General features: G+C 40.6%; 5 protein-coding genes across 16 annotated transcripts; 2 read left to right on the top strand and 3 right to left on the bottom strand.

Annotated features, from left to right (window-relative positions):
• Positions 1 to 4,840: 4,840 nt before the first annotated feature.
• LOC146556451 (C-type lectin domain family 4 member E-like) lies at positions 4,841 to 11,420 on the bottom strand. The gene is made up of 4 exons (XM_085250434.1): positions 11,336 to 11,420; positions 9,261 to 9,403; positions 8,557 to 8,660; positions 4,841 to 5,135 (listed from the first exon to the last, which is right to left on the bottom strand). Exons 1-4 carry the CDS (start codon positions 11,418 to 11,420, stop codon positions 5,000 to 5,002), a joined length of 468 nt encoding a protein of 155 aa, XP_085106560.1. The 3' UTR covers positions 4,841 to 4,999.
• Positions 11,421 to 18,298: 6,878 nt separating this feature from the next.
• LOC146556450 (uncharacterized) lies at positions 18,299 to 19,090 on the top strand. The gene has a single exon (XM_085250525.1). It carries the CDS (start codon positions 18,299 to 18,301, stop codon positions 19,088 to 19,090), a length of 792 nt encoding a protein of 263 aa, XP_085106651.1.
• An 11,827-nt stretch (positions 19,091 to 30,917) lies between these two features.
• LOC146556449 (CD209 antigen-like protein A) lies at positions 30,918 to 49,074 on the bottom strand. 11 transcript variants are annotated; one of them, XM_085250425.1, is made up of 9 exons: positions 49,028 to 49,074; positions 47,330 to 47,425; positions 46,849 to 46,933; positions 44,965 to 45,030; positions 40,155 to 40,256; positions 39,952 to 40,056; positions 39,220 to 39,362; positions 32,269 to 32,372; positions 30,918 to 31,900 (listed from the first exon to the last, which is right to left on the bottom strand). In XM_085250425.1, the coding sequence occupies exons 6-9, from the start codon at positions 40,034 to 40,036 to the stop codon at positions 31,747 to 31,749; spliced, it is 486 nt and encodes a 161-aa protein (XP_085106551.1). In that variant the 5' UTR covers positions 40,037 to 40,056; positions 40,155 to 40,256; positions 44,965 to 45,030; positions 46,849 to 46,933; positions 47,330 to 47,425; positions 49,028 to 49,074; the 3' UTR covers positions 30,918 to 31,746. The 11 variants fall into 11 exon arrangements, with proteins under 11 accessions (XP_085106551.1, XP_085106546.1, XP_085106545.1 ...); XM_085250420.1 differs by lacking the exon at positions 44,965 to 45,030 and adding an exon at positions 47,076 to 47,138 and having other exon boundaries at positions 49,028 to 49,065; XM_085250419.1 differs by lacking the exons at positions 44,965 to 45,030; positions 49,028 to 49,074 and adding exons at positions 47,076 to 47,138; positions 48,217 to 48,305.
• Positions 49,075 to 49,140: 66 nt separating this feature from the next.
• On the top strand, positions 49,141 to 105,065 carry LOC146556448 (axonemal central pair apparatus protein HYDIN-like). Of its 2 annotated transcripts, XM_085250411.1 has the most exons (93): positions 49,141 to 49,229; positions 50,156 to 50,260; positions 51,493 to 51,618; positions 52,301 to 52,420; positions 52,715 to 52,849; positions 53,659 to 53,858; positions 54,130 to 54,254; positions 55,793 to 55,994; positions 56,177 to 56,351; positions 56,972 to 57,071; positions 57,345 to 57,463; positions 57,808 to 58,031; positions 58,199 to 58,266; positions 58,382 to 58,623; positions 59,014 to 59,114; positions 59,775 to 59,910; positions 61,031 to 61,195; positions 61,286 to 61,438; positions 62,051 to 62,289; positions 62,405 to 62,702; positions 62,811 to 62,954; positions 63,535 to 63,678; positions 64,198 to 64,290; positions 64,554 to 64,768; positions 65,479 to 65,653; positions 66,239 to 66,448; positions 67,397 to 67,579; positions 67,730 to 67,904; positions 68,336 to 68,466; positions 68,728 to 68,855; positions 69,190 to 69,326; positions 69,927 to 70,054; positions 70,162 to 70,275; positions 74,042 to 74,122; positions 74,256 to 74,405; positions 74,550 to 74,789; positions 75,122 to 75,251; positions 75,364 to 75,486; positions 75,701 to 75,871; positions 76,008 to 76,181; positions 76,895 to 77,067; positions 77,329 to 77,403; positions 77,537 to 77,720; positions 77,831 to 77,972; positions 78,976 to 79,102; positions 79,181 to 79,268; positions 79,393 to 79,484; positions 79,983 to 80,102; positions 80,393 to 80,554; positions 80,694 to 80,888; positions 81,021 to 81,221; positions 81,387 to 81,619; positions 81,712 to 81,894; positions 82,066 to 82,185; positions 82,270 to 82,429; positions 82,508 to 82,680; positions 82,872 to 83,070; positions 83,185 to 83,278; positions 83,695 to 83,788; positions 83,880 to 84,045; positions 84,128 to 84,210; positions 84,420 to 84,566; positions 84,730 to 84,820; positions 85,324 to 85,528; positions 85,712 to 85,944; positions 86,044 to 86,192; positions 86,354 to 86,549; positions 86,710 to 86,806; positions 87,281 to 87,520; positions 87,617 to 87,759; positions 88,271 to 88,495; positions 88,590 to 88,750; positions 89,027 to 89,121; positions 89,279 to 89,498; positions 89,627 to 89,827; positions 89,906 to 90,032; positions 90,452 to 90,617; positions 91,801 to 91,948; positions 92,061 to 92,268; positions 92,365 to 92,586; positions 93,495 to 93,664; positions 94,886 to 95,084; positions 99,153 to 99,305; positions 99,387 to 99,557; positions 99,784 to 99,893; positions 100,025 to 100,247; positions 101,049 to 101,258; positions 101,379 to 101,542; positions 102,879 to 103,029; positions 103,110 to 103,340; positions 103,467 to 103,691; positions 103,903 to 104,184; positions 104,600 to 105,065. In XM_085250411.1, the coding sequence occupies exons 2-93, from the start codon at positions 50,183 to 50,185 to the stop codon at positions 104,807 to 104,809; spliced, it is 14,889 nt and encodes a 4,962-aa protein (XP_085106537.1). In that variant the 5' UTR covers positions 49,141 to 49,229; positions 50,156 to 50,182; the 3' UTR covers positions 104,810 to 105,065. The 2 variants fall into 2 exon arrangements, with proteins under 2 accessions (XP_085106537.1, XP_085106538.1); XM_085250412.1 differs by lacking the exon at positions 61,286 to 61,438.
• Positions 105,066 to 105,470: 405 nt separating this feature from the next.
• On the bottom strand, positions 105,471 to 116,851 carry LOC146556447 (CD209 antigen-like protein A). Its single transcript, XM_085250433.1, has 6 exons — positions 116,769 to 116,851; positions 116,592 to 116,693; positions 116,266 to 116,415; positions 109,571 to 109,713; positions 106,987 to 107,090; positions 105,471 to 106,326 (listed from the first exon to the last, which is right to left on the bottom strand). Exons 1-6 carry the CDS (start codon positions 116,836 to 116,838, stop codon positions 106,179 to 106,181), a joined length of 717 nt encoding a protein of 238 aa, XP_085106559.1. The 5' UTR covers positions 116,839 to 116,851; the 3' UTR covers positions 105,471 to 106,178.
• Positions 116,852 to 144,179: the final 27,328 nt, after the last annotated feature.

Raw genomic sequence — 144,179 nt, 5'->3', positions numbered from 1 at the left:
GCGAGATCTCGCAAAAGTTTCATACATCTCCGAAAACGTCCGAGCACTTTTGCAAATATGTGATGTCTTGTAAACTGAGCAGATATCTGACGTTTACACAACTACATTCACGCCTCAAAATATCTTAAAAGTGTATTTTGTGACTCAGAAAGAGTAATATTACAACTAAGTAGCTGCCGCCATTGTTGGAATTCAACTTTTGCGAGATCTTGCAAAAGTTTTGCGAGATCCCGAGTTTGTTTTGCGACATCTTGCAAAAGCTTTGCGAGATCCCGAGTTAGTTTTGCGAGATCTCGCAAGAGTCCGTCTTAATTTTTCTTCCTCCTATGTCCCCTGCGGGTCTCCGTAACTTCGGAAACATGGCTTGAACAATTTCTGTTCCACGACATAATCCGATAACAACCGATCTCTTTACCCGTCGGCTTCCCGTGGCTGTCATGCGACTGGCTATTGCAGTTAATAATACAACAGCTTCTTGCCATTTTTTGTGTTTCTTTTTATCGCTGTGTGACTATTTTCATGTGAAAGCCTGCGTGCGCTAGTACCGCTTGCCACTCGTTCCCAGAATCCTTTGCGGTTTTACCCCTGAATGACATCACATTTTCAATCTCTATTGCAAAGTGTGCTCATAAAGAGTTAAGCATTCCGTTTTTCGAGGGTCATAAGCTTCATCTGGCGGGACTGTCCAGATGATGCATGGTGAGAGGTGACTTAGAGTGCAATAAAGTCAACGCCAACACGCTTACAGACACAGACATGACGTAGACCTATTTTTAGGGTAGAGGTGAGACATATTTTTCTTGCAACTGCATTTGTGCCTGTAAAAATAACAGTTTTGTACAAGACGTGTTCAAGATGTTCCAGAGATAAGGGTGAAGAGAGCAATGACAGGAAACAACTGGAGCGGAGGCGGGGAAATTGTGTCATTAAGTGTGTTAAGGGTTGTGAGAAAGAAGGGTTGCGACTGTCACTAACTGTAACTTTTGCATGTTATGTATCTGCTTGAAGCAAAAAGGTGCGTAAGCCCTGATAGATAAAAACTATTTTGAAGTGTGCTTTCTAGCGGAGATTTATGCTGATATGGTGATGGTGTATCTCTTACCCTGGGTGTGTGTAATAAAAGTAAAAGTGTCACTCACACACAAAAAAAACATTGAGATTAAGTACATATAAATGATAGAGCCCAGAACATGATATTTTGAACCAAGTTTGAATAATTAAGAGAACAATTGATGAATAGTAGTTTATTGAGGCGTAGCAGGAAGAGGTGTTTTGTTTTTATCCTTTACAGGAGAAGATTCCAGAATCAGAGCGAAACCACGGAGGGGTTGGCGAGGATTAAAGAACCAACCACGAGAAAGAGGAACTCAAAAGAAGCACAGAGCACAGAGAATCGTTTTCAGAAAATTTGTTGTTAAGATTGTATAAAAGATTAAAAGTTTGTTAGACAGAGGTTGTAATGGGAGGATTGGCTTTACTAATAGTTTGTATGATTTTTAAAAGGAACTGGAAGTTGAGTGCTTAGAAACCAGGAGTAAGTTTTGAAGAGGAAACGGGTTAACTCTATAGAGGCTGTTTCCACACATTGACAAAAGTAATGTAGGACCTTTTATCAGAGAAAGCTAATTATATCTGTTTTTAGTTCACAGTAGTTATTAAGGGAGTCAGTTAATTAAGTTAACTAATAGAATTAGTTAAAAAGGGGGAGTGTTGGCATGTGGATATATATTTTTAATGCTTATTTTCTGATTATATTGTTTTATGTATTTCAATAAGAGAGGCCTTTAGAAACCAAGCCCAGACAAGACAAAAACTAGGTCAGAGGGTGATAGGTTGCTCTGGCAACAGACTTTAGAAAGTGGAAGTTTAGTGCAGAGCTGCACAGGGAATCAGACACAAAGAAAGAAGAACTAAGTAAACTGTGTGTGTGTGTGACGTGCTGCAGAACTAAATAACCATGCTGGCTGCTACTGCATTCAGACCTAAACGTGTGTGTTCGGGCCTCCATTTCCGGAAATATAAAATAAAGATTATTTTTTGAGCTCTACCACTCTGAGTTCAGTCTTTTTCTTTCGCCAAAAGAATTCAAAAGAACAGGATTTAATACTACGAAGTACTGAACCCCTACTGCCCCATGTGGGTGGTGAGCCCACAGAAGAATGGACCCATGTCACTTTTTTGGGCTGAAACACCCAGTAACCCGGATAAGTGGTTCAATCTTACACATGGTGTGGAAACTATATTTTAATAAAAATACATTATGAACATGATATTTTGTATTATATTTTGTAAATGATTAAAAAAGTTGAAATAACAATGGCAGATCCTTATCCTTTTGTTAATTTTGTTAATTTTATTTGTTTCAATTCAGCAAGTAAAATGCACAATACATTTATTATGGTGGTCAAAACAAATTTTCGGTACTATAATCGATACAGTAGATTCAAAAGATAAGTTAAGGTTAATCAAAACCATATAAAATCACATTAATACAATGAAACACCCTGCACACACTCAACATACAGCAACAGAAAATAATCTTAGTTTCCAACTAGAAAAATCAGTGTGTCAAGTGTGAAGAGTGAAGATAACATTACACATTAAGCAATGCATAGAGAGCAAACCAGTCCTGGTGATGTTAACTGTTGTGTTGTTTCATAGCTGCACACCTGAGAAAATTTCAGCCATGTTTTCATACTAAAATAAAACCTCTGTTATTGTATAGTAAACAACAATAACTCTAAATCACCACTGCCTTAACTGGAAAACACTTTGCGCAAATCTTGTAGACTGAAATTTAACCCAACATTCCTCTCTAGATAAACTATTTCCCCAGAGACGGTAATTGAAGCAAACCACATCGAGCATACTAAAGCCGACCACAGCCTTTTTTTGTCTGCATAACCGGAACTACAGTCTTTGTGGGCTTCCTAATAAGAGGCTACATTTGATTCTCTGGAAGTAAAACTGCATGCTGACCAAATAATGCAATGTAGACAGAAATACTACAATTATTAGCCTTTTTCCTTGAAATGAATATAAATAAACCCTATTTTGATATATTTTTATTTTCAATGGGAAGTAATGATCCAAAATACTTTGCTTTTGCCAGATGCTATTTGATAATTCAGGCAATACAGCTGTATGCCAGAAATGGTAGTGTGCAACAGAACTTGAGTTTATATACGTTTAGCACATTAATATTTTTTTATTTTGAGTCTTTTCTCAATCAGAATGTATATATATATATATATATATATATATATATATATATATATATATATATACACATACATTAGGGGTGCAACGATACACAAAATTCACAGTTCGGTTCGGTTCGATACTTTGGTGTCACGGTTTGATATTTTTTCGATACAAAAAAATGTTCATGCCTTTTTAATTTGTCATTTATTAAAATTATAAATATATATTTTAACTCAAAAGTACAGTTTTTAAATTTAATGTTGCTGAAACAACAAAGTAATAAAAAATAAATCTATCTGATTGAGGAATCACTCATCTTTGGAAAAGAGAGTTTATTACAGAGAAATGGCTCTTTCTAAAATGAAAGCTATACTATACACTTCTTCTGGGCTATATTCTCAGCAGCATACTAAACATATCAGGACCCCATAAGGCGAATCATGTGCTAACGGCTGTCTAAATGACTCGGGTAAAGTTTGTAGCATGCGTGCTTGTTGTTTTTGTCTGCTTTTTGTCTACTTGTCTTTGCACTAGGATGATGTCGGAGTAAATGTGCAGTCATATTCGTTGTGTTCCCACTAGTGCTGTCAGCGTTAATCTCGTTGAAATGACGTTAAAGCCACAACACGGCAAATCTCCGTTAACGAGCTACCGCGGATCGCCCCGTGCGTGGGGCTGGACCCCGTCAACACGTTAACGAGCAAAGTGCGCTAACGCAGTAGTTCCCACCCATGTAATTGAGCATTGCGTGGCACATCCGACATACTGTTTTACTTTTGTCCATGACGCGCTTACCTTCAGGGTCATACTTCACATGAAGACCAAAATAATTCCAAAGGCCAGATCTGAATGAGGGTGGGGGAGGTTCAATTTGCCATGTTGCAACGAGCTTAGCTTCTGTCTTGCTAGGTTGCGCTGCGCTCAGTGGATCTGTGCTCGACAGTGCAGCCTAGGCGGAGTAGTCGAACGCAGATCCACTGAGCGCTCAACACAGACAGCATCGTCAGAAGAAGTTGATAAAATAAATTTTGTCATGGTCCCTGTGCCTGCCCAGCCGGCCTCACAAGGCTACACTTGTGTTTTTGCTTTTTCTCTCTCTCCCCTACCTCTCTGCCTGGGCGGAGCTCACAGCTGGCTCCCGCCCTTGGCTCACACAGCTGTTGGCGATCAGCTGATTACCGATCTACTATTTGAGGCTGGGTCACAGATCCTCTCATCGCTGGATGATTGAGCTACTGACGTTAGTCTTTCTTTTGGTCTTATACCTTTACGCCCTACCTTCGTGATTTGTGAGTGATTTCTCCCTTCCCTGTTCCAGTTTATCTTCCCGGACCTGTGACCTCCCCGCGGTACGGACGTGTGTGAGTCGGATGTGAGGACGTGAGTGAGCGTGAGAGAGAGAGAGAGCCTTCCCCTAATCCCCTGGAACCCTGGACTTTCCCCGTCACTGTATATAGTATTGCACTGGTGTGTAAATAAATCGTGTTCTGAGACGTCAACCTGCTCTGCGCTTGAGTCCCTGCTTTCAGTTTGTGACAAAATTTAAAAATTTGTATTGTTCGATACATATGCGTACCGAACCGAAAGCACTGTATAAACGGTTCAATATCGATACGAGTATCGTTGCACCCCTAATATATATACACACACACAAACATATATATATATATATATGCTTGTAAAAGTAGATGTACATTTCGAGGTAAAAAAAAATACTGAAAAAAAAAGCAAATAAAATATTAGTCATAGTCTAATTTTAGGAATATGTACACATATAAGAAAATAGTCAGGGGTGTTAAAATAGTTTTTCACAGACCCACTGGAGAGAATTTTGACATGGAAAATCATTCCAGGAAGTGTTTTCATAAAATCTGATATGGGCACAATTCTCTTTAGGAAATGCATTGTCAGGTTGACCAGATGCCCAGTACCTGGTGGGTCAGTAAACAACAGAATTATTAGCTTTTAATTACAGGGAGTGCAGAATTATTAGGCAAATGAGTATTTTGTCCACATCATCCTCTTCATGCATGTTGTCTTACTCCAAGCTGTATAGGCTCGAAAGCCTACTACCAATTAAGCATATTAGGTGATGTGCATCTCTGTAATGAGAAGGGGTGTGGTCTAATGACATCAACACCCTATATCAGGTGTGCATAATTATTAGGCAACTTCCTTTCCTTTGGCAAAATGGGTCAAAAGAAGGACTTGACAGGTTCAGAAAAGTCAAAAATAGTGAGATATCTTGCAGAGGGATGCAGCAGTCTCAAAATTGCAAAGCTTCTGAAGCGTGATCATCGAACAATCAAGCGTTTCATTCAAAATAGTCAACAGGGTCGCAAGAAGCGTGTGGAAAAACACGGGTTGAGGATGGAGTCAAGCTCAACTCCCAGTCCTACTGCCAGTTTCTGGAAGACACCTTCTTCAAGCAGTGGTACAGGAAGAAGTCTGCATCCTTCAAGAAAAACATGATTTTCATGCAGGACAATGCTCCATCACACGTGTCCAACTACTCCACAGCGTGGCTGGCAAGAAAGGGTATAAAAGAAGAAAAACTAATGACATGGCCACCTTGTTCACCTGATCTGAACCCCATTGAGAACCTGTGGTCCATCATCAAATGTGAGATTTACAAGGAGGGAAAACAGTACACCTCTCTGAACAGTGTCTGGGAGGCTGTGGTTGCTGCTGCACTAGGGCTGGGACAACGCGTCGACGTAATCGATTACGTCGACGCAAAAAATACGTCGACGTAAAAAAATCTGCGTCGATGCGTCGTCACTTTCAAAAAAAGACATGGCGGCAGCGAGTAGCGGAATCATGAGTGAGGCAGTTGCAGTCAACTTAAATCACTCCACCCGAACACGCAGTTCTACAGTATGGGGATATTTTAACAGAAAAGGAAGTGATTCAGTCGTTTGCCGGCTTTGTGAGGTGGAAATGGCCTATCATAAAAGCACGACGGCTATGCACCAGCACCTCAAACGACGGCATCCAGGAGCAGCTTCTGCAAAGGACAAACCACCGTAAGTTTTCAACTTTTTTACTAACGCTAGTTTTTACCCGTTAATTCATCCAGACCGCCCCCCCCCCACGTAGACGTACACTCACTCATAGACACAGATAAACACCCAACCTCCGTAAATGCAAAACTCATTTAAGCTGCTGAGCAGTAACATATAGCAGCTGCTGTTGTTATTGTTTTTTTTTTGTGGCCCATGCTGGCAAAATGAGTCTGAATGCACGCAGGCTGATTATCAGAATCGGCGAAAGACAAAAATGTGAGACAGCGAATTGGCCGCAGGAGAAATGTTAACAAGGATAATGCACCACCTGCTAAACGTAGCCGTCGTGGACACTATTACAACATTGTTAAAGTGCTTGCAAAAGCAAAATGACAATGAACTCTTGATTTGTCAAATTTAATGTGTTTCATCCTATTTGAACGCTGTTTTTATACATTATGCTTCTCCAGCTTGATCTTATAAGTCAAAGTTATGCCATCTAATGACTAGAAAGCAGTGCACCAGTAAAGGTGCCATCAGCTATGGCTGTTTAAACATTATCTTTTCCAGCCATCATGATTACTGCATATCATATGTTCAACATTGGGGATTATTATTAACCTCTTACTGTTATGCTATGAAAGCACATGGCATAACAGTGTGTGTGTATCTATCTAGCTCAACCAGATCCTTATCAAATTATTTTGATATTATGCTTTCCATATAATTATTTTGTAATTATTCGAATTCATCTGTGTGCTGTGTGTGATTTATGATTTCAGGAATAAACAGAAAAGTCTGGAGGACTACTGTCAGAGAAGAAGTACACCATGCACCCCCCAGGAGGTGGCTGTACTTACTGAGAGCGTCTTAGCTATGATTTTAAAAGACAAGAGACCACTTGCTGTGGGTGAGGGATTCAAAGAAATGCTGACCACTTTCCAACCAGGTTACACTCTGCCGTCTAGGCGTCATTTTACAAGCATGATGGAGAGAAAGTATGAAACTTCAGTGGAGAAACTAAGGAATGAACTAAAAAAAGCCACATCCAAAATCTCCCTTACCACTGATGCTTGGACAAGTCTGGTCACAGAGTCCTACTTAGGGGAAACTTGTCATTTCATTATTTGTTCAAAGACGCCATTGCTGCTGTTTGTATATTATTAATTTTTTGCTATGATTTCCTTTGTTATATTTGTTTTGCAAAACATTTAATTTTTTGTTAAAAACAGAAGATTGTAGTACAATGTTATTGTGGATTTTGTTTTGTGAAGGAAGAGCACTTTTTGGCAGAAAGCAAAGTGAATATTACATTTTGTTTGTTTAAAGACACCATTGTTGCTATTTATTTGAAATGTTTTGTTAACTTTTCCTTAATTTTATATATGTTTGCACATTTCATTTCTTGTTAAATGCTATCTCTATTGTATTGATTGTACGACCTCTACAACTTTATTTTGCAATTTTTTTATTTTTTATTAAAAGGTCTTCAAATGAATAGATTTGTGTTTTTCATTTATATACATAAATTAATAAATGTGAAATTGCTATACAAGTCAAATAATGGGGAAAAAATCGTTAATCGAATCGAATCGAAATCGAATCGGATTGAAAAATGAATCGTTAGATTAATCGATGCATCGAAAAATTAATCGCTAGATTCATCGATTAGGAAAATAATCGTTTTGCCCAGCCCTATGCTGCACGCAATGTTGATGGTGAACAGATCAAAACACTGACAGAATCCATGGATGGCAGGCTTTTGAGTGTCCTTGCAAAGAAAGGTGGCTATATTGGTCGCTGATTTGTTTTTTTGTTTTTGAATGTCAGAAATGTATATTTGTGAATGTGGAGATGTTATATTGGTTTCACTGGTAAAAATAAATAATTGAAATGGGTATATATTTGTTTTTTGTTAAGTTGCCTAATAATTATGCACAGTAATAGTCACCTGCACACACAGATATCCCCCTAAAATAGCTAAAACTAAAAACAAACTAAATACTACTTCCAAAAACATTCAGCTTTGATATTAGTGAGTTTTTTGGGTTCATTGAGAACATGGTTGTTGTTCAATAATAAAATTATTCCTCAAAAATACAACTTGCCTAATAATTCTGCACTCCCTGTAGCTTTAAAACATGGAAACATTTTTATGGCCTCAATGACAACTGATTTACTAGCATGTTTAACCCATTGTGAATTATGAATAACAACAATCCCCCCACCTCAAAACAAGCCAGTTCCTGTGATTGTAATAATATTTAAATTCATCAATGAAGTTATTCTGCATGTTCAACGACTATTATAAATATTTTAAATATATTGGATGAACATGAAGACTTACTGCAGAGTCAGAGGCGTTCCGTCTACCCATTTCCATGTTCCCTCTTGTTCTATGTCATTTAAACCAATCCAAGTCCGTTTCTGGGTGAATGAAGCAATGAAGATCTGCTCAACAAGCACACAAACACTCATGTTATTAATCATTAGACTCCTTTTATTTCTGCCCCTTTGGCTACAGATTCTCATCACCGTCGTACCCAATTGTTTCAGTGTAATGGGGGAATAACCTGTGTGCATGCTGCATCTTCTTATAGTCTGTTATATTTTCCTTGCTATACCACCACACAGCTTTGTTCACTAGTTGTAAGGTTGTTGCCCCCTAAAAAAAAAGCATTCTCCTCAACCTTTACAAGTTGTTGCAACTTTGATGCAGTTAAGCTGTCGGAACATATTCTATAATCCCCCCGTATACTCGGGGATTTGACAGATTTTCACAATTATATGAATGATTTTGATGATTTTTATTGTTCACCTAAGAAGAAAAAAGTTTAACTACATTCTGTATTTACTCACAAAATGAATTTTGCTAGTTATATTGGGTGTCCAGAGAGACTGAATCATGGCTGTTAAACTAACCACATTATGAAATTTTTATGGAAGCACATTTTTTTTTCTAACTGGGCAAATTCATGTTCATAACAATGTGGGGTTTGAATTTTAATATTCATTAACAAACACAATACAACACACGCATGCACTTTGTACCTGTTCTTCAGGGCTGTCTATCACCACCAGATCTGCTCCTTGGTCTGTGCAGTGTTTTCTAGCTGAATGCCAGGAACCAGAGCTTTCAGACAGGAGATAACAGCTACAACTGAACTCGCTCCATCCTGCAGGACATGTTTTCTCTGGAAGAAACATCAAATAAGAAATATTAAAGATCAACATGGAACATTCAGCAATACTTTATTTGGTCTCTGTTAATTACAGTGGGGCAAAAAAGTATTTAGTCAGCCACCGATTGTGCAAGTTCCCCCACCTAAAATGATGACAGAGGTCAGTAATTTGCACCAGAGGTACACTTCAACTGTGAGAGACAGAATGTGAAAAAAAATCCATGAATTCACATGGTAGGATTTGTAAAGAATTTATTCGTAAATCAGGGTGGAAAATAAGTATTTGGTCAATAACAAAAATACATCTCAATACTTTGTAACATAACTTTTGTTGGCAATAACAGAGGTCAAACGTTTACTATAGGTCTTTACCAGGTTTGCACACACAGTAGCTGGTATTTTGGCCCATTCCTCCATGCAGATCTTCTCGAGAGCAGTGATGTTTTGGGGCTGTCGCCGAGCAACACGGACTTTCAACTCCCACCACAGATTTTCTATGGGGTTGAGGTCTGGAGACTGGCTAGGCCACTCCAGGACTTTCAAATGCTTCTTACGGAGCCACTCCTTTGTTGCCCGGGCGGTGTGTTTTGGATCATTGTCATGTTGGAAGACCCAGCCTCGTTTCATCTTCAAAGTTCTCACTGATGGAAGGAGGTTTTGGCTCAAAATCTCACGATACATGGCCCCATTCATTCTGTCCTTAACACGGATCAGTCGTCCTGTCCCCTTGGCAGAAAAACAGCCCCATAGCATGATGTTTCCACCCCCATGCTTCACAGTGGTGTTCTTGGGATGCAACTCAGTATTCTTCTTCCTCCAAACACGACGAGTTGAGTTTATACCAAAAAGTTCTACTTTGGTTTCATCTGACCACATGACATTCTCCCAATCCTCTGCTGTATCATCCATGTGCTCTCTGGCAAACTTCAGACGGGCCTGGACATGCACTGGCTTCAGCAGCGGAACACGTCTGGCAGTGCGGGATTTGATTCCCTGCCATTGTAGTGTGTTACTGATGGTGACCTTTGTTACTTTGGTCCCAGCTCTCTGCAGGTCATTCACCAGGTCCCCCCGTGTGGTTCTGGGATCTTTGCTCACCGTTCTCATGATCATTTTGACCCCACGGGATGAGATCTTGCGTGGAGCCCCAGATCGTGGGAGATTATCAGTGGTCTTGTATGTCTTCCATTTTCTGATGATTGCTCCCACAGTTGATTTTTTTCACACCAAGCTGCTTGCCTATTGTAGATTCACTCTTCCCAGTCTGGTGCAGGTCTACAATACTTTTCCTGGTGTCCTTCGAAAGCTCTTTGGTCTTGGCCATGGCGGAGTTTGGAGTCTGACTGTTTGAGGCTGTGGACAGGTGTCTTTTATACAGATGATGAGTTCAAACAGGTGCCATTCATACAGGTAACAAGTGGGGGACAGAAAAGCGTCTTACAGAAGACGTTACAGGTCTGTGAGAGCCAGAGATTTTCCATGTTTGAGGTGACCAAATACTTATTTTCCACCTTAATTTACGAATAAATTCTTTACAAATCCTACCATGTGAATTCATGGATTTTTTTTTCACATTCTGTCTCTCACAGGTGACGTGTACCTCTGGTGCAAATTACTGACCTCTGTCATCATTTTAAGTGGGGGAACTTGCACAATCGGTGGCTGACTAAATACTTTTTTGCCCCACTGTAACTGAAATCTATATTTTATACTATCTATATATAAAACATCTTGTGGCACTGACACTGCTATGCAGTGGAGATGCAACAATGATGACAATGATTCATGTGAAACATATCCATGAAGATTAAAGTTTGCTTTCTTAAATTTCTGTCATTTCAGATATAATGAGAAAATATTTCCATCTATCACTGGAAAACGGAATCACTGAATTTCAGTGTAAATTTTTTACAAAGACACATAACAGCTCAGACAAGGACTCACTCTGGTTGAACAAACTCTGCAGTCTCTCCAGCTCTTTGGTCATTTCAGCGAGGTTGGCCTTCAGCAGGTCTCTCTCCTCAGTCATAGAAGAAAGTTGGTTACTCACTACAGAGACAGTTGCATTTAGAAGGTCTCTCTCCTCGGTTATTGAGGAAAGTTTGTTACTCATTGAGAGATATTCAGCTGAATCTTGTGAGGAGTTTTTGTCTGAAATACAGATAAATAAGTAAAGATGTTTTTGAGAGACAAAAGAACACTGTTGCTGATTTATTTTTGAGCTAAGCAAAAGTATTTTTGAATTTTGGCAGTACGTAATGAAACATGTTATATATATAACAGAAGAAAACAACAACAACAAAGCAACACAACACAACTCACAGTAGAAAGCAAGAGTGAGAAGTCCAGCCAGCAGCCCCAACGAGAGAATAACAACTAAATAAAAGCTTCTCTTGTAGCTCCTTGGACCTGAAAAGTAAAAAAAAAAAGTGGTTGTGGTGAAGGGGGGTGATAATAGTAATAACAGATTGAACAATGTAAACTTTAAATCTTTGTAATTTCTTTCTTACCTGTGGGTTTTTTTATAGATGGCTTGTTGGCAGGTTTGACATAGCGTTCATTGACATAAATTTCCTCCATTGCATGAAAGGATGTGGATTATTTCTGAGCTCAGCTCTGTGGCACAGGACATGTGAAGTGTGAGAATCTCACTGGTTTCAATTGATTCTAAAGTTTGAAGTTCAGAGGAAGTCCCCTAGTCAATATGTGGTTTGTGCAGCTATGCTACCACTGAAACTAGACCTGTTCTTGGACTGTGTATATATACAGTGGCTTGCAAAAGTATTCAACCCCCTTGAACTTTTCCACATTTTGTCACATTACAGCCACAGACATGAATCAATTTCATTGGAATTCCACGTGAAAGACCAATACAAAGTGGTGTACACGTGAGGAGTGGAACGAAAATCATACATGATTCCAAACATTTTTTACAAATAAATAACTGAAAATTGGGTTGTGGGTAATTATTCAGCCCCCTGAGTCACTACTTTGTATAACCAAGCTGCCAGTCTTTTAGGGTATGTCTCTACCAGCTTTGCACATCTAGTGATTGAAATCTTTGCCCATTCTTCTTTGCAAAACAGCTCCAGCTCAGTCAGATTAGATGGACAGCGTTTGTGAACAGCAGTTTTCAGATCTTGCCACAGATTCTCGATTGGATTTAGATCTGGACTTTGACTGGGCCATTCTAACACATGGATATGTTTTGTTTTAAACCATTCCATTGTTGCCCTGGCTTTATGTTTAGGGTCGTTGTCCTGCTGGAAGGTGAACCTCCGCCCCAGTCTCAAGTCTTTTGCAGACTCCAAGAGGTTTTCGGGATCAGAATCAGAATACTTTATTAATCCCGAAGGAAATTAGGGTTACAGCAGGCAGCACGCTAATGGCGCCTGCGCACTTACAAAGGAACCTTCTGACCAACTTTACACAAACATCACATTGGGGAGACATGTCAGAAAGGTAGGCTGATAGGAAAAAAACAACGAAAATACCTAACATGAGGTAAGAGGAGGAGAAAAAAAACTCCACTCAGACTGAGCTCCTAGTGGGAGAACAATTTGATAACAGAAAAAACACCTCAGCACAAAAAGCACATGACTGTCAATACACCAAAGAAACACAAGACAAGCAACAGGGGCGGGTAAAGGGTAAGAGAGAGCCGGTGTAGACAGCGCATCCGGTCCTGCAGCATGTCTGCGCTGGTCCAGTTGACTGCCATCTTCCCCGGTAGGGCACAAGCATCGAAGGCGTTTGGAAAAGGAGGGGGGATCAGTGTGTGCATATCAGTGTATGTGTGTGTGTGTGTGTGTGTGTGTCCAGAGTTCAGCTGAGACAGTGTCCTTCGCCCTGCCAGGCTAAGTAAACAGTCTTCCAGCCAACCCAGGTGGCCTTGCATGGAATGGGGGGAACAGTCTAAACACAGTTGTTATCAGGGTGTTTTGTTCAGCTCCAGCCTTGAGGCCGCAGCTGGCGCCGAAGGGGTCTCCGCATGAAGTGATGATGGTTTTTACTTTAAATCAAAATCAAATCAAATCAAATTCAAATTTTATTTGTCACGTACACAGTCATACACAGTACGATATGTAGTGAAATGCTTGGACAACTACTCGTGACCTAAAGAAAACAAAAAAGGAAAAGGCTATGAATAAGACAGGAAATAAATATGAAAAATTAAAAAGGGTAAATTTAACTAGGAAGGAATAAAATATAAATTAAGGTTAAAAATGAAATAACTGTACAACACAAATTAGAATGAAGGGTAAATTTAACTGGGAAAGAATAAGATAAAATATATAAATTAAAGTTGAAAATAAAATAACTGTACAACAAAATACACAATATAGAACTATATAAGAATGTATGAAGAAATATAACTAAATAAATACACAATAACAGCAGCTGTACAAGTATTAACTGGAAATGAAGAATATAATGTCCAGTGTTGTGCAATCCACATTATGTCTTGTGCAGTGCAAATTTAGTGCGAACAACTCATGTGAATTTCAAAGCTGTTCTAACAGTCCAACACTGGTCTCTCAATCTCCCGTTGGAGAGCTGTGAGCTTTCTATGATGTTATCCAAACTTACGTTCCGTGATGTTGTCATTCTTTTTGCTCAAAGAGCAGGTTCTGAGAACTCACGACCGCAGTGCACTTCCCCAAGATGTGATCGAATTTGCGCTCAAAGGTGTTGTTCGAGCTAGCCCCTCCAGATGTAATCCAGTTTTTCACTCAGAGGTCTTGTTCTGAGTATTCACGGCAGCCGTGCGTTCTCCAAGATCTTCTCCGTGTTGCACTCAATGAGCCCATTTTTAGAAACTCATGCCTCGTCCCATCATTTCAATCCCAGCGGGCAGCCTTGTGGGGGTTTGAACAGCCGGTTCCGCTTCCTTAATTCTTCGATAAGTCAGGGCCAAGCCAGCTCCGATCAGCAAGAACCCTGTTATCATGGTCCCGAATAGGTAGATATCTTCAGCAGTCAGGCTCACCCGAGCCCAGACTTCTCGTTGACAAAGGGTGTCAATTGCATTCAGAGACCAGTTGATCAAATCCAAATCCATAATTCCTCTTTTAGGTTTTAGAGAACAGACTGTGAGAGAGTGTTCCAGGGAAAAGTAATACAAAAAAAACCCCACGAGACTAGACAAGGACATAAGAGGCTAAGCAGGGAAGCTAAGGGAGAGGAGGAGAGGAGAAAAAGTGTGACCGCCTTCGCTGAGAGCCAAAGACTTCCAAGATTGCCCTGTATTTGGCTCCATCCATCTTCCCATCAACTCTGACCAGCTTCCCTGTCCCTGCTGAAGAGAAGCACCCCCAGAGCATGATGCTGTCACCACCATATTTGACGGTGGGGATGGTGTGTTCAGAGTGATGTGCAGTGTTAGTTTTCAGCCACACATAGTGTTTTGCATTTTGGCCAAAAAGTTCCATTTTGGTCTCATCTGACCAGAGCAGCTTCTTCCACATGTTTGCTGTGTCCCCCACATGGCTTGTGGCAAACTGCAAACGGGACTTCTTGTGGTTTTCTTTTAACAATGGCTTTCTTTTTGCCACTCTTCCATAAAGGCCAACTTTGTGCAGTGCACGACAAATAGCTGTCCTATGGACAGATTCCCCCACCTGAGCTGTAGATCTCTGCAGCTCGTCCAGAGTCACCATGGGCCTCTTGGCTGCATTTCTGATCGGCGCTCTCCTTGTTCGGCCTGTGAGTTTAGGTGGACGGCCTTGTCTTGGTAGGTTTACAGTTGTGCCATACTCCTTCCATTTCTGAATGATCGCTTGAACAGTGCTCCGTGGGATGTTCAAGGCTTGGGAAATCTTTTTGTAGCCTAAGCCTGCTTTAAATGTCTCAATAACTTTATCCCTGACCTGTCTGGTGTGTTCTTTGCACTTCATGGTGTTGTTGCTCCCAATATTCTCTTAGACGACCTCTGAGGCCATCACAGAGCAGCTGTATTTGTACTGACATTAGATTACACACAGGTGCACTCTATTAGCACTCATCAGGCAATGTCTATGGGCAACTGACTGCACTCAGACCAAAGGGGGCTGAATAACTACGCATACCCCACTTTGCAGTTATTTATTTATAAAAAATATTTGAGGACAGTTCTAGGTACAAGATATCTAACAAAGTGTGTAGCCAGTGTTTCACCAAGAGTTCATGGTAGGAGCCACCTCTGAACCACTAGTTTTTTGGCCCCAGTTATGCCTGCCAACCATAAGTTGCGCACTTTCATTGTCATTGAAAACCTGGAGTAGTCAAGTTTAAGATGTAGTAGTGAGTCAACAGGAAGACTGCAATACATCAGTAATGACAGCATCTTTATTACCTTGCCCCAGAATAAGAACACTGCAGGACATTCCCATAGAGAATAATGCAAGGTGCTGCTGCTTTGCTGTTCTCTGTTTTATTTTGAATTCTGTTGTCGATCTTGTGTGCCTTTGAACTGAAATGAATTTGCTTTTTGAGGGCCTAGAAATGCTCAAATACTCATGAAATTTTGCACACGCATCAGGTCTGGAGAAAAATTACATATTTCAATGGTTTCAGACATGGACAGGGCAAAATGGCTCAGTAGCGCGGACGGAATGATCCACAGTACCTCCTATAAAACTATGTTTAATCTATGAGTCTGAAATTTGGCAGCCTGATGTAAGATATTAAGATGTACAAAAAAGTCTGATAGAGCCATATGCTAAACCCAGGAAGTTGGCCACTTTGAATTTAATATGTAATTTTAGGGACATTTTTCATCGTTTTCAGGCCTCGTACTTTAACAAACTCCTCCTAAGGTTTTAATCAGATCAACATGATATTCGGTCAGTGGAAACTAAAGACTTGGTGTAGTTAAATTGCAAAGGTTTTGGGGTTTTGTGTAACAGCATAGTCACAGTGACACGTAGAGTTTTAGTCATTCGTCAACTAGCACAAAACTGCTGTAACTCTAGGACACTTTATCCAATCTCTCCCAAACTTCACAGGCATGATTAGAGCCGAGCCCCGAACAGATTGATATGCCAATAGTATAGTCATACCTGCCAATGGTTAGAGCGCTGAGTAGTGGGAAGAGGAAATGCACACTAGGTTATAATCTTCATTGATCTACAGGGTGGGCCATTTATATGGATACACCGTAATAACATGGGAATGGTTGGTGATATTAAAGTCCTGTTTGTGGCACATTAGCATATGTGAGGGGGCAAACTCCTCAAGATGGGTGGTGACCATGGTGGCCATTTAGAAGTCGGCCATCTTGGACACAACTTTGTTTTTTCAATAGGAAGAGGGCCATGTGACACATCAAACTTATTGGTAATGTCACAAGAAAAACAATGGTGTGCTTGGTTTCAACGTAACTTTATTCTTTCATGAGTTATTTACAAGTTTCTGACCACTTATAAAATGTGTTCAATGTGTTGTGCTTTGCATGTCTTGCATGTAGGCCAAAGTGTGGTTTTATGTATTGGTAGAATGCTATTTTTGACATGCTGTGTGGTTGCCTTACAAGCTATACTGTGTCATGTCAATGAGAATTTAACCTCATCTTTGTTTTAGTATTTGTTGTGTTTAAGTTATTATTTTGTTTTTGTTCGTACACTTTTTTTGTTTATTTTTTATTACCCAGCAGTTTTGGAAAAACAATTTGAGCATTGAAACCAAACCAAAAGCTCCTTTATAGCCATCATGTGGACACAATCTTTGTCTATTCAGTGGTTGGGAGTGAAATTCTCACCATCATATAGGCACCAGCTTGATAATGAAGTGCATCGTGGCTTAAGGTCAATTGTTTTCCTGTTTTTATACACTCTTTCTTTGTACAGGAAAATTAAGAAATACATATCAATAGTACACACAGTGGTTAGATGAGGTGAAATACCAATTTTTCATTACAGAAGTAAGACTTAGTTTTACTGGTGATTTATTTATTTCATTTTTAAAACAAATTGAGGCTTTCTTTGAAACCTAACCATGTCTCTGACATATTATGTTTTTGTGGAATCTGACAGGGGAGTGATTCTAGGAGAGTAACATGTATGGCACCATCAAGGTGATTCTTAGTGTGAGTTATATGTCACTGGATGGTGTGCAGTGTGTCCTTAAAGAAATCTAAGGAAACTGCATGAGTGGAGAACAAAAGAAGTGGCAGGCCTAAAAAATCTACAGCTAATGAATTGTGTATGTTAGTCATATCCTGAAAAAATCCAGTAAAAACCTGACACAGTGTCATGGTCCTGGGTCGTGCGACCCAGTGTTTTGTGCTTAACCTATTTTGATGTTTATTGTTTGTTTAGGTTCTTTAAGGTAGTCCAGCCCTTTTGTAATTATGTTACCCTCGTATCAAGCCTCCCTTGCCCTTCGTGTGTTTATGTCTGCGTGTCTTGTATTGTCAAGTTCATGCTGTCGCGTCTGTCACCTCCCCCTGTACTACGTCTCCCCGGTTCATGTGTCATGTCTAATCTCCATGTTTCCTGTTTTACTTTGAAAGCCTGTATTCACTGTCAGTGTATTCAGTTTCACTCCTCCTGTCCTGTCGTTAAGTTCATGTGTGTCAGCTGTGTTCCCATGTGTGGCCACTTCCCCTGATCATCCCTCGTGTATTTAGTCTCTGTGTTTCATACAGTCTGTGTCGCGTCGTCTGTGTTCCCACCCCCCGTGTTTCCATGCCCGGTCTGTTGTATTCTAAGTCATAGCCTTACCATAGTTTATTCCCAGTTTAGGTTTCTGTTTAGTTATTGCTTTTGTGCTGCCCTTATTCTTGTTTGTTTCTCTTGTGTCACCAGCCACAATAAAAGGCTCGCTTTTGTTTAAAGTTCACTCCCGTATCACTTGTGTCTGCACCTGAGTCCTCCACGCACTCTCCACACGGTCTGTCACAGCGGACCGTGACAGTACGACGCGACCATGTCGGACTCAGCGGACATTTCGGAGGAGGTGGGAGTGGAGCTGAACAGGCTCTGCCGCGTTATGGATCGCATCATCGGATGCTCGGATCCGAGAGTGGTTTCAGCGGGATTGGCGGCCGTGGACGCCATTATGTTGCGGGAGCCGCGGTTGCGACAGCTCCCCCGCCTCGTCGAGGCGTTTGACTCCCTGGGCCCCCTGAAGGAGGAGCTTCGTGCCCGTGCGCTGGCCCAGAGGGTCCTGAATGCCGCCTCAGCACCCACACCTCCACCCCGTAAACGGGTGTCGGCGCCGCTGCCTCATGAGCCAGAGGCTGTGAGAGGGGGAGCGCTGAGGCCCACTTCCACTCAGCCATCGCCTCACCGTGGATCGGCTTCCTCGTTTCCGCCACCGTCATGCTGCACTGACCAGCACACGGAGGCGGTGGAGGCCATAGACTTCGGGGACGATGAGCATCAGCAGGTGTTACGGGCTTATCGGGAGGACGAGCTCCGGTGGAAGCCCTGGCTCATTCCGGAGGAGGGACTCTCACCTGCTGCACGGCCTACCAGCCGCTCGCCGTCTCCAACCCGCTCGGACTTCGCTTCCCCTGCCTCGCCGTTAGCGAGGATATGGGCAGAGGAGGATATTGCCGCTACGTCACCCTCTGCATTGGTGGCATCAGCGCCCATCGCACCAGCTACCAGAAGGGGGCGGTGCCGGCGCCGCCGTTGCACCGTGCTAACTCCGGTGAGTGACTGTATCTCTTCATCCCAAACCTCCACCGAGGAGAGGGTGAACAGCTTAAAATGAATATCATAACAATAAAGGGTGCACAAAACTCAGTATTTAAAACACAAAAAGACACGGCTGAAAACCCAGAATGTTGAACATTTTTCACTTCAAAGGAGCGATCTGGCTTAGTCCTTCTTTGCACTCAGCCAGTTACTGAGGCAGACTATTCTGTTTACATTGTCTGATGACAAAGAAGCACGCTTCTTTTGAATGATGTGACCTGAGAGTGAGAATAAGCTCTCACAAGGCACTGTGGTTGCAGGGGTTGACAGGTACTTGCGTGCGAAAGGTGCCAGCCTGGAATGTGCTCCTTCTCTCTTTAACCACCACTGTATTGGACACTCTCCTACGTCAATTTTGGGCTCTGCTTTGTACAGATTCAGACAGCGGTCATTAGCGTCTTCCTCTGTATCTGAATCAGAAGAACCCAGCACACATGCTGGCGAGGTTCAAGTAGTTCTTCCAGCTTTTGCAGTCTGTGAAGCTCCTGGTCAGTCAACATGTTCACCTTGCTGTTTTGCTGAGCCAGGACGGTGGTCAGCACAGATTTGTTTCTCTGGATCCGCTTGATCATCTCTAGGGTGAAGTTCCATCTTGTTGCAATGTCCTGAACAAGCGGTTCTGTTTGATGTCCATGTGCAGCTTGCTGTGCCTTTAATTCCTGAGCGTTTGCTGGACTATGCTTAAAATGTCCAGCAATCCGGATCAATCTGCGACATTTGGCCAGAGCCCTTTCAAATGTGCTGTCATTAAGAGAAACTGTGACCATTCTTTTGCAGAATGTGGGCCATGCAGGGCTGTGTTCAAATGGAAGTAGTCTGGCGGCTGCAACCATGTTACGAGCACTGTCAGTGCCAAGCGTGGTTACCTTGTCCTTGATTTTCCATTCGTTTGCAACATTCAGAAAATGGTCAGCACACGCCTCAGCATAGTGTCGCTCTTCAGTTTTACTCACTGTTAGTGCAAACGATTGCATAGTTCAGTCGTTATCAATAAAATGCGCCATGACCCCCAAGTAATTATCGTTGTTCACCGAAGTCCAGTGGTCTCCGGTGAGAGCGACGTTCCTTACTTGCACAAGCTTGCTGCACTGCTGAGCCCTCTGGTCCCCATACAAAGTGTGCAGTCTCGGCACAATGGTTCCTCTCGAGGGCAGATTGTAACACTCATCTCCTGATGCAGCGCGAATGACTTCTCTCAGTCCATCATCTTCTACTATGCTAACTGGTCGGCAGTTTTTAGCTATCCAAATAACCAAGGAATTGGTTAATTTTTCTCTCACGTTTTTTGTTATTCGTCCACGAGCACCATACTCCTGAAGCTTAGACTGGCGAGGTCCCGTAGAGGTGGATTCAGTTGGGTGTTTTGCTCTCAGGTGATACGCCAGTGATGAACTGCTTCTGTGGTACTTGAATTTAGCTTTGCAAACTGTCCACCTTACTCTCATTTTGTCCAATAAGCCATCAGGCAACTTCTTAAAGAGAAACTTTCCACCCAAAAGTCCGCCCTCGTCCATGCTTGCATGTGTTAGCTAGTGTTAGCTAGATAGTAGCACGGTGTCACTTCTTCTTCTAATCATTTCTGTCAGGCCAAACGCCAGCATAGCACACTGTTGCCCCCTCCTCCAGAGGTGCTCATGCGTTTAAAGGTCTTAGATTACAGGAAATTAATAAAAAAAAAAATCAGCGTTAAGTTTTTTTAACGCGTTAAACATTTCGCGTTGATCTTAACAATTAACGCGATAATTTTGACAGCACTAGAAGTAAAATAACCACAGAACTTTATAGTGGAGCTGAAAAGTTATGATTCACCTTTAATAAAAAACGTAAAAAATGAAGTCTTCGTTTTCTAACAATTACATTGACAAATGTTTACTGCAATGCATCATTTAAAAAAAAAAAAAGCAGGGCAGCAAGACATCAACAGAGATGTGTTTTATAAGAAATTAATGTTTTTCTCGCTTACACTGTAATAGTTCAAAAGCACAAAGGCCAAAAAATGCAAATAACTGCAATATGAGAAATTCTCCTCCCATCTTTCCCATCACTCTCAAGGGAATGTTTATTTTCTTTGCTCTCTTCACCTTCATCATCCTCACTCACTTCTTCCTCACTATCCGTTACACAGACAGATCTCTAAGACACAAGATTATCTTGATAATTGTGAAAACGTATGACATAACCGCTACAGTTACAGTATCTTGGTAGAATACGGGTAACAGCAGTATGTTAAAATGTAGTAGATTAAGTTAGGATTATACAGCATATATACATATGCTATGTCCCAATTCAGGAGCTGCATCCTTCGGAGGCCGCATTTGATGGGCAATTGGATCATAGCCAGGCGACAAAGGCTGCTCCAAATGCGTCTGACAAATGCGTCCTCCTTTTCCCCAGATTTGAAGGATGGGCCGGGTGTATCTTTCGTGGCCCAACCTAGCGCAGCCCAGCCAATTCCAGTTTCCAACAATGGCAGCAGCTACTAAGTTTTAATATTACTCATTCTGGAAAAGCGCTCCGACGTTTTTGGAGATGTCTGTTACTCACCAGCTTCATAGCTGACCGGGTGGTCAATGCTCACTAGAGCCAGCGACAACACCGGGCTCGCACATCGTTTTCAGACCCCACACGGTCTTTCGCTCTGAGGTTAAACATGATATATAAGTCACTTGGATAACTTAAAAATGTTATTGTTTGGCTTTTTTCAGTGTTTTATTTGTTAGTGAGTAAATCGGTTTGGCTGAGATTAAAATGATAGTTTTCACACAGCTGAATAAACGTCAAACAGAAAACTGATTAAGTAGAAGTGTGAGATGGTAGAGAATTTACTCCAATGTCCTGTTATATTTTAGAAAGCAAGGAGCAGACGGTTGAGTTTATTAAACTCTACCAAGACCGCGGTGACGCAAATCTGAAAGCTAGAGTGTCCCATTTCAGAGCTTCGCACTTCCGACCTTCTCGGTCTTCAGAGAAGCCAGCCCACGAAGACCGCAAAGGCTGGGTCTTCCGAAGGATGCAGCCCCTGAATTGGGACATAGCTACACTGTTACAAAAAACATCTTAAAAAAACTGTAATATTCCGGCAGCTGGGGCACCAAAATACTACCGTAAAATAACAGAAAATAACTTCCTCATAAAAATACGGTTTCCAATAATGACAATACAGTTTGTTGCGCTAATTTTACATGGGATCTTGCCCTTTCAAGTGATTTTAAACATTAAATTAGGAACATGTTAATGTGATTAAACAATGAAATTATCTATAAATAGTAAAAAAAACCCAAATCATAAAAAAACGGTAATATTCCAGCAGCTGGGGCGCCAAAATACTACCGTAAAATAACAGAAAATAACTTTCTCATGAAAATACAGTTATTTTCAGTAATGAAAATAGAGTTTGTTGCACTAATTTTACACGGGATTCTGCCTTTTCCAAGTGCTTTTAGACATTATTAAATTAGGAACATTTTAACGTGATCAAACAACGAAATTACCTATAAACAAGGTCAATGAATGTGGCAATATGAATCATAATACGTAAATGTACAGAAATATACAGTTAACAGTTGGTTTAAATAATATTGGATTGCATGCCCTGGGACAGACTGACAGAGGCGAGGCTGCCATATCGCACCATCGACCCCTCTGGCCATCACCAGTAGGCGAAGAGTCTTGACCACGGACACAATACCGAGCGCGTCCGAGCCGGGGCTCGAACCGGCAACCTTCTGATCATAAGGCAAACTGCCAACTCTTGAGCCACGATCGCCCCAAATTGCAATATACATATGCATATGTACAGACAGATACATTTAATAATCATGAAAATTATGTTTTATTACATTACAGTGATATAACGTTAATTTACATTTGAAATGTGAACTCACAGTCTATTTACGTGACTTTAATGATATTCCAGAAGAACAGAACAAAACTGTAAAATGCACAGTAAAATACTTTTATATTAGGATTTTTTCCTACAGTGCTGCCATACCCGCAACCTTGTGGTTGTTAGTTCACATTCATTGGCCGATGCTCAGAGTCATGTTATTATGTGTCCCAACATCCAATGGCATGTCACATTGTTTTCATGGCCACACCCTCCCCCCAGGTGCAGAGGCCTATTTCTGTTCAGGAATGTTGTGAATACTTTGAGATTTATATTAATTGCAATTCCTACCTCTACATTTATTTTTTAAAATATATAATTAGCACAGCGTGGCCTTGCAATGTTTTATATGTTTTCTTTAGTTTTTATTCCTATTAATTATATTTTCACTTGTTACCTCTGAATTATTGAATCAGACCTAGATGACATGAAATTTTCAGCACAATTATAATTCAAATACTCCTTTAATTATTGATTATTCTCATTAATTTTTGATCATTTTTTATATTTTTCCATTGTATTACATTTGGATTTAACAGATCATTCTCTCACATAACAGACAAATATTTGTGAAATTATGATACATTTCTGAATGTATTTTTACAATCTAAATATGCATATGTACAAAAAATATATATAAAAAAAACAAGTAAATTGTGTTTTACTATATTTACAGTGATGTTATGTTATTTTACCTTTGACATGTAAAATCACAGTCTAAATTCAATGATATTCTAGAAAGACAGTACAAAACTGTAAAATATACAGTAAGATACTTTGACATGACTATTTTTTGGAACAGTGTATAGAGAGGTCTAATAATCTTGTGGATGTGCTGGTTGATTTAGTAATAAGTGAAAACATTTGTATGAGTGTTCAGTTAGGTGTGCTACCTAGCAAAAGCTAAATAAACTTGAAACTCATGCTGCTAAGTTTGGACTGAGTGATTGGAATAACTAACAGCTGCCACTACGTGAGCTCTGTTCCCTGTATTCAGTCTGTCCACGTCTTTATGTGCTTCTCAGGTTTCCTGTTTTATTTTGAGTCCCTAGTCCTGTTTTTAGTGTGTTCAGTTTTGCTTTCACCCAGTCTTGTTATGTTTGATTAGTTCCAGCTGTGTTTCCCTCCGGTTTCCCATTCCTTCATTAACCTCTGTACATTTAAGTGCTATGTCTTCTTGTCGTTGCATCATCCATCTTGTGTGTTCCATGTTCTTTCATTTATGCCAAGTCATGAGTTCCTTCATCTTAGTTTCTAGTTTATCTTTTGTTTGTTTCTAGTGATGTCCCAGTGAAGCTTTCTGAAGCACTGCAGCTTGTGTTGAAAAGCTTCGAGTAATTAACAGGCAAGTGTGCGTTCATAGAACCAGTAAGTCACGTTGGGAACGTATTTTATTTCTGTTACTGTTAATGTACCAATGTAGACATCTGTTACTATTGCCTTCTGTTAGCAGCTATGCTGTAGGAATAAGTAAGTAGTAGCCTGGCTCCACAGGATATGCCTCATTTCTAAGTTGTTTCAGTTATTGTGGAGAGTTAATGTTCCCAAAGATTTTACCTGATGGAGTTACTAAGTTAGCATACGAATCAGTTCTTGTTTATAAAGCCTGCGTACACATGGCAGCCTTTGAGTGAGCAATTGTGTCAACTAGAGGGTGGTGTTGCCTCAAATGAGGGAATTGGCCTAAACTGATTATGATTCTTTATGCCATCCTGTTTGTTATTACTCTAAGCCAGGGGTGGGCAAACTACGGCCCGTTGGGCTTTTTATTCCGATTGGTGTGTCTCATCCATGTCTCGAGCCATGAAGTCGAGGGGCAGGGCACGCAGTGTGAAGTTACTCTAATTATGTACTCTGTGACCATGGCAGACCCGATGACACATTCATGCTTTTAAGCATCTATTTATTTGGACACACAGAGCTGCAGCTTCCAAGCCCCACCACATACCCCTATCGCCCGACTGAGGCTGGGAGCCATCTGGCAGAACTTACTCCATCCCCCCCTCCCCCCGCGAGCGGGAGAGGAGAGGGAATCAGCCCGGACTGTTGGCGGCCACCGGGCCCTGGTCAAGTGACGGGGAGATGTGAGTTCATTTGGCCGTCCCCGAATTCAGCGGTGCCGGTGAAGCTTGTCTGGAGGTCGGCTGCGTGGCAGGTAGATGTGCCATGGCTGGCACGGTCGTGAGCCCCAGCTCACAGGCAGCTGGGTAGATGTGCACCAGCCTCTGGTGGGGGTGAAGCCGGTCTGGCGAGCTCATCGATCTCAAGCTTGGCGCAAGCCATGCCCCGCCACATACGCATTTGTGCTGTGAAAACTGTACAAGCCCAGGCTACTCTCTGTTGTTCTGCTCTGAACCTTTCTGCAACAATGAGTGGGCCAAAGTAAAGAAAAGTTGACAGTGAGTGCCGAGTGTTTAAGAAGGAATGGACAACTAAATACTTTTTCACAGAAGTTCGGTCAAAGGCTGCATGTCTTATTTGCCAAGAAACAGTTGCGGTTTTTAAGGAATACAACATCAGCCATCACTTTTCCACTAAGCATGCAAATTATGCTAACAACCTGTCGACGCAAGAACGAATGACTACCACTCAGAGATTAGCAGCTAGTTTGCAGGCTCAGCAAGACACCTTTATCCGACAAACTACCATCCAAGAATCAAGCACAAAAGCAAGTTATTTACTGGCATTCAAATTAGCAAAGGCCAGCTAGCCATTCTCTGATGGGGAGTTTCTCAAAGAGTGCATGGTAGAGACAGCAGGTGTCTTGTGTCCTGAGAGCAAGAACAAATGTGAAAAAATTAGCTTATCATGCAGGACAGTGACTCGTCGTGTTGAGCTACTCGACGAAGACTTAACTAGCAAGCTAAACAAAAAAGCGGAGTCATTTGACATTATATTCCTTGGCACTGCATGAAAGTAATGACATAAAAGACACTGCTCAGCTTTTAATTTTTATCAGAGGAATTAATGGTAATTTTGAGATAACGGAGGAGTTTTTGGCCATGGAATCCCTAATGGGGAAAACGAGGTGAGAGGACTTGTATCACAGCGTGTCGGAGGCCACCAAGAGGCACAGCCTACCTTGGAGTACACTCGCCAACGTCACCACAGATGGATCGCCAAATCTGACTGGAAAAAAAGTCGGGTTGCTCAAAAGAATCCAGGACAGGGTAAAAGAGGACAACCCTGTGCAGGAGGTAATTTTTTTTACACTGCATAATCCACCAGGAAGCACTGTGCAAATCTGTATTGCACCTTGATCACATAGTGAAGCCAGTTGTAAAATGCATTAACTTTATTAGAGCAAGGGGACTTCAGCATCGTCAGTTTATTAAGTTTCTTGAAGAAATTGATGCTGATCACCAGGACTTGCTTTACCACTCCAATGTCCGTTGGTTAAGTTTGGGGAAAGCATGTCAACGAGTGTGGGAGCTCAGAAAGGAGATTGTCTAATTTTTGGAGCTACTTGAGAAAGATGGTGTTTTTCCTGAGCTGAGTGACACAGATTGGCTTTGTGATTTAGCTTTTGCTGTGGACATACTGGCACACATGAATGAGCTGAACGTGAAGCTGCAAGGGAAAGACCAGTTTGTACATGAAATGTACACAAACATCAGGGCCTTTAAAACCAAGCTGGTTTTATTCTCAAAACAAATGTCACATAAGTCGTTCGCTCATTTTCCCACACTGGCTTTGCTGAAAGAGGCACCTCAACATGTGAAAAAATACAGGAAATCACTGGATGACCTCCATGAGGAATTCTGCCGTTGGTTCTCTGATTTTGGGGAAATTGGAAAGCCACTTCACCTGTTGTCATGTCCCTTCACACAAGACCCTGAAACAGCGCCACAGGAGTTGCAGTTGGAACTGATTGATCTGCAATGTGACACTGTCTTAAAGGAGAAGTTCAACTCTCTTAAACTGGATAAGTTTTATGCATCATTAAACGCAGCCAAATTTCCAAAGATCCAGAAGATGTCACAGAGGATGCTGGTGTTGTTTGGCTCTACGTATGTATGTGAACAGACTTTCAGTGTGATGAACAACAACAAAGCATCCCACAGATCCCAGTTGAGTGATGAACACCTCAGATCTGTTCTGAGAATTGCCACAACAAATCTAACACCAGATTTCGACGCACTGACAAAAAAGGGTGATCAACAACACTGTTCCCACTAAAAGTGAATGTAAGTATTAACACTATAATGCCTTCTTAATGTTTTTCTTTGATATGTATGTATCTGGTGCTGTCCTGGCCCGTTTTGTAAATTTTAAAATTCAGTGTGGCCCCTGAGCCAAAAAGTTTGCCCACCCCTGCTCTAAGCTCTGTTTCTGGTATCTGGATCTGTTCTTTTGTAATCTGGTATGGTGTTCTCTGTAATACCGAAGTATGAGAAATGCTAAACAAGCAAGAGAGATGTTTATGTTATTTCTTATTTGTATTAATTACAGAACCACATCCTTACTTGCCAGCGAGAGTGTGTTTGATATGGGCTCGTGGCAAATAAAGTTCTTCCACTCTGACATCATTCCCCATCTCTGACCGGACGTTATTACCAGGGAACAGTACCGAATCACGTTTCAGAGATAGTGGTCCAGGGCGTCCGCTATAACAAGTAAATTAGATTACTTTATGAATAAAAGAATTAAAATAACACAGGTAGCACCACATCCTTTTTCGCATCAGAAGGAGCTTTTGTTATTTTATGGTTTTCATTCCATTTGTTCATTTAACAGTGAAAATAGCAGAGGCCCACTTGTGATAAGATTCTACATGCATGCATACAACTAGTCTCAGGAGTGATCTTGGTATACTAAGTTGAGAAAGTGGTATTACTATTATTAAAGTGATATGATTAAAATATGTGATTAATACATCAGAAAAGAAATCTGCCACCACACAGTGCAATGTCCAATATTAAACAGCGACTGGGTGATTTAGGTTCCTCACAGAAGTGTAACCTCACAAATCTAGGTGTTATTTTTGATGAAGCTTTTTCTCTGGAGTGAAACTTAAATCAGATAGTAAGAACCTGCTTTTTTCATTCGAGGAACATCTCAAAACTTAGATCTATGGTGTCAACAACTGAACTTGAGGTGATAATCCATGTTTTTGTCTCTACAAGACTCCACTCCCTCCAAGGTTTGGAGGCCTATCTCCCCCTACCACCACTTCCCCTGCCAGTGGCGGACTCCCTCAGACATCGGTGCGTTGGTGGTTCTTTGTGTCTGGGGATGGGCGTCCAGGTACACACCGGCTCACTTGGCGGCCTCTTATCGGGGCCTGGAGCCTGGGGCTCGCTCGGGCCACTTCGGAGGTGGGGTGCCCCCGGCCTCTCGGCCTGGGGCTCGGTCACTCAGGCACGGCTGGCTGCCGGCGGAGCTCACGGGCGCGTCACTGCAACTCCCCCTGGCTTCTGCTCCGCGGCTGCTGAGTGAGCCCTCATCTGGGACTCTCCTCAGCTCTTTCTGGGACAGTGGCGCGGCTGCCCCTCTGTTGGTCTTCCTTGGTCTCTTGTGTTCTGGGGGCCTCTGGATGTCTGGAGTTTTGATCTCCTCCATACCTGCTTCATGCCCTGGAGGACGGGGCTGTGGCCCCCCCCACACCCTCTAGCAGATCATTACATGAAGGAACCTTTTAAAAAAACAAGCGCGTCCATGCTCACAGGTGTACACACGGGTGATCACACCCACAAACTACACCCTTTTTGATCAATAGATGCATTTTTTTCATTTTTTTTCTCTGCCCGTTCTGTTGGTTTTTGTCTTTTGCCCTTCTCCCCCGTCCCTCTTCTCAGCTGTTTCTCTTTCCCTCTTTCTTTCTCCCCTTCTTTCCTCCAGTCAAGTCTGTCCCGTATTCAGCAAGTGAAAATAAAATAAACAATAAAAGGTGAATCAAATGGACCATTATGGCAAGGCTGGGATGGTCAATTTGGTAAAGTAAATCCGTTGGGCATCTTTCTTTGCCTTTAGACAATAATTCTGATGGCAAAAGAGCCAAACGGGACAGGCAAAAAAAAAAATACAAGACTCCACTATTGTAATAGTCTGTTTCTGTCTAAACAAGAAAAGGCTAGCTCGTCTACTGGTTGTTCAAAACTCTGCAGCGAGACTGACTCGCTCAAACAAAGGAGCTTATATTTAAGTCCCGTTTTAAAGTCGCTACACTGGCTACCAATCAGATTTAGGTTCCATTTTAAAATTCTAGTTTTAACTTTTAGAGCACTACAGGGGCAGGCTACTCCCTATATTGCTTATCTGACTTGTATACACACCCCTTCTCGTAGCCTGAAGTCATCAAATCAAAATCTTTTAGCTGTCCCCCACACTCATTTTAGAACTCGAGGGGACCGATCTTTCCAAGCTGTTGCACCCAGACTGTGGAATGCACTTCCTCTATTTCTACAGCACCTGGACTCGGTAGAGACCTTCAAAAAGCAGCTAAAGACAATTTTATTTCAAAAAGCTTTTAATTAGACCAGGGATTTTATGATGTATTTATGATTGTATTGTTTTTTTGTTGCCTCTCTTGTTATGCACTTTGTGACATCTGTCTGTGAAAAGTGCTATATAAATAAACTTTTACTTCCTTACTTTGCGCAGTGGTAAACCAGATATGGTTTACCTTGAAATCGAAATTATTAAACAGCATGTGTGCTATCTTGTAAAAATTAAGGTATGATGGTACAAATGAGCAAAATAGATTATTTAGACAAAAACCACGATTTTGCAGTAATTACTAGGTTGTGATGTTATGGTATTTTTAGCATATTTTGCAGAAAAATATTTTTGCAGTAAAATTTTTTAATATCTAAATATTATGCCACAAATGAAAGTTATATATTGCTTCTTGATTCATGACAATTAATTGTTTCCAATAGAGAGACATGCATTTTGGAGCAGGCGGTCTATTGCTGTTGCCATTTGGCAGTTTTTCATTGTAATTCTTACACACAAACAAAAGAAAATGGAAGAAAATCCATTAATTAAATCAATTTTATTATACTGGTTATACCAGTGGTTTTTCAAACTTTGTAAGAGCTAAACATCAGATTAATTCAGTTCTAATTATACACTGCCAAATCACAGTAACAATCTCCTCAAGGCACTTTATATTGTAAAGTAAAGACCCTACAAGAGCAAAGGTTTGCTGCAGATTCTTTGTTTGTCTTTCAACTTAAGAAGTGCGCTGTGTTGGTCTAATGCGTGTGTGAAATGACATTAAGGTTCCAGGAAGTGATGCAAGATAATGCTAAAATATTTTCCGAAATTTTAAAAAATGATTCATTATCAAAGTATTCTAAACTATAAACACATACATATAGTATTGTGCAAAAATCTTGGGTGACCTCACATTTCTTTATATTTTGAAAATCTGTTAATTTACTGAAACAAGTCCAAACATACATAGTAATACACCATGTAAAGCAAAACTAGAATCTGACTGATTATAATGATGTTGAAAAGTAACATTTGGTATGGCAATGACTGCTCTTTAAGCAGCCTAAACTCTCTTAAACTTTCATGTAATTTATTTAAGTAGTCTTCAGGAATAGTTTAGATTACTTGAAGGATTTTCCTATTGCCTGTAACGATGATCCCACACTGTATTGTGCTCTGAGGCTAATCATGACTGATATGGCATGCTGTTACTACAATAACAGTGTGTTTGGGGTCACTGTCAAAAAAATAACTTGTTGCCAGTCAAATGCTTTCCAAATGGCATTACCTGGTGGACAGAAATCTGACGGTACTTTACCATGTTCACACTTCCCTCAGTGTTGACAAATTCCTCAACATCACTGGCTGAAGTGTAGCCCCAATTCATGACAAAGCCTCCACCATGTTTTACAGATAGCTGTAGACATTCACTGTTGTAGCTCTCCCCTGAATTAAATTTGGTTTCATCACTCTACTATACATACCACCACATATTTTAACTACAAACAGTAGATAGTAGATAGATCAATGGAAGGGCCAGATATAAGATATCTATATGTGACACATACTCCTTTGCATCTTTCCTTGACCACATAACAGTTTCCACTAATGTCAAGGAACAATAATTTTTTAAAAAGGAGGCACGAGTTAACTTTTTGGACTATTCAACCAAGACTGCCAGAACTATGTATGCACTGATGGCTGATCTGGGGAGTGACAAACAGGAGGGAAACAAGACACTGGTGAAAGTAACACAGATGAGAACAGTCTTAAAAACAGGTGAAAACAGAATCAAGAAGTAAAACTAATACAGGACGCAAATGGAAAAGAGGAAACATGCAAACGAGAAGTAACACAGGCATGAATATAAACACTCAATAACACAGAAATCAAATGGAGAAAGGAACAGAGAAAAACTGCAGGAAATAAAACTACCTCTCAAACTACCTAATAAAAATCAATATTTGAAACAAATGTGACACAACTGAAAGAATAAAGTAAAAAAAATTTTTTAAAGACTCAATAATAGTGTCAAAATAAAATAATTTATTGGCATAACAATGAAATCAAAACAGGATTTCTTTTAATAAATGCAAAACTCAGAACTGCAAAGCTGGAATAAAAATACAAAAATAAACAGAAAACATAACCACCTATATTTAGCTCTGCTTGTTTTGTATAATGATATTCTCCTCTGACAGTCTCCACTGAAAGGAAAAATGCACATCAGCTACAACAAAATACATACAGCTACAACTCATCATTACAGAATACAACTAACCAAAATTAAAATATAGATTTATAATCAAAGCTTAAACACAAAAACATTTATGAATAGATGATCTTTAAGAAACTGTACAGTGGTTTGGTGTTTTTTCACATATCCACTTCAGAGAAGTTGAACAGGAAAGATCATTCCAGGACTTTTTCTCATCTTTTCTGACATGTACACAGTCTTCTTTTCCACCACTATCATCAGGTTGAGCATCTGCCCAGTACCTACCAAGCCAGTAACAATAACATCAGCTTATTTTTTATCAAGTTTAAATTCAGATGTTTGGTGTGGGTATGGAGGGTTTCATAGGAAAATTTCATATGACAACCATTTTCTTTTAAGGACATAGCATTTGTTAAACAGGTCTTTACAAAGTATACAGGCAGACAAACCCAGCAGGACATCAGGTGTGATATAATATCTTGTTTTGACTAAGGTTGCCAAAACAAGTCATCATTTAGCTTTAAGCATTTGGCCTTGTAGTTTGGCTCAACCCACTAATATGTTGACTCACCAATGAGGCATTGATGTGTAGGTTATCAAATAGATTAAATTTACTGAAAGTAATAACTTAACCAAAGTGAAGACTTACGTCAGACTTAGTGGAGTCCCATCTACCCATTTCCATGTTCCCTCCTGTTCTTTGTCATTCAAACCAATCCAAACAACTTCTGTGGTGATTGTAGAGAGGAAGTTCTGTTTAACATGAAGAAAAAACATGCTATTTTAGTCTTGAACCACAATTTTAGCCTATGTAGTTTATTCCAATTTTATCAGGCATCTCTTTTAAAAATGCCAAACCAGCAATAATTAAAACTTTGAGTTTTCTCGCTACATGTTTCTTGCAACATTCTTCCTCAGCTCTAAATATAAATTTTCTTAAAAGCTCATATATTAAGAAAATATTAGTTATAACTGTTGGGGTTATCTCTGTATTATTGTAGTACAATATAAAGCGCTTTGAGGCAACTGTTGTTGTGATTTGGTGCTATATAAATAAAATGTAATTGTCACGGCTGGGGCAGCAGTCGTGTGATGCAGTGAAGGAGGACCCAAGTTGCAGACAACGGCGGTGATGCGAGTGAGTTTATTTACAGTGAACGATAATGAACTGAAGTGAGGATAAAACTAAAAAACTAAACTGGGGAAAACTAGTGAACAAACCTGAAATCATACAAAATACGGGAAAACAGCACGGAGAATGTAGGGCAGAGATACACAGAATAACACAGACGGAGCGACGTCGAGCAGAGGCAAACACACTATAAATACACATCAGGTAATGAGGAAATGACACGCAGGGTGGACACAGCTAAAACTAATGGGCATAACGAGATTTCCTGTTTTACCTTCAAAGTAAAACAGGAAATTTTACAAACACAAACTCAGAGATATGAACAGAACACCAGGAGAGGACACAGGTACGGATAACAGAACACTAAACACAAGAACCAAAACCCTAGGAACTAAGAAAACAAGAATTAACCCGAAACATAAGATGACACCAATATTAATCACAAAATGCTGGGTTTAATGACCCAGGGTCATGACAGCAATTGAATTAAAGTGAACTGAATTAAAGTGAACTGAACTGAATTGAAGAAGTCACGGCCATCAAAATCAAAACCCAAGCAAGAGTGGTCATCAGTGCTAATGTATTATGTCAGTGGACTCTTAAAAGTGTTTGTTGATGTTCAGTGTTAGGCAGTAATGGAATACATGTACACACGTTCCGTATTTAAAATACAAAATATGAGTAACTGTATTCCTTTACAGTTACCATTTAAAAAGGCGACAATTAGAATACAGTTACTTTGTTGAAATAAATGTATTACACGGCGGTCTTTTCCTCTTTCATATGTTAGGCTATCCCCTGTCTATCTTCTTTCTAATTTTGGCAATTCTGCACATTGCTGGAAACCCAAACAAAACATGCAATAAGAGACCATAATGCAATCGTCCTGTTAATGTTGGTGGCATTACACGGTGGACCCGGAGCCAGCACAACAGAGCCAGCAGTGCACGGGCTGGAATGCATTTCTCACTTGGAAATTCTGACACACATTCATATTTAGAAAAGAAAGAGATGGGCGAAATCTGACCGTGCAATGCAAACCCTGTTTGTCAGCAACTAAACTGCTCTCAGCGTCAAAAGACTCCACCTTCAACCTAAAGAAACATCTGGAAGTAAATTCTTTGTTAGCTTATTGCAACTACCTTGTTTTAGTTGTGGTAGCTACCTGGGTTATGTGCCACTTCAGTATCTTCGATGTACTATTGCTGTGTGATTTATCGGGCAAGAGATGAAAACAGGGCGTTGTTGGAATGCTACTACGCAAGTAACCCTGGCGGAAGGGGTTACATGAACCTATGGATTCTTCGATACCCAACATCCACAATGACAGCGAAACAACTAGTAGCTCAGTGTTCCAACATTCGAAAGAAGGGACTGCTCTCACAGCTAGAGATTGACGAGGTACAACATAAAAAAAAATGCCAGGATGCCAGGTCAGGGGGGAGATATCATCACCCCCACCCGAGATTGGGTACCAAGCCCCAAGTGCGATAGGAGAAGGATTGTTGAGTGCGAGAGGAACTGACCTGAAAGATAGGATCATGGCCAAGCTTGAAACCTGGACCCCCCCGTAGCCGGTTACCAAGATTATGTGAAGTACCCTCACAAGGTCTGCTAGATGATGTTAATACAGCACTACGGATGATACCTACAGCCACGATTACCGACACTAACAAGCTGATCTACAATATGGCAGCAGTGATCAGTGAGATGTTTGGCTACAAGTTGAACAGCCACAAGGGGCAGTACCCTCCATGGAGAAGGAGGCTAGAAGCTAAGATCAAAGTAGCACGGAGGGAGGTTAGCCAACTATCGGAGTTGCAGAAAGGCGCGATGAGGAAGGTGCCTAAGGAAGCTGTCCATACCTGAGGCCTTGGAAACTGCCAAGCAACGACTCACAGCCTTGGCCAGCCGATTGAGGAGGTACACCAGAGAGATAGAAGGCAGGAGAATAAACCAGCTGTTCTCCACGGAACCAGCCAAGGTGTACTCTCAGTGGCAGGGGAACAATATGAGAACTAGGGGTGGGTTTTAATAATCGATTCATCGATTAAAATCGATTCTGGCTTGGATAACGTGATATCGATTCATTAAAATCCTGAATCGATTTTTTTATATAAATGTATTTTGCCCAAAATGCCAGAATCTCAGGTGAAACGTCACAAAATTTCGACAACCACCAAATTGACAAACCTTTAAGACAGTAAATGAGAGCAGGTACACGGCTTCTGCACAAACACGTAAACACAAAGCGCGGACCCGCGGATCAGAATCAGTGAGATGTCGCCTTTCTCACCCGAACCGGACACGGTTGGGGCTGAAAGCCGACAGCTCGCTGATTCTGATGTTTCGGCGGGTCCGCGCTTTGTGTTTACGCCCCTTTTGCGCTGATTCTAAAGCTGTTAGTTTGATCTCTCTCCAAACAATATTGACTGAACCAGCAGCAAAAGAAGATCCAAACTACGGTTCACATAAACATCGTCATGGATTCCCTCTTACTTTTGCTGTTTTGCTTCCACCGTGATAAAATCACACTTCATGCACAGCTCTCTCTCTCTCTCTACTTCAAGGACAGTTTCCCGTCTAAAAATCTGTTTTCTGCATTATTTGCTTGCTTGTTACACACAAGTCTACCTCTGTTTACAGCACTGTCGGCCGCTGTTTTTTTCCCTTTTACATACTTCCGAAAAGAAAACTTAATTTCTGCCGTTCAATACTGAACAAATGTAAACTTTTTAAAATTATACAAAATGCAAAAAGCTCAGCTGTGTCTCTAATAAAACCGCTGTAACTTCAGAAATAATGTTCATATGTTGATTAATGGTTTTCTTTCGTTTTTGATGTACTGCAGAATATTTTTTATAAAATCCCAGGCCAGGAAAATCACCTTCATGTTTTTCTGTGTTTTATCTTCAGCTACTAGCAGACACAAAGGCATCTGCTGTGATGCTCACACCTTTGATAAAGTCTCGAAAGTGTCAGCTTCCTTTTTATAGATACAAAAATATGTAAATGTACTGATCTAAATTATAATATTTCTGACTGTCTGAGGCAAAATTTCCCAGATTCAAATCGAATCGAATTGAATTGAATCGCTTCGAATCGAATCAAATCGTGGATCGAATCGATTCAGGACCTTGTGAATCGGAATCAAATCGATTCTAGAAATCAGTGACGATACCCTAATGAGAACAGCACCACCAAGGCTGGAGATGGAACAATACGGGAAAAGCATATGGGAGAAGGACACAACCCATAACGGCAATGCTCAGTGGCTAGTGGATCTGAGGACAGACCACAGCGACCTCCCCGAACAGGGTCCAGTGACCATCACAGTGGCAGATATCCAAGAAAGGGTCTCCAATATGAAGAGTTGGACAGCACCAGGCCCTGACATGGTTCACGCCTACTGGCTGAAGAAGCTGACTGCACTCCACGAGCGTCTGGCAGCACAAATGAACCAGCTGCTAGTTGACGAGAGACACCCGGAATGGCTAACCGAAGGCCGGGCAGTCCTGATCCTCAAGGACCCCCAGAAGGGACCGGTCCCCTCCAACTACCGACCAATAACCTGCCTCAGTACTACATGGAAGCTCCTGTCAGGCATCATAGCGGCTAAGATGAACAGGCACATGGGTACAGAAAGGGATGGGCAAGAATACCAGAGGCGCAAAACACCAGCTACTGGCAGACCAAGCATTCAGCCGAGACTGCAGGACCAGACTGACCAACCTGTGCACTGCCTGGATTGATTACAAGAAGGCCTATGACTCAATGCCCCACAGCTGGATCCTGGAATGCCTAGAACTATATACGATCAACAGGACCCTGAGAGCCTTCATCAGGAACTCAATGGGGATGTGGCGGACAACACTGGAGGCCAACCTCAAGCCCATAGCACAAGTCACCATCAAGTGCGGGATCTACCAAGGAGATGCTCTGTCCCCACTGCTGTTCTGCATAGGCCTTAACCCCCTCAGTGAGATAATTGACAAGACTGGCTACGGAAACCGACTACGGAATGGAGCAGTTGTCAGCCACCTCCTGTACATGGATGACATCAAGCTGTATGCCAAGAGTGAACGAGACATCGATTCACTGATCCACACTACCAGGCTATACAGCAATGACATTGGAATGTCGTTCGGACTGGAGAAGTGTAGTCGGATGGTAACAAAGAGAGGGAAGGTAGTCAGAACTGAGGGGATTGAACTACCAGAAGGCAATATTGCAAACATAGAGGACAGTTACAAGTACCTGGGGATCCCGCAAGCGAATGGGAACCATGAAGAGGCCGCTAGAAAAGCTGCAACCACCAAGTACCTGCAGAGGGTCAGGCAAGTCCTGAGGAGTCAGCTGAACGGTAAGAACAAGATCCGGGCCATCAATACGTACGCCCTGCCCGTGATCAGGTACCCTGCTGGGGTAATAGGCTGGCCAAAGGAGGAGATAGAAGCCACTGACATAAAGACAAGAAAGCTCCTTACCATGCATGGAGGGTTTCACCCCAAGTCCAGCACCCTGAGGCTGTACGCTAAGCGGAAGGAAGGGGGCTGGGGACTGGTGAGTGTCAGCACCACAGTCCAGGATGAGACAACGAACATCCACGAATACATCACGAAGATGGCCCCAACTGACCGAGTGCTCAGTGAATACCTCAGGCAGCAGAAACCCAAGAAAGAGGAGGGAGACGAGGAACCATCATGGAAGGACAGGGCCCTGCACGGTATGTACCACCGGCAGATAGAGGAGGTGGCTGATATCCAGAAATCCTACCAGTGGCTGGACAAAGCTGGACTGAAAGACAGCACAGAGGCACTAATCATGGCAGCACAAGAACAAGCTCTGAGCACAAGATGCATAGAGGCTGGGGTCTATCACACCAGGCAAGACCCCAGGTGCAGGCTGTGTAAAGATGCCCCAGAGACAATCCAGCACATAACAGCAGGGTGCAAGATGCTAGCAGGCAAGGCATACATGGAACGCCATAACCAAGTGGCCGGCATAGTGTACAGGAACATCTGTGCCGAGTATAACCTGGAAGTCCCGAGGTCAAAATGGGAGATGTCCCCAAGGGTGGTGGAGAATGACCGAGCTAAGATCCTGTGGGACTTCCAGATACAGACGGACAAAATGGTGGTGGCTAACCAACCGGACATAGTGGTGGTAGACAAACAGAAGAAGACGGCCGTAGTGATCAATGTAGCGGTTCCGAATGACAGCAATATCAGGAAGAAGGAACACGAGAAGCTGGAGAAATACCAAGGGCTCAGAGAAGAGCTTGAGAGGATGTGGAAGGTGAAGGTAACGGTGGTCCCCGTGGTAATTGGAGCACTAGGTGCGGTGACTCCCAAGCTAGGCGAGTGGCATATTAATGATACATCTTTAGAGGCAGCCGATCGACCAAGATAGTGTGCATTTGTGAGTACCTGTTTGGATACGTGTGTAAACACTTGCGTGTGCACCTTTGTGTGTGAGTGTGCTTGTGTTCATAAGGTTTCTCCATTTAAGTATCTAATAGTAGGTGTGGGGAGCCACAGCCCTGCACCCCAGGACATGAAGCAGGCATGGAAATGACACAGGCCCGGACATCCACAGGCAGAAGCCACAGAGGCTGCAGCAATGAGTCCACAGGCTCCGCCTTTGTTACACAGTAAAGGTGAAAACATGTATATTATTATAATATCACTCAAAGGGTTCTTACAGGTTACTCTGGCCTTAAAAATTAACAGATACTACAGCCAGCTATGGCAGAACAGACCCCACACCCAGCACAGGCCCAACAAAGCCAGGGGAGCCAGGACCTGCCAATCAGCCACCGGGAGTGAACCAGTAAACACCCAAGCAACCAGACACAGAGAACCACCAATGCACCAGTGTTGATATGTGTTTTTCTAAAGTACATTTAAAACAGGGGAGGGGCATGGCATCAATATGGCATCCTCTGCCAGATTACAGCTGGTGTCAGCATGAGAACCCTCAATGTCTACATGTAAAATTGAGAGGTGGGCACTAGCACCAGTGGTAAAATTGAGAGGTGGGCACCAGCACCATTTAATTTTCTTATCGTTGCCCAACATTATACCGGTATTACCGTGAACGGTATGATATGGCCCAACCCTAGTGCCCACCCCCAAGGCCCTATATGTAAGTGTCATGATAGTGTAAGTAATGTGAGTGTCTAAGTTGTGGAAAGAACTGAGGCATAAGTGGCCAGGAGGGGAAAAGTGATTTTTAAGGGTTTCATTCAATAGAAATATAATTTTTTTTTTTTTTTTACACTAAGATACAATTATAGTTGTGTCAGGGTTTCCTGTGTAGATATGTGCTAAGTTGAAGACTGAAAGGTTGATAGAAATGCTTAATTTCTATTGAATACTGGGCAAAGCTATCTACATAAAATAATAGGAGTATTAACTTCAATATTCATTTACAAAACAACAGCTCACACATACATAAAAACTGTACCTGTTCTTCAGGGAAGTCAATAACCACCAGATATGTTCCTCTGTCTCTGCAGTCCTTTACGGCTGCATCCCAGGAACCAGAGCTTTCAGACAGGAGATAGCAGCTATGGTTGAACCTGGTCCATCCCGCAGGACATTTTTTATCTGGAAGAAATTACCAACAAGTAATTTTCCAGCAAGTTGGTGAATGATCTTTTAGGAACTTTATAACAATGCTTATTTGATGTCTGTTTAACACACTGTACTTTGTTTGTTTGTGTGATCACTTTGTTGATGAAAGCTGGACCAGATATAGTTGATCACTGATGTGCTTTTTCATTTGCCAAATGAGACTGCCCACAAATATAATGCCTGCATACTTGGAAGATAATTCTCCTGCCTCTTTGTAGTGCTGTTTAAGTGATGAAGCACACCAAAAGGCTGTGGCTAATTTCTAAGCCTAACTAATGTCTTTAAAGTGACACGTTTATGTATATTTGATCAGAAATAATTTTTCTTCTTGTCTAAAGCAAAGTGGGAGATCAATATGTTACTACAGCCAAAATATGAAAAGCAACACCGAAAATACATCTGAACTAAATCTAAATAATGGGGAAGCAAAACAAAATATAAGACTAGATCTACTTGTTGTGGATTCTTTTTTCTTGTTTTCTTTCTTTTTTAAAAAAAAAAAAGGTTTATGTGTGTTTGTAAGTTTTTTTAAAAACACACAACATATCATACAATGACTCACTTTGGTTGAACAAAAAATGCAGTCCCTCAAATTCTTTAGTCTTTTCAGTGAGATTGGCTTGAAGCAGGTCTCTCTCCTCAGTCATGGAAGAAAGCCTGTGACTCACTGCAGAAACATTTGCATTTAGGTCTCTCTCCTCACTCATTAAGAAAAAGAGAAGCTTGTGATCATTAGAACTGATATCAATGACCAACACAACTCACAGAGGAAACCAAGAGTAATAAGTCCAGCCAACAGGAAAACACTCAGCAGGCTTAGAGACAGAATAATAACCAAATACAAACTGCTCTTAGAGCTCCTTTGACCTGAAAAGAAAGGAAAAATAAACAAAATAGAGAACCTAATAAAATGTGCAACAGTTAAAACACCTCTGCTTTTTCCAGTTTCTGCCACTTCTTTCTTACCTGTGCGATTTGTTGAATGTGTTGGGTTGTCATGTTTCAGATTGACATAAATTTCCTCCATTGCATGAAAGGATGTTGATCATTTATGAGAGCTCTGCAGTGCAGAACATGTAAAATGTAAAAAGCCTCAAAGGTTTCAGTTATACTTTTTTTTAGAATCAGAGGAAGTAACCTATTGAATATGTGGTTTTGCAGCTATGCTACCACTGAAACTTGTGATGGCCAATTATTTTTTGGGCACTGTTAGTTACCTTCCGTGTAGCCTTCCTGTTCTCACTAGGGGCCCCTGCGTACCCCAACCTGTTCTGCAATGTGTGCCTTTTCTATTTTTTTTTTGGTATACTATATCCCTCTTGATTGTATATGTTTGTTATTTATTCCTGTTGTCTTACTATTTATACTTTATTCCAGCCCAGCTGGTGTGGAGCACCCACAATTTTGTTGTACATGTACATTGGCAATCCGGTGTTGTGCCAAAAAGTGATTGCCTGGCAAAAAGTGATTTCCAATGTTTTCGTGTGTTTTTTATGTGTAATATCGTTACGTATGCTGCTAAATAGACTTTGGTGAACAGGTATTACAAAGGTGTTATATATAAAATGTAAAAAAAATTACCTGTTTCTCAAGTATCTTTGTAACTGTGTTATTGTACTTACATTATAATCAATCAGCTCCATATTGTCCACTTAAAATATGTTTACAGAACTATTTTTGCATTTGTTGCAATTTAAGCTGTGCTCTTGGCCAGATTACTCTTAAAAGAGACATTTTTAAAGTCAACAATAATTTTTTTTAACTGCATAAATAAAGGATACACAAAAGTCACTGCCAAAAACTGATTGCGGCTTCTACCTTGTTACAGGAATGTTATTTGTTGCTCAAGATGACGTGATATCATTCATGAAGGATACATGTGACATATGTTTCACATATTATAGACCAACAAGTTATTTATAGCAGTGTAAATACAAGCAATCAGTTTTTGGCAAATACCGGAAATCAATTTTTGGCAGAAAATCTCTTTTTGGCACAACACCGGTCTTTAAGTGATGACGTGACAAATCCGGCTTTTGTGTTTTTAACATATTTTAATGCTTTGTATCTTGTTATATTTAATCTCCAAAAGCCCCTACAAATAGTCAGTGATCACTGTCGGCCTCTCTCGGTTTTCATTACCGCTATTCATTTTAAAGCTCAGTTTTTAAACCCTTACGATGTAACTACAGCCCAGCCCATGCAGCAGTACCGTATTTTCCGCACTATGAGGCGCACTTAACATCCTTTAATTTTCTCAAAAATCGGCAATGCGCCTTATCTATGAATTCTGGCTGTGTTTACTGACCTTGAGCTGATTTTATGTGGTACACGGCGCTCAAAAATCTGTCAAAAAATGTTTTAGTAGGACTTTGCTAAGCTACGAAGCTGCACCGCTTGATGAATTGTCTGAGCGTTATGGCTACCGTAGTCAGGAGCCTCGTGGCTCATAGTAATCTGGGTCCAAAACTCCGTCCGCGTCAGGTCCCAAACAAACACTGTGTAAATTCTTTCATCTTTAATAAAATGATCAGTGTTGCTGCTTTACCAGGTGTATCAATTAAGTTTAACATCCAGGCATCCATGAAAACAGAATTTATTAAATTAAACGGAGTTAGAAGTTAGCAGGAAGTTAGTAGATAGTTAGCTCGCTGTTTTCGCTAGTTACCTTAACATGATACATCATGTTCTGACTGAGAGATTTCTGGAGAAAAAATAAAATGTACAGCTCTGCTATCACTTCCAACATGAATGAGAGAGAAAACTACATAATAGTGACGTTTGTAGGATTACTGAAGTTGGGCTAGATGGTATATAATAGGGGTGGGTTTTAATAATCGATTCATCGATTAAAATCGATTCTGGCTTGAATAAAGTGATATTGATTCATTAAAATCCTGAATTGATTTTTTTTTTTTATATAAATGTATTTTGCCCAAAATTCCAGAATCTCAGGTGAAACGTCACAAAATTTTGACAACCACCAAACATTTAAAACAGTAAATGAGAGCAGGTACACGGCTTCTGCACAAAGACGTAAACACAAAACGCATCAGAATCAGTGAGATGTCGCCTTTCTCACCGATGGCACGGACACGGTCGGGGCTGAAAGCCGACAGCTCGCTGATTCTGATCCGCGGGTCCGCGCTTTGTGTTTACGCCCTTTTTGCGCTGATTCTGAAGCTGCAGGTTTTATCTCTCTCCAAACAATATTGACTGAACCAGCAGCAAAAGAAGATCCAAACTACGCCTCACATAAACATCGTCATGAATTCACTCTGACTTTTGCTGTTTTGCTTCCACTACACTTCATGCACAGCTCTCTCTCTCTGTCTCACTCTTTCTCAGTGTACTTCAAGAACAGTTTCCAGTCTATCCCCGAAATCTGTGCTTGCTTGTTACACACAAGACTACTATTATTTAAAGACTGTCGGCCGCTGTTTTTTTTCCCTTTTACTTACTTCCGAAAAGAAAACCTAATTTCTGCCGTTCAATAGGATTCTGAACAAATTGAAACTTTTTAAAATTATACAAAATGCAAAACGCTTAGCTGTGTCTCTAATAAAACCAGAGGTAATGTTCATATGTTTATTAATGGTTTTTTTTTTCGTTTTTGATGTACTGCAGAATATTTTTATAAAATCCGATGCCAGGAAAATCACCTTCATGTTTTTCTGTGTTTTACCTTCAGCTACTTTGACACAAAGGCATCTGCTGTGATGCTCACACCTTTGATAAAGTCTTGCGAGTGTCAGCTTCCTTTTTATAGATACAAAATATGTAAATGTACTGATCTGAATTATAATATTTCTGACTGTCTGAGGCAAAATTTCCCAAATTCAAATCGAATTGAATCGAATCGAATTGAATCGAATTGAATTGAATCGTGGATCGAATTGATTCAGGACCTTGTGAATTGGAATGATTCGTCCATCTGCATCTTAAGGATAAAGGACACTCTTTCGAGGATGGCAATGTTCACATTTTGGACAGAGAGGACAGATGGTTTGAAAGAGGAGTGAAAGAAGCCATCTATGTCCACTGTGAGCGACCATCTTTGAACAGAGGCGGTGGTTTACGACACCAACTCTCTGCCATCTATAATCCAGTTTTGAGATCCCTTCCCAGACGCCTTAACGCCCACTCACATCCTGGGCCATCTGACCTCAGGAATTCGCATGATAAGGTGGGGCCAGGTTTCACAATGAACTCACTCGAAACTCTGGCTGATTGAGACCCACACCCAATTTCACACCTTGGCTCAGGCGATTAGAGGATCATCAGGGGGTCCTTTTGTCCCTCTGTGGGGGGAAACTCCCACTAGGGATATATCTGGGACTCTCCACCATTTGACCTTAGAACTGAAGAAGCTTCTCGGATGAGAGGTGAAACGTCTTCAAGTAACTTAAAGAAGTCCAGACGCTTTTATTTGCAAGCTCCTTTGACTATTATTATTATTATTATTATTATTATTATTATTATTATATGCTTTTATTTATTCACTTACTAATACTAATGTATTAGTAATACTAATTTTACTAATGTAAAAAATAAATTATAAAATACAAAAAACAACTATTTATAATTCAACTTTTAACTATTTAAATTTTAAATGTTTTCCTTTTACACAAATTTAAAGTGAAACGAAACAAAACAAAACACGGCAAACCACAACACAATAAAATATAAATTAAAATATGCAAAACATATTTTCATGTAGGCCTGGGATGATTTTTTGGGACAGTGTTTTCCTGCCTAGAATTGCATACATAGGATTCAGTGAATAAACTTTCTGAATTCTTTATCATCCACAACTGAAAATAGTTGGAAATCAAGTGCAATCATTTTTGCCAGGTCTTTATCAATTGGGTTCTGTTTTGCTGGCATCACAGACTTCTGCAAAAACTGTCTAATAGAGCTCTGGGTTGGTTTAGGTGGTTGTGGTGGTATACTGCAAGATGCTGTAGATGCAGCAACAGCAACAGTTGTAGTAGACACACTAGCACCATTAATATCACACTCAACTGACTGTGTTTTATCTTCCCATTGCACTGATGGTTGGAGAGTTCTCAGGTGCCTGTGCAGGTTGTTTATGGAGCCGGCTCTGTATGATATCCTTTTCTAGCAGACTCTACACGCTGCCTATGTATTGTCAACAAAATTGAAATGGTTCCACATTTTGCTTCTTTTCGTGGTGTCACTCATTTTCTTTACTGTACCTTTCTAATGTGACGATGTTGTCTCTTATTGTTGTCCCTGGCTCTCACTCTCACTCTCCCTCTCCCTCCTGCTCTGTTCCTGTGCTACTGCGAGTGTAACTACTGCCCCTCCCCATCTGCTCAGCGCAAACAGAAGGCTTATGTGCGGCGAAAAGCGAAAAAAAGAGAGAGAGAGAGTGAGAGAAAAAACAAACAAACCATGGCTCCCATTAAGGAGGTACTTGAAATTATTTATGCCACAAGTTGTGTTTCCTTTCCTGTAGAATACCCAGAATTTATGTATTCTTTAAAAATGAAAAAAAGAAAAGCTTTTCTTTTTCTTTTTTTGTTTTGGCTAAATGGTTATTGTTTCACACCTGGTTCTTCTTGGTCTTGGACACTTTCTCTCTATCCCTCTCCTTCCTCATTCTTCTTTCTTTGCACTGACAATTACACAAACATACTGTATTCATTAAGAATGTTTTTTCTCTCTCTGTCCTTGTGCTGCCATTGCAAAGGTAATTGTACCAATTAAAAAGAATTTACAACAGATAAAAGATATAAACTGATTCAGATCAATTTAAAAAAAAAATTCTAATTAAATATCGACTCTTTCATTTGACTTGTACTCACTTTTTCTTCTTTAAACAAATATGTCCAAGATTGGAAAAAAAGGAATTAAACATAATTTATTCTGTTTGGTTCTGTGCTTCAACACACTGTCAATAAATGTACTGTAGATAAACAATTAATAGGAAACTTTAACAAACTGAATTCACAAAGTATATTAACTCCTTGGATGGCAAGAAGCAATATGGCTCAGAAAGCTAAAATAGATTTCAATATCTAGCAATCTAGCCTATGTTCGCTAATATTAACATAACGAAATTTGGGCATCCTTGGGGCCCCCTACAAAGGGCATAATCTCATCTTAATATTTACATTATTAAGTAATCCATCCACCCATCCATTCATCCATCCATTTGTTTCTGCTTATCCTTTTCAGGATGCTGGAGGATGCAGGTGCTGGAGCCTAGGGCTGGGTTATATCATACCGTTCACGGTAATACCGGTGTAATTTTGGGTAACGATAGGAAAATGAAATATCGCGATAGAATATGGGTAAAACGCGCATGCGCAGTGCCTACGTTTACATACGCACATGGCGGCGATGCAGAATGAGAAGAGCGAACGCGGATCGTTAAATGAAACGGATGTACCAGAATTGGTTTGTAAAAATGCTGCAACTTCAGTGGTGTGGAACTGGTTTAGCTTTCGTCTGTCAGATACACAACAAAGCACTATTTTTGGTAGAGCATGCTAGCGGGCTGTCATTATTACTGTGTTGTTTGGAAAATACAGCACACTTAAAATCAATCCTTTGATTTTTTTCTGAAAATCGACAGTGCCCCTTATAATCCCGTGTGCCTTATGTATGAATTCTGGTTGTGTTTACTGACCTCGAAACGATTTTATGTGGTACACGGCACTCGAAAATCTGTCAAATGTTTTAGTGCGACTTTGCCAAGCTACGAACCCGCACCACTTGATGGATTGCCGGAGCATTACGGCTATATTAGGCAGGAGCCTCGCGGAGTGATACGTACTGTGTTTCAACATAATATTACCGTATTGTGTGTGTATAACCTCTTTTTAAGTTGTGGATATTATACATGGTTATGCTGAGGATATGTCGGCCAATTTCTACTGGAAATGCCTTTTGGTTAAACTGTCAGCAAGGAATTTGCACCGTAAAAATTTTATATAACTTTAATACACATAAAAAACAGCTGCTTGTTTAAGTGAAAATGCATTAATGGGGTTTTTTGCACTAGTAAAGTTGTGGAGTTGTAAAGTATTTTGTCTAGTGTCAATTATACCGTCAGTTATATCGTTATCGCAAATCTTCAAATGTATATCGTGATAAATATTTTTGGTCATATCGCCCTGCTCTACTGGAGCCTATCCCAGCTGTCTTAGAGTGAGAGGCGGGGTACACCCTGGACAGGTGGCCAGTCTGTCGCAGGGCTAACACGGAGGGACACAGCCATAGACAACCAATTGCTCTCACATTCACTCCCACATTCACACCTATGAGCAATTTAGATTAATCAATTATCAGGGCCATGCAGAAACGTTTAAAGGGGCGAGTGCTCAAAGCTAAAAAGGGGCACATTGAGCCAGGCTGAATAACAACAACACACATTCATCAAGAATCGAATATGGGCAACAAGGCAAAGCAAACGTAGCCTATGTTTTACCTGATGGGTACAATGTTGCTGTTAAGGTGTTGCTGCTGCTCCTGCTGCTGATAGTGCTGGAGGGCAGGGCTGTGCTGATCTGAGACTGTAAACATTAAAAAGTCCATAGGAGAGATGGTAACTGATTAAACAAGTGTCATGAGATAATAACAAAATGCAAAGATTGGTGACAGCGCTTGGAACCATAAGGCAACAAAAACTGAGAAATAAACTAGACTGTGAATCACTCTTTGCTTCTCTTCTTCCTTCCATCCCATCATTTCATATATCACTCTCCACTTGCTGTCCATCTGAGAACAAGGCACAACTTGCTATTGCAATAAACTATTATTTAATTATCCACACTTAACAACTCTTACACTTAATCTATAATAAAATGATGACAGAAAAATGTTATAGAAGCAAAACATTTCAGTTGTGCTTATTATTTTTGTTTATACTGGAATACCTCTCCAACAACTGGTACATGTGTTAATGTTACCTGTGCTCTTTGTAATCCAGCTGCTGAGGGATCCACTACCTTTAGTAGCCTCACACAGCTCCTACTGTTTCCTCCTCATGTCCTTACCAGCCATGTCTGGACAATGATATATCATGAGTAATAATTTAAAAATCCATATACATAAAACACACACATGCACACACAGTGACATTTTAGACCTTCTTCAGAATACTGTATATACTGTGGGCACAAGTTTCCATCATGGTGCTGATCCAGAATCCTACCCTTATTATTTATTACTAGAGCTAAAATAATAAAGCAATGAGGGGGAAAAAGTAATAAATATGAAATAATGTATTTATGATGATTCCATTTGTTTCACTATCCACTCTGTGCAGGGAGAAAGCTTATTACGTTTTTAAACTGTAGAGATACAATAATTTTGCTGCTGTAAAATCAGCATTTTGTCTTATTTAAAATATAAATCTAATATAATCTGTTTCTTAATGTATGTTCTTTAAAATACAGCGTGTTTTTTTTAATATTATAATTATAATCATTATTATGTGGACATGCATATTAGATCGTTTTTTAGTGAAATATAATCCCTCCAGAAAGGCAGGAAAAGCCCGGAAACTTACTTTAAAACTAAATATGTTCTAAATACTTTAAAACTAAATATGTTCCCTAAAACGGTGGACAGAGCTACAGACCCATGACAGCCTTACACAGGTAGCCAGCAGCTGTGACCAGCACTACTTGTGCAGTTAATAAAAGGACAGGTGATGTTTGTCACGCTGTTGCACACACAGCACGCTCGTTTGTTTTAGTTCGTCAGTTGCAACAAGACAGCTTACCAACGTGTACGTAATAAGCTAATACTCCTGTGTGCTACACTCTACAGTGTACACTGTACACCTACTTACTGGTTTTGTCGCATCAGTCTGTGTCTCTGAGTTAACTTGTGTTTCTCCTACAGCTCCGGACCGCAAAAAATGCGCGTGCTCTTTGTGAGCTCGTTCCCGGCTCGTAACCAGCGCGTTCTGCCGTCAAGGGCGATCATTGGTTAAATGTGATCATGTGACTAATACAAGCCAGATCCTTTTATTTAGCAAAACTGTGATTAATAGTTAAATATTATTGTTGAGGGGCAGGACTCCGCACGCACACACACATATAAAAAAATAATTGCCTCAACAAAAGGGCACTTTGGGCACCCATCAGGAAAGGGGCGGGTGCTCAAGCCCCTTCCGCCCCCCCCCCCCCCCTGCACATGCCTGTCAATTATCCTATCCCCACTAACTGCATGTCTTTGGACTGTGGGAGTAAGCATTAAGTAATAATCGTAATAATTTAGGAACTATTACTTACAAATTACTTACATTTACTTACAACTGTTTTGTTTGCTGTAAAAACGGACTTTTTACCATCTTAGTACTTTTAAGCAAATCCAACTATCAGAACCAACAAACAAAGTTGGAATATTAGTTGTGAGGTACTTGCAAAACTCTGGTGTTTGATCATTTTTGTCAGTTTTTTCTTAGTTATATGCTTTTCTCCCTTCCTGGAAAGAGAAAAGTGAAAACATATATATGCACTGTGACTGATTCAAAAACTTTACAACTATGGAGACTTTGAGTAACATATAAATAAAGCTCATAATAATGCTGAATAACAACAATTAAATATAATCACTTTTTAATCAATTAGTCATTTTACTTGCTTTTACAAACTTACGTGATAGTTGTTGTATTCAAAAACAACCATGTATGAGAAAGCCTGCTTTTTGTCTGTCACAGCTCGAGCCAATCAGCAGACCCTATACTGAGACGTTGGTAAGTGTGTTGCCACGACAACGAACCAAGACAACACTGACTTGCGCGCTGGTAACTGGCTGACAGAGGGCTTGATGTAAGGTAAAAAGTTCTTCGACACAACGGTGAGTTCTTATTAAGATGCTTGTTTGTGCAGTCTGTTAAACGATCCATTATTAACGTTAAAGTGAACGCATAGAGTTCTTACAGCCTATACTGTATGTACAACTACGGGATCCACGGTTTAAGTATTGTGAAGTGCTTAAGAGAGTGAGAATATAATGAAGTGCAAAACTCAGCGAACAGTACAACTGTTAGCATAAAAACAATGCAAACACGAATAAAACAGCTAGGCTTTAGAGACTGTTTATGCTCCTTTTCTTCGTCAGTGCTCCAAAATGTTCTTATTCACACGGAGCACTGCACTCCGTCTAGGGGTTTCTTAAACTTACCAGCTAACACAAAGATTTCTGAATAAATGTGATGTCGTGGTCTCTCTCTCTCTCTCTCTCTCTTTAATATATATATATATATATATATATATATATATATATATATATATATATATATATATATATATATATATATATATATATATACACCCCATTTTTTTCTTCTTTTTGGTTAATCAAATGTTTCTACGGTCACATCAATGACAAATTTCCTTTTACTGATTCAAAAAACCCATATTTCATTAAACAGTCATGCGGCCATGCTGAGAAAGCACTTGATTTCTGAAATTGAATCTAAATCTTCAAATTACTGTACCATAAGTATGTATGACATAAACTGAAGTGGACATGGTATACCATGTCCACTGTTTGCCAGGTCTCTCTTGGAAATGAGATTTTTAATCTCAATGAGATTTTTTACCTGGATAAATAAAGGATTAATAATAATAATAATGATAATACAGCATATAGATTTCAGTTGTTAAAGACACACCCTAATGCTACTTCTGAACCTGATATGATAACTGAAACATAAAAAATGGATGTCTAGTTTATGACTCCATGTGTTCTCTTGTGTTCTTCTGTTTCCATTCTTGCAGGTGATTTTGCCATACAACATATTCAGAATGAGCATCACTCAGGTGAAGAAAAAGGCATCCCTGCTATGCAACAATAAGCGTGTGAAGGAGGGGAAAACAAGGAGGGTGAGGTTCTAACTTGCATTTTTTTCCTTTTATCTCTGTAATTTTGAAGCTGCTTGCAAGTTATGTTGTGAAATATAGCCATATGACAGCTTTGAGGTGACAAGGAAATGAAGATGTTACAGCAGATGTCAGAAGTGGGATTTTCTGACAAATAAACAGCATTCTATTTTCTTGTGACCTACTTCTTGCACGCTGTCCCATTCTTTTTTAAATAATGCTTAAAATGACACGTTGTCCTAATAATCACTTTGGCTTCTCATAGGGAACAAAATGAATTACATGACTACAGTGTTTTGTTGCATTGACCTCAGCCTAACCATTTTAGCTCTCTTCCACTTCACTTACAATTTTCTCAGGTCAGAATGTGGAATATTGAAGTCCATACTTGCTTACTTATTTGGTAAGATTGTTAAAAAGAAAAAAATAGGCTCATCATCAGTGTGAGCTGCGCTGTTACACACTTGACAGAAACTAGGTACAATGTTCAGGGATGCAGTGGAGGGATTAACATTTTCTACTCTGCATTAGTTGTCATTTCATCTCATGCTCTAAAATATTTAATATTTTCAAAATAAGTGCATCCAGATAGTCTTTAGATTTTATAAAGACTTCAATCTGTGATATTTTGAAACTAAAAGACTTAGTTTGTTACGAGAAGCCACCAGTTTGCTTTGTTTCCGTTTAGATATTGGAATCCATCAAGATTTTAAATAGTCAGATTTCCAAAATAAAAGCTCCCTCATTAGATATGGAAAATAACATGTTCAGAAATATAAGATAGGTAATGACAGATAATCAAATCAAATTGTAAAAAATATTCTATCTGCTGCAGATGCTCGTTTTTACAATCTTGTGGCATTTATCTCTCTAACTGCATAATAAAATTAATAATAATTATTATAATTATTAATGATAAAAGCATAAATATTGCATAAGCAGTTTTGCAGTTATGTTATTCATTTAGATTTAGAATTAAGCTAAAATCATTTTCCTTCAGAGAGACTAAGTGCAATTAGTTGTTTTTTTGCTTTAGGTGCACCAATGACAGAGGATTATGTAGAAAATACAATACCCAAAAAATGATGCACAAAATGAACATTATTTGAGTTTATGTATATGCAAGCATTAGAGCTGTAAGCTGAGCTGTTTCAAGAGCAATAGCCTACAGCTCAGCGCCTCATTACTGCTGATTAGGAGACCGTAAATAGGCCTGTGTTGCTGTGTGTTTGCAGGTGACTCCATCAGTTTTCTCCCAGGAGATGTTGCAGTCCACAGAGGAGCGCCTGAGTAACACAGCTGAGGTGCACCCACCTCGCATCCTGGAGTTGCTTGACCTGAGCGCCGCTCCACATCACAAAGTAAATGCCAGCTATAATTCTGTGATATCACACTAGTTTAAAAAACTTTCTTCCTATTACACACAGTGATACAGTATAACATTAACTGGGAACCAACAATAACAGTGGCAACAGTCTACCGTAAAAGGTGCAAATTGAAAGGGAGTTCTTATTTTTAAATATTTTCTTTGATATCACTTACTCCTGCCTAGCCTATTGCCTAGTAATATGTAGAGACTCTTGTGCTGCAGAAACAGCTCAGACCCTTCAGGTGAAGAACTGTAGAAAGGCCGCGGTTGAAATAATCAGGAATTTGACTCAATCACAGCACATTTGCCTGATCACCAGTCTGGTGATTTTTCACGCTCATCATTTGTAGAGTTGTCGCCACATTATATTTTCTCCCCATAATTGATTGTATATTTTAAAATTGCATCTGCACAAAAGCTAGGACTGCATAAAAAAGAGATGATTAATATTATTGGCATCATACTGTGTGTCCATCTTTTCACTGTTAATTAGGAAAAACATGTTTTCTTTTTACTGCTGATCATTACATCAATATGAATAAAAAGCTTGTTTAAATATTTACAAATATTATCACAAACCAGCAAAGCAAATGCACTGTTCAATACGTATTTAGTGCAAAGTATGAGGCGAATTTGAAATCTAAAGCATTGTCTCTGTATGTGTGTTTGGCTAGGGTTCTTTTCCAGATATAGATCAGCCGCTTTTTCAGCCCTACCCTTCTGAGTTGGTCTTCCAGAATTTCTCTCCTGGACAGACCTACAAGTTACCATTGCTGCTTCTCAACAATGACAAGGTATATTAATTAATAAGAGTAATGAAGATCAAATAATTTTGAAATCAGCATGACTGTCAAGCCTATATTTGAATCAGAAATATTTGTGAAACAACACCGCCGCAGCATGACTATTTGAAAAAGAGAAAATGTGGGGAGTGTGAAGAAAAGGTCATTGCTGACTGGAGGAAATCTGAATAAGATACCATGATAAGATACCGTTTTCAAGCAATGATTAATAATCACTACCTTTGTCCTTCTTGCTGTGCTGGGTTTATGCACTTATCTACAGTTTATGTTTATTTTTTTGTTCAGGTTTCACGGCAAGTGAAGCTGGAGCAGCAGAACTCCGTGTATTTCAGTGTTTTGCCTTCAAGTGATGCACGCAGCAACGTTGCACCAGGAATGTCTGCCACTTTCACAGTCTTCTTCACCCCACACGAAAACAAGGTACAAGAGACGTTTGCATTTGATTGGACTTTGCAGCACAAAAACAAAGAAGCCTAGACTGAGAGAACAAAACACAAAGTCACAATAACCACATATAGGATGAGGATAACCTCATATGATCTTGTATAGCCTTTACCAGACTTTCTGCATAAATGTTTCATGAAGTCTCAGTTAGAATCAGAATCCACTAAAAAAAATTTGTCCTAAATGTTGAATTTAACTAAATTAATTACACGTAAATTTTCTGTGTAATTTTGGTACGTAAATACAATATGAAATCAATCAAGAGAATATACTTGATTTGTATACATTTTCCTTAATGTTTAATTATTTCAACAAATAACCTTCTGATTTTGTCACATATATAATTTAAAAAATGTTTTTTTATTATTGGTTCATGTTTATTAAGGAAAGAATCTTTTTTTTTTATTGTTTTAAGGGTTAGGACTCAAGTATGATATTTTTGGTTTGTTTGTTATTTACATTTGAATAACTGAGCAGCTAATGGAATAAACAGCTTGTTTCTCTCACCCCAAACCTGCAGCGTCAGATGGCTGCCACTTCCTGAGCCTCATTGTATCTGTGGTATATATGTCTCTATATTACTGTAGGGTCTTTGCTGCCTTGAGGTGACTGTTGTTGTGAATTGGCGCTATAAAAATTCAGTGTAAGAATCAAACTGGATAAAATTGAACTGCTTGTGTGCCCAAATTCAGTGGCACAAAATTATTTAACAACTGATATAATAAAGTATATTGAGTTTATAGAGTTTGTGTGGTTGCAACAGGCTTTTCTCCTTGTCTACACAGGACTACCACCATAGACTGGTTTGTGTGACAGAGAGGGAAAAGTTTGAGATTCCAATCCGGGCCATTGGGCCACGTGCCATTCTTGACTTTCGAGACAAGCTTGACTTGCCCATGTGTCCTGTGAAAGCTTCAACTGAGAAGACTCAACTTGTTTGTAATGTAGGAAACAGCAAAGCCAAATTCAGGCTCCACACAGAGAGGTGAGAGTAAAACAGTCATTCTTGTACCCAGTGAATAGTTATGTTTAAAGTTCAGCTTGTGAAAACTGATCTGAAAAGCTCAGTTAAATACATTTAAGAAAAAAATTCAGAATCATAAGTGAACAGAAAACATTTTTTACCTACTTATCAAAAATTACATAATGGAGTCTTGGGTATACCTTTAACTAGACTTTACAGTACTTATTGTTGGGTCTAGTTAAAAGTTTGCTTTTCCTCTGTCAGTTTCTAAAACAGTAACCTATTATTGCAGGCCTTTTTCAGTGAGACCTGAGTTTGGGTCACTTGATGTTGGCGAGAGTATGCAGGTGACTGTGGTTTTCCACCCAATGAATACAGGAAACCACAGGCAGGATCTGTTGCTGCACTACCATACTGGTGAGAAAACAAAATTGTGACACCAATGAGACTTGTGTTGAAGACTCTTCAAGATGTAACAGATAAATACACACTGATAAGGGGCTTGCGAGAGCGGTGCGTATGTGTTTGTTGGTTAGGGGGCCAGTGAAGTCAAAGGTGACATACTGTAGGTGATGAAAGAGAATATAGCCAGTCTTTAGGGAATGAAAATTCAGCTCATAATGGCTGTATTATATCACATTTCCTGCTTGGTATGGCTATCTCAGAGGGGTTGTTTTCTCTTCTCCCTGATTTCTTCTCATAGTACATGTTACATCTTAGTGGCTTTGGTATTGTTAGGAAATCAGTTTTACCCCGGTTCTTTTTATTCCTCGAGCATCCAGAGATGGCACCGGACTCAGTAGTCATTTTCGCAAAATCTTTATTCATCTTTATTCATCTTCATTTAAGCATGCACTTCTAGAAGGGAAGACGAGGCCGGTGGGTCCCTCTGCAAAAATCTTCACCCCTTTGTTAGTTACAGCCAGCTTTATAGAAACAACCCCATCATAAAACCCCCCCTACGGTGTGCTGCAAACTCTGTCTGTGTCTATGTGCACGAGCACATGAATGCCTACATGTGCGCGTTCCCGCGTGCCTATATGAGTGCTCGTGTGTGACTGTGTGCACATGAGTGAGTGTGCGTGTGGATGTGTGTGTGTGACAGTTAAAACACTGTGGGTGTAGGTAACTCCCTAGAGGTCATCAAACCCCTCTCACTTCCAGACCACAGGTATCCAGTTACAATGTTGAGACCCCCACCCTAAAACATCCTCTGGGGAATTTCCACTCAGCATTAACTCTTCTCTGTTTTACTTTCACAGCTCAAGTGGGGGAGGGGTACAATCTACTCCTAAGTTCACGACAGAGTCAGCCTTTATTATTTAAGGGCAGTGTCAGTGTCTCTACAATAGTTCTACATTCTATGATAACACATTTCTAAACTCTAAATCAGCTAAATATTCTACAGCAGGGGTGTCAAACTCAAATACACAGTGGGCCAAAATTCAAAACTGGAACAAAGTCGCGGGCTAACGTTAATATTTATTGAAATATATTTATTCCTCCAGATATAAGAATGAATCTTTTCTTATGGACTCAAAGACGTTTTGCTGAAAAACTGAATATGGAACAAGCAAAGCTTAATACTAAACAATATATATATTAGCTGTATAATACCAGTAGGCCAGCTCTGATAGTAATTTGGTATGGCTTTGCGGGCCAAATGTAAGTAGGCTGCGGGCCAAATTTGGCCCGTGGGCCAGAGTTTGACACCTATGTTCTACAGTATACTGCCAGAATCTGGTATTTAGGAATCTCCTGTTGTCTTTCAATTAGACAAGAGTAACCCTGTTAAATTTCACTTAAATCCCGACAGTATTCCTCCATATTTTTACAAATGACTAATGAAAACAAAAATAGACAAAAAAGGTCTCTTGATACCTATTCTCCACCACTTATGTTACCCTGTGGTAACCAGTTACTAGGTCATAAGCACCATGATATCTTCTACTCAGGTGAAGATGTGTACATTAGCCTGCATGGGTCTTGTGAGGAACTGAACATCCACCTTGAACCTGACTCCATCTGGATGGAGAATACTTATGTCTCCCTGATCAGTACACGCACAGTGTCCCTCACCAACCATAGTGGCATCCCTCTTCAGTACTGCTGGACTGTGTGGCCCAGCCAACAAGAAGAGGACCTGAGCTTATTGAGGTATTTATGCATGAGCACAAAATGTATTTATTAGAGCATGTGTTGCCAGAAATGAGCTCGGGTACCCATCACATTCTTTCTGTCTTGTAGATCTTTGTCCTTCTACTGGCCTCTTTTTCTCTCTGACCCTCCTCATTTGCTATTTGTTATACTTTTCACTGTCTCTCCCTACTTGTCTCTAGGGAGGGCTCAGTGCTCCAGCAGAAGGAAGAAGTCGAGCTAGGACAGTTGCTTAAGTCTGACCCTGCAGGGATCCATTACCTCCCGCTGCAGTCCAGAGCCCCACAGGAACACAGAAGTCAGGATGCAAACAACTACCTCTTGGCCCTTTCACACTGTATAACTGTGGAGCCTCCGGTGTGTTTGTGTTTCATTGTCTTGTCGTGTGTTCACATGATTTTCCTCTTGCCAGACTGAATAGTTGAATACTTAAATGTCATTACATTGCCCATTGTTTCTTTTCCATCAACTCTAGAGGCAACAATGCCTCCTATAGTATGTCTGCATAATGTAATAGTTTTAAGTGGGGAGAAGGAACAGGAGCAACAGCACTTGAAATTTGTTGATGTTTCCGTGAATCATTTCTTGCAGCATGCTCTACCCTCAGAGCTGTATTATTGCTGTGAGAACAGAATTCTGAAAAGGTTGATCAGATCTGATGTTAAAACAGACTTTGTGATCAAGACTGTTTGCATATAACGTCTGTCTGATTCTTCTGTGACATTAGAACCACAGATTAGGGCCTTTCTGTCTAGAGACCTTTAGAAAGTATGAGCTGCTCTGTCTTCTGTCCCCAACTCAGCCCCATTCCCTGGACAAAGAGATAGACAACACAGAGTTAGGGAGGTCACCTGCGTGTGTGTGTATGTGTAGAGTAAAGCCTGACCAAAAAATCAGTTGTTTTCTTCTTCTTACGTTTTTGTAATGTTTGCATTTTGCTTCACTAAAATAATTATTGTTGTCTTTATGTGTTTCAGGAGGGGGAAATATGGCCCAGCACCACAGCGAAGTTCACCATCATCTTCAAGCCTGAGGAGGCCAGACTTTATCAACAAACCATATACTGCGATGTCACAGGTTTATTCCGGTTTCTCAAACACACACACATACAGCAGCAAAAGATAATAATTCATAATGTTATCAGTTTAATCAGTACTTTTTGTCCATTTTAGTCATGTTTACATTGTTAAAAAATAGAGCAAAATCACAGAAACACAGAGGCAACTTTTAAACTTCACCGTCACATGCATAAAATCTGTGTGATGTTTTCTTTCCTGTGGCCCTACAATTTTCCTTTCTCTGTCTTTAGTTCTATTGTAACTCTTTTATCATGGCTGTTTGTCATCTTAGGATGTGAATCACCGTTACCCCTCACAGTCAAGGGCAAAGGCACGGGCCCTCAACTTGTGCTTAACTATGATGGGATGAACTTAAAAGATTTATTCATAGGTGAAAGATTTCGCCAAGAGGTAAGAAAAACCAAGCCAGTGTGAACACGTTATGTTATTCCCAGTATGGCTCTAATGTAGAATGCTTGAGCTACAACTTTGTGTGAGTTGAATTCAGCCTTGGTGGATGCACTGCAAGGTTATAGTTCTTATCCACAAGATAACAAAACAGCATATATTGTTAAAAAAGCTGTAAAATAAAATAAAAACAAAATCAAAAGTTTTTCTTTTGACAGTTTTAATGCACAAATGTAATGCTGAAAGACTCTACCACCTTATATCAATTCATCTACTCCATGAAACACATTTTGTATTTAGATGATCAATATTGGGTATTTGTTCTCATACAAGAATTCATTCTTCAGGTGCAGTTGTCAAACAAAGGGCCAATTGATGCCCCTTTCAGGTGGTCAAGTCCTGACACCACTTTTGGCCGCTGTTTCTCCTTCAATCCCGAGGAAGGTGTTGTTCCCTCTGGCACCTGCCAGATAGTGGAAGTATCGTTCTGCAGTCCCATTCTGGGTTCATTCTTTGAGGAGTTGCTGCTAAGTGTAGCAGGACAACCTCAACCACTGACCTTCACTGTTGGGTAAAGTTAGCAAGCAGCGAGCCAGTTCTCTGCCAGGACATTTACATGTAACACAGCACAAATAAAAGCTGACCCAGCTGTAGTAGTGGGTCTATTACACTCTCACTGCATATTTTCAAATCTTATTTTTCCCGAGGTTTCAAGGTTTCTTTGTCTCTTCTTTGCAGGGGTTCCGTCATTTGTCCCACAATCCACTTCAGTGTTTCAGAGCTTAATTTTGGGGATGTAGCCTTTGGTACATCACTTTTGCTCTTCTAGTTTTTATAACATATATCCAGAGAATAATGACAGACATCATCTTAATATATTCACATTTTCTCATATTTGCTTCTTTTAATCTCCCTGCATAGGTTTTCCAGTAACAGTTGGTTGTACGCTCTTCAACCCTTCCTTTGTACCTGTGAACTTCATCCTGCGTGTCTTGGGGGACGGGCTGGGCTCTCCTAGTGTTAGCTCATTCAAACAGATTTCGGATGAGTCACTGAAAGATTGGCAAGGTTATACTGCTAGAGATCTTCATCCATGCCCTGTGGAGTTCACGGTCAGCCCGGCAGCAGGCTCAGTGCGTAGCGTGTCCGATGTTGACATTAAGGTACAGTTTATTAACACCATCCCCGCCACTGACAAAATATTCCAGCAGTCAGTGTTTTCATGTTATGAAATAGTAGGAAAAAACCTCAAATATTCTGTTTTTATTTTTATATACATGTAAATTATGTAGATTATTTAGATAATATAAAAAATATCTGGGCAATCTTGAAGGATTAGTAAATCTCATTGACATATTTTGCTGGTTTAGAAAATAATCAGATCTCTAGCCAGCAGTCATCATCATGGTGGTTACTCTGTCGATACTGGGGTCTTTAAAGCTGAAGGTGACATTAATGAACTTTCCTTTCTTTTTAACCTTAGACACTTGTTGTCCTGTCTGTGTATTGGTGTATTTGTGGTCTTGTTGTATGTCTGTGCGATGTTTGTACAGGTCACACTGTGCTCCAACACAGTCAGGACATATCAGCTGTCACTGGTGGTGGATGTTGAAGGTGTTGGGGAGGAAATTCTGACTCTGCCTATAAATGCTAGGTACATAAACATGCTTAATGTCCAGACGTACTCAAATAAACAGTTATTGAAGTCATTTCTGTCACAGCAAAATGAATCTAACATGTCATACTGGGCCCATTTACACAGATCTTTATTCTCTATTAGCCTAAGACTGAAAATCTTTTTCCCTTTGAAAAGGGAAACGTAATAAAAAATGATGAATAAGAATGAATGACCATCCATCTGATATAGGAAAATAGAATAAAATGTCTTTGTTGTGGTGTCTTGGTTGGTGGATGAGACCCAGAAAATCCATGAAACGACATACATTACTATATTTTTTCTTTAAAACCATTCAAAGTATAGTAGTTTTTACTCAGCTGTATTTGTCATTAGAGATTAAATGGAACATATTATGTTCATTACCAACTCTTCAAGTCAAGCATTCCTTAAGGATCCCAATTAGTAGGGTGAGTGTTAAGTAATCTCTTCTGTCATCTTTTTTCCTAAAGCAATGTAGCTTTTTTTCTTCCGGTAGTCTCTGTTGCACTTTTGTTTGTTTGCATCCATTGAACTTGAACTTGGAGGATTGATAGAGTTTAGGCATGATAAAGTGCAAATACACATCTTTTATTCTCCTCACCTTTTCCTTGTTTTTCTCCTGATTGTCTGACTTGCTTTTTTCCCCTTTGTTGATAGGTGTGTTGTGCCTCAGATTTTGGTGGATACTCCAGTGCTACACTTTGAAAGGTGTTTCCTCAATCAACCCTTCGAACAGAAAGTGCGGTTGACCAACCCCAGCAATTTGCCTGCCTGCTACGGCATGCTTGATCAGGTTGGATGGATCACCAGAGCAACAACAATTATAGAGTTTACATGTTTTGGCAGCCACTAAAGTGTTTTACACTGTACCTTTCCTTTTCAATCAATATGAAGTTGGAGCCAGGAGAAAGTTAGCTTAGCGTAAAAATTAGAAATACCCACTTTTAGTTCGTCGCTTGCCACAAGGGGTCACCACAGGTAGCTTCACAAATTTGATTTGGCAGATTTCTATATCAGACGCTGTTCCTGATGCAACTGCTAAGGGATTTGTGTCTCTTCCTTAGAACAAACTGGGATCTTTCACTTGTTAGGCAAATGTGTAAACAGTTACACTGTGGAGCCATGAGCATAAAAACTGGAAATGAGCAAACAAAAGAACTGGCTTTGTCTAAATATAATCAAATGGTAAAAGGCCTGTATTTGTATAGCACTTTACTAGTCCCTAAGGACCCCAAAGCGCTTTACACTACATACAGTCATCCACCCATTCACACACTGGTGATGGCAAGCTACATTGTAGCCACCAGGACCTCTGACCACCACCAGTAGGCAACAGGTGAAGTGTCTTGACCTGGAACCTTCCGATTACAAGGCGACCTCCCAACTCTTGAGCCACAATCACCCACAAACAACATTGTGTCTGATTTGATTTCGTTTTCTCAGCCTAATAAACAGCTCACTCTTCTTATTTTGGAACTCTGCGTGTGTTTCTTGTATTTCACTCAAAAGATGTTTATTTGGGATTAAGTTTAGAAAGTTATGTCAGGTGGTTCCACAAAACTGTGTCATGTAACTGCTAAGAAAGCGTTTAAGTTTTATTTGTGTTATTTTGCTTTGAATTGATTTGGATTTTCGAGACAAAGGGCAACAAAAGCTTTCCTTATATAATCAGTGACTGTGCTTCATATATATATATAGCAGAGATAGATTCTTTGTGTACACATGCACTGAGGCAACTTGTGGGCGACCGTGGTTCAGGGGGGCGCTTTGGGTCCCTAGAAAAGCGCTATATAAATGCAATCTGTTATTACACATGCACTGAAGCAACTTACCTAAACACAGTTTGTACCCGATCTGTATGCTGACATTAAAACTTATGATTTAGTTTTTCTTTTTGCTCTCCCTGTTTTCAGGAATATGAGGATAATTCTTCGCTGCTTTTAGGCAGTTCTGCACCCAGAGGAGTGATTCATCCGGGCAGCTCCGAGGAGCTTCCTGTGCGTCTCCTAGCTAAGGCCCCTGGAATGCTGCATCACACGATACGTATTGCTGTATTTGGGAGCTCCCAGCCACCCCTGGTCAGTGGAAGTGCATGTGTGGGAGTGCAAGTTGTGTGTAGGTCTGAATACCGGCATGGTGCTTATTCTCTAATCCTACTTCTGTTTCAGGAAGTGGCCTTATCATGTATTGGGCACGGGCCACTAGTTCACATTCAAACCACACAGCTACACTTTGGCAAAATCCCAGTTCTGATGGACATTGGCAAAACCCTGCTCCTGTCAAACCACTCGCCTATTCCAGCTCACTTTACCACTCCAATGGTACAAACACTCACCCAAGAAAATAAAAACACCATTTGTGACTTAGACAGGCAGGCGCATACTATTTACTTCATATCTGTCCAACCATAGATCTGTTCACGTATTAGCAGTCCGACTTTCTTAATTGCTGTGATTGATCAATTATCAGTCTAATTGGATATGTAATTTATGAGCTAATGATTTTACTGCTATGGTAACTCTTGAAATAATTAGTTGCTGCTTAAATTTGAGAATGAGAATAAGGGGCTTCCTTTGCACTAGTCATTTTAAACCAAATTGTGACATTTTACCAATTTAGATAGACTTTAATGATAAAATTATGTAGTCTCACTGTTTGGTGTAACATTTATGCACAAAAAATGCTGTTAACCTTTACTGTTGACTAGACTTCAACTTTCATCTCTTGTTCTCTCTTAATCTCTTATCTCTCAGAGTTCATTCATAGCAAACCTTTGCAGCACAGTTATAGAAAATGCTCCCACTTGATATTTTCATGCATCACATTTAGTGCTGGAACGACCTATTGGAGCTTCTACGCTGCTTTGTGTTTTTTCCTCAGCTCATGATGTTCACACTATGAATAGACTCAGATTTTTGTTTCTGCTTCCTTAGACCATCAGAAAGCCCTTTTGGCGTATTGAGCCCAGTGAGGGGGAGGTGCCACCATGGAGCCAGGTGGAGCTCAAGGTCGTGGTGCATCTGAAGGATACAGTTCCGTTTGAGGGCAAGTTAGAGGTTTCCATACAGGACAGTCAGCCACTCACTGTCCTCCTGTCTGCCACTGGCACTGGCACTACAATTGTCAGTGACAGGCCTTTTGGTCCCAGCCTTGACCTGGGCACCCACTTCAGGTAGAAATCCCATTTTCATAGACTAAAATGGAGCGTTTCCTAGTTATTAATTCACGATGTAGATGTGGATAATACGACACTGACACTATCCTTCGTCTTTATTCTACTTTGTAAGTCATGAAGCATACCAGTACCACTTCAAGCTCTGCAACCATGGCAAGCGAGTACACCGGATGTACTGGAAGGTCGATACCTCACAGCCCACTGCAAAACTCTGCAAAGGTGGCACCTTGCCCGACCAAAGCTTCCTACCCCCTATCTTCACTCCTAAACAGAGAGATGATGCAAGACGTGGATCTTCACTCCCTTCCAGCAGGGAGAAGTCGATGGTTAGCCTCAGACCGTCTCGTCTGGAACTTTTTCCAGGTGGCTCTGCTGACATGGTGCTGACAGTCTCTGCAGACTCCCCAAAGGTGAAATGGTTTGTTGCAAGTTAAAGGTTTGCGCATGCACTAAATGACATGATGTAGCATAGTAAGCAGCATAGAACATGTAAATAATGCTTCTTTTCGACAACGCAGGTTGTACGTGAACGTCTGGTGTGCTACGCTATAGTTGGCCAGCAAGGGTATCAGGAGAAAATCATGTCTGTAGACATTGCTTGTCGCTTTGTGGCTCCACTGCTCAGCATTTCCTCAAAGCAGCTGAACTTCTACATAAAGAAGGTTAGTCTTGAGCAAAAATTAGAAACAGTGCCTTGTCTAGAATAAATGCATATACTGAATGCTCTCTATTGTAATGCTCTGTAAGTTGTATGTATTTTTAAATATTATCTAAAGCCTAGTTAAAGGCTAAAGTTAAATATCCATAAGCTACAACTTTGATAGATAGCTATGTCAGTCTTACAGGTGTCCTTAATGCATTTCGAGATTCACAACCAAATGCCACATAGATGTTGTTTAGTTTAGGGATATTGTGACAGGATGTCTAGCATATTCCAAACTCTGTATAGTTTAGTGAAAGCATTTAGATTATTTTAACATTCAGAATTTTTGAAAATTACAATAGTTTAACCTTGTTAAAGACATCATTAGCTCACAGTTAACAGCTAGTTGTCGATTAAACTGCAGCAGCTTCATTAGTTAGCGTATTGTCTGTCTTGTCTTAATGTTGGTTTATAATGGAGCACTGTAACAAAAAATAATTTCCCCCAGGGATCAATAAAGTATTCTGATTCTGATTCTGATTCTGATTCCTGTCCTTTATTGTGGTTCATTTAATTAAGGATTTGTATATGTGTTACAGGTCAAAGGGGAGAGTGTGCGGCCCCTGTATGAGAAGTTGATCTTGAAGAACGTGTCCTCTCTGCCTGTATCCATGAAGCTGTCGCTCATAGAACCTTTCTCTCTGTGTGAGGCCCCAGGGGAGCACAGTTCAGCCACCACTAAGGTGCACATTGTTGTTTGCTAGTTGTTTTCGTTTTAAGTTCCAGGAAAGCAGATTTCCTGGATTCTCACTGTTCTGTGATAGAGCCATGCACCAATGTTTGTGAACATTTTTGTGGAAACATGTTGTGTTCTTACTGTCTTGTAGATGAGCTTTTCTCCAGATTAATGTTGTTATTTTGTTTTTGTTATTGTGTGTCATGGATATCTGTATGTGGTAGTGGGACTTCACTGTATGTGCACTATACAGATATAGTAGTTCAAATTAGGGCATCCATAATATGCAATTCGAATTTGAATTTGAGGAATTGCACTTTTCTGTAGTGGTGATTGAATGATCCTGATTAGAAGGATAATTCTGATAAACTTGGGTCCCGTGGCAGAATTATAATAAATATTTTATTAAATGATTTCTTTCTTCCAGGTGCAAGACCATGCTCTGTGAAAGAAGTGCTCTTACACTGATTTTCCCAATATACTGAAGTGCTATAACTCCAATAATAGTCTTGTGTATTTTTTCCAGTCTGTGGTTTTAGGCGACAAGTGTGAGGCTGAGTTGTGGGTATGCTTTAATCCAGCTTTCTATAAGGATCGAGTGTCACACAATGTGGATGAGGTAACTACGATACAGCCTCTTTTGATATATCATGCTGTTATCTTCTTTCAGTTGTGCATTTTTGAGCAGTGGCTTATTCACCTGGATTTACATTGAAATTAAATAGGCTGGATAGAAGTAACATTTACTTTTTTTTTTTTTTTTTTTACTCATTTAATGATCTAAAACTAATGTCTTAATTAAGCTATCAGATAATCCTTGGCTTTGAATAAATGTTCACTTACTAACATAATTTTTTCCCTCTTTCTTGAAATGGTTTTCAGTATCTTGAGGTAAATTACTTGGGACACCCACAGCAGGATGTAGTGGACCTGCATGCAGAGGTCCACTACCCCAACCTCGACTTTCCCTCCACCACTGTAGATTTTGACTGTGTGTTAAACTGCACCGAGACTCACAAAGTCATGACCGTCACAAACTGTTCCCTGCTTCCTGTGTCCTATTACTGGACCTTTCTGGATGACCACATTAACAGCAGGTAAAGTCACACAGAATCTGGCCAAACAGTATTAGAACATGTATCACATTTATAAACCAGACACTGAAGTATCATGTTGTATAATTGTAAAGTGATTGTGTGGTAAGTCTTTTAAACCCAGATTTGTTCTGTTTTAGATGTTATGTGGGTCAGAAACAGCCAGCCACATCACTTAAGAAAGAGATTATAGTGCTATTACTGTGTTAATACAGAACCTATTTGGATATTTATTTTGACCAAGTAGTCTAGTGTCAAGTTTGAGATCAAGTATCTGACAGCTAAAGAAAATCCACAACAGAATCGTGTGTTTGTATAAACATGATCAAAACATTTCAGTGAGTTAACTAATTTCTAATATCTGTACTTGTTTTTAAAAAAAGAAATCTTGGATCTGTAAGATGCCAAAGTGAGGAAATATCCTAAATATTTTAACTTCAGATCTGAGTAAAGTTCTCTTAAAGAGAGAGGAAATACAACTGCACGATCAACTGATTTTGATTTTAAAAAATGAAATAACAGGTCCACTTCAAGAAGATCTTGAATTTGTTTGGGTTTTTTTCCACTAAGATGCTAAAAGATAGTATCATATTTTTCCTTCTTTGCAGAGAATTTTTCATATGTTCCATTTATTGTAAGATTTCAATGCAGTGATTATGAAAAATATATTTTTAAGTTTAGGGATGCTTTATTTGACTATTTTGCTCTTATAGAAAAACAGAGATGCTGAAAGGAAAAAAGAAAAAGAAGCAGAAACTTTCAGAAAGTCAACAGGAAGAATGGAGGCTCTCCTCTGCAACTCTTTCACCTGCCTTTTCAGCTCCTCAAACCCCCCTGCTAGCTGCAGATCAACAGAGCAGCACACAAGCTTCTGTTCGTGTGGAGGAGGTAAGCAAATATTTCCATGTAGGAAATTTCTTCTTTTCTTTCAGGCACACGAAACATAAGCAGATTTGTTATCAAAAGAAACTAGACATAACATTTATGTCCAGTTACTTATGAGTCTTTGCTAAAATAATACAACAATGCCCTTAAAGCCAGTTGTGTTGTGTTGTGGCGTTCCAAGCAGATTACCAACAGTGCCCTCTGGTGGACAACCCATGCAACATGAATAATGGTTGAAGGGCATTTCTCCTGTTTTCTTCTTTTTGTTCATCCATGAATTTTCATAGTAGATTCATGGATGTAGTGAAAGAAGGCATGCAGAGGGTTGGTGACATGGTCCGCTGTGATGACGCTTAAAGCAAGCAGCTGAAAAAAAGAATAAATCATTTGGACTCTAGTTGCAGCTACGATTATGTTCTTCACTGATTCAATCATAGAGTAATTTTTTTATAATCAAATTTCATTAGATTCTTGTCTATACATTATAAATATTTTAAATTTATTGTCCACCATCTTTCAAAACTGAGATTCAGAACATTGCTGAGAGTAAAACCTAAATAACATCTGGTTTTCTCGTTGTGTGTGTAGGTATTTGATATTTTACCGACACATGGTCATCTGCAACCTGGGGATCAGCAGGCAGTCACGTTCTCTTTCTACGGCCACGAAAATATCAGCAGACAGGTGGTCGCGCAGTGCCATGTAGAGGACGGGCCTACATATGAAATCATTCTCAGAGGACACGCATCAGAAATCAGCTACACCCTTGACACCACCCATTTGGACTTTGGCCAGCAGGTGCGTATACAAGGCACCTTAATTCTTACGTTTCTTACGGGTATCTTTATTCCAGCCAGCTCCATCTCTCCAGTGGTTAAAGTTCAAAGTGTAAGTATTTGGACTCTCAGCTTAAACACATTCAATTTAAAATAAAATAATGAAATCTACATTAAGTTACCAAATCTCAGATTTAATTTTAGTACCTTTATATTAATATAGAAAGAACTGTGTGGAGCAGTTTTAACATGAAGATAACGATAAAAGTGCTCCCATTTGACTCAGAGCCTTATAATTCACAATAGTTTACATTTAAACTGAGGTGCAAAGAGTACAAATTTCTAAAGGTAATAATGAGAATACAATTCAAAACTGCTCAGATCCAAAGCATATTGCTTTGCAAATTGCTGTTAGACCCTTCAAGAAGTGAGTTGGGTTGACCTGTGTGAATGCCTAAGAAAGGGAGGAAGGGTCAAATGATATTCGCTGAAACATTCGAAATGACACCATGTGCATCTCTCAGCTTAGTTTTGAACACTTAGAAAGTTAAACACTTACATTTACCATATTTCTATACACCAATCAGGCCTAACATTATGACCACTGTCAAGTGAAATGAATAACACTTTAAATTTTTTACATCATGGCATCTGTTAGTAGATTGGATTTGATTCAGAGTAACATGTTTTTGCTTGCCCTGCTTGGGCCCTTATGTGTAAAACTATCCTTTCTCATATTTTCATAAACCTTGAGATTAAAAAAAAAATGTCCATTACGGTCAATGCTTTTTTTTTGAAAAACAAATTGTTTTCTCTACCAAATTCAGTATACTCGGTCACTAGGTGGAGTACTTTGTCTGTTTGCAGTAAGCGGCTTGACATGATCATTAATAAAAGTAAAGGTACAGTTAACTTTAAAAGGCAAAACAGTGTTTCCTCTCTCCTCTTAGTCTTTGTCCTTTGCTTCTAGCTTTTTCATTGTGTAGGTGAAGTTGATGTAACCCTGACAAATACGGGCAAGGTGGGCTTCAAATACAGTATACACCCTCATAGAGAGGAGGAGGATGAAGGGGTTGGTGAGAAGGAAGCACGGCAGATGAAGGTCTTTGAACATGAGGTCAGACCTGGTTGGCCTACAGTCATTCCTGCTCAGGTGAGCTTATGAGTTTGCCATTTCAATTGTGGATGTTCAAAGCTATTTTATCACGAAAAGGATGGCTTTCCTATGTGTGTATGTGTGGTGTGTGTGTGTGTGTGCGTGTGTGTGTGTGTGTGTGTGTGTGTGTGCGTGTGTTTGAGACAGGGTTACCTTGATGCAGGCATGGTACAGGTTCTCCGTGTACTCTACCTTCCGGGCATTCCTGAAGTGTTTAAGAAGAAGCTTCAGATGCAGGTGGCTTTCCTACCACTGGAGGAGATCACTCTGACTGGTGTGGGAGTGTTCCCCAGGATCAGGCTGAATTTACCACGAATCATGTGTATGCACACACACACACACACACACACACACACACACGGACACGCACACACACACACACACACGCACACACATGCACAGAGATGTGTTCAATCCAAAATCAATGAGCTAAAAGATGAATATTTCGCTCATTTAAATTTACTTTAAAATAGTGCTTTTGCTCAAAATAAATAAATGATTCTGCATCAGACAAAAGGGCTGAAAGTAGGACTTATAAATACATATGATTACATCAGTGTGTTACCATCTTATAGAACTATATAAGGATGTTGTCAATTATCCTTGTGAACTCATATTTCCCTCTTTTTCTCTTTAAACCAGTTTTGTTGAAAAGCATCAAGCTCAAACGGTCCATAATAGACCTCTATTGTGATAACAGTTCTTGAGACACAAATTCAACTTCTTATTTCTGCACTGTGATTTCTCTTACAGCGGAGGAGTGTTATAGTGACGTGTTACAGCAGGCCAGAACAGCTGTGGAGAAAGATGGAGTCAAAGAGAAGCTTATATATGAATTTACTGTTCGGGGAGGAGCAGCAACAGAGGCGACGCGCACACTCACAGTCAGTAACTTCATATTAGTGACACCTCACATTTTCTATACTTTTGTTCAAAAAATACCTATTAATATGTATGCTGACTTGATATTGTGGACATGTAGGGAATTTATGAGGATTTGTAGGGAAAATTAAGCACAAATAAAATCCCTTATTGCAGAGGTATTTGTAGATTGGTAAGGTTTGTTTGTTTCCTCTGTTGAGTTTTGAGTGTTTTTACCACTTCTTGCCTCCCCTGCTATTCTCTGTTCTCTCTTTGACCTCTAGTATGAAGATCTGCTTCACATGGAAATCGAACGATTGTTGGTCAAAAAAAATGCTCTTGCTGTGGCTAATAACTTGCTGGAGACTGAAGAACCACAAGAGTCCTTCAGAAAGTGGAACAAGCTAATAAAGTATGTAAACACAACTACACACATGCATTTTGGTGACTCTGTTTTGAAGTGAGAACTTTGTCAAACTGTGCTGGGGAATTTGTGACTGTTTAGCTTTTTTTACTTTGTGCACTCTTGATACGATGTCATTATATCTCATTGAAAGTCCACAAATCTATAATATAATGTATAAGATACTTCAGTTCAGTATACAAAGCAAAATTATATTTAGTAAAATTATAATACATATATTCTAAACATTTTTACAGACTTTAGTCTATAACAATAAGTTATATTGCTAACATGCTTGTTTGTGCCCAGTGTTTTATTCTTATTATTTAAATCTTTTTCCCAGGTTCCAACTCCCAGAGTACATTCTGGATTTTGGTTTTGTCATTCCTGGCAAAGTCGTGAGTCGTGCTGTGAAGGTCAGCAATAATGGATCAATACCTGTGTCTTTCCATCCCACTAACAAACATCTTGGGGACACAGGTAATATAATGTCCTCCTACTTTTTTAGGTCATCATCGCAGGCAAAGACAACCTGTGTTTTTTAAAATGCTTGAAATAAGGATTAGTGGGGTCAGGTTCATTGGTGAATCGAAATTGTCTGTAGGTGTGAATGTGAGTGTGAATGGTTGTCTGTCTCTCTGCATTAGCCCTGCATCAGGCTGGGAACCTGTCCAGGGTGTACCCTGCCTCTCATCCTGTGGTAGCTGGGATAGGCTCTCCAGCCCCCCTGCAACCTTGACAAGGATAAGCAGAAGAGAATGAATGTATGGATGGATGGTTGGATGGATGGATGGATGGATGGAATAAGGATATGTTTGGAAGTGTATTTAAGACAACTGGCGCTGCTTTAAAGCAGCATCAAGTATTGATTTCTTATAGTTGTTTTTTTCTAGCTTAGCATGTTCTGAAAGAAGATAATAGAAAATGTAGATTTGTAGCAGTTTTGAAACCATCTTCATGTCTAAAGCTTTTGTACACAGTGGTGAATTTAAGTATTCACCTCAAGTATCATTTTTTTAAAATTTCTCTTTAATTTAAATGATTTTAAAATAATTTATGACTCTTTTTGGTTCCTCACAGGTTTCACAGTAGACTTTGAAAGCATGAAGAACCAACCCCGTGATGAGACGAAGAGTTTCACAGTTAAATTTGACCCACAAGGAGTCAACCTGGATTTGGGTTATACGAGTGCTATTCTCCCAATCCAGGTATACACAGGCTTACACCTGTACATGTCCACAAACTAAATTTGTGTCTTTTCACTCTCCCTCTATAAGTCATTTTGGATCTAAGAGGATTTTCTTTGCTGTTACAGGTCGCAGGTGGTCCAACGGTGCAAGTGCGACTGTGTGCAGTGGTAACCATGCCAGCTGTCACAGTTTCCAGTGATACGATTCAATTTGACACTCTGCAGTGTGGCATGTGTCAGGTACACCATGATAACAATGGATGATGACTCTGTGAAAGTTCTTTTCTCTTCCTATTCCTTTCTCGTCTAATATTTAATTTGAAATACTTAGTAAGTCAAAAATTGCTGTGCCTTGAAAATATTTTCCAAGGCACAGCACATTTCCCCCATTCTTTCTTCTAATTCCACCATAATAAGCAAAAAGGCTTATTAGGCTTATTAAAACAATACAAAAAAAAGAGTACAAACAATATTTGTAGTGTATACAAAATTATTACAAAAATCAAGCAAACAATAATAGCGATTCAGTTTCACCATCTAAGTGTATAAATAAGGCTCAAATATTTATATTAACTCTCTGTCTGCGTTTTTTTTTGTTTTTAAGCTCTACTGTTATTCCATTGCATACAAAAACCAAATTCACAACTTTAACTCACGTTTCATCTTTTTAATCCATCTTTTATATACTTTGTGTATAAATTGAATTTATTTTCTTCATTTGTGATTGGACTAAAAGATGTAGGTAGAATCATATAACCATCCACAGTCAGATGATACAGAGAACCAGTGGGTACTTTCATTCAAATATAGCACCTTTCAAGACAAAGATCACAAAGTGCTTCACAAAAAAACAATAAAAATTTAAAAACAAAAACAGAATAAAGAACGAGGTAACTAAATGCAAATCAGAAAGATGAGTTGGGTTTTTTTTTATTATAAGAGACTACTGAGTCCACAGATCTAAAACTTAAAGGGAGAGACCTCCAGCATCTGTGGCCCATTCTGGCAAAAGCGCTGTGTTCTTTAGTTTTCAGCTTGTATGATGTACAGTAACTGTGTCCTTATCAGAAGACCTCAGGGACCTCTTGGGGACATATTGCTGCAAAAGTTTAATGATTTAAGCTGGTGCTTGACCATTAAGAGCTCTAAAAGTCATAACCAGATGTCACAGTCTGTGCTTGCTGACTGTGTGGAGTGTGAATAGTGGACCCAAACGCAGACAAAACGAAGCGTGGAACGTAATTTGGTTTTAACAAAAACCGAGCTGTTTAATATAGCTGATGGAAAAAATACTAAACAAAGGGCAAGGTATGAAACTAAACAATAACCTAAACTGAGTAAACTAGAATTAAACATGGAAAAACCCTGAACACGGCCATGGAAAAATCTGGACACGAGGAACATGAATACCTGGAACATGAAACATGGAAAGCAGGTGACCTGACAACAAATGACAGAAAACTCACTAAATACACAGAGAGGTGACGAGGAGAGTGGAAACACATGGGGAACACAGCTGAAATGAACATGACCCCACAAACAAAACTAAACACACTGAACAGGGAACATGAGACTGTCAAAACAAAAAAGGAAACATAGGGAGACGTAGACTGGGACACGCGAGCTTGACACAAGGGTCGAGGTAAGGCAGACATGAGAGCCAGAGAGAGGGAGTGAGGGAACACGAGAGAGAGGGAGGAGGAACATAACTCAGACACAAAGGATGAGGAAGACCTAAACACAGGGTACACGACAGACTCATACACCGAAGACATGACACTATGGACAATGTAGTGGGGACACACAGACATGGGAGGAACCTAAATAGACAAGAACTAAATAGAGAAACATAGGGTTCAAACATAGAACTAATAAATGCATGGATAACAATTTCCAGTTTAGAGCATGATACAATGGTACTTAACCTAGAAATATTTCTTAAGTGATAAAAACATCTTTGTGTAATTTAAGTTTTCTAGGCTTAAAATTATTGCATTTTGAAAAACAATACTTAATTCATTTTAACCAGGTGAACATAAATTGAGCTGATGTGCAACTTAAAAAATCAGTCGAGACAAGAATCTTTTTGTTTCAATGATCAGTGAAAATCAGAAATGGTTCCGCCAGGTACAGGTGCTTAATCCTCAGGCTGGCTGAAACAGACAGAAAAACCTGAAAACATTTACAACATGCATGACTGACTTAAGAATGCGAAGGAAGGCATATTTTTCTCCAAAACATTGACTAAGAGATAATAGATCCTGACTGAGTTAGAACAGATACTAAAATACAGTAAGTAGATGATGTGTGTATAAAACAGTTATTAACAGTTAATGAAAGTGGTTATTTTTATGTATTTAACAAATATACTGGGTCTGCTACTTTTGTTAGTGTTTGTTTTGAAAACATTAATGGGTTCAAACATGTTTGAATTACATTGTGGCCTTAAGACAACAATTCTGATGCTAAAGATCCAAATGGGACACACAAAAAAAAAAAAAAAAAAAAAGAATTGCAGTGTGTTCCACTGAGATGAAAAAAAAAAATGCAATTACAGTAAAATCTATTATTCAAAGCTAACCACATTTGCAAATTTCTCATCTCTATATTTCTTTTCTTGGACTTGAGCATCTTTATATAATTCACAGTCCTTAGTTATCATTACTGGGCCATGGTGCAGCCTTTCACATCATCTTTTATTTTAAATTTGCCTTTTTTTTTTTACCAGTTCTTCCTTTAAGTTTCTTCTGATTGGCTGTTCCTCACAATTAACAGTTTTGAACAGCAGGTAGGCACAGCTGTCAAGCACAGAGCTCTAACTGGGCTCACTGTGGTGCCCTCCTACATATAGTTACCAAGAAATTTATTTATTTATTTTTTTAAATTTTATTTATTTAGGACAGTGCATGTTAATGAACATAAATGTAAAAAAAAAATGACATGAATGTAAACATACCAGATTATAGCCAAGGGCTAATTTCCATCTGTTATCCTTAAGCATAAAAAATAGACATAATAATTCATAAAAATTCATCATTCATTCATAATAAAAACTCCATCACCAAACTCACACATACACACCATTCTGTTCCCAACAAAACATTAAAACTATACAACTCATACATGATCACACACTTGATTTGTCCATAACCAGTTTTTAACCTTTGCCTTAAACAAACTGAGTGTAGAGCATTCTCTAACTGGTTGAGGAAGACTGTTCCACAGATGGCCTCCCTTAACAGAGAGGACGTTCTGCCCAAATGCTGTCCGTCTGTGGGGTATAAACAAGTCTCCTCAGATTGTAGCTCGAGTGGTCCTGTCTGAGCTTTCTTTATGCCTAATGAACTGCTTTAGTGGTGGTGGAGCAAGGGAGTGTAAGACTTTATATATTAAACACACTCTTTTAAGTTTCACTAAGTTATTGAAGTTCATGTAATTTATGTTTTTTTAACACATGACAGTGGTGGTGGGAAGTCGGTTTTTTGTCAAGTAGTTTTAAACTTCTTTTATAAATGTTTTCAATAGTTTTAAGTGTTGTTGGACAAGCAAGTGACCAGGACGTCAAACAATAGTCGATATGAGAGATGATCATTGAGTAAAAATAAGTTTTTGCAACATTCATATTTAAATTATTACGTATATGATTAAAATTTCGATTATTAAATTTAAGTACCTGGGACTCTTTATTTATGTGACTCTTGAAGGATAATGTTGGGTCTAGAATGACCCCAAGATATTTAAATTCTGGAGCTAATTCAAGCTCTACTCCATCCAGGAATATGTTTGACTGCTTCAAGTTTATGGGGCGTTTTGAAAATTACATACAGACAGTTCCGGTAAATCAGTGAATTGTCAGACCTATACTGTACATTCGAACCTTTGGTATTCTAAAGGCATGAGTAAATCTCATTAATTGAAACCAGTTTTAACTTGCAGTAATGCGATGTCATTATATTTAATGACATATTGTTGTGCAAAATGTAAGAATTTCTTTATAACCCAACAGATGAAGACAATACAGCTGCTGAACCATGAGTCTGTGCCGTGTCACTGGAGCATAGCTGAGGAGGTTAAGCCTTTTAAAAAGGTATGACTGTTGTTATTTTGTGGATAATATAAAAAATGGAATCCACAGGCCATCTGTGTCGTGCCAAGAAAGATATCAGATAGAGAGAAATACAATAAATGTGATGCCTGCATTTGTTCTTGTTCTCACTCAGATCGATAAGTTCCTGCCCCTCTACAAGCGTAAAAAAGCCTTGCAGGAGCAGCGCCCACCTCCAGTGGTGTTTGAGATGTTTCCCTCCTCTGGTGTGCTGTCCCCTGGTGAACGGGTCAATGTCCACATAAAGTTCAAGCCTGCTGATGGGGTGAACTGCTTTTAATATTAGAACAATAACTGTTAGATATAATTAGTAGCATAACATCATACTGCTTAATCATGAAAAAGTAGCAAGAGAACGTGATATAAAATATGACAAAAGACCTACTGTTTTGCTCTATTTGTCTTTCAGTGTCCTTACAACAGACGGCTAGTGGTGCGAGTCACTGACAGCACCCAGGAGGTGTTCATCACAGCTCAGGGTCAGGGTGAGGATCCACATCTCGAGTTCTGCCCTTCGGTACTCGAGCTGGGCCCTTGTCTCCCTGCCAGCACTGATGTTGAAGCTGAGGTTACAGTGAAAAACCCCTGTTCTTTCCCCATTGAGTTTTACTCCCTGGAGTTTGACACACAGTATCTCCAGGAAGAAGAGGTAGCACTTTTTTTCTAAAGTCTCAGAAATATTGTTGCAAATTTACTTTAAAATGAAGTGCATGATTTTTAAAGGCAAGGCTACAAGTGGTGTAGTAATATGAAGAGATTATGTGATTTCCTTTCATTGGTAAAATATGGCATGATTAAAAAGGCATCAGAGAAAGAGACAAAGTAGAAATGCTGTGCAATGCAATTTTTTCACTACAGTTAATCTCACACAGCTTTCCTGAATTAAATGATCTGTTTTTGTCTTTTGCATTATGTGGTGTCTCTAATAAGACATTTTTTTCTGGGTTTTTAACTGCCCTCTCTTCTCATGGTCACATGCAGATTCTGCGTTTGATGCAGGATTATAAAGACAACAGTGTGTTACTACTTCCTCCACGTGTCCCGGGAGAAGGGCTTCCCTCAGAACTGCTGGACTATTACAAGGAGTATTGCTCCAAGATGAAAGACGAAGGTATCTTTAAAGATACCTAAGCAGCTATTGATAATATACACACAGTTATGTCAGCACATATTTGTTTTAATGTCTGTCATAATGTCACTTTTAATCGATCTGTGTGCCCCAGAGCTGAAGGCAGGTACGGGTCATGACGATCAAAATGAAGACACACAGGGAGGAAAAAATAAGCCTAAACTAGATGAAGACCACCCAGAAATTAGAACTACAGGTGTGAAACCACCTGAAATGTGTAAGTACAGCAAGTTTCTTCTTTGTTGGTTCTCAGTCATCCAGGCTATGATCACCTTGAGTTGAAAGCAACAGGACTTCTTTGTAATGTCCTTTAAGATGTTTCACTTCTCATCTAGCAGTTCATAAAAAAATGCCATCAATTTTCAGACTTGTGTAATTTTCTTTGCAAACATTATTTTGCTTATAAAATTAACATTTAAATTCAAATTCAGTTTTCTCAGAATTGACCAGATTGGCGAGCAGCGAGAGTCTAAGACAGTTCGAGATGACCCCTATCTGCAGAGCAGTTGCCCGACATATGGGTGTTGACCTATCACCTGAGGCTCTGATTGGACGCAACTGCAGAGGCATTGCTATTATCGTATATGGAGCCCCACTGACAGGTTTAAAAACACATTCTGCAATGAAAGAATTTAAATAATGATAGTGTATAAAACAATCATCCCCTGCTAGAGTCAGTTAACTTGATATAAAAGGTGTGTGTGTGTATGTGTGTGTGTGTCTCTTTTTTTTTTTCAGATAAGAGCAGCATAGCAGCTGCTCTGGCACTTCGGTATGGAGCAGCGTGCCTCTGTGTTGATGATGTGGTTACAGATATGCTTTTAAATGGCACTTCACCAGTTAGCCTGACAGCAAGACAACTCTTTGACTTTGCTGCTACAGAGCATGCTCAGAAAAATGCTAAGGAAGCTGGTAAGCTGGAAGCTAGAAAGCAGCTTGTGATGGAAAAATGAATAACACCTTTAACTGGTCATTTTCAGTTTTAAGTAAACGGTTAAGAGCTGGGCTGCAGCGTGATTCAGCTGTCAAAGGAAAAGAGGGTGCGACCTGGGCAGATTGCCAGTTTATTGCATGGTCTGAAAAAAGCATCATCTTTAAAAACCGTCCCAAAACACAGATACATGTTTTAAAATCAGAAAGGTTTTAATATGGTTAGAAAACTGAAATTAAATTATGAATTTATCGTTGGTGTGAACAGGTCAAAACAAAAGACACAAAAAATAGCCTGATATCAGGCAGCAATACCAACTCTTTATAGCCTGACTCTCACATCTGCAACCAGGCAAACACAAAGAGGACAGAAGAGTAAACCTTCTCTATATGTGATTGTTGATTTTTATTAAACTGTTTTGTTTGTTTTTTCATTTAGCTAAACACATATTAATAGTTGTACTACAAAGTGATGAAGAAAATGTACACGGCAGTATAAAAACTCATCAGAATTTAGAAAATGGTCTAAAAATGAAAATTTCCTTGGGACTAAACCATTAGAACCTACACTTACTGTATCCTCTGCCGTAAATTAAATGAAGCTTACCCCCATCCTTAGAGATATTTCAGATCTTTTACAGTAAGGCTGGATACCATAGCAGAAGAGTAACTAAAAATTACCCACCTGCTACCAGGTCTGGTCATTGAGGAAACGTCTGGATCAGGACCCACAGCACCTCTTGAAGCCTCCGATCCAGATTCATCGCCTTTTATACTAAATACAGCCAACAACTGTGAGGACAACAGTAGTGAAAATGACTCCAAGGCTCCCCTGATGACTGAAAATCAACACATTGTCCATTGTCTGGTACATTTTCTCAAAGTATCTCCGTATCTGTTGTCTTTGAGCTTTTCACAGGACTTTATTTTGTTTGTTTTTACTTTTTCTTTCTGTTTTAATGTATTTCTTTTCTCTATGAATTGGTGGTCTGGTCCTTGCTTTGCAGTTAAATAATTCATTTAAATTTCATTTCCTTTACACCTCTATACAAAACTATTGTATAAACTGTGAATACAGAGTAATTGTTACTCATAGAAAACCAATTTATTTAGTGTGATTTTGCTTCAGGGAGGAGATGTGACCACACTGAGGAGTCTGTTGCCTGAGCATTTACTGGTTGATATCCTAGCAGAAAGATTTCAGGTGAGGTATTACATGGTGTGTATATACAGAAAAGTGCAAACTGAATAACTCTTAGCCAGTGCTGTGCAATAAATTGGCACAAATAAGGAATGTTTTCTCTCATGTTTCTCTAGTTATTACGTTGTGATTACAGTTAAGCGATTGTTATCGTGGAATAGTGATTGATGGCCTGGACTCAGCGTACACTCGGGTTCCAGCGAGCACTCTGCAGGTTGTTCTCAAGGCCTTAAGTAACCGCAAACACATCTATTTGGTCAACTTATCTGACTCTTATACAGCCCTGAAGGCACGGGAAAGAGCTCAAAGCGAAGCTGAAGGTAAAATATTTACAGACAGAAATTCTTATACCTGTGAACAGAACTTATAGTTGTCATGTTTATGTATTGAATTAGATAAATGACCAAAACTGTGTGTGTGTGTGTTTCAGAGGCTCTGCAGAAGGAGAAAGCTGCCAAGGAGGAACAATGGCTGCAGGACATGGATGAGGAGGAGTATAATGCTCTGCCACAGGAGGTGAAGGAGCGCATCAACAAAAAACACAGAGAGGAATTCCGACAGCAGAAGTTCAGGTATTGACAATATTTATTTTTTTCAGTGAGGTTTTAATTTCTAGTTTTACCAAACTGCACAAAGTCAAAACTGATGTTTTAGCTTGATGAAATGGACACAGTCATCAATGGTATGATCAACATGCCTAGTGAGGCTCAGTTCTCTGGGTGAAAATGCCTTGTTGATGCCAGAGGTCAGAGGAGAATGTCCAAACTGCTTCAAGCTGATAGGAAGACAACAATAATTCAGATAACCACTTATTACAACCCAAGGTATGTAGAAAAATCGGGTCCGTCCTGCCTTGTATCAAGAGTTCAGGCTGACGGTGGTGTAATGGTATCAGGGGTATTTTCTCTTGTTCCCTAAGTACCAGCTGAGCATTGTTTAAACACCACGCACACACGCCTTTCTGATTGCTGTAGCTGTCCATGTCCATCCCTTTATGACCACAGTGACCACATCTGCTGAGGGCTGTTTCCAGCAGGATAACACACCATGTCACAGATCATAGAGCGTCTCAAACTGGTTTCTTGATGGTCTCCATGAAATTCATTTTATTTTACTCAAATAACTTTGCTAGTCACACAGTCTCTATCCAATATAGCAGCTTTGGAGTGAAAGCCGAATCAGATATGCAGCTGACAAATCTGCAGCAACTGTTTAATCTCTTTCATGTCAGTATGTCAGTAATAAATAATCAATACATAATATGTGCTTTAACATTTATATCAATAATGGTTTAGAATATGGCATAAGCCACTATAACCACATTTTGAGGTATTTGATGTCATTCATTTTCTTCTTAAACCAGTTATAGACTTAGATTTACTATATCTACCATGTAATAAAAGCCCTCATAGGGATCATAAATATAGAGACTTGAAACTACTTCTTGCTTCCTTCTACATCCAGGAATATTGTGCACAGTTTTATTTATGCTGAGCATGCACAGTTTCACTCAAATACCAGGAATATATTCAAGTTCAAATGAAGGTAACTAAAAACAATTCACTTGTGTGTAAGGGAGCAGATGGCGAAAGAGCTGGAAGAAAAGAGGCAACAGGAAGAGAACCAAAGGTTAAAAGAGGTGGGTGGAAAGAAGGACATTAAAGAACCATCAAGGAAGAAGAGCTTGCTGGGGGTAAAGCAGGTCTGTATCCAGTCTGAAGACCAGCAAATACAGAGAAAAATGAGAGCACTGAATTAATTTCTCCCCTTTCCTCTGTAGTCAACATTGAATGTGCTAAGGGCGTCTTCTGTTAACGACTCCAAAGAGCAATTAGGGGACACAAGAGAGCAATGTCATCTAAATGAAGGTGCAGACAAGTGTAAAAAAAACATGTAATATTTTATAAAATGTAATATAGAGCAAAAAATGAAACGGTTTATAGAGTGCAGCATAATCAGTTACTGAGTGACGTCTGGTCATTATTCCTACAGAGCATCATAGCAAAGAGGCCGATGATCCACAGAAGCAGACAGAAGGAACCACAGGTTCTCCTCAACCCACAGACACACTGGAGATAGACAAGGTAAATTAAGCTTAGCAACGATGTCAACACACTCAACCCCAGTGCATTATTTAAAATGGTAGATATGTATAGCAGACTAATTACCTACTTTGTAACTTACTGGAGTTTTTATACTGCATGTTTGGGATACATTATTTCATAAGATTGTGTAATGTTATACAACAAATCAGATATGAGGAATGATGGAATAATAAATTGAGATGAGTTCTTACTATTTTAACAACATGTCTGATTTTTTTCAAGTATGTTTTGAATACTTACTTGATTTTAATTTGAGAAAAAAGGGATTCAAGAAACAAAAGTACTTCTTGTAGGCCTATCTGTTACTATGTGTGCTGTGAAATCTTCAGCTTCTCTTACTTTAGTTTTTAAAACCACTCAATGAAGAATTAATGATTTACTCTGCAATCCAGTGTCTTGCATTCTGCACAGGATCTAATTACATTAAAGTATTTAATTTTGCTTTTATATCCAACATGAATCATGTGTTGTTGCCAGAATACAGAAACTGTAAATGTGAAGAGTGCAGGAGAAGAAAAAGAGTTGAAAGATGGAAAACAAGCAGGGGAGAGGAATCAAAAAGACAGAGCAAGAAGACAGGGCTTACCTGCTGGGAAGGTTTGTACAAATATGCCATTTAAGGGCTCTTTGTTAAGTCAATAACATAAAATCTGAGGCCTGTATTACAAAGCAGGATTTAGTCCAAGTAACTTTGGGTCCAATCCTGGGTTTCCATACTTCTCATTCAGATGCTTCGTACTCACCTTGGTAACTTATGCTGTAAACCTAACCTGTTCTGGTGCACATTATGTTCTACATTAGAGGTTAACAGACTCACATCATTGCCTACTAACCATTCAAGTGCCACCATTCCTTCATTCTCCATTGCTCACCATACCCCCATTCAGTCCCGGGTGGAGAACCTGCAGTCTAAGTTCTGTCAATACGAAGAGAGCCAAGCCCTGGTGGAGCATATCCTGCAGCACTGGGACCGGCGCCGGGGATTGTTGTTGGTCCCACTCCCCACTGAAGATGCTTTAGGGTCAGCTGAAGTTACAACAGAGAAGCAGGTGTGTTAGCCACCAGGTGGCCCTCCAATCCCTCCTTTTTTTTTTTTAACTTAAATGTAAGACTGCTTGGAAAATTGGAAAGGTGTGCTATAATTCTTTATCCTTGTTTGAATCCAAAATATTTTTTCCATCTACACAGTCCTCTGCTGATAAGAAGAGCAGGAGAGTCAGTAACAAGCTCATATCACCTTTGCACAGTCAAATAGCAGGACTGTCAGAAGCAGAGAAGGCAGACGACAAGGCATCTCCTCTGGACATTCCATATATTGTGTTAAATGTAACAGAAAAAGACTACATGAGCATCATAAGCAGCTCTTTGCCTGCCCTAGATGAGGTATAGCATCATTTCACAGATCTTTCATTTTTATAAAATTATTAATTATGTTTCTGTTGAAAATGAAATTATTCTTTCATAAGTTTAAGATGAATTCCTAATCTATTTTCTTTTCTGCTTTGGTCTCATTAGGTGTTGGATGATTTAGGGATAGGTCCTAGTGGCCCTCCAATCCCTCCTTCTGTCACCTTCTCTGTCGTTCCTTTTCCCAAAAAACGAGAGCAAGCTAAACTAGAACAGACCTGTTTCACCTTCCTGGTTCCTTCAGGGCTGGATGAAAAGGACAAGGACAAGAAAGAGGACGAGCTGCAAGCATCCGTTTTAAAGTTATCGGTAATGTCTAAACAAAAAAAATCATTCTTAATTTGAGGCAAAATCTGAAACACAAGCAACATGGACCTCATGTCCATTTAACCCACACAAGCTTATTTTGGTGTTAAAAGCATGAAATTTTAGGTTTTTAAGTCAGAACACTGTTTGTCTGCTGTTTTTGTAAAGGAAGAGGCAACAGGCTCTAAAGGTCATGGCAAGGCCACCATTAAGGACAGCACAGTGGCGAAGGACAAGGATAAAACGGGCCGAGAGATTCACAGGAGCAAGAAACAGACTTCCGCCAAAACAAAAGCACAGGGACCAGAGCGTCTCGGGTCACGTTCGCATGCCTCCTTCCACCCCGAGGACACTGACCAGGAAGAACATCAAGCAAGCTTGGAACAAAAACGCAGCCATATGTAAGACGTACTGCAGAATCACTAATGTTCATTAGTGTTTTTTAATTTGTTGTTGGTGCTGCTTGTCTGAATGTGTGCTTGTATGCATTTAGTCTGACAGCATTTCGCTGGGTTGTGCCAGCTGGCGGTGAGGTGGTACTCAAGATCTGGTTCTACTCAGAGTCACCAGGAACTTTTAAACATACCTTCAACTTTGAGATAGTCAGGACCCGGAGACTCAACCAGCTCATCTGCAGAGGAGTTTCTACTTATCCTTCCATCAGCAGTGATTACATGTCAGTCTGCGTAGTGTGATGAACTAATGTAGTGAAATAACTGCAAACGGGGAGGTTGTAGTTGGCGTGTTGTGTTCTGCCTCACTTTGTAAAAATCTAGATCTATTTTTCACAGATGAATTAAGTTTGAAGCTTTTTAATAGTCTGACTTTTTGTGTGTGATTTCCACAGGACTGTGTTTCCCCACAGTAAGAAAGTCACTCAAACTAAAGAGGGGCTTCTGAAGACCTATGTAATTAAACCTGGATACTTTGAGTTTGGACCTTTGCTCTGTGGCAAGACCAGAGACAGGTGAGAGGCAGAACGATGGCTATAAATGGTTTCATGTGGTTGTGGCTTTCTTTGTATTTACAGATTCACGTGTGTGTTTTCTAGATACAAGGAAAACAGGTACCCCGAGAACTCAGAGAAGCTGGTGATTCACAATAACTCATGTCTGGAGGCTGAGGTCCAATTCAGTTTCAAGCATGATACGCAGGCCACCACATATCTGTTGGACCCCCCAGCCATGACCCTCAAACCGAACCAGAAACAGGTAGAATAGCACTAATGCTGTCTGATAATTTTACTCTACTTTCTCTACTTACATTTAAATACTTTTCCACCCTACAAGGAGTTGACGCTTTGGTCGTACCCAACAAAAGTAGGACAAATGAAGGACGGCTTGATTTGCCAGATCAAAGACAATCCTGAGCTTGTGGTCATTGAGCTTTCGTGCTGGGGCGTTCGGCCAGAGTTGGAGTTGGAAAGCAAGCATTTGCACTTTGACAGGATTTTGCTGCACAGGTACCAACATATACCGCAGTAATTCAGGGAACACGGATAACTATTGCTCAGTTTACAGATTCAAAAGTGAATTTGAAAAAAAAAAACCATGAAGAATTTTCTCAAAAGAAAGGAGCTTCAATGATAAAATATGCCACAGTGGATAATTTGGGATTTCTCTCTCTTCACCCAACCTTTTTTATCCTGCCCAGGAGGGACAGCCGCAGCATTATGATGTATAATAAGACAGCTCTGCCAGTGTCCTGGAGATTGCAGGGTGTGGAAGAGTTGGGTGATGAGTTCACTGTGCCACAAGATCAGGGCATCATCTCACCTAACTCTTCTTTCCCTTTGAGCTTGCGCTTCAGAGCCCGAAGGCCACTCAATATTAAGAGAATCTTGCGTCTGGAGGTAGAGTACAACCAGAGCAGTACTCATGCTGTAGTTAATAAATAACATGAAATAAATGAATATATTATAGACATGTTATACACACAGAAGTACATCATGTGGGTTTTTTTCCAGGTAGCTGATGTGGAGAAAATCCTAGGTGTTGTATACACTGAAAATATTCAGGTTACTGCCGAAGCCTATGACGTGGACCTGGAAATCAGTCCAGGTACAAATGAAACAGCTTTTCGTTTAAATGTGAAAGTGAATGTGGGCCTTTTATTGATTTAAATGCAGTAAACAATCCGATTTTGACCATTTTGAACCTGCACTTCCATTCTCCACATTTTATGCAAAAGAAGGAGTCACATAAAAATGATATTTAAGTTGAAAAAATGTAACAAGGATGTTACAGTAACTGAAAATCCATCATACAGACATTGTTATATACATTTATATTTCCTTAAATAATGAAAATTAAGTAGAGCTGCCTTTTTATCATGAGGAAATATTTTTGTCACAGAGAACTGGCATCTAACGCAGCTAAGGACCATTAACAGATAGCACTGCAAAATGACTGACTGAGTGGGTGGCAGGATATAATAACCACCAATAATGTACTACATGCTCATGTTTCTATGTCAGATGGCTGTCTTAATTTTGGAACCATCAGAGTCTTTGAGGATGTCAGACTGTCACTCAGATTGAAAAACCAAGGAAAATATGAAGTATCTTACAAGTGAGTTTAAACTGATAGTTTTTGCAATATTTTATTCATATAAAGGTTTTCATGGAACGGTCATTTAATTTTATTGTTCTCTTATCACAAGGTTTAATGTTGAGCAGACAGACCCAGCGCAGCCAGACCTAAACTCCATTTTCAAAGTGTCTCCTCAGTGTGGTAGTCTGATGCCCAACAAGCCCGCAACAGTGAACATCCTCTTCAAACCTGATGTGGAAGTGTTCATTAAAGACCAACCTATCCTGCCTTGCCAGGTTCGATCCATAAAAAGTAAAAACTTTATTTAAAAGATTTAAATAATTGATAGCTGACACTGAGTGAGCTAATCTTTTGCAGGTGATTGAACCGAGCATTGGGACAGGAGGAGAAACTGTAGCTATCGTGGCGATCAGGGTTTCAGCCAGATCTGTTTTCACCAGGTGAAGGCCGATTCACGCTCTCACTAATTCTGCACTATTAATATATTATTTATTAATAGTGCAGAAACATTATTGTATTATCGTATTATAGTATAGAATTTGAAAAACTGTGTTTCTTTCATCTCATTTCCAGCCTCTTATTTTGCTCATATGAAGCAGCTTAGCAGTTGTTTTTTTGTTTTTGGTGTTTTATGTTCGTCTCTCTTCAGGTACAAGATCACACCTTCATCCGACTTGAACTTTGGTCCTCTGATCTATGGCAACAAGAAAAGCCAAAGCTTCACCATAGAAAACAATGGGGTCTTTGAGGCCTCTTTCACCATCTGCCGCATGATCACAGATCCTGTGAGGACAGGGTAGGCCAACAGAACACACGAAAACAACACATCCAGCACATGTTATTTTAAAGATATTTTATTTGCTCCACCATTTTTAGTTTTAGTGTTCACAAAACAAAATTTTGTAACATTTATTGTTAATAAATTGTGTATTTTTTTTCTCTTTACATTCTGGTCTCAGGGGTCCAGGTAAGACTATATCAAGAGAGACCCTTTCAGGGAGGCCCAATGCTGCCAAAATACCACCAGAATCCTTTCAGAGTTTTCTTCAGGTGAGAGAACACTGGTGAATTTCACACCAGTGACAGTGCCTGATAGATGGTCCTGTTTGTGGTTTTACAGTCATTGGACTCTTCATTAATTTTCTTAGAGTTACATTTTCTGTTTATTTTGAGATTAGTCAAGCTAATAATTAACACATGAATAATCACAAAACAGTCCTGACATTTTTTCTTTCAGTTCCTTTGAGTTGTTATGGATTTACAAAAGTAAAACAGACAACATAGACACTGAAAAGGTCTATAAAGTGAATTAATAAGAAACACGATAAAACCCCTTAATTTTAACAGGGAAGCAATACAAAAAACGGTGATGATGGTCATGAAATAAAATTGTGTATAATTTAGTGTCTTTGATTTTTATGCTTAATAGTTTGTAAAGCAAAATAAACTAAATTCTGCTCTTTGACATTAAATTTGATTTCTTTTTGTAAGTACTCCTTTCAGTATTCTCATCACCTCTCCTTGCTTCTTCTGATTTTCCTGAATTCTTCCAGAATCGCCTCAGCGTGGGTATGTTCTCAGTGTCTCCCTGCATTGGGAGCCTACAGCCAGGGTCTCAGCAGCTGGTGACAGTGGACTGTGCAGCTGAACAGCTGGGCAGGTGGAGCCAGGGTCTGCACATTGACATCATTGGGCGTGACCCCTCAGACCATCCTGATGGCATACCCTACACACTGCTGGCTGAAGTCTGCAAGCCAGGTGAGAGCTGCATGATTCTTTTTTGATCAGTAAAGCTGGTCAGGCTCAGCTCTACAGTCCTGAAATTACCAAAGGCATGTTAAAAAGATTTTTGATCAAAGATCAAATTCTGTTCTAAACTTACTGCTAGCCGTTCTTTGACTTAAATCATATTATATCTAGCTCTTTTTTTTTGGTTTCTAGGCATAGTATTGGATATGGCCTCCATCTTTGAGGAACACCATCTGTGCTGCAGCAGTAGCCAGCTTTCTTCAGAGCAGTTTTGCAATGCTAAAGGGATTTTTGTGCTGGATGAAAATAAGTTTATCTTCAACAAAATCCTGGTGGGTCAAACCAGCCGAGCTCGCTTCAAACTCACCAACAGCAGCAAGGTCCCCTGCATGCTCAGCTTGGCCATCAGAAGTGCTGGGCCTAAGGTGAAGTGTTTAAAGTCACAAGGATAAATGTATATCGGACTGTTTCTGTCTATCATAATGTAGGTAGAAGTTTGAGTCTAAAATATGTATGTTTTACAGTCATCCCGACACATTGAGGTCTTTGACTTGCCTGTGACAACACTGAGCATTCCCAGCCTCTCGCACGCGTTTACTGTTGTCACCTTCACACCTCAGGCAATGCAGCATTACAGTGTTGTGTTTGAGGCCAAGGTGGAGGGAAGTGGAAGGTAAAGAAGCAAATGACTGTGTATGCCACTGCGGTGTTGTCTTTAGTTTTTCTATCCCTTTTTTAATCCCTGTTACTACTGTATATAATAACAATAACAGCACCGGTTGTTTTCTGCTGCTGACTTCTCCCACCCTGCTCTCTTCTCTCTGCTGGATTAAGAGTGACACCCACAATTAAGACCAGCGTGCTGGAGTTTGACCTTTTGGGACAAGGCACTCTGCCCAGTGTTTGTGTGGTACGTCCAGGTCTGAGGAGCAGTAAAGGAAGCCCAGTGCTGCACTTCAGACGGGTACCAGTAGGGCGCAGACATATCCGACCCCTGGTGCTGTTAAATAATGGAAATGTTCCAGCTGAGGTGAGAAGAAGGAAATTTGTCTGTTTATCCATTTTAAATTCAGTAAAACCAAATTATACCAAAATATAAATATTATTATTTACAATGCATTCAGAAACATAACAAACAGTCTAGGTAGGATTTCATGAATAATGAATGTGTTTTCTGAAAATGTGTATAGGTCCAGATTGACATGCTGGATGAGCATGGTGTGTTCACCCTAAAAGCTGCGTCTGACAACATTAACGCCTCAGTGGACTCCACACAGCGTGCTTCAGGTAAATAAAACTTGTATTTGTGAAACAACGCCTACAGAAAAGTGCACTGTAATTTTAACTGTAATGTTTTAATGCTCGTTTTACCACGGCACTCTGAAAATACAGCTGACATTTCTTTAATCTAAGTCTGAGTTCTTAAGGCTGTAGTGTGACTTTCTCTCCTAAGTGGCCATCTTAACATTGCTGGGTACTGTCTTACATATTGTTGTAACTATTCATCGCATTAGCTGGCAGTTCTTTATAGTCCATGAGCATCAACGTGACCTTATTGCAAGAACTTCCCATTCAATTTATGTCCCAATTTATGATTTATAGATCCTAACCGACATGACTCGGTTTTACCCTGTCTTTTCTTTGAGGTCAAGTGTGATCTTGTTTTAGTTTAACAAATGCACTGAAAACTAGTGGGTGAGGCTTTAAACCATTCACACTTCCCACTCCTCAATGGTTTCTGACATTTTTCCTTCTCCACAGAGCACAAATCGGTGCACAGAGTAAACCTAAAGCTGAAGAGTAATGAACCAGTGGAGATTGAGGTTGGCTTCTGCTCTGATAAACCCTTGAGTGTCAAGGCAAAAATGTCACTGCAAGTGAAGGACAACCAGCAGAGCAACACTACAATAGAAGTAACAGGAGAGGCTTACCAGCCAGTCATCTCTCTAGATCACATCAGCAGGTCGTTGCAGGATATAGATCATGAAGATGAAAAAGAAGGTATGGCATAAGATTTTTTACAAAACCTCCTAATCTTGTGATTTAGTTCAACAGAAGCTTGAGTCTTTTATTAAAGACCTAATTTCTCATTTATAGGTAATTATGAGGTGCTGGATTTTGGTGACTGCCATGTAAACGTTCCATACAAAGAAAGTTTTACTATGACCAACCACAGCAGCAGCCAGGTGCTGAGGTTTGAGTGGCCCCCTAGTGGACCTCATGTCAGCTTTTCACCACAGGTAAAATATCAACAAAGTGGCAGAGGCTGTCAAAACTGTTAAATGGTGGAGCCAAAAAATACTTTTTCATAGGAGTGATAAAATGTGCATTGTCAAAAGTCGCTGGTTAGTTTGGCATTATTTTTGAAACAAAATAATGCCTCAGTGCAATCAGCATTTCTCTTGTGCAATAATTAAATAATTTGTGGTTTTAAATATGTACCAATGACTTTATATTCATTTATTTATTATACTTGCTCTTTTTTAAACTTTGTATTGATGTTTTTTTTGTTTTTATGTGAGCTTGTGCAACATAATTTCGTTCTGCGTTGAATATTTGAGGTAGTGCTGACAATGACAATAAAAAAAATCTTGAATCAAACCAGCATCAACAAATAGTAAATACAGCTATAGACATTATTTCTGAACACACGCAGTTCCTTTCCTAAGACACTGATTGTAGTAATTTTACATTTTCTCTTGCTTGTTTTACTGCCAGCTCAGGAAAACATTTAGCTGCTTGTTGTTACAGGTGGGACACCTTCATGCTGGTTGCTCTAAGGAAGTGATTGTCACATTTAGCTCCAGCAAGGCAGTGACTCTGTCTCAGCTGCAAATGAGATGTAAAGTTTGCCAGGTGGAGTTCCAGCAGCCTGTAGAGGAGGTAGCTGACTGGGATGACCGACACAAGATGGTACACTGGCTGAGTTCTTCAGAGAAAGCTTCAGATGCATCCAAACAGGCTGTAAAGGACAAGGTACATGTGGGCCCTAGCTTATTGTGTTAGAGAGACAAGTGGTGTCAAATGCTGTATAAGGAGACAAGTTAATAAATCACATTCTTTTATCCAGGTGATAAGAACAGATCCTGAGCCTTGCTGCTCTGTGGTCGACGGCTCTCAGGTGGAGCTTGAATTACGCATCAGTGCTGTCTGCGACTATGTGAAGTTAAGCTGCAGCACAGACATCATCCTCTTTGAGAACACCATGCTTTTCCAAACCAGGCTGCAGCAGTAAGTCAGGTTTTGTGTACAACATATTCCAAGTCATCAAACCTAATAATATATAACATGGTATTCTTGTGAAACATTATTTGGGGTTTCTTATTCATCAGATAGAAATGAAAATACTAAAGATCAAAAAGATAGCCACTAAAGGCTTATATGTGATGTATATCTAACATTACATTCCTCAACAGTGGGCACCATAAATGTAAATTCAAAAATATGTCTTTCTTTCTGAGTATTTCTGAGTGTTACTTTTTTTGTTGTCTGCACACACGCACGTAGACTGCAGGTTGTGAATGAGGGAAGTTTGAAGGTGGAATTCTCCTGGGAAGTTCTCATGGATCCAAGCAGCAATATTGTCAGCTGTGACCAAGAAGGTACGACAGAAATATTATATCATCAATATTATTGGGTCAACTTGTCATTGTTGGATTTGATCCTGAAAATAAGTGCTATTTCTTTCTGTACCTACACGTGAATACTTTAAAACCTGGACTTGACTCTGTGTAAATGTCTACATGTGGTGTTTAACAGAGGGGACCTCGACTTCTCGACCTGGCAGCAGATCAGCAGGATCGCTGACTGAAGCCCGTCCTCTGGCGAACTTGTTGTCACTTCTAATGTTGAACCCTGAGCTTCCTCCTTTCAGCATTGAACCCAGCGTAGGGACCATGAAGCCGGGTGCCAGGCAGAACTTCACTGTTCGCTTTTTACCCCTGCAGGTGTCCACTTTTCAGGGAAAGCTGTTTTGCAGGTAAGGGAAGTGTAACATTTCCATGCAGGTAAACGTTTAACTAGGTATTTTCTTCAAGTTTTTTGAAAATGGCGTCAATGGTTTGGATGCTTTTCTTTCCTTTTTGTGAGTATGCACTTTTCTTCCAGTATTCAGAACTTGCAGGATGGGGAACAGGTCCCGTGTATCTCAGTGTGTGGCCGCAGCCTTTTGCCCCAATTCCACTTTGACCTGGAAGATTCAGACTACATCAGTGGGAACCGTCGTAACTCTGAATTCAGTGGCCCTCTGGACCCAAACACCAGAATTTTGGAGATTCATGCCATTGGTTTGTCTGTACCATCAACAAGGTAATAGCAAGTAAGGTTAGAACTTCTATCTCTGTCAGTGTAACCCGGGATGTTTCATGCTCTCGGTTGACTCTTTAGGTCTTTTAGTGTGGTGAACCCAACCAGTAAGCCCTACTCATTCAAATGGAGGTGTGAGGACAAAAGTAGGAGCCATTTCCACTGTCTCGTTCCATCTGGTGTCATTCCCCCTGGGAACAAAGCAGAAGTAAGAATAGACAGAGTGCACCCCACATAACAGTGATGGTCTTTTCGTCGTAAAGTATCTCACAGAGTGTACTACCTCATTCCCATCTTGATCTCATTTTCTCCATTAGTCAGTCTTGGGTTCTCTTCTTTTACCTTTATCTGTCTTTATTCATCTCACTCACTCCATGTGTTTTTCTTGAACTAACAGTATATAGCATTATGACCACCTGCCTGATATCTAGCCCCCCCACCCCCACCACCACCACCACCTCTCTTTTGCCATGAAAATACCAAATAACTGTGATGCACTGGGTATTCTGATACCTTTCTATCAGAACCACCATTAACGTTTTTGGCAATTTGAGCTCCAGTAACTTGTATGTTTTCATGAATGAGTCTTGGCCACCCCTGAACCTGCTTTGTCTGCTTTGTTTGTAGGTGTGTTTTGAGTATGTTGCCGAGCAGCTGGATGCAGTGGAGTCCTTCTGGACCTTCATTGTTGACACTCTCTCGCTATCTGTTCCCTTCCTATGTGTGGGCACTGCTAGAGAACCAATCACCTATCTCGACAGACCTCACTTTGACTTTGGGGAACTGCTTCTTGGTAATTCAGTTTTAATATATACAAAAGCAAACGTTCAAATAATCCCTTATACTTATACTTTGTGCGTATTTGCTTCTTTTGATGGTAAAATTAGATGATTTTTTGTCTTTAACTGGCTTGGCTAATGAAATGCAACAAAGAATACATGTCATTCAATTGAGCTTAGATTTACAGCAAGTGTGATGATGTCCTGCTCTGCCAACTCAGTCCCTGCCTGCATCAGCTGATGGCTCTACCAATGCCCTTCCACAAATCCAGTTGGCAGCTCTCACACAGGGCATGCTACCTAAGTTTCTTTAGCCTGCCTACGGTTGATGTGCATCTTTTTTTTTTTTCTAAATGACATCAGAAACAGCAGTATGCGACATTACGTGATGGCAGAGCTTCAGTTCATCCTTTGTCATTTTTTTTTTTTTTTTAAATAAATAGGACAGGGGGAATGAATGAGAGAAAGAGGGGGAGAGAAAGAAAGAAAACCAAAGGGGAGAAGAGACGGTGAGAGGGGGGGGGAAGAGAGAGAAAAAAAAAAAGAACTCCTGGGTCACCTGTATGGAGAAAAAAAAAAAACAAACAAAAAAAACAAACAGAGGAGACAGCAAACAACAAAGAGCAACATAATAATAGAGAAAACAAAGCACCATCACAATAAACTAGCTAGTCATAGATATCAATATTTACTAAATAATAAACGATATTGTGCAGCACGCAAGATAGACAGCACACAGTGTGCTTTGAGGCAGCAGCCAAGAAAGCTTTAGTCCGCGTCTGTGAATACCCATGTGTGCATACCTGTGTGGATCAGCATGCTTGCATTCCAAAGGTTTCTCCATGTAATGATCTGCTAGGGAGTGTGGGGGGGCCACAGCCCCGTCCTCCAGGGTGTGAAGCGGGTATGGAGGAGATCAAAACTCCAGACATCCAGAGGCCCCCAGAACACAAGAGACCATGGAAGACCAACAGAGGGGCAGCCGCGCCACTTGATGTGCATCTGCAAGCTGCTTTGCAACCCACTTCCAACACAGCTCCTCTTTCAGTTTATGCCTTAAGATTAGTAAATATACTGTCTCTAATGATATCTTGGTGTTAATGGCAGATGTGTTGCCACAATAGGTGTTTCTAAGAATAAATTAATCTATCACATTCTGATACAGATTACTTTGAATTTTTCCATGTACTCTTAAAGGACAAAAAGTGGAACAGGCAGTTAATTTTGTGAGTGAAGAGGAAGAGCCCTTCCATTTCTCTGTGGTTCCTTCATCTCTTTTCTGTGAAGACCAGCAATCGAGGCTCATATTGGAGCCCATGACTGGCACAGTGGCACCCAAAAACAGGTTAATGACATTATAATCTTAATGAGATAGCGATGAAATATGCTCCCCAATGGCATGTTATAGAAAGTCCAAGAGAAAACTGCATCAGATAATTGTAAACTGTTTTGTGCAGGTTGCCATTATTGGTGTCGTTCACACCTTCCTGTGAAGGTTATGTGAGTTTCAAAGTGGTTCTGAGGGTGAAGAAGAAGTCAGAGCCACTCACACTGATCATTAAGGCTGATTGTTTCACCCTGAGCACTTCTGTACAAGTTGAGAAGCCAGAGGGGGGCCTCAAAATGATTGCCCCCAACCACCAAGAAACTCTGGACTTTGGGGAGGTGAGATGATACAGACAAAAATATTCATATGTATATATGTACAGTCACCTTCCTTTACATGACAACTTAGAGCTTCCTGTGTGTCTTTCTGTACAGGTGGGGATTTCAGAGCAATCCACTTTTACTTTTCTGGTGTCCAATCTGTCAAGATTCATCCTGGAAGTGAACTTTGAACTAACGGGTCCCAAAGCACTGCAACAGCACTTAGTCACAAAAACACAAAATGCTGCCATCGATGCTGGGAAGCAGCTGCAGTCTTCACTGTGTTTTTCCCCCCAGTGCATTTGCAACCTCAAAGACGTCAAACTAAATATCAAGGTAATAGGCTGGTGTGGATTTTTACAGAAGTAACATGCTTTAAAGGATCATCGAGGCTTTTAAGACTAAAGGAAAACATCATGCTTGTAGTTCTCTTTTAAGACAAGCTTATGTACATGTAGGCAGTTTGGCTGAAGTTATCATTTTCATTAGCAGTTATTGTTATACCATAAAAATAGATCATCTTTTAGAACTAAGTCTGTCTATCTGAGTATTGTGTGATGTTTTTTTTGTTTCCTTGCTGACAGTTTAACCAAAAGGCATTTCCAGTGGAAATGGGCTGACATATCCTGAGCATAACCATGTATAATGTGGCTTTGTAGCTTATCAAGGTCGTGCTAAAACATTTTTTGACAGATTTTCGAGCGCCGTGTACTACATAAAATTGGTTTGAGGTCTGTGAGCACAACCAGAATACATAAGGCGCACAGGATTATAAGGAGCACTGTCCATTTTTCAGACAATCAAAGGATTTTAAGAGCGACTTATTTTCCGAAAAACACGGTAATAACGACGGCCCGCTTGCATGCCCTACCAAAAAATGTGCTTTGGTGTGTATCTGACGGATGAAAGCCAAACCAGTTCCACACCACTGAAGTTGCACCATTTTTACAAACCAATTCTGGTTCATCTGTTTAATTCGACGATCCTCTTTCGCCTTCTCATTCTCCGTCGCCGCCATGCTTTTTCTGCCATGTGCGTATGAAAACAAAGGCACTGCGCATGTGCGTTTTACCCATATTCTATCGCGACATTTTATTTTCTTATCATTGCCTAACACTATACCGGTATTACCGTGAACGGTATGATATGGCCCAGCCCTAGGTGTGAAAGATAATAATTATTGAGTTTTGCTTTCTGGGCATTTCCCTTTCTGATGTAAATTTCTTCTTGATTCATCTCATCAGGTGAAACGTGGGCCAACATTTGCCTTTGATATAAAAGGCAAGGCTGTATCACCCAGTCTCGAATTCTCCTCTACCAAGCTTAACTTTGGGAAGTGCTTCTTGTACTGTCCTGGTATGGAACCGGCAACTCAGACCCTAGTGTTAAGGAACAATGGCAAGAGGGACATCAGGTGTGTTTAAGTCTCCGAACCATAAGCATGATTTTTTTATGAACTATTGGATTAGAGTTCGCATATTTATTAATATAATATAATATGTAATATTAATATTATATTAACACATAATGTTTTGCTGCAAATATCATCAAAGCAGAACAGATTTATTTAAAAATGTAAGGTAACTGACATTTGATATTTCTTATCTCTAAACTAGTTTTCTGGATTTATGGTAACTTAATGTTAAACAGTTGTTGTCGTAGTTTGAATTCCAGTTTTTCTAGGATTCAAGGTTCTTCAAACATTCAAAAGCTGTTACTGGTTTTACTCTTATCTGGCTCGTTGGCTGGTCCTGTCCTGGCCAACTCGGCATGATGCGTGGGAAGAAGAGGGAGACACTGCTGTAACTTTGCCTGAAGCAGATCTTTAATTCTTTTCATATAGGGCAGCAACATGACAATATCAGTTACACTCAAACATGTGCACATTCAAAACACTTTACAGTTGATTACAGTAACTTAATGACTGTGTCAGCCCTTCATGGTGGTTGCAGCTCAATGTCACATAATCTTGTCCCAGGCTTCCTACAACAGGAAGTAACATCACACAGAAGGTCCAGAAACAAGAGGATCATTTAGAGCCTGATTGATAAATTGCTTTTAATTCAATTTCAAATTTTTACTCAGCATTTTTTCAGTGTCGCAGTTTAAAAATACGCTTTTTTTAACTGCTGCAGCAAACCATGGATTACTCATTTACATTCTGCTCGAATCAGCCAGTTGTTGTATTTGTTCAGTTTATATGTTGCCACTGGGAAACTGCAGATTTTGATGTTGCATAGTTTATTTCTGTTTGACAAACTTTGCAAAATCAACACTCAGAACATCGTAAAAGGATGTTTCTCCTGCCTCTTCTTTACTTTTTAATTTGTGTTTATCATTCGTCCCAAATACAAATACTAGCATATCGCTAATATCGCTGATAGTGACGCCACCAATATATCAGTCAGGCTCTAGTATCATTCAGATTTTTGTTTTTTTGTGTCAGGTAACTCTGAGAACAGCACGTTGCTGTGTAGATAAACAAAAATTTGACTCACAGAATCTGATCCTTCAAATCTTGTGCTTTCAGCAGGATGCCTCAGTTCTGTTTCTCTCCACCACTCAGTTGTTACTATAATCAGAATAAATGAGACTTTGAGAGTCTAAAATTAGATTCCTGTCTTCTGCTCCTCAGCATCCAGTGCCAGTTCAAGAACACTGCTTTCTTGGAGATGGACTTCCATGCAGATATTTTGTCACCTGCTGGTGTAAAAGAGATACCATTCACCTTTTATCCTCGTGAGCCATGTCAGTACCACGAGAAGCTCACCTTCATCTTAAACAGCTGTGTCACAAAACAGGTGGAGATACTGGGGCAGGGCATCGAGATGAAGGTGAGAACCACTGTGCATGTGGTGGACTCAACAACTATATTTAGGTTTTTCGTCAAAATACAATTTTGTCGTAAAAAAAAAAGATAATAATTAAAATGATATTTAAAATAATAAAATTAGCACAAAGAGCAACAATAATAATAAAAGAGTATAAAATGATAATTAGAATTACATTTAATACAATAAAATCAGCACATTAGATTAAAACAATAAAATCAGGGTCAGACTGTGTCATAAGCCAAGGAGTAAAAATGGGTTTTAAAAGTGGACAGTGAAGAGGCCTCTCCAATGTGCTGGGGCAGATTGTTCCACAGATTAGGAGCCGCAATAGAGAAGGCCCTGTCCCTTCTGAGCTTTCTCTTGTACCTGGGTACCTCGTCGCGAGCTCCCCCAAGCAACGGCTTTCTTCTGTGTTTAATTTTACTTTTCCTTTATTTTTTCACGAGCAGCACTTGTCTCCTTGTGTACGACCGACAAACCTTACTGGACATAAAAGACGGTCTTTCTTATAACTTTCCGGAGTTCAAGTTTTGCAACACGGACGCTCCGTTTGCAGACCCCCCATTCATCTCACCTGAGATGCCTTTGTTCTCTGGCCCTGGAGGCCGCAAACGCCGACGCAGAGGGAGAAGATCTGGCGTTCTGGTTCGACTGAGACGGCGCACTTACAGACCACCGTTACCCAGTTTATTACTGGCTAATATGCAGTCTCTGGAGAACAAGCTGTGCGAGATTCGGGCACGGATCTCATTCCAGCGAGAGATGCGGGACTGCTGCGTGATCTGCCTCACAGAAACCTGGCTATCGGACAAAGTACCGGACTCCGCAATACAACTGCCGGGGTTCTCTGTGCACCGCGCGGACAGGTCACAGGATCTTACTGGGAAAAGCAGAGGCGGTGGTGTGTGTTTCATGATCAACAACAGCTGGTGTGATTATGCGAACGTGCACCCGGTCTGCTCACCGGACCTGGAGTACCTGATGATTAAGTGCCGGCCATTCTGGCTACCGAGGGAATTTACAGCAGTGATTATTACGGCTGTTTACATTCCCCCACAAGCCGACACTGACCGTGCACTCAGGGAACTGTACAGCGCGATCAGCAGCGAGGAAACCGCACACCCAGAGGCAGCGTTTATCACAGCCGGAGACTTTAATAAGGGAAACCTGAAGAAAGTCTCACCAAAACTCCAACACATCCTTTTTAACACACGCGGAAACCGGCTACTCGACCACTGTTACACCTCTTTCCGGGATGCGTACAAAGCCCTCCCCCGCGCCCCATTCGGCCAATCAGATCACTGCTCCATCCTGCTCCTGCCCGCCTACAGGCAGAAGCTGAAACAGGAAGCTCCAACCCGGAGGGCGGTGCACTGTTGGACGGACCAATCGGAGTCTGCGCTGCGGGACTGTTTTGATCACGCGGACTGGGAAATGTTTCACGTGGCCGCCAGAGACATTGATGAATACACAGACTCAGTCTGTGGATTTATCAGGAAATGCGTGGAAGATGTCGTCCCATCCAGAACAGTCAAATCCTTCCCAAATCAAAAACCCTGGATTAACGGAGATGTTCGCGCGGCACTGGCGGCACGGAACACCGCCTTTGCCTCCGCGAACACATCGGACTACAAACACGCACATTACCAACTCCGGAAGACGATCAAAGCAGCCAAACGTGAGTACAGGGACAGGGTGGAGCAACAGTTTGACAACCCTCGGAGTATGTGGCAGGGACTAAACACGATCACAGACTTTAGAGGGAAAACCAGCACACCGCAGACCACGGCCTCTCTGTGTGAGGATCTAAACGTATTCTACGCTAGATTCGACGCAGCGAACACCATGAGACCGGACAGTGTGCGCACCGCGGATGACGTCAGTGCGCACACTGTGTCTGAGGAGGATGTGCGGAAGTGCTTCAGGAAGGTGAACGCACGCAAAGCTACTGGTCCGGACGGGATTCCCGGCCGCGTCCTCAGGTCATGCGCGGCTCAGCTGGCTGGAGTGTTCACGCACATCTTCAACCTTTCCCTCTCTCCGTCTGTAGTCCCAGCCTGCTTCAAAATGGCCACCATCGTCCCTGTACCCAAATCCTCCACCATCTCCTCATTGAACGACTGGCGACCTGTAGCCCTGACCCCCATCGTAAGCAAATGCTTCGAGAAGCTGGTCAGGGACTTCATCTGCTCTGCACTACCCGACTCACTGGACCCTCTACAGTTCGCACACCGCCACAACAGGTCCACTGATGATGCCATAGCCCTGACACTACACACTGCCCTGTCACACCTGGAGAAGAGAGACACGTATGTGAGGATGCTGTTTGTAGATTACAGCTCAGCATTCAATACCATCATTCCCTCGAAGCTGGACAGGAAACTGCAGGATCTAGGACTGAGCAGCTCCCTCTGCAGCTGGATCCTTAGCTTCCTGTCTGACAGACGCCAGGTGGTCAGACTGGGCAGCATCACCTCATCCCCCATCACACTGAACACTGGTGCTCCACAGGGGTGTGTACTGAGCCCCCTCCTGTACTCACTCTACACCTACGACTGCACAGCCACTAACAGCTCCAACATCATTGTGAAGTTTGCGGACGACACTACAGTGGTGGGTCTTATCACCAACGGTGATGAGACGGCTTACAGGGAGGAGGTCAGCGCCCTGACCCACTGGTGTCAAGACAACCATCTCACCCTCAACGTCGCAAAGACAAAGGAGTTGATAGTGGACTTCCGGAGGTGCAGAGAAGTACACACCCCCATCACCATCAGCGGCGCTGCTGTGGAGAGAGTGAGCAGCTTCCGGTTCCTTGGTGTACATCTGGCTGAGGATCTTATGTGGTCAGTACACACAAACAAAACAGTGAAGAAGGCGCAGCAGCGCCTCTTCTTTCTCAGGAGACTGAAAAGATTCGGCATGAGCCCCCACATCCTCAGGACCTTCTATCACTGTGCCATTGAGAGCATCCTCACTGGATGCATCACCACCTGGTATGGCAACAGCACCGCCTACAACTGCAAAGCTCTCCAGCGAGTAGTGCGGTGCTCTGAACGGATAATTGGAGGTGAGCTTCCCTCCCTCCAAGACATCTACAGGAAGCGCTGCCTGAGGAAAGCGGGGAGGATCATCAAGGACTCCAGTCACCCCAGCCATAAACTGTTCAGACTGCTTCCATCAGGAAGGAGGTTCTGCAGCATCCGGTCCCGAACCAGCAGACTGAGAGACAGCTTTTTCCATCAGGCCATCAGACTGCTGAACACTTCATAGACACCTCAGCTTCACTACTGGAACTTCAACATTATGCACTCCATACTGTATATAAATGCCACTTGTTTTGCACATATTCAACTCTGTATATTTTATATATTTTATTATTATTATTATTATTATTATTATTATTTTTTTTTATTTTTATTTTTTTTACTATTTAATTTGTAAAAATGTGTATACACACACACACACACACACACACACACACACACACACACACACACACGTAGGAAAATATTTAGTATACACATCCAGAAATGCATACACTATTATATATTGTACATATATTTATTAGTTTCAGGTTGGCCATTCTTGTATTTTGCTCGTTTGTGTTGTTGTGTTTGCACATCTCTGTTGCTTGTGGGGCTCGCACACAAGAATTTCACTCGCATGTGCTGTGCCAGTGTGCCTGCACATGTGATGTGACAATAAAAGTGATTTGATTTGATTTGATTTGATTTGACCTCCAGGAGCAGCTTGTCAGCCTACACCTAGAACATAGATTGAATACCCACCTCACAGTGGTTATGGATGGATTAAAAGGCATCTTTTAGATCTAATATAGGCTTATATCAATATAGCATTTAACTGTATTATGTGTTTGAAAAAAGCAACTTGAACACATGTAAGATTTATAAAATCAAGCTACATATTTAATAATTTTATTGATATTAGATTTTCAAAAACCTGGATCCAATGTGAAGATGCTCTGATGTCCACTGGCTTCATAATTTGACCATAAAATGTATCAAAATCAGTATGTTTTTAATATCATATCCTGACTTTTTGTAGCTGGAAGTTGAGCATCCAAGGCAGAAGAAGGTGAAATTGGGACCTCTGAAACTGGGTCAGAAGATGAAAAAACAGGTGGTTCTAGTAAACCGCAGCAGTATCGACCTTTCTTGCACCCTAATGCTCAGCACAGATACACCAATTGATCAGAAGGTATGCAGACAGACAACGCAGGCAAGATATGCATAAACAGCAGTCCACTCGAGCAGCACTTCATGTCACCCTCTCTCCCAGGATCTGTGTTTCAGTCCAGAAGGTGAGCTGAAGCTGAAGTCTAGTGGCGGATCATGTAATGTTCAGATCCATTTCTCACCTCATCAGCGCATTCGTCCCTTCATTGCTGAGCTGCAGGCAAAGTGTTTAGGCTTGATCCAACCCCTGCTGACCATCCAAGGCTCTTGCCAGGTACATAAATTTCACTGTGAAACAGATAATCTGTTTCTTTATGTGTCTTGATCAGCATCAGCTTCTAGGAGTAAATTGTCACATAAAATATTTTTTAATAAACCTTTCCTTCAGACTTCCTTTAAAAAAGTTCTGAATATAGACTGTATTACTAATATGAATTAAACTGAATGCCATGATCTTATAACAACGATTACCGTTAACATAATTCACAAAAAACTACCAGGGTGTTGAAGTTCAGCTGGACCAGGACTGCCTTTCCTTTGGAGCTGTGGTCCAGCACTGCCAGGTCAAGAAGAAGATTGTCATGACGAATACTGGCGACAGTAGTGCCAGGTAAGGTTAGACGCTACCAGCAAACAAATCTCCACACAGACACACAGTATTGTGTTATTGCAATCAGGTGTCACATGCACAGGATTATATCCTCCTATTTGCTTTTTACTTTTCAATCCACCTTCTTACAGGTTTAACTGGAAAACAGAGGATTTTCCTGCAGAGTTGTCCATTGTGCCATTAAAAGGATTTATCAACCCAGGGATGGAAGTTTCCTTTCAAGTGACGTTTGCCCCTGTGGAGCTGCGTAACGACACAAGATATGAGAATCTGTCCTGCTTTGTGGAGGGTTCCTCGTCACCCATCACCTTTACTGTCACTGGCTCCTGCATCGCCACCTCCACCAGCAGAGAGGTTTGACTGAAGCACCTTTTCAGACAAATACAGTGTTGAGTAATATAGTAAACAAACAAAAAAACCCATCTGATTGATCATTGGATAGTTACTTGTTAAGAGCTATTTCAGGTTAACTGAATGCTTTTGAAGACCAGTGAGGATGAGAATGTGTCATATTTACATGATGCATGTATGTGATCTAACTTTTAAAAACCACTGACTTACATGTGTAAGTGATTATTTGTGCTATTGAGTTAAAAGTGAGAGACTTTGATCTTACCTTTCAGTATTCACATGCAGAGCAGCAGTGCTGTATGTATTCAGTAAACTAACGAATTCTGTTTCCATTTAATTATTTTAAATAACCACATGGCATAGTTTCAGGTTTCTAATACAAATCTGCTCACTCACATGGGACAGTGTTTCCAGTAACCAGTCAATAAATTCAATAAATTTGAAACCAGATGATGGCACAATAGTAAAGATGACTGTGAGTGTTTCAGATTGTAGGAATGGTTAGAGGTCAACATCAGGCGATGTGAAACATATATAAGAGTTTTTAAAAAATATTACTTGGCTTCAATGAGCTCTGTAACACTAATGTCTACAAGAAGTCTATCTAGAGATTGAGTTGAAGGTAATCTAATTTTTTACCATGACACAGGAATTAATTTCTCATATCAGCAGATGTAGCTCAGATGTGGGAAGATTATGTTTTGACATCAGAAGTTTAAACGTCATACGTCATCTGTTCTTTGTAATGTCAGCGCCTTTGAGCCATCTGTCCCTGAACTGTTGCTGCCCTCTCTCTGTGTGCAGGTGGTGAATTTTGTTTGCCCAGTTCGTGGCTCTCACACTCAGACCCTGTCTGTGCTCAACCCCACAAACCAGTGTTGCAGCATCGCACCTGTCATTGAAGGTGAGCACTGGAGTGCAGCACTCTCTGTGAACTTCGAGCCCCACCAGAACACGGCATTCACGATCACCTACCGACCTATGACCATGACTACTTCTGGAAAGAAACATCAGGTAGAGGAGCAGTGCCATTTTAGTGGCACTGAGTTAAATATGAAATGCATGTAGATACGATTGATTGATTAAATGGATTTAATCCCTGAAAATTGTACATTTGTCCTTCCTTTTGCACAGGGATCAGTCTTTTTTGCTTTTCCCGATGGGACAGGCATGCTGTACTCCTTGCAGGGAACTGCTGATCCTCCTAAAGCAGAGGACACTATTGTGCACGAGCTGCCGGCAAAAACTAGCCACACTGTGCTGCTCCCTGTGCACAACTGGCTCTCTAGGCAACAGCGGTAAAACACTTAAGACCACATTTACTAATCAGGGTAAAAACACTGAAAGGTGTGGTTATATTTATGGGGAAGTTGCACTGTTTTCTAAGCACAGGCACAGTCAGTTGATTTTAATATGACATGCTGAATCAGCAAGGTTAGCACAAGGTCAAGAGATGATATTCAGCTAATTTACTAACAGGAGAAGTTTGTTAATGGAACCACCAAATATTGTTTATTTATGTGTAATAAAACTTTATTAAGGAAAAATGTGTTTTTGCAGGTTAATAATGTAATTGCATTGATCAGAACAAACACAAACAACCGCTTCAAACTAACAAACAAATACAAAACATCAAAATAAGAAATGGGCTGCTATTAAAACTTCTCGAGGCATGATTACTGTCAGGATAAGGTCCAAATTCAGCATCATCATCCTTGCATTATCTTTTTTCTTCAGCCATATTTGTTGAAATTCCTGCCACAGAAGCCACAGAATGTTGAAAAGAACCTAATGCCAAAAACTGAAATTTAAGTTTTGTTGCTGCTGATATTGTGTGTCTCCTTTAGTTTGGAGGTCCCAGGTGGCTTGGTATAAGTTTTTATCACATCTTTGTCTGGATTTCCAAATAAAGTGACACGAGTGCAGAAATGTCTCCTAAATCTCTGCAGCAGTAACTGACACATTCAAGTGTAAAAAATAATGTTTTTTTTCTCCTACTTTAAATTGCATGTTGCCATTGTTAAAAATCCATCCATCCATCTTCATCCGCTTTATCCGAGGCCGGGTCGCGGGGGCAGCAGCCTAAGCAAAGAGGCGCAGACCTCCCTCTCCCCAGCCACCTCCTCCAGCTTATCTGGGGGAACACCAAGGCGTTCCCAGGCCAGCCGAGAGATATAATCTCTCCAGCGTGTCCTGGGTCTGCCCCGGGGTCTCCTCCCGGTGGGACATGCCTGGAACACCTCACCCAGGAGGCGCCCAGGGGGCATCCTTGTCAGATGCCCGAACCACCTCAGCTGGCTCCTTTCGATGTGGAGCAGCAGCTGCTCTACTCTGAGCCCCTCCCGGATGGCCGAACTTCTCACCCTATCTCTAAGGGAGAGGCCAGCCACCCTTCGGAGGAAGCTCATTTAAATCATTTGTTAAAAATCTGTTATTAAATATTTAGCAGCAAAATATACCACTGTCTTTACCAGCTATTTTTTTTAAATATGTGTATGCTGCCTAAACTGACCCAGAGATAAAAACTGTAGCTGGGTGAAGTGGAAATCGAAAATTTAAATATTCTAGCACTTTAATAAAAAGTGGAGGGAATGATCTCAGTCATGTCATGAATGTTCTCATCTGTGTTCTCAGGTTCCTTGTGCAGCTAGAGATAGTGAAGCCTGATAAACCAGATGCTACAGTGTCCCTCAGGGGCATCAAGTTCATCGATGTCCCCGCCCATGCTAACAGGGACTATGAAATGTCTTTCTTTACATATACAGAGGGACAGTTTAACACCAAGGTTTGATCAAACATTACACATTTCCAGATCTGAACTGACATTTGTTACCCATCATGACATCCTTTAATCTTTTTCTTCAGGTGACATTCCGTCACCATGAGACAGGTGAGTACTTGTTCTACCTCGTTACCTTCAAAGCCACGTCTCCAGGAGTCCTGTCCACCATAGAGTTAGTGACACCAGTTCGCCGGGCGGCCTCAGCCACCGTTCAAGTAGAGAACCCCCTGACCACAGCTTCCTGCCTCACCACTGAGTGTAAAAGCCGTGATATCATTGTCCCACCTCAGCACACGGTGCCAGGCCAGTCCAAGGTGAATACTGAATGCGTCTTCCATCATACTTGGAAAACAAACAAACAAACAAACAAAACCCCTAACTGTGTTTCCATAAACAAACTCTAATAGGCACTGTCTGTGAATGTCTGCCTTTCCTTTTAGGGTGTTTTGCCTTTCGAGTACAAGCCTCTGCAAGCAGGCGAGTCTACAGCACGGCTAACTTTGTTCAGCAGTGAGCTGGGCCACTTCCACTATGATCTGCTTCTCAGAGCTCTGCCTCCAGCACCAGAGAAAACCGTGCACTTTAACGCTTTACTGGGCCGCGGCCACACCGTCACTGTAAAGTTTATCAACTATGCCCGCTTCAAAACCACGTACTTCTGTAAGGTAAAAACAAAACAAAGAAGAAGAAATAGCCCTCTTCTGTCTTTGTATACGTTCATGCTAGGATGACTTTATATGCATTCAGTGTCAGCCTTCATCACTTCTTAAGACACCTTTTTATGTATTCTTTATAATTTGTCAACACACAACTCAGTGTCTGTATCTTTCTGCCAGTTTTAAACAGAAATTTTCTCGTGTTGTCTCTCTCCTCCAGACTGATTACCCAGACTTTATCGTGGACAAGAGTGTGAGTGTAACTCCGGGTTTCCACGTGGGCTCAGAGGCCAGCGTGGACGTCTGTTTTGAGCCTTCTCAGCTGGGAGAAGTGAAAGGCCAGCTCAGCCTGTCTTCAGGAGTTGGTGGAGAATACATATTTCCCTTACATGGGTTATGCTTGCCCCCCCAGTCTCAGGGCCCGTTCAGCATTAAAGCTGGTGGGAACATCATCATCCCCTTCAAGAATGTGTTCCTGCAAACCACAGCTTTCTCTTTTCTGGTAAAGACCAAGTAGAATTTGTGAAAATGGGCACAGTGAGAAAACCAGACCAAGCAGTGGCGTAAAGCTAAAAATGTCTTATTGACATAACATTAAGTGATTTCCAACATACTAATTCAAACACATCAAAAAAAAGTCAATGTTATTAAAAACAGGGATGTTTTACTGAGGAGTATTTACACTGTGTTCACTGTGACACCATGAAACATTAAATTTGGCCTGGAACAGATGGCAGAATTGTGCAACTCTGTTGTGCAACCCTATGTTTCAACAGATTTGACTCTTGCTTCTCTCTGATACAACTTTCACTTTAGCAATTTTTTTTAGCATTGATAAATGCTTCAGTTTATGTGCTTCACTTAATAGTGCAGCTTATTTTGATTTTATGTAACCTGAACCCTGTTTATGCCTATAGGTTGACAACCACCATTTTATAGTCAAAGGAGGGGGAAGCATCAAATCCAAAGAGATTCAGAACATCCAGGTGTCCTTTGAGGCTCCTCCAGATGGCTCTCCAGGACCGTGGTTTGGCACCTTGACCATCTCCAGTCAGAGCTCTGAGGGCCACAGGAAGCCCTACTCATGGGTCTATTACCTGAAGGGCCACCGCCCCGAGTCATTATAGAAACATGCAAATATAGAAAGACAGAGATGCCAACATGAGTACAATGAAAAAGGCATTGATTGCCAGATTGTACGATGGTCCAGTTGCATATGCTGACAAGTGACTTATCTGAAGCTTCATTAAGATTTTATTGCCAAAATCTAGAATATCTCCTTGTGTAGTGTGTGATTCAAGTAATTAGCTGACAAACCTGTCAATAAATATTTAACAACTGACTGAATAAATTCTGCAAAGAAAACTCGGAGATGCCTGTTACTGCACACACATGGGGGGAATCATGAGTTCATTTGAACAGTATATGTGGTCCATTGATAGGTCCAGTTAGATCACTTGACTTCCTTTTTGTATCATAATGACCCATATGTTAACTTTTCACCTAAGTGAATTCATCCAAACTGGCCTGTTTGCTGTTAGACTCATGGCACATTATGTGGAAACTAGCTATACAGCAGTAACTTTCTTATTATCCAAAGTTAGAGCTATCACATCACACATGGTGAGGAGCTGCAGTGTATATACAAAATTCACTCTTTTTACTTTTTAAGGAAAAACACTTTGATACAACCTTTGTCAGACTGTTCCGGTGGCCCACTCTTCCTCTTTTCATGGTGGAAAGAACAAACTTAATTAATTAAACCAAAGTGCACATAAGATGTGATTTACAGACTTGTGCTTAATCATTTATTAATCATAAACAATCAGCCCAGCTTTACTGCTTGCAACAACAAGCCAGGAAAAAAAAACCCACACAAAACAAAAACGCAATATCCCTGCATTGCAGCAAGTCACATGGTACAGTTGTAGCAAAAAGTTTTGAGAATGACACAAATATTGGTTTTCACAAAGTTTGCTGCTTTTTGTTTTTATGATAGCAATTTGCTTATAATGCAAAACGTTTAGAAGAGTGATCAGATGAATTGAAAAGTCCTTCTTTGCCATGAAAATGAACTTAATCCCAAAAAACCCATTTCCACTGCATTTCATTGCTGCCATAAAAGGACCTGTTGACTGAGGACAATATCCTGACATCAGTATAACTACTAACATATTGTGACAACTTCTGATTATCCATAAACATATGACTAATATGCGGTGAGCCAGAGAATCTGCTGTAGTTCTGCTTTGGCCACTGGTTCTCTTAAAATGTAAAATTAACTGATATATCAGAAAAGGCAGTCAGCAGTTGGACCTCAGTTCATGTGCTAAATTATGTTTTCTTTTTTTACAACAGGAAGTAAATCTATTTATAAAAGTGAACAGTATATAGCTATAGCTACAACTCAGCACTGCAATGCTTTAGCTAAATAGGTATTCAGAGAGGAATAAAACAAAAATAAAATAATAAATGATAAAGGATCAGGAGTGGGTATTATGGTATTTTTTCACAGACCCACGGCAGAGAATTCCTGCATGAAACATCATTCCAAGTGCTGTCAGATGTCCTGATATGAGCACAGTCCTCTTCACCCCACCGTGGGTCTCCACTGCCATTATCAGGTTGGTCATCTGCCCAGTACCTGACAGATCAGTGAGCACAATTATTATCTTTGAGAAAATAATTAGATCTGAAACATTTATAAAAGCAAGAAAAGGATGAAAAGATTTTTATAACATCAAAGATTACAGATGATAAAATCAGTTTCCTGGCTTGATTAATTCACTGAATTTACGGATCTACAAACTCTGTAGCTGTTAAGAACAAATTGCAACAAAATGCAAAACAAAACTTGGTGAAAAAAAATAAGCTACTCTGTGTTTTTTGTTTGTTTGTTTGTTTTTCCCTGTCAGGAGATGATGGTAGTGTTGGCTGGTGTCTCCTATATGTGGTTTTATTTCTGTTATTCATTTTTAACTGTGTGGTTAACACATTTGACTTACACAAATAATATCCCCAGTTTAATTCCAGGAGACAATTACCCAGGTTAAAATCTGTGCTAAATCAAAACCCTGTGTTTTCACCTGCTGTGGTAACCCCATGGCAAATAAGGAAGCAGCTAAAAGTACATTCTTCATTCTAAAATGCTTAGTTAATATCATGTATGACCACCATAAGGCTATCAAAATAAGTCAATTTTTATGATTTTCAGCGATTGACATCTAAGTCTATTAGTGAGTTTATTTGTGAGCAGCATGTATTATAAATATAATTAATATAATCTGCCAAAATGACAGCTTACTTCAGATTAAGAGGAGTTCCGTCTACCCATTTCCATTTTCCCTCTTCTTCTATATCATGTAAACCAATCCAAGTCGATGTTTTGGTGAGCCTAGTAAGGTACTCCTGTTCAGAAAGAACAAAAACATGAATTCCCATTTGGGAATTTAGTTTATTTAGTTTATACATACACTTTAATGAAATTTGCAGATTGTCTTGGTGGAGTTTAATAAACTCAGCCGTCTGCTCTTTGCTCCCTAAAATATAACACTGGACACTGGAGTAAAATCTCTACCATCTCACACTTCTGTTTAATCAGTTATCTGTTTGACGTTTATTCAGTTGTGTGAAAACTTTAATCTCAGCCAAACCAATTTACTCACAAACAAAACACTGAAAAAAGCCAAACAATAACATTTTGAAGTTAACTAAGTGACTTATATATCATGTTTAACCTGAGTAGCGAAAGACCGCAGGAGGTTTGACAACAATGTGCTGGGAGTTCGCTGCTTTGGCCGGCTCTAGTGAGCCATTCATCTCCTCCTTTGGCCAGCTTATTATCCCTGCAGGGTACCTGATAACAGGCAGGGCATAGGTGTTGACAGCCCGGATCTTATTCTTACCTTTCAGCTGACTCCTCGGGACTTGCCTGGTACTTGGTGGTTGCAACTTTCCTAGTGTTCTCCTTATGGTTCCCATTTGCCCTTGAGTACCCCAGCTACAAGTACCTGTTGTTGCCTTCTTGTAGTTTGATCCCTTCAGTTCTACTTTCCCTCTCTTCGTTATCATCCAACTACACTTCTCCAGTCCAAACAACATTCCGATGTCATTGCTGTGTATCCTGGTGGTGTGGATCAGCGAATCTCTGTCACATTCACTCTTGGCATACAGCTTGATGTCATCCACGTAGAGGAGGTGGCTGACGATTGGCCCATTCTGTAGTCAGTATCCGTAGCCAATCTTGTCAGTGATCTCACTGAGCGGTTTCAGGCCTATGCAGAACAGCAGTGGAGACAGTGCATCTCCTTGGTAGAACCTGCACTTCATGGTGACTTGTGCTATGGGCTTGAAGTTGGCCTCTAATGTATGGGCTTTAGTGTTGTACGCCACATACACATTGAGTTCCTGATGACGGCTCTTAGGGTCCTGCTGATCTTGTATGGTTCTAGGCATTCCAGGAACCCAGGTGTGGGGCATCTATCCAGGCAGCGCACAGGTTGCTGAGCCTAGTCTTGCTGTCTCAGACAACTGCTCGGTCTACCAGTAGCCTCCTTTCTGTGCCCCGCTCATGTAATGAACCATAGCTTACCCACTACGATGCTTGACAAAAGCTCCCATTTGGTACCAAGGCTAGGACCAGTCCCTTCTTGGGGTATTTGGGGATCAGGACTCTCTGGCCTTCAGTCATCCATTCAGAGTGTCTCTCATTGACTCAGTGAATACTCAGCCCCTTCAGCCAGTAGGTGTAGCCATGGTGAAGTCTGGTGCTGTCTAACTCTTCACTGTGATGATTACTAGACCATGTTCAGGGTCTGTGATAATCACTGTGATGGTTAAATCACAGTGATGGGTACTGGACTTAGATGGATATCATCCATCTAAGATGGATATCATCCATCTAAGTTCAGGGAGCAGCCCACTTCTCATCAGAATGTTCTGGTACCTCAACACCTGACGCAGGCCTTGTTAATCCGGTCACGTCCGAGCCTGTATGGCTCCATATTTATCTTTTTTCGCTCATGTCTGTGGTAAGCTATACCATTATACTACACACACACTAGACTTCTTCCACAGTATCCAGAGTGAGATGGAGTAACAGCTGTTTCAGGGTTTAATAATTGCTGGGACATAAAAATATGTATAGTATGTTTGTTTTCTTTGCTGTAAAATGTCATTTTTCATAGTTTTTCTCCTGCTTTGACCCACCCTCTAGTTCTCATCTGAAGATGTATTTGCCAAAACAGCTCAATTGTAGTTAACAATTAAATTTACTATATAATCAATTATAACTGGCTGCAAAATAATTTCATATGTCAATTATTATAGGTCCGTCAGTATTTGGGAGCTGAATCTTCAGCCCTGCTGAAAGCCTAGATGGAAGCTTGTCAAGTAAAAGTGAAGAAAGGAGCATAAACGAGACGTGCAGCATACAGGAGACCGCAAAGCTGAGAGCAGAATTGATCAAATTAGGAGCTAAAATAAAAGACTGAAGTGATAGCTGTTTTTATTTTCAGCAATTTTCCATTTTTAAGGACAAAAGGTTTCAAACTTGTCCACGCCTTAAACCTCATGTGTGTTTAATCTAGTAGTAGCAAATGCGTAAAAATAAGGGATTTATGAGGACACTGAATAAAAAATTGCTTCCTTGAAAACAACATTTACAATTTAGTATTGAATGAAAATAATCTATATACAAAGTGTCTTTGAACAGCAGAATCTTAGCTGGAAGCTCACAAAACCATTTCAACAACCACCACACCGCTAAAACTAGACATCTCACAAATTCCAAAAATGCAGGTTTCATCACACTCAGAAGTAATGAATGAGGGGTACGAATATGAATATTCGTGTATAAACACAGTAAAACACATACATAGGAACTGTACCTGTTCTTTAGCGCACTCAATAACCACCAGATCTGCTCCTCTGGCTCTGCAGTCCCTTCTGGCTGCATCCCAGGAATCAGAGCTTCCAGAGAGGAGATAGCAGCTATAGCTGAAATTACTCCATCCTGCAGGACATTGTATAACTAGAAGAAATTAAAAACAAGTAATATTTCAGTAAGGTTAATGAAAAATATTTAATGAACCTTACAACAATGCTCATTTGATCTGTTTAATTAGATTTATCTATAGTTTATTCACCTCCTGACTTTTATATTTGTTTGCCTGTGTATATTTACTATGGTGACAGTTTTTGTACTTAATCTATTTTAGGGCTGCAACCAATATTTTAATAATCAGTTATTCCATTCAGTAATCAGATAAAAAGTACTTTTTTCTTATTAATGGGCAATAATAAATGTTCAAAAGAAAAAAATCACAAGTCTTTTAAAATGAACTCATCATCAGTTTATATTTTAGAAATTGCTGTTGCAACTCTTTCATGTATTTACAGGCCACATTAAAAAAATTCTTAGATGCAAAAATAAATATATGATGTCAAGTGCAGTAGTGCCCAATGAAATAATACAGCCTAAACTAATCATTCCAAGGTTTTAAACATTATTAGGAGACAAAAAACAAACAAGCAAAAAGTATTTTATCTCCTGGATGAGGTGTTTTTGTGTAAGTGTTTTTGTGCCTCTGTCTGTGTGCTTTAGTTTTCTAGTAAATGTGTTGTTGTAAGCCTTTAGAGGAGCATGTGGGAGTTGCAATGAAGAAACGAGAGCATATCAGTGTTCTGATATTTGCCTTGTGCATTTTTTTACTAGCCTACAAAAGAAAAAAATTGAACAGAGTTTTTTTTATATTATTTGACTTTAAATCTGAAAATGACGTTATAAAAGCATCTTCTATTCACGTCAGAGTTAGCTAAATACATGATTTTATGTTAGCCTCCCCCCACCTTAATGAAGAGGGTGAGCTCAGGCGGAGTGAAGAAAGCATGTTTGGTCTTGGTTTGTTGCATCCAAAACAGCAGCACTTGTGGCTAAAACTTTACTGGGAACCTGCCAGGAGTCCTTAATGAAGCCAGCTGTTCAACAAACTCCACCATGAAAAAAATTATTTGCAGCTGTTCTCATCTGACTTATTCGGTTTACACAGCAAAAATCTGCAATAAAGCTACATCGGACTAATAAAGGTAATAAAGTTAAAATATGCAGATGAACTGCTAGCTTAGCCTGATAGGATGGTTAGGTAGATTGCTTAAATCATCCTACTAATCTAAGGGTGAATCTAAGGTGGGAGGGGGGGGGGACATGGGGTGTACTAGAAAATATTTATTTCAAGTTTTTCCAAGCATTATCTTGCATATTTAGATTAATATCAAATATAAATAAATTAGATATTAATTCAGTTGTATTAATATATATAAAAAATACTTTTTTCCTTTTCTTCTATATTGATTATATATTACATATATCTATTATATATCTTTATATTTATTATCACTACATTATATTTCTCATGTTGGGTGATCAGTGTATTACAGCAACCAAAACAAAAACAAAACAACAACAACAACCCATGACTCAATACAATAAATACAGTTTCACAAAAAACACATTTTGAAAAGTTAAATGTTATACTGTGTCAATATCTATATCAATCAATATCAGTCATTCCAAATCCAAATTAGAACTTTGGCACAACCATAAACTGTAAATAAAGAAGGGACGTCTCTGAAAAGTGAGGCCAATCCAAAAGTGCTTTAAATGCCTCTCTGAGAATTAGAAGGTGAAATATTGAATTTGATGTGTGCAGAAGAAAACAGTTTTCCATGTCAGACAAATATCTTGAAAGAAAAAAGATTATTATTATTATTATTATTATTAATAATAATAATAATAATAATAATGAAGGTCTGTGAAGAAGGTCTGTTATTATCAGTCTTCTGCAGGTTAACATCTCACTATTGTTGCTGTCTTTCCCAGAGTAAAAGTAAAAAAATTAAACTGCAATCTACCTAAGTTTTACGCAATATGCAAAATGCAGCTACAGTAACTGCTCCTAACTTCTAATAACTGGGTGAAACTGATAGAAGGTTGTGTTTAGAGACTCAGTGATTTGTGAATCTCTAAACAAACCTGTAGATCAGAAAGTGATGTCTCGGTGAAAAGATGCATCACAACTGAATCAAACATGACCACAGATGAAACAAGTAAAATAACAGTTAAAAAAAGATTTAAAGGATATTGAGATAAAAATAAGAATATGTAGTGTCAGTGTAAGGGCTATCAGCTTCCTTTTCAACTTCCTTAATGAAAATACATTAAGGATACTTGTTGTGGATTCAATCATTTTATAAGTCACTAAACACCATTAAATACATTTCACATATGTGTCGATGAAATACAGCCCTTAAATTATTTTAGTACCATTCAGATTTGTATATGTAAATTTGTGACAAGCATAAGGTACACTGCTGCACTGCAGCTTTATAGTGACAAGCAGTGATACGGATAATGGTTCATATGATATTTTCCTAATGACTGAAATTTGATTTTAAAAATGTGTTAAGTCAGAAGAAAATGATTACATCATTTGTTTGGAAAATGAATCACTACATTTCCGAGAAATCATGATCATATTTATTTTATTGTTTTACATTTAAAAAATTTTTTTCCTGGGGACTCTGTGACACCCCATTAAAGAGCCGTAGGCTGTGGATCTCTTAAGATCTCACTGTTGGGTTTGTAAGGCTATGTTACTCCTAAATTTCTATCTTGTTCAAAGAGAAGATGTAAAACAAAGTTCTAAGCTAATCACCCTTAGTGTTCTCCTTTTTTAAAAATAAGAATCGATAAAGAATCGTTAAACAGAATCGAAAATGAAATCGGAATCGTGAAAATCTTATCAATACCCATCCCTAGTCAGGGGTCAGTAACCTTTAACACCCAAAGAGCCACTTGGACCCGGTTTCCACGCAAAAGAAAACACTGGGAGCCGCAAATACTTTTTGACATCTAAAATGAAGATAACACTGTATATATTGTTTTTTTTTACCTTTATGCTTTGTGTGAACAACTAAAGTAAGTAAGTAAGTAAAGTTTATTTATTAACAGACAGGCAGTCACAAAGCGCTGTACACAAAATATTAACCCTTGTGTGGTGTTCATATTTTTGTTACTCAGCCAGTGTTCATGGGTCTGGTGGACCCGCTAGAGTTTTGGCTTTCCAAATTAACACTATCAAACAATTTTATGTTAAATTACTCAACAGATATTTACTTCATCCCAATTACAAGCCATATGAACAGCAAACATGGTTAATTTTTTCCCTTTACCTTTGTTAGATCACATTTATGAATTAATGTGCTTCTCGTTTTTTGTTTTTTTGTTTTTATAAAATGTTATAAAAAAAAAATCAGTTATAATCAAGTGGAGTGAGTGGAAAGACACAACACATTTACACGTGAAGCAACATGTTTCACAACTAAATGGGATCAGCTGCTCATCAATGGTGACATTAGGCCCAGATTTGTAAAACAGGTGGAGGTGGTGCACACACTTATCCCACACTGTCCTGATGGCAGCTAGCTTGTCTCTCTGCCGTCGAGCTGGTCTGTCGTCTCGGTTATCAAAACGGATAATCCTGGAAATTTTGTGGAAGTTTTCCAGAGACACTGATGCACGGAAAGGTTCTTGCCGGTTTCTACATCCCACAGGGATTCTGTGGATTCCCCTTTGGACCTGAAAACTCCTGCAAGGATAAGAACCCCAAAGTAGGCCTTTGGGGTTCTTAGATGAATTTGGTCCATCTGCTTACACCTCTCTCCAAAAACACACCTTCCTTCTAGATTACTGCAATCCAGAATAATTTTCTGGATGGGATCTGGGATGAAAAGCTCAAATGAAGACTTGATGTCCTGCACATGAGTAACTGTCAGCTGTGTTGGCCCTGGCTTATCCCAGTAACAGCTCTGCAGGGTGGCTCATTTCTTGGGCAAGAAGACCATTCAATTTCACCAGTTATTGACATCCATATTTCTTCACTTGCTGTCTGGTGGGCTTGTTCTGGTCCTGGAGCTGGCTACAGATGGGGTACTCGTCTTCGTTTTGTTACTAAATGGTGCTCAACCTCATTCTCTTCTTCAAAGTCACTGTCAGACTCTGAATTTTCAGAAATGTGAAATATTCTGAAACCTCTTTGTCAACATCATCATCCGAAGCTCCTCTCTTCCAAAATCAATTGGATGGCCCTCGCAGCAGATAATCTTTTGCCATCTTGATCAGTTGTGATAAAGAACCACACTGGCAAAGTCTTTTTTATAGTATTATGCCCCTAATTTGCAGGTGGGACAGGGTATGAGAAAATAAAATTTGGATCCCTCAAGAAAGAGGGTAAAATGTGCAGGAATGTCAGAGCAGACGGTGTTGATAGTTGAATTTTCAACAATGTTGCAACTTTGTGCAGGAGCAGGGGGGCGAAGAAAACACCATCAGCAGCACCAGAAAGGAGGAAGACAGAGTGTGGGAACACAGGACCTGCACTTTCAACACTTTTATTAGACCTGGGTCCAGTGGACCCGAACACCTTGTATGTAATGTAAATGCGTGGGGGGAGGTACAGTATGGGGTCATTGAAAATTAGTTCGGATTTATGTTCTTCACAGAAAATAAGCCAAAGCCAATGAATTTCAGGTTGAAAAAATAATTAATTGTTTAATTTTTCTTTTGAAAAAAACTGAAAACGGGTCTCACAGACCCGAACACCATACAAGGGTTAAAATAAACAATACAATCAATGGACATTATACACAATGTAAAAGATCAAATGTAAAGAATATAAAATACGTAGATCAACAAAAGGCTTGTTTGAACAGAAAAGTTTTTAACTGCTTTTTAAAAGAATCCACAGAGCAACTAAGGTGTGTGAAATCCATTAAGTTTTACAGAGAAAATCACATTTTGAAGTCTTAAAGAAATATAACAAAAGGAAAGACACCCAGCTGAACTAAAATTATCCATGTAGCAAACAAAAACTGTTGTGAGCCGCCACCCTCATATCGCCTTTGGAGCCTTGAACTGACTTTTAAAAAGTAATTGGAAAAAAAGCACTATGCTGCTAAAAAAAATAGACATTTGCAAAATTCTGCCTAAATGTGTATTTTACCTGGTTAATGTGTGTGGCGGGGCGTGGTCTGCAGCGCCGCTGCAGGGGAGGCGGACGCTCCTGAGCGGCACCAGCAATCACGCCTCGCTGCCTTAAAGTCTGTGCTTTCTCTGCTGTTGTGTTTTCGGCCTGTGAGCTGAAAAGCTACAGCCGGCTGTATGCGTACAGCAACCGTGTGAAAAGTGGTCAATAAAGAGATGCTGAAAAGCATGTTCATGGAAACGTTGTCGGGTCTGCCGTGGTACGTTTACAATGGAACTTCTGCTCCTGAACCTCTGCGCACAGCATCTGCAAATCGGGGCTGTACGAAGTCACTTTCATCTTTACGCAGGACTATAAGTTGTCATCTGTGAGGCGTGAGCGGTTTTTGTTTTTAACATAGTTCACGGTGGAGAACAGCTGCCGACATAATGTGGATCCGAAGATCCATAATTGGCATATCTGGGGTTGAAAGTCTCGATAAATGCACGCCGTTTCTACAGGTATACCGACTTCTGCGAGTGTGACGCTTATTTTGAGCAATGAAAAATAATAAAATATAATTTAATTTTTATATTTCAATATCACAATAATCTTCCAATTTAGAACTACAAGTTAAAAAAAAGAACTAAACACAAATAAAATACACTTCAGCTAAATACTTCGAATTTATTTTCCCAAACCACCTGGAGCCACAGTACAAGGACAAAAGAGCCGCAGGTTGCCGACCCCTGGACTAGATGAATGAGGCATGTTGAAAAAAGTGCTTTGACTGCTCAAGCAGAGTAGAAAAGTGCTATATATAGATATATATCTTGAAATATATGAAGCTAAATTATCACAAAACCCATTAGATGTGTTCAAACTCTGAACCATAAAATTTGTATGTAAATGTGTGATGGTCAAGCAGAATGTTCTAAAGAAAAAAAATGTCTGACTTTAGATGGAATGACTGTAACTACCTATATTAAGGTCTATTTGTTGTAGACTCATAAATTTATAGATGTAACTACAATTTCTATAAAGGAATCAATTTCAGCATTTTTGTACTGGTTTGATTTTGTGATGCAGTCGGCAATGTTGCTACTACTGGGGTTAGGTTAATTGGTGAATCTAAATTGTTCATAGGTGAGAATGTGAGTGTGAATGGTTGTGTGTTTGTGTGTTGTGTGTTTCTATGTGTTGGCCCAGCAATAGACTGGCCACTTGTCCAGGTTGTACCTTGCCTCTTGCACTATGGTAGCTGGGAAAGGCTCCAGTGACCCTGAATTGGATAAGCGCAAGCGAATGGCTGGATGGAAATAAATTAAATGAAATATCATCCAGCAACTTTCTTGGGTTGACTTTATGAATTTCGAATAATTTCAGTGAGTGCAAAGTCTTGAAGAGCCACAATCCCAAATGACAATGCATATTTGGTCTCTTAAGCATTTAAGTTTAATTAATTTAAGTTAATTAAGTTTCTTCTCAGTGAGAGAAAAGGAGAACAGTATTTGCTAGAGAATTGAATCACTGTAAAGACAACGGTAAATAAAAGGACTCACTCAGAGAACTCAGAAGCACTTCAAGCTTTTTGAGATTTTCAGAGAAGTTGGCACGCAGCAGGTCTCTTTCCTCAGTCATGACGGCAAGTTTTTTACTCACAGTGGAGAGATTTGCATTCAGGCTGTCTCTTTCCTCAATCATAATAAAGTCTGAAATAAATAAATTAGGGCAGGCTTTTGAGACACAAAACATCTTGTGCATTCATACTTAGACTGCTTCTGATTTATTTTAAACCATAAAAACTTTGAACATTGCTTAGCTTGTCAAATATTAATTCAGCACTCAGTGGCAGTTTGAACAATTATTTATGAAGAATCAGACTCACAGTGGACACCATAAGTTACAAATCCAATAAGAAGTAAAACACCCAGCAGACTCCACAACACAATAACACCTAAATAACGATTCTCCTTACAGCTCTTTGGACCTGAAAAGAGAAGAAAAAAAGACTGAATTATACAACAGTAACAACAGCTATTAAAATAAATCTATCACTTCCTACCTGTGTGATGTGTTGACAGTTTTGGGTTGTCTTGTTCAGCAGATTCAGCATTGGCAGAAATTTCCTCCATTGCTCACAAGCAGGCAAACTATTTCCTAAATGGTGAGATCTGTAGCTCAGCACTTGTAACCTCAAATTATCAGTAGTTTCAAGTTCTTCTTTTTTTGAACTTCTGAGGATGTCACACATTTCAGATGTTGATATGATTTTCACAGCACTAATTTACCAGTAAAAGTGGATCTGATCCTTTCTAAAGATAATTTTGTATATGATAGTCACATGAAAACTAATAAAAGTTAAATTTCTTTACGCAGTTTTTTTTAAGAACTTTAAAGTTTCAGATTTCAGATTCATATAAAGAAAATAATCAGAAAGTTAGCAATTAAAACTTTAGGCTCCTGCCTAAGACCTTTAAGTTCTTATTTAGAAACTATATAGAAACATGCTAGATAGTATTTTTAATCAGTTTTTAAAGATGGATTATTTACTGTCATTGCTGCAGAGACATTTGTGTGATTAAAAATAACCTCAACACAAGAATGAGATAATAACGTTACACATGAAAGTGCTAAAAGGGGAGAATTTCTCTCCCTCTCGCTCTTGCTTTTTAAAACATCCAGAAGCTTGTATAAACATTATAATTTCTTGGAAACAGCACAAAAACAACAGGTCAGCTCCTAAAAATGTTAGATTAGCACAAGTGGAGAGTGGCAATTAGAAGACCTTTATCTGATTTTGCCTTTTATTGATAAACAGGTTGTGAGAATCCTATTTTTAACTACCAAGAGTGCCACTACCATGCTAATAGATGACAACACCCTCCATAAGCACAAATACATAAACATGGAGAGGGAAAAATAACAAATAGGTAGAAAAAAAAAAACAAGGAAAAAAGGCAACAAAAAGGACAGGGGGGAACATAGCAAGAACTAAAGTTAGTCATGTATAACCTATTGAGGCCAACAGTGTGAAGGCAATGATGAAATATTCATTCATCTGATATTCAGCGTAAGTGTAAGTGCACGTGGCACTAGGACGCTCTAGACCGCAGGTCGTAAGTGAAGCAGTGGGAATAAGAATCAGCACCCCCAAATCTGAGGCCATGGTCCTCAGCCAGAAAAGGGTGAAGTGCCCACTCTGGGTCAGGGATGAGTTCCTGCCCCAAGTGGCAGAGTTTAAGTATCTCGGGGTCTTGTTCATGAGTGATGGGAGAAGGGAGCCGGAGATCGACAGACAGATTGGTGGGAACACCTTGGTGTCCCCCTGGACAAGCTGGAGGAGGTGGCTGGGGAGAGGGAGGTCTGGGCTTCTCCGCTTAGGCTGCTGCCCTCTTGACCCAGTCCCGGATATGTTGAAGAATATGGATGGATGATAATTAGTGTTTGTGAATGTTGTGGATTATGGTGTCTACTTGTTCGGGGTTATGTTGTCCACTTAGTTTTTTACCAGACTTCATAGCAATAATGGATGATTATTTTTTTCGCATGACTATATGTTGTAACTCATCCAGTACAGAGCTGCTGTTGCATAATGTGCCTGTACTGTGGGTGTCCTTGTTATCAAATTATGACTGGCTTTTGCCAGGAAACCATCTTTTATCACTAACATCTTGCTGTTTCCTGTAAGTCTATGTTCATCCTCCGTATCTGTGAGCAGTGTTTATTTTGTTCTGATCTTCTTAAATTCATGGAGAAACATAATATTTTATGAAAGCATTTAAGATATTTAAGGACACTTTAATGTAAGCAACCATCACACCCAATGTGCATTTCATACAATTTCTGTGTATGGTATTATATAGACAGCATACAAATGATGTACATCACTGGGGCTGAAAAGCAAAGTGTTTAAAAAAGTGTTTTTAATGTATTTCTAATGACCATGAGAGGATGACTTATCTCAGTGCAGAGTTAAGTCCAGTTGTATAGGAGTAATACTGTGTATGTTAACCAGTGTTGGGAAGGTTACTTTTAAAATGTATTCTGATAGGTTTGTAGCATAAACCTATTCGCTGGAACATTCAAGACAATTCTACTACACAGCAAAAGCAAGACACAAGTTACCAAAGTTCTTTGTGTTACTCATGCATGAGGGAGAGGACTGGACGAAGATGTGACCCCATAAACGACTTCCCTAAACCTGCTGGTCTGGAAGTCCAGCAGTCCATCGTCATACAAAACTCCAAGCCTTGCGCTGAAACTGGGACATACACTGCATAAAATGTCTGACATTATCCATTGTCATGCCCTCATGACAGAGGATGAAGCCCTAATCAAGTCCACTGATGTGTTCAAGAAGTTGTATGTCTCCAAATGGTCCGAGATGGTGTCTCACCGTGCCTTGAACACAATGAGTGAGGCAAAGTTTAACAAGACATCAACATTGCCCTTTACAGAAGATGTTCGGATTCTCCATCACTACCTTCAAAAATCTGCAGAAAGTGCCTTTTGCAGCTTGGAGAACGAAGCCACAGCTCAGAATTATGCCCAACTTGCACAAGTTACACTCTCACAAATCATTGTGTTCAATCAAAGATGTTCTGAAGAGGTTTCAAAGATGCGCCTCAAAAGTTTTCTTGAAAGAGACAAAACAGCACTCCACACAGATGTTGCCATGGGGCTCTCAGAAATGGAACAGAGACTCTTTCCCATTATTTCTATTCTACAGAAATAGTTACAAAGGGACAGAAATGTTCCAGTTCTGCTAACACCAAGCATGCTGGATGCTCTGTCACTACTGGTTAGTAGGAGGCCTGACTGTGGTATTTGTGCCACTAATATCTACCTCTTTGCAAGACCCCGATCAATGAGTCATTACAGAGGAATGGCCTCCTTGCGTGTTCATGCACACCAGTGTGGAGCAAAGCAGCCTGAGTATCTAAGATCGACACAGCTCAGAAAACATGTTGCCACACTCTCACAAGTCCTTAATTTGAAAAACAACGAACTTGATCAGGTTGCAGATTTCCTGGGTCATGATATCTGCGTTCACCGCGAATTCTACAGATTACCAGTTCCCACAACACAGCTGGCCAAGATTTCCAAACTGCTTTTAACACTGGAAAAAGGACATCTTTCCCAGATCCAGGGGAAATCACTGGATGAGATCAAAATAGAAGGTTTGTATTGAAAGGAGCAAATATTAGGGCAGTAGTTGAATATTATGCTTTATCAACAGAATTAAAACCTAAAAGCACAGACCATTCTGTTAAATGTCCATGATTTAAGGTTCTTGAAGTCTATTGTTTCATCACTTTGCAACATTTGGCAAACTGCAGAGTGGTGGCCTTAAATAGTAAAACTATGTACTATAATTTCCAGTATTTGTTCTGTATTTTATCATATCTCGTTGTTAATGTGAGGTTTTTGGGGGGTTTGTGTTAGTTTTTTTTGGGGGTTTTTTCCACAATTTCTCAGATGAAATTGCATTAAGTGATGCTGAAACAAAGGACGGTGAGAGTGAATCAGATGATGACATAGCACTCACAATGTCGGCGTGTGGCACCAGTGAGCCTGTACATGCAGTAGCTGATTCCACAAACACAGCGCAGCTCCAAGACACTGTAGATTGTGGTAAGTTACCACTAGCTTGGTTTCTGTGGATAAAATGTTTGTTACAAATATTAAAACTTAATCAAATTGTGTAATCAGCAGATGAAGGACCACTCACAATGCCTGCAGCAAGTGAGACTATTAGCAAGTTACCTCTGAAGGTAAGGGGTGCAGTTGGTTCTCTAAGCTTATGGACACGTTCTTTGTAATTTCGTTGCAATTCTGTCTCTGTACACCACCACAATGGATTTTAAAATCAAACAATATCCATATGTGTTAAAGTAGACTTCCTGCTTTAATTCTAGGGATTTGACGGAATCATCACATCACAGCCATTATGCGTAGTCTATTATTCTAAGAAGCTCAAGGGTAATTGTATAGCTGACAAACAATTTAATGACTGGGTGAGGCCTGTCTACAGACTACTTCATGTGACATACTATGGTGCTTGCATGATGCATTCTCATTATCCAGGTAAGTAAGTAAAAAGGTGGATTCTGTTCATCTGAACGTAGTTTTTTCAGTGGGAGAAATGTTTCGTCACTTAGATGTTTGTGCTTTAAGGTTCTTGAAGTCTATTGTTTCACTTTGCAACATATGGCAAACTGCAGAGTGGTGGCAAAAAGTCACTTGGATGAGTGACAAAATGTTTCTCCCACTGAAAACGCTACGTCCAGATTAACAGAATCAACGTTTTGGGATTTACTCACCTGGATGATTGAGCATACATCAAGAGACTTTTATTCAGTCTTTTATTCACAGTGGAACACTAAATGTTGTCTCATTTTAGAAATTTAATAAATTTTCAAAGAGAATTTTAGCTCGTTTTGATATCGATGGTAGCAACACATTTCAGAAGTTAGTACAGGGTAGCATCCATTCTTTAAACAAGCATATGTTTTTTGTTTTTTTTGTTTGGTTTTTTGTTTGTTTAAACTACTACTACTTTATATCTTCCAGATAAAAATGCTGCTCAATCCCACAATTCCCAAAGAGCTCCCAAAAACATGTGGTCCGAGGCTGAGGTTGCTGCAGTGATGAGGCATTTTAAAGACCACATAAATGAAGGGAAACTAGCCACCAAAAATTCATTTTAAATGTTTTTAATTTTTCTGTCTTCTATATTTTTATATTTCTGTGGGAAGCGTGGGCATTTTTGTCCATAGATTTCTTTTTTATTTATGGTTAAAATTAATGTTCAGATCCAAGAACACTAATAAAATGATGTTCCAGTAATCCTGTGTCCTGTCAGATGTGTATTCATGGTAATGATGACCTATTTAAAAATTACATCATTGTCCCTTTAAAGACCCAATATTGGGTTTTTTTGGACCTCATAAAACACATCGTTGTCAAGTGGACAATGTCTCCAGAAAACACAATAGAGTCTGGTTGGTGTGTATCAGTGTATCTAGACTTCTATAGGGAGTGTATGAGGTCTGAAGTGACCCAATTTTTTTTCAGATTTTTTCAAACACTTTAACCTCACTCCCTTGGCTCTAAGTCCTTTGAAAACGGTAGTCCACTTAAACCACCACCGGGCGGATTGACATAGTATAGTCCCTCCATACCACATAGACCCGTATGTATGTGTGTGTGTGTGTGTGTGTGTGTGTGTGTGTGTGTGTGTGTGTGTGTGTGTGTGTGTGTGTGTGTGTTAACCACCCAAATGTGACTTAGGAGGACAACACTGTTATTGGGGGACTCCGTCAAAGTTTGCTTCATGGTGACATCACTCTGGTTTTAGGAGGGGTCTTCTCGTATTTTTTGACAGTTTGACCTACAGCATGCAGAACTGACTGCATGTGCTTTGTTTCTATGTTGAAATGAAACTCAGGCTTGAACATTAAGATAGTACTATACAGGTACACACCGGCTCACTCCTTGGCGGCCGCTTATCGGGGCCTGGAGCCTGGGGCTCGCTCGGGCCCCTTCGGAGGTGGGGTGCCCCCGGCCTCTCGGCCTGGGGCTCGGTCACTCAGGTGCAGCTGGGGGCCGGCGGAGCTCATGGGCGCGTCACTGCAACTCCCCCTGGCTTCTGCTCCGCGGCTGCTGAGTGAACCCTCATCTGGGACTCTCCTCAGCTCTTACTGGAACAGTGGCGCGGCTGCCCCTCTGTTGGTCTTCCATGGTCTCTTGTGTTCTGGGGGCCTCTGGATGTCGAGAGTTTGACCTCCTCCATACCCGCTTCACACCCTGGAGGACGGGGCTGTGGCCCCCCCACACTCCCTAGCAGATCGTTACATGGAGAAACCTTTGGAATACAAGCATGCTGATCCACACAGGTGTACACACGGGTGTTCACTGCTCGTAGACCCAAATTACACCTTTCTTGGCCGCTACTTCGAAGCACATCTGTCCTGCGTGCTGCACAACAACATTGAATATTTAGTATTTACTGCTGTTTACACTTAGCTAGATTAATGCGATGGTGTTGTGTTTAGTATGTTGCTTTGTTTTTTTTGCTTGTTTTCTATTTTTCTCTCAACAGGTGATCCAGGAGATTTTTTTTTCTCCCCCCCTTTCTCACTGTCCCTCTCCCCTTCTGTTTTTCCTTTCCTTCCTCTTTCTTTCTTCCTTTCCTATCCCTCACTCATGTCTGTCCCGTCTGTAACATCTGAAAATAAAATATGATAAATAATAAAAACAAAGATCGACCAAATGGACCAATACAGCAATGCCACGATGATCCATTTGGCAAAGTAAATCCATTGGGTATCCTTGTTGGTCTTCAGACAACAATTCTGATGGCTAAAGAACCAAATGGGACAGGCAAAAAAAAAAAAAAAAAAAAAAAAGATAGTACTATACAACTACTTAACTTGTTTTAGGCACTTTTTACTGCTGTAGTGCATGGGTTCTCTCTGGCTGTGTACTCTGGCTTCCTCCCACAGTCCAAAGATGTAGCTTATGGGGTTAGGTTAACTGGTGATTCAAAACTGCCCTTTGGTGTGAATGCAAATGCTTGTCCTTCCATGTTAGACTGGTGATCTGTCCAGGTTGTACTGCCCTATGGTAGCTGGTATAGGCCCCAAACCTGCTACCCCACAATCCTGATAAGGATAAGTGGAAGAGGATGGATGATTGCAAAGGAATCAGTTGTTAATTGGAGTGACAGGCTGTCGCAGGGTATCAAATTGACAGACTCTACCACACTCACACCTATGGGCAATTTAGAATTACCAGTCCAGCAAACCCCACTAACTGGATGTCTTTTGGCGGAAGCTGTAGTTGCCAGATACAACTTGGGTGAGAGGCATTGTACACCCATCATATTTGGAATAGGTTCCAGCTGCAAGGTTAAGCAAATACGGAAGGATTGTTTTTTATTTTGTTTTGTTTTTTTTACTCTGACCCCCCTCACGCAGATAAGAATGCATGTGCCATTTTTAAGAAGCTGCAGTGTTTTAACTCAATTTGCTATTCTAGATAACAACAAAGTGAAAGAATCAATTCCCCTAATCCCAGTAAAATGGTTCCAGTAGAAAAAAGTGAAGAGGTCAATTGCGTTCAAATTTTATACTGGGATGAAGTGTATTAGTTGATATCTGCAACTGAATTGAAAACACCTCACCTTTCCAACTGTCCAAAACAAATAAATGTTGCAATATTTTGCTAACAGTGTCACAATCATCGTCTGGGGTGCACAACAATATCTTCTTTGGACAAGTGCATTCAGTGTGTGGGACCGGTTTCCTCCCTCAAGTGGCTTGGCTATAAGTGCAAAGGTGAGACATTTAGTGAATAGGTACAGTATATAGTAAAAAGCATTAATAGAGGTCAACAAGTTAAGACTAGCTGAAATGAACACTGCTCCCTTTTTAATTAATGGGTGGTCACGTCTAATTAAAGAAATGTAGTATTACCTCATTGGTGCAGGACCTTGTAAAAATGCTATACTTGGGATTGTCCTCAATTCCTCATTCCATAACATAAACTGCTCAAAATAATAAAGGGAACACTTAAACAATGCGATGTAACTCCAAGTCAGTCACACTTCTGTGAAATCAAACTGTTCACTTAGGTAGTAACACTGACAACCAGTTTCACATGCTGTTTTGCAAATAGAGTAGACAACAAGTGGAAATTATAGTCAATTCACCATAATAAAGGACTGGTTCTGCAGGTGGTGACCACAGACCACTTCTCAGCACCTATGCTTTCTGGCTGATGTTATGGTCACTTTTGAATGCTGGCGGTGATTTCATTTTAGTGGTAGCATGAGACAGAGTCTACAACCCACACAAGTGGCTCAGGTAGTGCAGCTCATCTAGCGTAGCACATCAATGTGAGCTGTGGCAAGAAGGTTTGCTGTGTCTGTTAGTGTAGTGTCCAGAGCATGGAGGTGCTACCTGGATGTGGAGTAGGCCATAGGAGGGCAATAACCCAGCAGCAGGACCGCTACCTCCACCTTTATGCAAGGAGGAACAAGAGGAGCCCTGCAAAATGACCTCAAACAGGCCACAAATGTGCATCTGTCTGCTCAAATGGTCAGAAACTGACTTCATGAGGGTGGCTTGAGGGTCCAGCGTCCACAGGTGGGGATTGAGCTTGCAGCCCAACACCATGCAGGATGCTTGGCATTTGCCAGAAAACACAAAGTTTGGCAACTTCGGCACTGTCACCCTATGCTCCTCACAACTGAAAGGAGGTTCAAACTGAGCACGTGACAGTCTGGAGATGCCGTGGGGAACGTTCTGCTGCCTGCAACATCCTCCAGCATGATCATATTGGCAGTGGGTCAGTAATGGTGAGGGGTGGCATTTCTGTGCCTGCCAGAGAGCCTGACTGTCATTGGGTAACAAGATGAGCTCCTCGGACCCTTTGTGAGACCACGTGCTGGTGCGTTTGGCCCTGGGGTCCACCTAATGCGAGACGACACTGGAGTATGTGGCTGGAGTATGTCAGCAGTTCCTCCATGACAAATGGTAAAATGGTAAATGGCCTGTATTTATATAGCGCCTTACTAGTCCCTAAGGACCCCAAAGCACTTTACATATCCACCCATTCACGCACACATTCACACACTGGCGATAGCAAGCTACATTGTAGCCACAGCCACCCTGGGGCGCACTGACAGAGGCGAGGCTGCCGGACACTGGCGCCACCGGGCCCTCTGACCACCACCAGTAGGCAACGGGTGAAGTGTCTTGCCCAAGGACACAACGACCGAGACTGTCCAAGCCGGGGCTCGAACCTGCAACCTTCCGATTACAAGGCGAACTCCCAACTCTTGAGCCACGATCGCCCCATGCCCCGTCCCATGCTATGGACTGGCCCGCCTGTTCCCCAGACCTGAATCCAATTGAGCACATCTGGGACATCATGTCTCACTCCATCCACCACAAACTGTCCAGAGGTTGGCAGATGCTTTAGTCCGGGTCTTGGAGGAGATCCTTCAGGAGACCGTCCGCCACCTCATCCCGAGCATGCCCAGGCACTGTAGGGAAGTCATACAGGCATCTGGAGGCCACACACATTCAACTACAACTACCTAAAGAACAAAGTATTTAATAAGAATAATTCATTCATTCACATCTGGGATGTCCTTTTTTTTTGGGAGGGGGGGGGGGGATTAGCAGTGTATGTGTAGTCATTAAAATATCCTTAAGTGTGAACAGTTTGGGGTTTTTTTTCAGCATTTCACATTACTGCAATGCTTTGACAAAAAACTACTTCACTTAAATAGAACTGCAAAGCTAAATTAAGTCTATCAAAATGTGTTTCAGTTTGTTTAGGGGTCTGGCACAAATCCTGCCTTGCAAAATTGGCAAATCAGAATTGTCACCAGTCATCACAGGTGTGTATCCCATTCATATTTGGCTTGACTTTTTTTTCAGTTTATTTTTTACCTGTCTAAAGTATTTATCAATTAAAATAACTTTTATTCTTACATTCCAGAAAGAAGAAATTTCTGAATATTCAGGGGAGGATGGATTGCCACATTCAGTTCTGGATCAAATATCAAGTGATGATGATGGCAACCACAGCATATCAGAAGAAGAATATCTGCCAGATTCAGAGTCATATGATGAAGATTCAGATGAAGACATCTCATTATTGCCAAGCACATCAAAAGGTCTGCTATGGCAAGATGACCTCTCCAAAGCGCATGAACAATCAGATTCAACGAATTTAATCCACAACTTGACAAAGGACAAGCCACAAGATAAAAGTGAGCTTTGCGAAACTGAATCAGAAAAAATGACTTTAAGTAAAAGAAATTACTGCTATTTTTGTGGCAAACCACAAGCTAAAATTTCCCGCCACCTGAAAACGCACAAAACGGCTCCTGATGTTGTGCATGCATTTTCCCTGCCTAGAGACTCAAACGAGCGTAAAAGCCTGTTAAAGAAATTGAAAAATAAGGGAAATTTTAAGCATAATGCTGCAGTTTTGCATGGTGGAGTGGGACCACTGAAAGTGAAGAGAAGACCCAAGATTAAAGCAGTTTGTTGTTGTGTCTGCGTACCGAATTCTCAGTGCATAACATGGAAGAAGCTATTAAGCCTGCTAACTTCCAGAGAGTTGTGCAAGCAGTAAAGAAAGTTTCAGGTTTTGATGAAGAGACACTTAGGCACTTAGACTAAAACAGATATACTTGTGTTTGCTATGCCAAAAAACAATAAAAGAAGGTACGACCTCCCTGTACAACGCATCCACTTAACACACTGTTTGCTGCTACAAATACACATGTTTCTTTTCCAAATATTTATTTATAAGTGACTTATGTATGTATGTATGTATGTATATATATGTATATATTGTACTATTCTTAGTTAGCGTATTGTCTGTCTTGTCTTAATGTTGGTTTAAAATGGAGCACTGTAACAAAAAATAATTTCCCCCAGGGATCAATAAAGTATTCTGATTCTGATTCTGATTCTGATTCTCGTGACCCCAGGATGTGAGTGTGTATGCCAGAACACTCTGGAAGGCACACAGAGTCTTTACAGACTGCTAAGGATCAGACCTCTATCAACATGCAATTGATTATAAAACTCTAAGCATATATGAGTAAATACTTCTAAGCATAAATGACAATCCAATAATATAAACCTGACATATTCCACTACAGATTACAGAATACATGCCCCAAAATGTATTTTGTAACGTTTTTACCTTACTCAATGAGAGTAACGTATTCTGAATACTTTGGATTACTTAATATATTATCATGCTTTTTACAACTACATGAATGTACAATTGCTGTGTGATTTATTACTATTACTGAAGGTCCGCGGCTCCGAACCATAGTAAAGGGACCTCTGGCTAATACGTGGGGTTCGTGTCGGGCTCGTAGCCGAAAACTAGCTTTACTTTGTTGTCTGGGTCAACTTTGCTTGCGAGAGACAGAGAGAGGCGTTGAAAGGCTGCTGCAACGGAACTTATTGTTTCGGAGGAAAACACGAACACAGTGTACAGTCGAGTCTTAATAGCTTACTTACAACTGGGCTCATCAGGCACTCTTCTTGGCTGCAGTGGTTATTATTATATTTACATGCTTCCAGCTCCCGTTTCTGCTCGATGACAACTCGTACTTTCCACTCTCCTTTTTCTCCCTCCTTGTGCTCACAGACACGTAACGGGTATGGCAGTCCATTCTCCCTGCAGCACGGACTACACTGCCCATGATGCTACATTCTTTAGAGCTATGACTGTAGCATTCTGCCTATTAGCTTAGCACAACAACAACAACAAACAGGTGCTCTGTCGCTACCCGATCTGTACCGGAAACCCGATCGGTACCCCGCATGCACAAATCTTACGTCACTTCCTCTCTTTGCCAGCATTGCGACATTCAATATATTTGAATGATACGGTTAGCGCCCAGTTAGCTCCTAGCATTTCTCAACATCTCTGCCTCCTTTTCGACTACCAGGACATTTAAACTATGGATAATCCGTATACAAACAAATTCATGCTTTTCTCCGATTGAACAACAGCACCGTAAAATAAGAAGAATGGCGCCTAATTACAGAGTTAATATTACAGACTTTGTAATATGTCACGTGAAGATTCATCAGCCAGATGAAGTGTTTACTGACAATTGACAGTGATAGCGGACATCATCATCACTATTCCGATCAATCCTCTCCACACAGACAAGCATAAACACACTCGACTATCACTAAATCAAAATTAACAAAAGGTTTGTAATGACGCTAATTCAGTTTACATTAGGGTTCATTCGCTCGGTCAGCAGGTGGCAGAAAACATCTGCACATGCGCGGTACAGATCAGGTAGACCCGATTTGTACGGTCCGACATTGCACATGCGCAGTAAGGATCGGGGAGTACTGATCCGTCACTATCTTTTTATTTTTTTGTTTTTGTCTACATTATATTAAATGTTTCATTATCGGAAATATTTTAAGCGATACTTATTATTCTTAACATCTTAACAGATACTCTGACCCGTAACTGTCGTAAAACGCCATGTAATCCATTTATTTCAACAAAGTAACTGTATTCTATATACCACCTTTTTAAATGGTAACTGTAATGGAATACAGTTACTCATATTTTGTATTTTAAATACTTACCGGTGGTACATGTATACCGTTACTCCCCAACACTGATGTTAACTGAAAGAACACATCACTGTTGTTAACCGTGTTAGTGCATTACAAAGTAATGTGTTACTGTAATCATATAACATTTTCCAATCTGTGGAACCAGGAAGTTTCAATATAATGCCACGCTAAATTAAGGAAAAACAACAACAAAAGATGAAACTGATGACATGTCAGAGTGCCTGTAACAGATTTCAATGGGTTATTATTTTGAAATCCAAAACGTAACTGACTTTATATTGAGTGGCTTAAGTGAAATGAGTCCATGGAAACCAGAAGATTTTTTTTTAATAGCTTCAAGAGTTGAGACAAAGCCTGAGCTGGTCCAGAGGCTTTCCGCGCTGACGAAGAAGTCCAGTCAGCGGCCTGGAAGGTGAACACTGACGCCGAACCAGACATTGACGAGGAGGTGGCATGGCAGCTGCAGGACCAGATGAGGCAGGACCAGACAGTAGAGTGGCAGGCACAGATGATGGAGTAGGTGGGTGCACTGCAGGCTGGATGGATCCCACTGACCCTCCAGCGGGGACTGAAGACAGCTGAAGCGATCCCTGACACCTTCCAGCGGAGACTGAAGACAGGTGAATGGGCCCCTCGGACCCTCCAGCGGAGGCAGAAGACGGCTGGCACAGTTCTCCAGAACACTCAGTGGACACGAGGAACTGCTGGCCGGGCTTTCCAGAACCCCCAGCAGACACCAGGAAATGCTGGTCGGGCTCTCCAGAACCACCAGCTGATGAGGCAGACAGTGGCGTGGGAGCCGCGGAGTGCTGGGTTGGCTCACCTGAGCCTCCAGCAGGAGCAGATGCAGGGCCAGAAGGTGTGGGGACCCCTGGCTGTATAGGCAGTTGAATAATGGCAGTTCAGTATGAGTGGCAGACTGAACTGGAGACTGAGCTAAAGACTTCACTGAAGGCTGAACAGGAGACTGAGCTAAGCTAATAACCAAAGTGATGGTTGAGGTGAGAATGGAGCTGGTGGTGGAGCAGATGACTGAGCTTCAGGCTCAGTAGAGAGATAACATATTAACCAAAATTCTAGAAAAAGCACATTACATAAAAGGTATAAATTGACTTGCGTGTAATTGAATGAAATCAGTATTTGATCCCATACCACCCAGCCAAAATTCAGGGCATTATGCCACACAGATTGCAATCACTCAGTCAATTGTAGACAATCCTGATCTGAAATGAACACAGAATCAATTTCATTTTTCTCCATTCCAACCTCTCCAGCCTTTGGGCGAGATCAAAGAGCTGTCAAAGGGCGTTGGGGACAAGATTGTTGACCTACACAGGGCTGAAATGGACTACAAGACCACCAGCAACTAGCTTGGTGAGAACTGTTGGCATTCAAATCAGAAATAGAACAAATGACCATCTATCACCCCTGGTCTGGAGCAAGATCTTCACCCCTGATGGGTGATGATCATCAGGAATTTGGTGGATAACCCCAAAATTAAAATTGTAATCATCTGAAGGCAGCTGGTACCACAGTCAGCAAGCACACCATTAGTAACACACTACACCAGGGGTGTGCAACTCCAGGCCTCGAGGGCCAGTGTCCTGCAGGTTTTAGATGTGTCCTTGATCCACCACAGCTGATTCAAATTGCTAAATTACCTCCTCAACATGTCTTGAAGTTCTCCAGAGGCCTGGTAATGAACTAATCATTTGATTCAGGTGTGTTGACCCAGGATGATATCTAAAACCTGCAGGACACCGGCCCTCGAGGCCTGGAGTTCCCCTTCTCTGCACTACATAGTAATAGACTGACATCTTGCAGTGCCTGCTAGGTCACTCTCCATGTACAAGCCCATCTTAAATTTGCTGGTGAACATCTTAATGATTTATAGAGAAACTGGCAGAAAGTGCTTTGAAAACCAAAATCAAACACTCTGACAGACTGATATACATACAGAAAATAATTACTTCAAACCATTCCTTCTAAAGGTGGTTCAACAAGTTAATGAATTATAGTGTCGTAATTTTTTTACAGGACTTCATATCACCCCTATGAATTTTCTTTTAACGACTGTATGTTGTAACTCAAGTAGTGCAGAGCTGTTGTTGCATAATGTGATTTTACTGTGTATTTTGTTTATACTGTGTGCATGCTTGTTATCAAAGTATGGTTGGCTATTGCCAGGAAACCATGTGCTATGTTGCTATCTGTTAAATATCGGTACATGTGATTATTATCATATCATGGTCAGGGTTTTATCAGCTTACTGTTTCCCTTAAGCCCGTGGTCATCCTCTGTACTTTGAATGCTGTCAGCAGTCAAAATAACAGAGCAGGACACCAGGGGCGATTCTAGTATTAGAGCTTTGGGGGTGGTGAGCACCCAGAGAGCTGCCCAGCCAGGCAAGATAAATCATAAGATTCTTAACTTCATCAAGTCTTTCTGTCCCTGGGTCCTCATCTCAAAACATGACATCACTGTTTTGTACATTTTAACACAATTTAATCCCCACATTTGTGAAAGAAAAGCAAAACACTTTTTTGAAAAGTCTATAACAAAACCATCAAATCTGATCAAGGTTATTTAAATGCTGCTAAAGAAGAATGGATTGGAATAAAAAAAATAAATACATATCCTAACCTTAATTACTGGGGAGAATAATGAATGATGCTCATAGTGAGTAAAAAGTAAACTGAGTGCATTTTTTGGACAGAGATTCACTTTTAATGTGTATGTATAATATAATACAGATACATAAAAAACACTCCCAAAACAGAATAAATTATTACAAATAAAAATCTTTACTGCAGACACTAATTTTACTAATTTAATAATACTAATTTTGCGCTGTAAGATTTATGAGGTTCATTCTTTCATAGTGGTACTAGGGAGAGCTTGACATTTTTATCAGGTGGTACACACTGTAAAAAGTTTGAGAAACACTGATAAGTGTATGTGTGCTTTTGGAAAAAAATTAAAGCTGCTGTAACGAATCTTTGAAACAAGCTAGCTTAAAACATTTTTAGAATATAAACAGAGCACTCTGCTTCTCTTTACAGCTCCTCCACCAGGGCTGTTTGGCACTTTCTGATAGTGTGCAAATGTGGTGCACGTGCTGTGACAGTCATACAGACAACTGGACGGTCCAAAAGTTGGCCTACCTATTACTGGATGAGGTTTTAGTAGAGTTGTGGCTGAACCACATAAAAATATATTATTAATTTTAATTAATCTCCCCAATCAATTATAATGTTATGTTGGAATGTTGTTAAAGAGGGTCAAAAATGTTCCAAACCAGTTTGTTTTGCAGATTCTGTATAGCAGCTTTAATATAGGGAGGACACAACTTCCAGATTGTGTGAGTAAAATAAGTTTTTTTCTCTTTGTCAGTTTAATAGTTTCTGTTTTGCCTGTCACTGTTCCCTGACTGTTTTCTTACTTTCAATCAAAAGGAAAATAACCAAACCACATGAACATCTAATAAAAGATATAAATACACATCCAGTCATCCACCCATTCACACACACATTCACACACTGGTGATGGCAAGCTACATTGTAGCCACAGCCACCCTGGGGCGCATACATGTCAGTGTGCCCCAGGGTGGCCCCAAAACACACACACACACACACACACACACACACACACACACACACACACACACACACACACAGCATCCATAAAGAATGATGATAGATTAAATTATTAGTTCGTTAAGTGGTACACTGGATTATATTTACCCTTTCAGGCTCTGGATGTTTCAGGTCCAGATCATTGTTTGGAAAGCTGTTTGGTTGCGGCTTTAGGCAGCTCACAGTCTTCTGAATCTGGCTGGTCTCAGTCTTCGTGTGTAACAGATAGAAAATGAAAATACAGTGCATTTTTGAAGAGGCTTTTGAAACATTAACCTGTATGAGAAAGATAAGTTTCAAGCTAATGTCTTTAAAATATTCACTGTCATGTATAGAGAATTTAAGGCCCTATGATTAAGAGAAAAATAGTCAGTGTGATTTCTTTAATCTTTTTTTATTAGTAATAAAAGAAACATGAGCCTTTCATGATTTGTACTAGTTTCTGCTGAGATTGCAATTAAAATCGTCCCTGAAGAAGAAAAAAATAAAAAATAAAAAAAATAAAAAAACCCCACTAAAGCTCACCACCAAAATCCCAAAACGAAAGTATCGACAAATCTATTTACAGCTATTTACAACAAACTATTTATTTACAACAAAACACCAAACTATTTACAACACGGGGGAGATCGCGACCATGACACACTGAAACACAGGGTTTAAATACCTAGAGGCAGCAATCAGGAAAATGGACAACAAGAGGGAAACACAGCTGGGGCAACTCAGAACTGACGAGACAGGGAAACGTAAAATGAAAACACTAAGATAACACAGACTTTCAAAGTAAAACAGGAAACGCATAACAGTCACGCCAAAAACAACACACCGTCAACACCAAAACGTAACAAGCCATTGCTAAAGGAGTAAAACAATCACCTGTAGCAGCAACGAACTATCACTAGGGCCCATTTATCTTCGAGGGACAAAATTTAAAATGAATCTAACTAAAGAGGCTAGAATCACATTAAACATCAATCACTGTTAAAATTTAGAAACCGAAAGCCATTTTTTATTTCTGCATACCTGCTGATATTTTTTTAGTGCTAGGGAAACGTAAAATGAAAACACTAAGATAACACAGACTTTCAAAGTAAAACAGGAAACGCATAACAGTCACGCCAAAAACAACACACCGTCAACACCAAAACGTAACAGTTCCCCCCACCCAAAAATCAAACATTTAACACCAAGTGAAACGTTTGATCCAGACCGACGAAGCCGATGAAGGCTGGAGCGGTCCCACTGACCCTCCAGCAGACGACGAAGGCTGGAGCAGTCCCACGGACCCTCCAGCGAAGGCGGATGAAGGCCGGAGCGGTCCCACGGACCCTCCAGCGACGACAAAGGCTGGGGCAGTCCCACGGACCCTCCCTTCAGCGAAGGCAGACGAAGCTGATGAAGGCTGGAGCGGTCCCATTGACCCTCCAGCAGACGACGAAGGCTGGAGCAGTCCCTCGGACCCTCCAGCGAAGGCGGATGAAGGCTGGAGCGGTCCCACGGACCCTCCCCTCAGCGAAGGCAGACGAAGCTGATGAAGGCTGGAGCGGTCCCACTGACCCTCCAGCAGACGACGGAGGCTGGAGCGGTCCCACGGACCCTCCAGCGAAGGCGGATGAAGGCTGGAGCGGTCCCTCGGACCCTCCAGCGGAGACGGACGGCTGAAGCGAAGGCAGACGAAGCCGATGAAGGCTGGAGCGGTCCCACTGACCCTCCAGCAGACGACGAAGGCTGGAGCAGTCCCACGGACCCTCCAGCGAAGGCGGATGAAGGCCGGAGCGGTCCCACGGACCCTCCAGCGACGACAAAGGCTGGGGCGGTCCCACGGACCCTCCCCTCAGCGAAGGCAGACGAAGCTGATGAAGGCTGGAGCGGTCCCACTGACCCTCCAGCAGACGACGAAGGCTGGAGCGGTCCCTCGGACCCTCCAGCGAAGGCAGATGAAGGCTGGAGCGGTCCCACGGACCCTCCAGTGAAGGCGGATGAAGGCTGGAGCGGTCCCACGGACCCTCCAGCGATGACAAAGGCTGGGGCGGTCCCACGGACCCTCCCCTCAGCGAAGGCAGACGAAGCTGATGAAGGCTGGAGCGGTCCCACTGACCCTCCAGCAGACGACGGAGGCTGGAGCGGTCCCACGGACCCTCCAGCGAAGGCGGATGAAGGCTGGAGCGGTTCCTCGGACCCTCCAGTGGAGACGGACGGCTGAAGCGAAGGCAGACGAAGCTGATGACGGCTGGAGCGGCCCCACCGACCCTCCAGCAGACGACGAAGGCTGGAGCTGTCCCACGGACCATCCAGCGAAGGCGGATGAAGGCTGGAGTGGTCCCTCGGACCCTTCAGCGAAGGCGAATGAAGGCTGGAGCGGTCCCACGGACCCTCCAGCAGACGACAAAGGCTGGGGCGGTCCCCGGACCCCCCAGCGAAGGCAATCCCGGACGAGCCCCCATATGTTACACCCCGGCCTAGGCAACCGGAGTGCAACACGAAAAAAAAGTAAAAATAAAGAAAAAAAAACACACAAAAAAACCCCACTAAAGCTCACCACCAAAATCCCAAAACGAAAGTATCGACAAATCTATTTACAGCTATTTACAACAAACTATTTATTTACAACAAAACACCAAACTATTTACAACACAGGGGGAGATCGCGACCATGACACACTGAAACACAGGGTTTAAATACCTAGAGGCAGCAATCAGGAAAATGGACAACAAGAGGGAAACACAGCTGGGGCAACTCAGAACTGACGAGACAGGGAAACGTAAAATGAAAACACTAAGATAACACAGACTTTCAAAGTAAAACAGGAAACGCATAACAGTCACGCCAAAAACAACACACCGTCAACACCAAAACGTAACAAGCCATTGCTAAAGGAGTAAAACAATCACCTGTAGCAGCAACGAACTATCACTAGGGCCCATTTATCTTCGAGGGACAAAATTTAAAATGAATCTAACTAAAGAGGCTAGAATCACATTAAACATCAATCACTGTTAAAATTTAGAAACCGAAAGCCATTTTTTATTTCTGCATACCTGCTGATATTTTTTTAGTGCTTTTAGAGGGCTTTGATGTGGCAGCCATCACAATTGCCCGTTTTCCATTAGTACCTACCCCTGTTTTTCCAGTAGGTTATAGTACCATGTAGTTTTTCAGTAACTACACAGCAAATTCAAAAGTGTTAAATGTTTTGGTGTTAATAGTCTTCTTGCAAAAGTAGAGTTAATTTTACTCTAAGTAGAGTCACATTCTTTTAATGTAACTCTGAGGTGTAAAATGATAGTAGTTAAAATTGAGTGTTAAAAATGAGTGTTTCTATGTCAAATCTGGAGGTGTTACAATGGAAACATTAACTCTTGACCTCTTAACTCTGAACTCCTAGAGGGGCTATGACACCAACAGAGTAAATTCACAGACTCCACCCCCAGCACCATAGGCTCCAATCGAAGCTGAAGTGAAGCCGTTTCAGAACATTTTGCTCTACATATTTGAGTTGTTTGCCATGCTTGGTAAGTCATTTTTTCAAAGATTGTTTCAATTATTTCTATTAGCTTTTACTTCTGTGGCTCTTTGGAGTTGAGACAAAGCTGTGTAAAAGGCATTAGCCATGTTGCTCGGTGATAGCATAATATTCTGTTTTAGCTAGCTGAAAGGTATTGTTTGCGGGCAAATACCACAGCCTTGAAAAAAGCTTGCATGTGAATTTTCAGTCAAACTTTTGGTCAAATACACCTAAAACAATGTCTAGAATGTGAAATGTTGGTATAATGGTGCTACTTGAAGCCTGAAAACGATCGCCCATAAAAAAATAAAAAAAAACGAGCAAACAGCAGTAGCAGGCGTCCTGACTGGGTTCTACGTTAGCATAAAACTCCAGAGTTTTGTGCACACGGTTTAGGTAAAAATGAAAAAGGTTGAGGTTTTACATTTAGTTCAGTATTACCTGTTGCCTGTGTCCTTGTCTTTTGGGAAAATACTTTACACCAGTAATGGCTTTTTTTTTTTACTGTGCTGCAATTGTTTACTGGATTATTTGTGCCATTAATTAGTGTCAACTAATTTTTATTCTATCTCCACACAGGATATGCTTGTGAAGATGGAATATGGGGGAGAGCAGAAGTGCGTTGAAGTTCCACAAAGGGATGAATGAAGGACATGCATATTGTATTGAAGAAATAAGTGATGAGAATGCTGTTATTTGCATTTACCAGCTCACCTATGTCAGACCTTTTGATAAACACAATTCTAATGAAAGTGAGAACATGTATACTGTTAAATCTTTCAGAAAATGTTTTGAAATTGTGGTGCACAGTTCAGAATAAATGTTTTTCAAAAACCTGTGCGTCTTTTTAGTAAATGTTTATTTCCAAAAGAAATTTCTAGAAGTTCAGAACAGTAAAATTCTCGCTTTTTAGAATGAATTAGAAGATAACTCTTACGTAGTTAAACTAAAATACTCTTTGAGAGTTAATATATAAACTCTTAACACCAAGTGTTAAATTATCAACTCCAGACAGATTTGGTGTTTAACACTAAATCAGAGTTAACGTACCAACTCTCCAAAAAGAGTTAAATTAACACTCTCTGGTGTGGACCCATATAGACACTTTAATAGTGTTGAAATCAAATCTGACAGTGTTAATTTGGACATGCTGGATTTGCTGTGTACTGCACCAAGATTCCAAGTTATCCAAAGTGATAAGAAAATTTGACATAGACAGACTGAATGCCACCAGGTGGCTGGTCAATGGTGTCACTCGATAAGTTATGAGTGCGCCTCCTTCGTGAAAATCCAAGCCATCATTTTTGAAACTCTGAAATGTTTGAAATGGCAACCAAAATTAACAGCGTGATCCCTGAATTGAACACTAAAGTATAGACTGAGCAGCAGGCATTTTGTCACCTTGACGTCCATGCTTGCTGTGGCATTTATATCACTGGATGCTCGGCTGCATTGCTATAGTGACCCCAGGCACAGTAGGTGATACTCAATTTCAGTGGAAAACTAGATGCCCTAAGTCCCGTTAAGCCAATTTGAGTAGGTACAAATGTAAAAATGGCTTACGGTATGCAATTTATCAGTTCCAAAAAGTACAATTGTAGAAATACCTTGCATCTCCAGGGCCAATCCGAGTCACCATAATTATAGTCTATTTCTTCGCCTGGACTTATGTCTCTGCTTGCAAATAAGCATAGATGGGGCTTTCCATTGATATTTAATATTTTCATCTTAGCACTTGGACTGATGTGGTTGTCGTTGATAAGTCTGCCTAATGACCCAGCTTCTTGAGATGCATCCACACTGTGGGGTTAGGCAAAAAAGTATTAGCTTAACTAGTTAGTTAGGAAGCTTTTTTTTCATAAATCAAAAGCAATGTGTAATTTAATCTTAATCAAACTACACTGATATAATACGCACCACCAGAGTTTTCCATCAAACTTGAATTCAAACATCAACACCTTCAGGCTGTCATGATAAACTCTGCGTCTCCGCTCACATTCTTCTTTTGTTATGAGTTTACCTCTGTATTCCAAAAGGAAGTCTCCTTTTTGGAATGGAACAGTCGTGAAAATGCCCCGACCTGAATTGCAGAGGCATACCAAGTGAGTGACAAAAGACAAAGTGACAAACTCCAAATCTAATCCAAACTAAAGACCAACTTGCCTTTGAAGGCATTTATGTAGTGGATATCAAGTCCCAGTTTGTCCCTTCCAGCAGAAACATGACAGACTGCATCCTCCCGTGGAGGAATGCGTCTCCTTCGCATGTTCTCCTGTACGTTTTGATTGCCTGTATTACCAAAGCATATAAAGTATTACGATTATCGTCATCATTGTCATCATCATCAGTAGTAGCAGAACTAGCAGTAGTGTAGTTTACAGCATAAACACAGCTGACTTATTCATAGTCCTAATTTATGCCTTCTTTTAAAATGTTAAAGGTCTAGTACTCAAAATGGCGACATGTGACATTTCTGTAATGGCGACTGCAGAGAGTGATACAAGTGCTGAGAAAGCTTAGGCATCAAAACTGTAAGAAGTTTTTTCTTCAGGCATATAAATAAATACACGACTAAATACACTTATACCCCTTGCTTTTATTTTAGGGCTGTCAGCAGAATGGACAGACATTGGACAAACTGCCCGAAATTAGCTAACAGCGACATCAGGGATTTTGACTCAGACTGCGCAGGTTTAATTGTTAATCGCGTTAGTCGCGATGTCGGCATTAACACGTTTAAGCCACAATAATGCTTTAACACCGAGTAAATCCTAACACTGGTTAGCCCGCTTTATCGCGTTGATGCGGTTAGTCCTCAGCCCTATTTTATTTACTCAATGACAAACGCTGGGGCCGTTTTACTTCTTCAAAGACTCACTAACAGTCCATAAAGCATAAATTAAACCAGTTTATTATTATAGGCCTGTGCACCTATAATTTCATATAGTATTAAAGTCATGGTGCATTTTACATTAAAAAAGGCTTACCTTTGTGTTTTTAATCCGTCTTCGTATTGCTGTCGACATACACTTGTTAAAGGGCGCGCGCGCGAAAGTTGTGGCGCCGTTTCCTGTAGGTACCGCCTATATATATAGCCTACCAATCACAATGACTTCCGGCCGTGTGTATTGAAAATGTGTATTAAATTGCAGTACCTACACACATCCACGCTAACTTGAAACGTCGCTGTGCAATACACTGGAATACACAAAAATCAGGTGAGGGGTATAGGTGGACTTTTAAGAAAATCAGAAAATCTTTTAATTATAGTTTAATAAATGAATTTACACTACAGTTTAAGCAAATACAGGTCAAAAGATAAATAATGACCTCATTAGAAGTAGAAAAAATTATTATTTAGACACTTAAAAATGCATTTACAAGTCATGTTTTAGGGGGACACATGAATACACAGCAAAAAGTCGAAATGTCCCCGGAGCCCAGGTACAGCGCCAGGTCAAATGTCAATCCATACCACATAGACGCACTCACACACACACACACACACACACACACACACACACACACACACACACACACACACACACACACACACACACAACAGGAGTTATAAGGTTAATGGGCATTTGGCCAGTTAGCTAGTTAGTATCCATTTAAAACAGGACAGTGGTAACAACAGAAGGCTACAGACAATTTTAAGTTTTAGGTTTTAAATAGGCTGTATACATTTCAATGGGAGCATCAGGACGGTCAAATGTTGCTGATTGTACTACAGTGTAGGGTAGCAAACATCGCCGGAAAACAAGTTTTTTTACACCCAGGTTACCTGGGGGTAATGTTTTTCAGCTAAAAAGAAACATGGCCTGACTTCTACCTAACTATATAAAGAGTAACTGAAGGTTAAATACAGCTAATGGGGCGATCGTGGCTCAAGAGTTAGGAGTTCGCCTTATAATCGGAAGGTTGCCGGTTCGAGCCCCGGCTTGGACAGTCTCGGTCGTTGTGTCCTTGGGCAAGACACTTCACCCGTTGCCTACTGGTGGTGGTCAGAGGGCCCGGTGGCGCCAGTGTCCGGCAGCCTCACCTCTGTCAGTGCGCCCCAGGGTGGCTGTGGCTACAATGTAGCTTGCCATCACCAGTGTGTGAATGTGTGTGTGAATGGGTGGATGACTGGATATGTAAAGCGCTTTGGGGTCCTTAGGGACTAGTAAAGCGCTATATAAATACAGGCCATTTACCATTTAATATGTCCTGTTTTAAGCCAGGCACTAACACCTCCGCTCTCAGCCACCATCGCTCTGGCAGAAAGGGCGCTAGAGCCAGAGTAGGGGAGAGGCGAGCTGGAACAAACCATCTTGTGAAGGGGGGGGGGTTATCTATACTTTTGTTGTTAAAATGTTACGTCTCAACCAAGTACTGTATGCTTTTTATATTTTTAGCAGTGTGTCACACAAACAACAAATATTGTCAAAAAAAGTAAGAAATCTTTGGGGGTGCTTTGATTCATTTTGGGGATGCTGAAGCACCCCAAAAAATGGGCTAAAATCGCCCCTGCTTTAATCTTACCTTTCAGTATTCACATGCAGAGCAGCAGTGCTGTATGTATTCAGTAAACTAACGATGCATTTCTGTTTCCATTTAATTATTTTAAATAACCACATGGCATGGCATAGTTTCAGGTTTCTAATACAAATCTGGTCACTCACATGGGACAGTGTTTCCAGTAACCAGTCAATAAATTCAATAAATTTGAAACCAGATGATGGCACAATAGCAAAGATAACTGTGAGTGTTTCAGATTGTAGGAATGGTTAGAGGTCAACATCAGGCAATGTGAAACATATATAAGAGTTTTTAAAAAATATTACTTGGCTTCAATTAGCTTACCTGAGAGGAGGATTGCTGAGGTGTGAAATGATATGACTAACCTTTTTTTTTTAACTTCCTAAGCTTGGATGAAGCATTTTTAGTTTGACACATGAGATGTGTCAAAAAAGGGGGAATTTAAGGTTTAATTTGAAATGGGTTTTAGGATTATGTTATAACTTTTGGGGGTTTTGATCATTTAGATATGGTAAAACTGAAGCAGAAATTGTTATTGCACAAGCAAGATGGCGCCGAGTATGGCAGCCTCGTCGCAAGCTCCCCCAAGCAACAGCTGTTTTCTGTGTTTAATTTTACTTTTCCTTTATTTTTTCACGAGTAGCACATGTCTCCTTGTGTATGACCGACAAACCTTACTGGACATAAAAGACTGTCTCCGCATCTCACCTGAGACGCCTTGGTCCTCTGTCCCTGGAGGCCGCAAACGCCGACGCAGAGGGAGAAGATCTGGCGTTCGGGTTCGACTGAGACGGCGCACTAACAGACCACCGTTACCCAGTTTATTACTGGCAAATGTGCAGTCTCTGGAGAACAAGCTGTGCGTGCTTCTGGCACGGATCTCATTCCAGCGAGAGATGCGGGACTGCTGCGTGATCTGCCTCACAGAAACCTGGCTATCGGACAAGATACCGGACTCCGCAATACAACTACCGGGGTTCTCCGTGCACCGCGCGGACAGGTCACAGGATCTTACTGGGAAAAGCAGAGGCGGTGGTGTATGTTTCATGATCAACAACAGCTGGTGTGATTATGCGAACGTGCACCCGGTCAAATCCTTCTGCTCACCGGACCTGGAGTACCTGATGATTAAGTGCCGGCCATTCTGGCTACCGAGGGAATTTACAGCAGTGATTATTACGGCTGTTTACATTTCCCCACAAGCCGACACTGACCGAGCACTCAGGGAACTGTACAGCGCGATCAGCAGCGAGGAAACCGCACACCCAGAGGCGGTGTTTATCACAGCCGGAGACTTTAATAAGGGAAACCTGAAGAAAGTCTCACCAAAACTCCACCAACACATCCATTTCAACACTCGTGGAGACCGGCTACCTGACCACTGCTACACCTCTTTCCGGGATGTGTACAAAGCCCTCCCCCGCGCCCCATTCGGCCAATCAGATCACCGCTCCATCCTGCTCCTGCCTGCCTATAGGCAGAAGCTGAAACAGGAAGCTCCAACCCGGAGGGCGGTGCACTGTTGGACGGACCAATCGGAGTCTACGCTGCGGGACTGTTTTGATCACGCGGACTGGGAAATGTTTCACGTGGCTGCTAGGGACATTGACGAGTACACAGACTCAGTCTGCGGATTTATCAGGAAATGCGTGGAAGATGTCGTCCCATCCAGAACAGTTAAATCCTTCCCAAATCAAAAACCCTGGATTAACGGAGATGTTCGCACGGCACTGGCGGCACGAAGCACCGCCTTTACCTCCGCGAACACATCGGACTACAAACACGCACATTACCAACTCCGAAAGATGATCAAAGCAGCCATACGTGAGTACAGGGATAGGGTGGAGCAACAGTTTGACAACCCTCAGAGTATGTGGCAGGGACTAAACATGATCGCAGACTTTAGAGGGAAAACCAGCACACCGCAGACCACGGCCTCTCTGTGTGAGGATCTAAACGTATTCTACGCTAGATTCGACACAGCGAACACCATGAGACCGGACAGTGTGCGCACCGCAGATGACGTCAGAGCGCACACTGTGTCTGAGGAGGATGTGCGGAAGTGCTTGAGGAAGGTGAACGCACGCAAAGCTACTGGTCCGGACGGGATTCCTGGCCGCGTCCTCAAGTCATGCGCGGCTCAGCTGGCTGGAGTGTTCACGCACATCTTCAACCTTTCCCTCTCTCTGTCTGTAGTCCCAGCCTGCTTCAAAATGGCCACCGTCGTCCCTGTACCCAAATCCTCCACCATCTCCTCATTGAACGACTGGCGACCTGTAGCCCTGACCCCCATTGTAAGCAAATGCTTCGAGAAGCTGGTCAGGGACTTCATCCGCTCTGCACTACCCGACTCACTGGACCCTCTACAGTTTGCATACCGCCACAACAGGTCCACTGATGATCCCATAGCCCTGACACTACACACTGCCCTGTCACACCTGGAGAAAAGAGACACGTATGTGAGAATGCTGTTTGTAGATTACAGCTCAGCATTCAATACCATCGTTCCCTCGAAGCTGGACAGGAAACTGCAGGATCTAGGACTGAGCAGCTCCCTCTGCAGCTGGATCCTTAGCTTCCTGTCTGACAGACGCCAAGTGGTCAGACTGGGCAGCATCACCTCATCCCCCATCACACTTAACACTGGTGCTCCACAGGGGTGTGTACTGAGCCCTCTCCTGTACTCACTCTACACCTACGACTGCACAGCCACTAACAACTCCAACATCATTGTGAAGTTTGCGGACGACACTACAGTGGTGGGTCTTATCACCAACAGTGATGAGACAGCTTACAGGGAGGAGGTCAGCGCCCTGACCCACTGGTGTCAAGACAACCATCTCACCCTCAACGTCGCAAAGACAAAGGAGTTGATAGTGGACTTCCGGAGGTGCAGAGAAGTACACACCCCCATCACCATCAACGGCGCTGCTGTGGAGAGAGTGAGCAGCTTCCGGTTCCTTGGGGAATGTCAGAGGAATTTTGCTTTTAAAGGTTTTATTATTCATATAATAATCAGCTAAGAGTGTGTTTATATTTCTGTTTGTACTCAACCAGCTGCACAATTAACCGTTGGCTCTTTGCTCCATAATGGAAACTGTTTGCTGTCTCATTATCTGTTAGCAACAGGAAACCGCCACCCAAGAATAAGAAACGACCTTGTAGAGAACACAACGTTTTGAGAAGTTACACCTGCCTGCTCGACTAGATAATCATGTTATTTCTTTTTTTGTATGCTTCATGCTGCGTATAAATAAAGGCAGAGAGCTGCTGCAGGGTGTGGGTCTCTCCCCTGAGCTCTCACCCGTGCACGTTAAACTGCTGAGTGTTTGATAACTGTTTACCTCTGACAGGGAACATCTGGCTGAGGATCTTACGTGGTCAGTACACACAAACAAAACAGTGAAGAAGGCGCAGCAGTGCCTCTTCTTTCTCAGGAGATTGAAAAGATTCGGCATGAACCCCGCATCCTCAGGACCTTCTATCGCAGTGCCATTGAGAGCATCCTCACTGGATGCATCACCACCTGGTACGGCAACAGCACCGCTTACAACCGCAAAGCTCTCCAGAGAGTAGTGCGGTGCTCTGAACGGATAATTGGAGGTGAGCTTCCCTCATCTACAGGAAGCAGTGCCTGAGGAAAGCGGGGAGGATCATCA

This window comes from Mchenga conophoros, linkage group LG16, assembly GCF_057382185.1.
Source record: "Mchenga conophoros isolate Kocher_MC1m ecotype Shallow Benthic linkage group LG16, M_conophoros_male_GT1.1, whole genome shotgun sequence".
NCBI classification, from domain to species: Eukaryota; Metazoa; Chordata; class Actinopteri; order Cichliformes; family Cichlidae; genus Mchenga; species Mchenga conophoros.
This window is presented reverse-complemented; position numbering and strand designations above follow the sequence as displayed.

What these genes read in the sequence shown, in the direction of transcription:
- LOC146556450 (XM_085250525.1), top strand. Translation starts at nt 18,299, where the DNA reads ATGTCGGACTCAGCGGACATTTCGGAGGAGGTGGGAGTGGAGCTGAAC.
- LOC146556447 (XM_085250433.1), bottom strand. Translation starts at nt 116,838, where the DNA reads ATGGAGGAAATTTCTGCCAATGCTGAATCTGCTGAACAAGACAACCCA. An exon ending in TTGAGTGCGCTAAAGAACAG is followed by an intron (nt 107,091 to 109,570) that starts GTACAGTTCCTA and finishes CTTTCTGAACAG; the next exon opens with GAGTACCTTACTAGGCTCAC. An exon ending in GGAACTCCTCTTAATCTGAA is followed by an intron (nt 106,327 to 106,986) that starts GTAAGCTGTCAT and finishes CTGATCTGTCAG; the next exon opens with GTACTGGGCAGATGACCAAC.
- LOC146556448 (XM_085250411.1), top strand. Translation starts at nt 50,183, where the DNA reads ATGAGCATCACTCAGGTGAAGAAAAAGGCATCCCTGCTATGCAACAAT. An exon ending in ACGTCAAACTAAATATCAAG is followed by an intron (nt 92,587 to 93,494) that starts GTAATAGGCTGG and finishes TCATCTCATCAG; the next exon opens with GTGAAACGTGGGCCAACATT. An exon ending in AATGGCAAGAGGGACATCAG is followed by an intron (nt 93,665 to 94,885) that starts GTGTGTTTAAGT and finishes TCTGCTCCTCAG; the next exon opens with CATCCAGTGCCAGTTCAAGA.
- LOC146556449 (XM_085250418.1), bottom strand. Translation starts at nt 40,416, where the DNA reads ATGGAGGAAATTTATGTCAATCTGAAACATGACAACCCAACACATTCA. An exon ending in GCATTTTTTGTTCAACCAAA is followed by an intron (nt 39,363 to 39,951) that starts GTGAGTCATTGT and finishes AATTTCTTCCAG; the next exon opens with ATAAAAAATGTCCTGCGGGA. An exon ending in GGGACTCCACTAAGTCTGAC is followed by an intron (nt 31,901 to 32,268) that starts GTAAGTCTTCAC and finishes CTGGCTTGGTAG; the next exon opens with GTACTGGGCAGATGCTCAAC.
- LOC146556451 (XM_085250434.1), bottom strand. Translation starts at nt 11,420, where the DNA reads ATGACTGAGGAGAGAGACCTGCTGAAGGCCAACCTCGCTGAAATGACC. An exon ending in GCAGAGTTTGTTCAACCAGA is followed by an intron (nt 9,404 to 11,335) that starts GTGAGTCCTTGT and finishes TGTTTCTTCCAG; the next exon opens with AGAAAACATGTCCTGCAGGA. An exon ending in TAGACAGCCCTGAAGAACAG is followed by an intron (nt 8,661 to 9,260) that starts GTACAAAGTGCA and finishes CTTGTTGAGCAG; the next exon opens with ATCTTCATTGCTTCATTCAC.